This window comes from Anomaloglossus baeobatrachus, chromosome 11 (genome assembly GCF_048569485.1).
Source record: "Anomaloglossus baeobatrachus isolate aAnoBae1 chromosome 11, aAnoBae1.hap1, whole genome shotgun sequence".
Lineage (NCBI taxonomy): Eukaryota > Metazoa > Chordata > Amphibia > Anura > Aromobatidae > Anomaloglossus > Anomaloglossus baeobatrachus.
In genome coordinates this window covers 151,830,508-151,974,686 of record NC_134363.1, presented here as the reverse complement: position 1 = coordinate 151,974,686, position 144,179 = coordinate 151,830,508, and the positions used below count along the sequence as shown (strand labels likewise).

The window sequence follows — 144,179 nt, the reverse complement described above, 5'->3', positions numbered from 1 at the left end:
CTGGACACTACAAGTGAACTCTTACTCTAGAATACTGTATATAAGCGCCCAGGCCGCTCTGTATAATGTTAAAAAGAGCTTTTATTATACTCAGCTGTGGGGCGGTCTGATCTGATGGGTGTCATTGGTCTCAGTCCGGTGACTCCTCCCTTCTTTCCATCGCTGTCCTCCTTTCCAGCTCCGTGACGATGATCGATGATGCGTCCTATGTCATTCACACAAAGGCCTCCATTGCGCTCCTGCGCATGCACACTTCTCTCTGCACTGCTGAGGGCAGAGCAAAGTATTGTCGTGTACATGCGCAGGTGTTCTTTGCCTTTCCTGGCACCTATGCATTTTAGTACTTTTCTTTGACCTCTGTATGGATGACGTAGGCTGCGGGCACTGTGAGGCAGGAGGAGCATCCAGAAGCTGTCGTTGGTGCGGGATTCAAAGAAATGGCGCCAGAAGTCGGCGCTTGCGCAGATGGACCTCCCAGCTCAATGACAAGCTGAGATGTCATCTGTGTACGCGCAACATCCGGGCACCATTTTCCTTAAGTCTGCTGCAGGGAATCAATGGCCTGGAGGTGTGCGCGTGCGCAGATTGAGCTCTTGGCTCAGTGATAAGCTGAGATGTCATCTGTGCACGCGCCACCTCCAGGCACCATTTTCCTTAAGTCTGCTGCAGGGAATCAATGGGCTGGAGGTGGCGCGTGCGCAGAAGGAGCTCATTTTCCTTAAGTCCGCTGCTGGGAGATCAATGGGCCGGAGGCGGCGTAGATGAGATTTTGAGCCGAGAACTCCATCTGTGCACGTGCCAACTCTAGGCGTCATTATTTGAATCCCGCACCGCCAACATTTTAAGAATGGTGGGCCCTGCCTCACCACCCGCAACGCAACACCTGCCCACAGAGCAGTGCATCGCCCGCAGTAAGCCCGCAGCACAGTGCCCGCGGCCCACAGTATCTCCCCTGCCTCCTGTGACCCCTCTCCACCAACCCGGTAAGCTACATTCGGATTATAAAATGCACCCCTCATTTTCCTCCCAAATGTTTGGAAGGAAAAGTGCATCTTATAATCTGGAACATACATTACTTAGGCGTGGATTACATGCATTTCTTATGTGTTTCCTCAGTGGAAACTCTAAAAACATGTTTTTCCACATATAATGCAAGTCTATGAGAAAAAGCTGCACATAAAGTCAGCATACCTGCAAGAGAAATTGTTGCTTTTTTGCGCTTTATACCATGTTTGTATGCTGTTTATATAGTTGATGTATTGTTCCTTTATCTTTGCAGTATAAGTAGGTGGTAACTTTGTTTCAACAAGCATTCTTCTTCTTTCGCCGGTCAATCTAAGTGCCAGAAACTTGGCTATGACGGCAATTTGTAATTCCTCCATCCGTTTTTTTTGTTCTGCCATTATGCCTCTAACTAATTAAGTTACTGGAAGTCATAATCAGCCGCACCTACTGCTTTGGCTTTCATGTAAGTGCTCAGTAAGCCCCTAGTCTAACACCGCTAGCTTGGCCAAGCCAAAATTGCTATATGGATTATAAAACAAACACCCATTGCTCATGATTCACTCTATTTTGATGGATACGGTCTGTGTTTTTAATAGTTCAATTACCTGTGTGCCTTTATCTGAGACATTCGTAACGGCATAAGTGATCTACCAGGAGAAACGTTACGTGTTACATCTTCTGCCAGCTGGTTTGCATCCTGGGACATGATGAGAATGCCGTCCAGTTATATAATCATCTATAGACCTTTTATTTTGAGCCAGGCTGTCATAAGGCTCATGATTCTTCAATGCGTGATATAGATGTCAGCATCTGTGACAAGCCCAGAGTTACACTTTTATTTGGGATATTTGACTCAGGCATCCAATCAATGGTAGGTGCATTAACCGAGAGAAGCTATTTTACCTAAAAAATTCTTTTTATTTACATATATGCCACAAACAAGGTACACAAATAAAATTATTAAAAATTACTGAGAAGGAAAGATGGGAAACAGTACACCCTACTCCTCACCCTTCCTGTCATATAGGGGTCGACGTCCTAAGGTTTATTGACGCCCCTATTCCTCGTCGACTGAGGCCCTATAACAACCCTCCACTCACACTAGTAAAGTACCGTGTGCCCTAGTTTAAAGTGGGTAAGGGTGCATCCTGGACATATGCAACAGCAGTTCTTATGATCTGATACTCTTGACTGATAGTCGACTGAGTAAATAATCCCCCTATAGATGATTTATGACATTTACTGACAGTGAATTATTATCTGGACTAAATTGATGTCACATACTATCTATATGGGTCTGACCTTGGGTGTTTCACCTTACCCACTTTAAACTAGGGCACACGGTACTTTACTAGTGTGAGTGGAGGGTTGTTATAGGGCCTCAGTCGACGAGGAATAGGGGCGTCAATAAACCTTAGGACGTCGACCCCTATATGACAGGAAGGGTGAGGAGTAGGGTGTACTGTTTCCCACCTTTCCTTCTCAGTAATTTTTAATAATTTTATTTGTGTACCTTGTTTGTGGCATATATGTAAATAAAAAGAATTTTTTAGGTAAAATAGCTTCTCTCGGTTAATGAATTTAATATCTTTTACCTTGATATTGCAATCGGTTTATGACTAATCAATGGTAGGTGCCAGTTTTCGAGAAGACGATTGCTGAATTTCTGGAAGTCTTTCTTAAAAAGTAGTAAAACTGTGTATCTATAGAAGGGCGAGATATACCACCGTAGGTCCACATTCTTGGCCACGTTCTCATAGAGTCTCCCACCTATCATTAATATGTTAACACTACCGAACATGGTAAAATTGTCTCATGGAACAAAAAGAGTGAGTTTAGAAATTAGCACATCGGTGAGGATTCTGTGAAGATCCATGAAGAAGACTTTCGATATTAATCCCTGTAGGATGCTGCCAGTTTTTTGTTTTTGCACTCTTTGTTTCCTCCTCTTCTTCCAAGACCCATAGTTGTTTTTTTTTCCATTGAGATATCCATATCAGGGCTTGTTTTTTACTGGATTGTTTGTAGTTTTGATTGACACCATTTATTCTCTTCAGTATGGTTATGGAGCTTGTACAGATTTAAAAAAAGTAATAATTAAAATAAAAAAATAAAAAATATATATTACTGTTACATATTACATATCTCTATATCGGTCATCTCCCTGTTTTTTGAAACTACTGACATCTTTAGGACTAGAGCCTCTCCTCTCCATCTGGCTGTCTACATTTAAATATGGTTTAATTTCTCTTAGTACTGAAACTGTTACTGTTTGTTTTGCTGTTTGCAGCTTTTCTAACAGTTGCTACCTGAGTGTGTCTGCTGCAGTGGCTTTGTAGGCATGCCCTTCAGGTTAAATAGAGGTGTTTCCCAGTAATCCTTGCTGAAGATACAAACCTTTTGTATACTGGCCCACTTGGTAGAAGGAGCTTTGAAGGAGTGTTTCAGAAGCCGGTCTTTATCCTTTTTTGTTGCTGTTTTCCCCCTGTTTGTCTTACCTTTCCTTGTGTTATATTAGTGCAGCGGTGGGGCTAGCGTCTCCCATCTGCCAATACACTAGCCAGGACAGCTACAGGGTTTTTCTCACGGTCTCAGACTCCTGCTCGGTGACAGTTGTGGAGACTGTATAGGGCCTGACTAGGAGAGTAGAGAGAGCTGCAGGTGAGAATAGGAGGTGTTCTATCTACCCCTTTCACTAGAGCTAGGGCCCACCGTTGTCATTGAATCCCTGGTGTCTCCCCCTTGTTTGTGATATTGTGTTGATAGTTTTTTGTTGTGTGTCTGAAACACGTTCGCCATGCTTGTAGTATGACAACATCCTCCTGCTAAGACAAGTAATATGCCACATATGCCAATTCCTCCTCCCTATTACACTTGCCAGAAGCATAGGATGCCAATTGTGACTGCACGGGTAACTAGTGTCAGGGGTTGTGTTGTGTTAGTCCTTATTTTGCTGCATGCAGCTCCCACATTCCGCCACATGTGCAACACACCTATGCGTAAACTTTTTGTCCAATGCTTTATGACTTTTTATTCCTATCTCTATTGCAGCGTTGTCCACAATGATGTCCTCTCACTATACTAAATCATTTTAAAATGGCTGCTGCATTCCCTGCCTCAGCTTTTACACAGGCTATGATAGTGACTCCTGATTGGCTGCACTATAGCATGTGATGTAATAGTTGCAAGGCATTATGGGGAGGCCCCCAAAGTTACGCTTGTGGCCACGTGAGCCTTCTGTGGCTGATCTATAAAAATCAGCATTCATTTTTTAGCAATTCACAAAAATCAAATTGCAAATTGTTTGAATTTCTTGGGATGTTTAAATTTCTAAAAATTCAACATGAATCTGAATTTGCATCGAATCCCTGCCAGGAATTGTTTAGAATTTCAGGACTTCTTTTAGAATCTTTTAGTATCGCTTTCCTACCTTTGTACAGAACTTTTATTTCCATCTCCCGGCAATGATTTTCTATTTTCGGTACCTAAACAAAACCAACAAATGCTTTTCTTGTGTTTAAGAATCTGTCATTAGACTCTTAGTTGCCCCTTGACCCCCATCCTTCAGTCCCTTGATTTATAGACTTTCCTATTTATAAAAGAACCTTAGCAGAGGACAGAAGAAGTTCATTGTGTGCCAAGACAGAGCCAAAGCAATAAGTATGTCTGAGACAAATTCCCTCAGTCAGTCTGTCTGCATGGACGTTACTGTCACTTACTGAACCTATGCCAAGTGTTACCCAGTGCCAACTGTTGGGGTGGTCCTGTGTAAAGATGCGAGTTTGGTGAAGAGCAGTAGCTATAATTCCATGACGTTTCCCGTGAACATAAATAAAATGGTCCACCAGAATGTCCAATTAATATAGGGTTTTGCACATATTGCCCACAAGATTCAAAGAAGCAAATGACATGGTAAATACGTAATAAATGGCCAATCAGCCCTGTCTCCAGGAAGTCACAGCAATCCACCTTTAACAAGGTCGTCAATTTGAAGGGAACCTGTCAGCAATGTTAAGGCCGCTTTACACGCTACGATATATCGGGCGATATGTCGTCGGGGTCACGGATTCCGTGACGCATATCCAGCATCGTTTGACATATCGTAGCGTGTGACAGCTACGAGCGACTGTTAACGAGCAAAAATACTCACCTTATCGTTGCTCGTTGACACGTCGTTCATTTTCAAAATATCGGTCACATTCCTGGATGCAGGTTGTTTATCGTTCCCGGGGCAGCACACATCGCTCAGTGTGACACCTCGGGAACGACGAACACAGTTTACCTGCGTCCCGCCGGCAATGCGGAAGGAAGGAGATGGGCGGGATGTTACGTCCTGCTCATCTCCGCCCCTCCGCTTCTATTGGGCGGCCGCTGTGTGACGTCGCTGTGACGGCGAACACCCCTCCCCCTTCAGGAAGAGGATGTTCGCCGCTCACAGCGAGGTCGTTCAGGAGGTAAGTGCGTGTGACAGAGGTGACCGACTTTGTGCGACAAGGGCAACAAATTGCCCGTGACGCACAAACGATGGGGGCGGGTGTGATCGCAAGATAAATTGACGCGTGTAACGGGCCCTTTAGAGTTATGGTAATTGTGTTAATAGGGCAATAAAAGGTAATTTCCAGCAAACCATTCTTGTCCTGCAACGATGTTCCGGGCAGAGCACATTTACCCCCAAAACATGTCACCAGATTTGGCCACTATAAACTGCGGCCACCACCAGTGAGCCACTATATAGTGCCTTGCAAAAGTATTGGGCCCCTTTGAATTTTTCAACCTTTTCCCACATTTCAGGCTTCAAACATAAAGATAAAAAATTTGTGGGACACAATTGTGAAGTTGAACGAAATGTATTGCTAATTTTAAACTTTTGTAAAAAAGAATAAACTGAAAATTGGGGCGTGCAATATTATTCGGCCCCTTTACTTTCAGTGCAGCAAACTCACTCCAGAAGTTCATTGAGGATCTCTGAATGATCCAATGTGGTCCTAAATGACTGATGATGATAAATATAAACCACTGTATATAGTATTCTGAAATGCTGTATACAAGAGCCCAGGCCGCGCTTTACAACGTCAAAAACACTTTTACAATACTTACCCAAGGGCCGGATCGGTCTGATGGACATCAGTGCTCTCCGGTCCAGCTCCTCCTCCATCTTCTGCGATCTCCGTCCTCCTGCCCAGCCCCGTGCATGACGCGTCAGGCGTCATTCATTGAGAGGGCTATATTGCGCTTCTGCGCCTGCGCATTTTGATCTGCCTGGCCGAAGGCAGATCAAAGTACTGTAGTGCGCATGCGCGGACGGTCTTTCACCTGACAGGCTGCCACTAGGGGAAGCTGAAGTCCTGCAGGGAAATACACTACACAGAGCTGAATAAGCCAGGAGGGGAACTCCCAGTATGCTGAGCATCAGCTGGAAAGCAGAATCGGGGGATGGTGTGGGCAGGCTGGGTCATACACAGTAGAGGGAGAAGGAAGATTGGAGGAACGAGCAGAGATAGGGACGAGGTAAGTACCAGAGGAAGCAACCGAGTGGGGAGGTAAGAGAGGAGGAACAACTGGCGCTATTGTGGGAAGGAAGGAGGTGGGAAAGAACACAGACAGAGATCGAGGCCACAGAGAGGAGACGGAACAGGATCACAGTTACAGGACCAGTAATCACAGGCAAAGCAGCGCTAAGCTTATAGCCAGCACTGGTTCACTAGATATGACAGTATTTAAAGCATCCAAGCTCCGGAAGTGAGGCCTGGAAGAAGGCTCCGCCCCCTAGCCATGTGGACGGGGAGGTGGAACCATGACATCACCTTTTCATGCGCTTGTGCATTACAGCACTTTGCTCTGCCCTCAGCCGGGCAGATCAAAGTGCGGATACACAAGAGCGCAATGAATCCCTCTCTGTTAATTACACCAGAAGCATCATGTGCAGGAGGACAGAGATTGCAGAAGATGGAGGAGGCACCGAACAGGAGAGCAGCGCGACATCCATTGGACCGGACCGCCCTCCTTGGTTAGTATAATAAAAGTGTTTTTTTATGTTGTACAGCGCGGCCCGGACTCTTACATACAGCATTTCAGAATACTGTATATAGAGGCCAAATCTGGTGACAGGTTCCCTTTAAACCACTTGTCCTGGTTATGTAGATAATTGAACAGTTATAACAATAATACATGTAGCACAGCTTTTATAGTTTTATTGGTTTAGTTGCCATTTTAAAATTATTTATTTTGTATGTAAATGTAGAAGTGTACCACCCCCATAGCAGCGGCCGAGCCGCTCGGATCCGGAACCACAGTGGTACGAGGGGTCTCCGGACCCAGGGGTTCGCGCGGACACTCGAATTTAAAGAGACGTATGTACAAGGGATTAGGAAGTTCGTGACGCCACCCACGGTGCGTGGTAAGGTGTAGGGTATCACCGCTGTTGTTGGGGAGCCCGGTAGCGGTGGTATGGCAGCAAGGTGTTTAACCCCTCCATGGGTAGGGGTTGTGCCCTGGGGCCCGTTGATAGTAGAGAAGGGGTGCCGTTGGGGAGGAAAGGGTTTCTGCGTACTCACTTAGTCCAGGAATAATGACCGACAGTGTTACGGGGGGACCGGCAGATTAGGACCAGGGGGTATATATCCTAATCGCCAGTCGGGGCCCACCGTGCTCCAGATGACAAAGGAGCTGCTGGCACCTGAGGGTTAGGCGGAGACTATAGAGCTGGATGGCTCTGAGATAACCCAGGAACTCTGGGAACCGGTCACGTGTGTTGGGACACGTCAGACCGGACGACAACCCGATTAGCGTTTTGGTGCACCTAGCGCTACACCAACCACGTGTGCAGGAAACACGTCAGGCCGGGTGGTAACCAGGTAGCGTTGACCGGAAGACCGCCACGAAAGCGCCCTGTCGGCCACGTGTGTAAGACACGTCAGGCCGAGCGGTCCTCCGATTAGCGTTTCTGGCCACCTCTCGACTGGCCACGTGTGTGTAGGACACGTCAGGCCAGATGGATACACCAGTAGCGTTGACCGGGAAGCCGAGGAGGATAAGGAACACCCTGTTAACTCCACAGGGGTCCTGGGGTACGCTGTCCGTGCGCATAGGGGGCACAACCGGACAGGTGGCGCAGCAGGTGCGTTGTCCGTGTGCGTAGGGGGCACAATCGGACAGGTGGCACAGCAGGTGCGTTGTCCGTGTGCGTAGGAGGCACAATCGGACAGGTGGCGCAGCAGGTGCGTTGTCCGTGTGCGTAGGGGGCACAATCGGACAGGAAGCACAGCAGCCGCAGCCCAGTTAACGCCACTGGGCTGCTATAGCAAGACTGGAACGGCAGGAGGGAAGCACGGCGCCTGACCCTGATGTGCCGAGCCACGAATCTTGGCGTGACAGGCACCGTTCGCCTAACCCTACCTACCGCTTCCCAACATAGGCTTATGCCGCAATGAGGCTCTAACATGGAGGTGTGCTCTGACTGAGCAAAAGTGAAGACTGCGCACCTCCATGTTGTCTCCAGCCCCTTTTATAACCTGGGTCCGCCCCAAACCCAGGGTGGAACCACCAAGGTCCAATAGCAGAGTGCCATGTCATCAGTGACGTCACATGCGACCTATCCGGAACTGCCACGTCATTGATGACCTCATGGCAGCCACGCCCCAAACACTTCACCAGTCATCGTCTGACGACCAATACTGAGGTGCCAGATCATAGGGGCGGGCCTCTGCGAGCCAGTCCGGAGTTGCCACGTCATCAGGACACCTGACACCCTCTGCCCAATCAGGGCCTGACACCTCACGGACATGCTCAGTGAGGTCCTTACCGGACCTAGCCTCTGGTGCACTAAGTGCCTGAGCATGCCCAGTAGCCTGAGCAACAGGCTCAGAAAGCAGACTATCAGTTTGAGCATGCTCAGTAGGCACATCCCAGAACTTAGACACAGCACGAAGTCCAAGTACCTGTGCAAAGAGGCTGTTAGGGTTAATTGTGGGAGCATGCTCAGTAGCCTGAACTGAGGACTTGATCTCAGACATAACACAATCAGGCTGAGCATGCTCACAAGGCAAAACACCGGGCTTAAACTCTGGCTGGGCTAAATCGGCGCACGCATGCGCACTAGCCGCCTCTCCACACTTAGACGTGGTGGAAGGAACAGCCAACTGGACGACCCGAGGCACGGCCAAAAACGGCAGCCTGCGCCTGGGCGCAACAGGAACCGCAGCAGGCTGCTTGCGGCTATGGCGGCGCCGGTTCGTAACAGACAGCTTGTAAACCAGAATTCTGAGTACCTCTGCAGCAAGGAGGGAGCACGCATGGATCCGTGTCCTTGGTGGTACTTGTTAGCCTGTGACCTTTTCCTTGGCACCTTGTTCACTGTTTGGACCCTATAGTATGGAACTAATCGGGTCCCGCTCACCCATATGGCTAACGTAGTGAGCTTGCTCTCCGGGTTCACGCTCGGGATTTTCTGGACTGTATTTGGGAAAAGTCCTATCTCATCGGTGCGCTAGTACCCCGATTTTGGAGTGGGTGAGGAATGAATTTTGAAGGCTTCACCCCTGTCGGGTAAATTACCGGGACGCTTGAAGCTACTTCCCGGCCTAGGGTCCACGTATGCCGTCATGCCCTGGCCCCTGCCCGGAGATGGCTCAAGGCTGCCGGCTGCCCTCCTCGGCAGATCCATGCCCCTTGACACGATCCCCTGCGACCGGGGTTCCAGCTCCTACCAGGCCCAGACCAACGTCTGCCACCTAGGACTCAGGAGCACAGCTCCCACCTGTGACCTCTCCTCTCGAGAGTCACTTCACTTCTCCTCCCTTTTGACACTTCTCACCTCCCCTTACCAACACCCCAAGTGGGTGGCCCTATTCCCTTCAGAAAATTAAAAAATTGAAAAAAATCCAGCACTCAAAGCATTCAACTGAAATTGTTTTATGTTTTATTCATTGATCTGTGTAATTATTAAAGACGTTTCGGTCATCCGACCTTCATCAGTTTACACTACAATAAAAAGATACATAAAAGATTTTTAAGTATACAGAAATAATGGCATTATACAATCATGGTAACAAAAAAGGGCAGAAATATTCACCACATTATAATGCATGAATCATGAACTATGATATACAAAAAATGTCAACAAAAAGACAAAAGTGAAGAATCTGTCAGTTGAGCCGCTTCACTAGCAGATATAATGTCCACCTAAAGATATAATTGAAATACAGATAAAATGTAGCATAATAGAACCATTATACAACAAAAGGGAAACCAAACAGGAAACCCAAAAATTTATCCAAAAATGTGTATCTTGCTAATATAGAAGGACAAAGAGCCTAAGCACCAGCACTGAGACACTATTCTACTCTAATAAAACAGACAATACACAGAAATACCAAGCAATGAACACTCACCAGAAAGGGCTCTGTAGAAGTATATGAAAAAGCTGGACCAGAGGAAAAAGCTGCCCGTCCGGGTCTGCAGTCAATGTAATCTGACAGTCCAATGTCCAGATTTAAATAGACCGCTCAATTAGCTCATTAACAAGTTACAGAGCGTCACTTCCGGTCTGGAGACCGGAAGTGACGTCACGGAGCGTCACTTCCGGTCCTAAAACCGGAAGTGACGTCACCGGCTGGCAATGTGTAAATCCTGATGGTTGGCAACTGTAGACATACACAGACAGCCACTCCTCAGCGCGGAACGTCACTTCCGGTCCGCAAACCGGAAGTGACGATCCTGGTTGGCAACATGTAAATCAGATGGTTGGCAAGCGCTAAAATTGCGCTGACTGGCAATGTCCCCTTATGCAATAACCATGAATTAAGGGTAATTAAGCCCAAAATAGTGTAATGAATAAGAGACTCTGTGGGTAACATTATTTGAAGACAAATTACCTAAAAGGTCAAATAAAAGAAAAGATAGAAGAAAATAAAATAAGAGGACTAAGGGAATGGTGTATTTATTCGAAATCAATTTAACAATTTTTTAATTATTTTTTAATTATTTTTTAATTTTTTATCAACTATAGTCAACCCTAGTAAAAAAACAGGAAAAAAGAGAAGAGAAAAGCTAAGGGGAATGTACATAAGAAAATGGAGGGGGGGGGGTAAGGAAAGGAAAGGGAGATGGGGATTGGAAAGGGAAGGGGGGGAGGGGAAGGGGAAGGGAAGGGGAAGGAGAGACTGTGGAAGAAAAGGATCAAGGGAAAATTAGTAATGTGTAATAAAAACTAAAACTAGGGAAAAAGCAGGAAAAAGGATTATGTTAAGAAAGAAACAGGAAGAAGATTATAGGAAAATACCTAAAGGGTCCGGTCATCATCAAGTCAGTGATCAACTCCTCTGAAAAAGATAATAATAAGTAGGCATAAATGAATGTAAAGCTATAAGAAACTAGAAGTATCGAAATCACGATTAAGGCCTTTGGGCTCCAAAGTCTGGAGAGTAAAAATCCAATACGCCTCCCTTTGTTTCAATTTTTTAACCCTATCGCCTCCTCTTCTATTTGGCAAGACCTGCTCCAACACCTGAAACCGTAATTGACTAACACTATGTCCCTGTTTATGAAAATGAGATGGAAGAGGTAAAGTCAATCTCTCACACCTAATGGTGGATTTATGTTGTGATATACGTTCCTTAACAGTCTGGGTGGTTTCGCCTACATAGAGTAGGCCACAAGGACACTTCACTACATATACAACATAAGATGTCTCACAGGTGAAAAAACCTCTAATTGGATAACCCCGACCACTGTAGGGATGCAAAACTCTATCACCTTTCAACACATTACTGCATTGGGCACAATTTAAACATGGGAAAGTACCACGTCTCTGGGTATAAAGATGAGTTTGAACGGGTCCAGTCACACCGGCGCCCACATCAGCTCTCACCAATTTGTTACTGAGATTGGACGGTCGTCTAAAACAAGGAAGAAAAGGTGATTTAAATTCTTCCACCTCAGGGTACCCTTTACGCAAGATGTTCCAATGACCTCTGATGAATTTATGAATTTTGTAAGAGAAGGGATGGTAAGTATGAACGAAAGCCAAACGTTTATCTCTAGTCTTACCAATAGAAGATTCGGTATTCACACTAGCACTATTCAAAACCTCCTGTGGATAACCCCTCGCCAGAAACTTAGTCCTCATCTCCTGTAATCTGGTATCTTTAATTTCTTGTTGGTTAACAATCCTATGTACCCTAAGAAACTGGGACTTAGGTATAGAATTCTTCATGGCCTTGGGATGACAACTATCATATGCGAGTAAGTTATTCCTGTCCGTCGACTTTATGTACAAATCAGTTTGTAAATGTCCATTCTCTAATTTCGTAACAGTGACATCTAAAATATTGATATGATGTAAATCATATTGTATAACAAATTGAAGTTCAGACCAAATGCTGTTAATGTAATTATGGAACTCCATGATGGAATCCAACGGGCCAACCCATATGCAAAAAACGTCGTCAATAAATCGCTTCCAACACTTGCAGTGCTCTTGGAATCCCTTATGTGGATATATGAATGTATCTTCAAAGTAAGACATGTACGTATTTGCATACGGGGGCGCTACGTTGGACCCCATCGCGGTCCCCTGTTTTTGAATATAATAGATGTCCTGAAACAAAAAGAAATTTTCAGTTAACACTATTTGTAATAAGTCCAGACAGAAATCACTTGTATCACTCGAAAAGTTATGTTGTAACAATAACTCACGAACTGCTGACATGCCCTTCTGATGTACAATAGACGTATATAAACTTGTCACATCCCAAGTCACGAGAAAAGCATCAAATGGAATGATATCAAGCCCACGAATCACCTCTAGGAAGTGACCAGTGTCCAACAGGAAAGAAGGAATGTTTTTAGTCAAAGGAGTAATAATTTTCTCAAGTAAGATAGCTAAAGGGGAAAGGATAGAGTCTGTGCCCGCCACTATAGGTCTACCAGGAGGGTTCACCAAGGTCTTATGAATTTTGGGGAGTACATAAAAAACAGGAATGATTGGATTCTGCTTTTGTAAGAAATCAAATGTCTTCTGATCTATTACTCCCTTTTGTAGATAGTGGCCGGTCACAGATCTAATCCTATCTCGAATCCTGTTCGTCGGGTTACTTGCCAATATTCCATAAACATTACTGTCCCCCAATTGTCTCAGTATTTCCTGTAAATACATGGATTTGTCCATAACTACCAAAGCTCCGCCTTTATCGGCTTGTTTGATAATTATGTCTTTATCCTGCATAAGAGATGCCAACGCATTTTTATCCTTATCTGAAAAATTGGAAGGACAGTGTAATGATTTATTAGACACATCTTTGAAAAAAGACGTAATGTCATGTTCCAATAAGCCTATGAACGTTTCCACTGGAGGGTTATTTTTGGGAGGCATGAAAGTGCTCTTAGTTTTGAGTCCCAATCCTTGGATATTGATAGGAGCAATAGAAGTAGATTGTGTCGATGGTCTCAGACCTATATCAGATAATGATGAAAAATGGGCCTTAATACGTAAATTTCGATAAAATCTTAGTAAGTCCATTTGTAACTGGAATGTATTAAATTTGTAGGAAGGGCAAAAAGATAAACCCTTCTGAAGAAGACTAATTTGATCCGGTAACAAATTCTTAGATGAAATGTTAACTACAATGGTATCCGGCGTACCTGGGATCTGGTGACCATCGTTGTTCTTGCAGGTTCGGTGGCGTTGTCCCCCCAGCCTAGGTTTCCTCTTTGACCTCTGCGGCTTCTTTGACCTAAAAAATGTGGTTTTGGTCGTCTGGTGAAGGAAAATTCCGAATCCGAAGCCGAATTATCACTAGAGGAATATTGGAAACGTCTTGGAAACACTCTGGAGGATGTATCCCGCCACCGATAAACTCGATTATTTTTATAGTCCTCAGTATCCCGTAAGAATTTTTCTCTTTTAATTTTTTGACTTTCAATTTTATGAATTTGTAAATCTCTTGTGACTTGATCTTTGATTTTCGCCAGATCTTCAGCCGAAGAGGTAGAATTTAATTGTTGCTCAATCACGACAATCTCTTCACGTTTAGTAATGATCGCTTGGTTTAAATAATCCAAAGTCAAAGTCATTAAATCAAAAGAGCATTTGTTGAGAATCTGTTCAAAACGATTACAAAAATCAGGGTTGTCACTGAAGATGGTCGGTCTTACACCAACCCGTAGTCCTCTTGGAATTCTTTGAACACGTACATATTCTGCAATAGTGGCACAGTGCAATTCCAAATTTTGTAATTTTCTAGATTCCTTCTGAAAATCACGGGTTCGAAGCTCAGAAGTAGGAATATGCAAAAAATCACTCTGCACTGTGGTACGGCTCATAATATCTGCCATTTCATCCGCAGTATAAGAAAACGCCACATTGGCCATATTATAAGAAAAAATGAGGGTGCACACACTAAAGGATATACTATATAAAATATAGAAATGTGGCACTCCTTCTATAGTGCTTGGATAGGGTCCCACCCCAGATCAAAAATTGAAAAAAAAACAGCACTCAAAGCATTCAACTGAAATTGTTTTATGTTTTATTCATTGATCTGTGTAATAATTCCTTTCCTCCCCCCCCCCCTCCCCCTCCATTTTCTTATGTACATTCCCCTTAGCTTTTCTCTTCTCTTTTTTCCTGTTTTTTTACTAGGGTTGACTATAGTTGATAAAAAATTAAAAAATAATTAAAAAATAATTAAAAAATTGTTAAATTGATTTCGAATAAATACACCATTCCCTTAGTCCTCTTATTTTATTTTCTTCTATCTTTTCTTTTATTTGACCTTTTAGGTAATTTGTCTTCAAATAATGTTACCCACAGAGTCTCTTATTCATTACACTATTTTGGGCTTAATTACCCTTAATTCATGGTTATTGCATAAGGGGACATTGCCAGTCAGCGCAATTTTAGCGCTTGCCAACCATCTGATTTACATGTTGCCAACCAGGATCGTCACTTCCGGTTTGCGGACCGGAAGTGACGTTCCGCGCTGAGGAGTGGCTGTCTGTGTATGTCTACAGTTGCCAACCATCAGGATTTACACATTGCCAGCCGGTGACGTCACTTCCGGTTTTAGGACCGGAAGTGACGCTCCGTGACGTCACTTCCGGTCTCCAGACCGGAAGTGACGCTCTGTAACTTGTTAATGAGCTAATTGAGCGGTCTATTTAAATCTGGACATTGGACTGTCAGATTACATTGACTGCAGACCCGGACGGGCAGCTTTTTCCTCTGGTCCAGCTTTTTCATATACTTCTACAGAGCCCTTTCTGGTGAGTGTTCATTGCTTGGTATTTCTGTGTATTGTCTGTTTTATTAGAGTAGAATAGTGTCTCAGTGCTGGTGCTTAGGCTCTTTGTCCTTCTATATTAGCAAGATACACATTTTTGGATAAATTTTTGGGTTTCCTGTTTGGTTTCCCTTTTGTTGTATAATGGTTCTATTATGCTACATTTTATCTGTATTTCAATTATATCTTTAGGTGGACATTATATCTGCTAGTGAAGCGGCTCAACTGACAGATTCTTCACTTTTGTCTTTTTGTTGACATTTTTTGTATATCATAGTTCATGATTCATGCATTATAATGTGGTGAATATTTCTGCCCTTTTTTGTTACCATGATTGTATAATGCCATTATTTCTGTATACTTAAAAATCTTTTATGTATCTTTTTATTGTAGTGTAAACTGATGAAGGTCGGATGACCGAAACGTCTTTAATAATTACACAGATCAATGAATAAAACATAAAACAATTTCAGTTGAATGCTTTGAGTGCTGGATTTTTTTCAATTTTTTGATCTGGGGTGGGACCCTATCCAAGCACCAGCGACTATAGAAGGAGTGCCACATTTCTATATTTTACCTATTCCCTTCAGGCCCCCCAATGGTGTGTCTGGTGGGTGTGGTGTGGAGTGTTCCTAGGGTTTTGACTGGCTTTGATATCAGTAACACCAAAGAACAGAGATCCGTAACCAAGGAGGATTGGATATCATGTTAAAGGGCAGATTGCACGATACCCTGTGATGACCTGATAGGCCAGGGCGTCACAGAAGCTTCAGTGCACTGTTATGCCCCCTCGAATTGCACTGAGCCTTATCATATCTTTATTGACATGACAGCGCTAAAGAGTGCACTGTCTGAATTCAATCAGGTGCACTTGTACCGCCCCGCGGGCTCGGCTGTGACCGCCGAGCCGCTCCGATCCGTGCTCGTACTGTGGGTGGTGGCTCGAGCCTCTCACGGACCCGGTCACGTCGCTCTGCAAGGGAGTTGGCGCTACACGTGGGGACTTGGGTGAGGAGTTCCACGGCCGGGGTTGCGGTGGTTTGATTTGGGATGTAAGTTCGTGACGCCACCCACGGGTTGTGGTGATTGTAGACACCACCGCTGCGATTAAGGTATGGGGGCTCCCGGGAGCGGTGTAATGGCGCAGCTAGGTGTTGACCCCTCCGTGGGTAGGGGGTGTTGGACCCGGGGCCCGGATGGCGAGGGCCAGGGTGCAGGGTGAAGTTTTGCGGTGCGGTGCGCGGCCCAAAGGCACTGGTGTACTCACTATGACACAAGACACCGGAGTCTCTGGTAAACCAAACGGAGTGATGAACGGGGCCCGCAGCCAGCTGCAGCTTCTCCCAGAATAGGTTGGTGGTTTCCGCCTTTCTCCTGCACCTCTGTGTGTAAATGTTTGACTCCTATGCCTAGACACCGGTAGTCCGCTCCCCAACTTGTATATGCCGAAGGAGCCCGTTTGCCCGCAGACGCTGGCGCCCTAAGACCTGGCTGTTCATAACCATTATAGCAGGAGCCTAGCTGCCCATACATAGAGGTTTGCAGTCCAAATAGTGGCATTTTTCCCAGATATGGATGTTTTTAACCTAGATAGGGGCATTTAAGTTAGGTTCCCGGAATACAGAGATATACCTTGCCGTTTGGTGTCCGGGCTTACATGCATTGGCCAATACATAAACTAAATATCTCTCTTTTGCAGTAATGCAGTGCCATATTTTCCCTAGTACATTTTTGGCTTTTTCAGTGTGCAACTGTTTGCATTTATAATACCTACGGTTCCACCGGCTGTAATCCCCGCTCCTGCAGGCGGCCACCACCATCTGCCTCCTTGCCAATGGTGACTGGGCTCCGACCCAGCCACCCGGTAGTCTCTTGGCAGACCTGGACACAGGACTGCCCGTGAACTTGACTGCTCTCCACTCGAACTTGAACTAGAACTGAACTACTGTGTTTTCCCTCCTCGGTGGGCGGAGCCAACTGCCTGGCTCCGCCCCCCTGGTGTGGACATCAATTCTGGAGGGTGATGACAAGGTTTTCAGTTTGACTGATGTCACCTAATCGGGAGGTGGGTGTGATGTTGTGTGTGACTACCTGGGACGACCTGGCTAGTCCAGGGCGTCACACACTGCATAGGCCCCAATTCATCAAGATCATCTTGGTCAGATGCTCCTTATTCATGAAGATGCATGCCTCCATGCACCTTGCCAAAAATCTTTTCCAGTAAGGGAATAGAATAACTTTTCTGGTGTAAGTGACACCAAAGTTCATCATGAACTAGACACACTGTGGTGTCTCGTACTCGTCTTGACCTAGCTTCGAACATTTTAGAGGAGCTGGACCAACTGGCGTGAAAACAGCAAAAGTCAAAATTTTTTGCACAACTCCTTTTTGGCATCATCACTTTGATGAATCAGGGTCATAGTGTCCTTGCCAGATCTCCATGCTGGCTCATGTCTACAATATAGAACTCCTAGAATTATCTCCAACTGAAGGGAAGTGCCGTTTGTTCATAATCTACAATACAGAACTGAGCAGCAGACACGAGCCAAAGATAAGAGCCAGCAATGACACTTGATGAGCGCAGCTGCAGTGTCCATGCGTAGGTGCAGAGCCGCGGATTAATTTCCATACCATGCTCACAGAGTGCATTATGGTTACGGACTCTCATCGATGGCTCCTGTCTGCAGCCGCTGATTGGTACAGTACTGCAGAGACACTATGACCCTGATTCATGGAAGCGATTACGACAAAAAGAAGTTGTGCATAAAAATGGAGACATTTGCCATTTTCGCACCAGTTGAACAAGCTAAGTCAAAATGGAACCAGCAATGGCACTATGTCCATGCAGAGCCGCTGATTGAGTCCAGGTAGCACTCACTTGTTGACTGTCAATCAAGATATGACAGTGCTTAGTATGCAAATTAAGGGGATCGGGGCACTGAGCCCTTGGCCAAGCCAAGAGTTCACTGAACTTCCCTCAGTTGCACGTTTGGCGCCCCTAAAGGGGACTTTACACACAACGATATCTCTAACAATATGTCGTCGGGGTCACGGAATTCGTGACGCACATCCGGCGTTGTTAGTGATGTCGTTGCGTGTGACACCTATGAGCCAGTGTTAACGATCAAAAATACACACCTAATCGTTAATCTTTGAAACGTCGTTCATTTTCAAAAAATCGTTGCTGGTGCTGGACACAGGTTGTTCATCGCTCCTATGGCAGCACACATATGTGTGACACCCTTGGAACGACGAACAGCAGTGTTCCTGCGTCCTCCGGCAACGAGGTGTCGTTAATGCGGCTGGTATCTAGGAAGGACGTCGCTAGGAAGGTAAGTACGTGTTAGGCGTCCTAGCGATATTGTGCTCCACGGGCAGCGATTTGCCCGTGATGCACAAACGACGGGGGCGGGTGCTTTCACGAGCGACATCCCTAGTGATGTCACTGCGTGTAAAGCAGCCTTAAGGCTTCAGTCGTCACAAGGTACTGTGTGGCACCCCTGACTATATCAGGGTGCCACAGGGTACTGCAATCCTTACCCAGGGTGCAGGGCCTACCCCCATGGTTCCAGGTTCCCAATCACCGGTGTCGCACCATCAGCATCACAAATCCCAATCACACCTCACATCAAACCTGTCAGACACACCAGTGGGATTGGCTAAGCTGGAGTACGGCCACCTACCTAGGGTTTAGGCAGACTGTTGGGAGGGGGGAAGTCAGTTTAGAGTCCGCTCTCAAGGTGAGTGGAGTGGGAGAGTAGCCCTCAAAGAGTGAAGAGCTGTGAGTTGTAGCTCCCGGGGAGCGAGACCAAGGTTGGGTCGCAGACGGTGGTCCGGGACCACAGGAGTCGGGGACCGGTGGCAGTGACATTGGAGAGGGTGTGACGGACATAGTCTAGGAGGACTGTCGGCATCAGAACCCCAAAAGAACTGACTGGATGGCCGGGTACAGGACCGTAGATCAGGGAAGAGTTTCAGGCGCCTTGATAATTAACCTGTGGAGAATAGTCTCTTTATGAACTTTCCCCAAGAGCTCAGAGATCGAAGGTATCAGCACAATGCGGGGGATAGGTTTTTCCAGAAAAACAACCCAACTGAAATCCCAAGTGCCAGCCATCAAGAGCACAGCTGCCATACACACGGGTAGCGGGGTCCCAACAGCTTCATGCCAAGGGGCCACAAAGGATACTAAAATTGTGCTCGGAGGTAAAGGTCTGGGCTATCAAACGACACCGATGGGAGCGGACACCTGGACGGGCTCCCCTGAAGTGACTGTGATGCACATAGATTCTGGTTTATCTACAGTGTGAGCGTCTGCTTTATTTCTCTATCCAGCACCAAGACTACCAACAGTGAGTACTCTGTTCCCCTGCACCCAGCGCTCCCAATAACCCCACCAAAACCCCAGAGGCCGGGGCCTTCCCTACCTGCGGAGGGACTGATACCTTGCTGCCCCAGACCATCTGCCCCGGAACTCCCATCAGCAGCGGTGGTACTCCCCTTACCGCAACCCGCAGGTGGCGTCACGAATGTCTCCCCTGTAACTATCCCCTTTCCAAGGATCGGAGTGTTAGCCGAGCCTGGGTCTGGACCACTCGAGCCACGACCACCCCGGATCCGAGCATCCCGGTCTGCGCCGGGGTGTAACAACTGCACCTCGGCTGAGGTGCAGTATGCATCCCGGGTACGGAGGAGGTTGTTGCCGGTAACCACCACAAAGCACACAACACTCTCAGCAGCTCTCCACAAGGACATAAGTGGGGTGGCCCATTAATGCTAGAGATAGCCACCACTGGTGATGGCACCCTATTCTGGCTTACCTGGAGGTGGAGTGAAGTGAGTGGGAGGAGGGTGTGTCTAGAAAGGAGGGAGTCAATGAGTTTCACACAGAGACAGGAAGAGATGGAGAGGAGAGAAGGAAGAAGCAGAGCTAAAGGAGAGATGTCATAGGGACGGGAGGCTGGAGGAACTGTCCCAGGACAGAAGGAGAAGATAGATGCACACACGGACGGAGTGAGGAGTGGAAAGGGGATGGTCACTGAGGGGAGAGCTGCGCCATAGTTCCCTCAGGACTGAGCGCACAGAGAAGAGGGTGCGGAGCCCTAGGCTGGTGGGCACTGCCCCCCGCAAGCAGAATCCGCCAGGCAGAGGATTTCAAGTTTTCTGTCCCACACAAAGTGCCCAAGGCACAGCAGTATATAGAGCCAGGCGTCGTGACAAAAGAGTGGCACCACTAACAGATTTGCGCTGCCTGCCATATGGGACAGGAATGGAGCCAATCCTAGGACTCGGGTTCCAGCGTAGCTTCAAGGAAGGACCCAGAGAAAAAAACACCGGTTCTGACCTCCGAACTATCTGGGATCGGCTGGAGCCCATGACAGCGGAGTCCGGCAGTCCAAAGGGAGTGACATCTGAGTAAGTAAAGAACTTTAACTTCAACTGCTGTGTCGTCCAATCCTTCCAGCACCCTCACTCCTTTAATAGAGTGGACTACTACTCCCAACCTTCCTGTCGGCTTGAGCTCTGCCTGTGGAGAGCTGTACCAACCTAGCTGTGCTACTGTACCGCCCCGGGGCTCGGCCGGCTGCCGAGCCGCTCAGATCCGTGCTCGTCAGTGGGTGGCTCGAGCTCTTCACGGACCCGGGGGTCACGTCGCTCTGGAAGGGTGTTGGCGCTATACGTAGGGACTTCGGTGGGGAGGTCCACGGCCAGAGCCGCGGTTCTTTGTAGGGGATTTAAGTTTGTGACGCCACCAACGGGTTGGGGTGAATGAATGGACACCACCGCTGCAGTTGACTAGGCTCCCGGGGACGGTGTTGCGCAGCTTGGTGTTGACCCCCTCCGTGGGTAGGGGGATGATGGTCCCGGGTACCCGAGGGAGGTGCTGAGGCGAGGGGATGGATGCGTGCTGGGGTGTCGGTGCGGTGCGGCGCGGTGCGCGGCCTGAAGGCACTGGTGTACTCACTATGACAAACACGCTGGAGTCTCTGGTAAACCAAACAAGATGGTGAACGGTGCCCGCAGCTGGCTGCAGTTTTCCCCTTATCAGGTTGGTGGTTTCCGCCTTTCTCCTGCACCTCACTTATGTAGAAATCACGACTCCTATGCCTGAGCAACGGTAGTCCGCTCCCCGGTTTGATATGTGTCGGGAGAGCCCTCTTTGCCCGCAGACGCTGGCCCCTCGGGTCTCTATGCCTGGGCAGTGGCGTTACCCTAATGGTTGGGCTGTTGTCTTCAGTCGGGTCTTAGGTGGAATAGGTCCTAAAGTCCAGTCCTCAATCAGTTGATTTGACTCAGCCCGGTGGTTTCTGGGCCTCGTACTTGGTCTGAGTACCCCTCCTGGTGCTCCGGTTTCCAATCGGCTCCCCGGTTCGGTACCGGCGGGCCACCTCCCGTCCCTGATCCCTACGGTTCCGCCGGCTGTAATCCTAGCTCCTGCAGGCAGCCACCACCATCTGCCTCCTTGCCAAAGGTAACTGGGCTCCAACCCAGACACCTGGTGTAGACTATGGCAGACCTAGGCACAGGTCTGCCCTTGAACTTCACTCCACTCCACTTCACTGTCAAGACTAGACCAGACTAGACTATTGTTTTTCCCGCCTCGGGGGCCTGTGAACTCCTCAGTGGGAGGAGCCAACCACCTGGCTCCGCCCCCTGGTGTGAACATCAAACCCGGAGGGAGGTGACAAGGGTTTCTGTAGTTTGGCTGCTGACACCTTACTAAGGAAGGGGGGGCGTGTGTGTATGGGACTACCTGTGACAACCTGGCTAGTCCAGGGCATCACATTCCCCCTTGGTTTAATGCAGGCCGTTCGCGGGCTGCCCGTCCACCATCGGTTTATTTTGTGCTTTGTAACTGAAAAAGATTTAAAACAGATTTACAAATATAATAACTTTTGTACAAACTTCAAGGATATTTTTAAATCTTCCCTTACGAGAGGCACACTCTTAAACGTTGCAAACATAAAACATTTTTATTAACACGGGAACGGGACCGGGTCCTTTTGTTTGCCCACCCAAACAAACCTAGCCTTGATCCTGCCCCTAAGAAACGGGCAGCACCCCTTTTCCCCAGTCCAGGAACGGGCCCAGGTTTTGTTTTACGGGACGGGTACAAGGTTTCACACCTGTTTGTCTCCCAGGGGCCCCACGTCCAGGGGACCCCCGGGCCCGGAGGATCTCCACCGGTTGCAGTGGTGACAGGGCCTTGGTCATCACTTTCCCGCAGGCCCATCCTCCAGTCTGTGTGGCGCCCTGGACTAGCCAGTTCATCACAGGTAACACACACACACCCCCACCCCCACTAGACAGTAACATTAGCCAAACACAAAACCCTTGTTGCCTCCCTCCAGGGTCTGATGTCCACACCAGGTGGGGCAGAGCCAAGCGGTTGGCCCCACCCACCAAGGAGTTCACAGGCCTGGAGGCGGAAAACTAAGAGTGAAGTTCAGGAGGTTGAAGTGAGAGGAGTAAAGTGGAGAGTGTCTGGGTTTGTGGCCCAGGCACTGACAATAAGGTTGGCAGATGGTGGTGGCCGTCTGTAGGAGTGGTGGATCAGCGCAGAACCGTAGCACCGTGGTCGGGCGGTGGCCTGCCGGTACCGACCGGGGAGCGAAGTGAAGCCAGCACACACAGGCAGGGCCATCGGACCCCGACTAGGCTTGGAGTCGCCGTCAACAGTCGAATCCGAGTGTGACAGGAACCCCAGGGGTTTCCTAACAACCAAAGACTCGTTAGAAGGCAACCGTCCGCACTGTGAGGGTATACAGCTACCGCCAAAGGGCTAGAGACTCAAGGGCCAGCGCCTGCGAGCAAACGGGCTCCTCCGGCATCCATACACCGGGGAGCGGACTACCGTTGGGGACCTATCGTAGTCAAGACAGTACACAAAGGTGCAGGGAAAGACAGCCGCCATCACCTGTCCGGGGAGAGACACTGCAGCCAGCTGCGGGACCTGTCCATCCAGCCGTTTGGTTTACCGGAGACTTTGTGCATCTCTTGCTGAGTGAGTACACCCGTGCCATCCGGCACCGCGCCACGCTGTCCCTGCAACCCTGCACCTCACCTACCCTGCCTCCCCGTCACACCACCGGGCCCCGGGACCACCAACCCCTACCCACGGAGGGGGAAAACAACATCCCAGCTGCTCCCTACCATCGCTCCCAGGATCCCCGTCACCAGCAGTGGTAGTGCCCATCTTCACCACAACCCGTGGGTGGCATCACGGACTAAATCCCCAAACCAAACCACCCCCTTTTCACTCACGGGCGAGGAGCGCCGCTCGAGTCCCCGGATCTGGCCCACCGCTTGAGCCACCGAGCAGCAGCCGCAGCGCCGGACCCGAGCGTTAGCGAGCGTAGCGCTCCGCCGCCCGTGACAACTGCCTCTCCAGAGGTTGTGAAACGGGACAGGCCGGTCAAGGGATTATCTACAAACAGGATCTTGCTGCCGACGCAGCCTCCTCCTCCAGTCACTTTCCCACGGTCCACTACAGGGCAGCACGGGTCCCCAATGCCACATTTACTCACAGTGACACTGTCCACAAAGACCCCGTTCTCCACTGCCTGCGCTGCGGGTACGGTGAACCGGGCTCTGTAACAGGAACTGTCCTCGCTCCTCACAACTCCCTGCCGTCCTACACCAGGGGCTCCGACCCCTGATGGCGCCCACTGGGACTCCAACCGCAGCGACGTTCAACTAGTCGGGAAGGGTTCGGCTCCTTCCACCCGGCGTACCGGATGGAGTCTCCCGGGAACATGTTCAACAAAGGAACACGGAATTTCGTAGCAGTGGGTCCTTAAAACATTTAAAATGTGTAAAACTTGCAACTTCAGGGCGGCTACCACCGCAGGGGACCATACCGGCCAACGATCTGACGATCAATTGGGCTCCCCATCCAGGTGCAGTATTTCCCTGGGCTGTAAACTTCCAGCAGGAACGGCGGTGGGGGCAGCATACACAGCACCTCTTCCTCCATGAGTCGTACTACTTCGGGCTCGCTGGTCACGGTACTGGCGGGCTCCAGCAACCAGCTGATGAGGGACAACATCGGGGTCTGCGTGACTTTATCTCGGCGCTGAACGGCTGCGGCGGCCCTCTGCTCACGGGCCCACACCACGGTAACCATCCTCCGCACCTCCGCTTTCCAGTCGAGCACCTGCTGCAAACTTTGCGCCCTCACCTTCACGCAGAATCGACCCAGCTCCCGCTCCAACCAGGCAGCGGTCCGGCGGGGAGCTCACCCGGGCCGCAGTCCTCATCCTCAAAGGCTACTCCGCCTCTGCTCCTTCTGGGTCCCGCCACTCCAGCGGCTGGCGCCTCTCCGCCCCCGTCTTACATCTTTCCATGCGTCCCCCCCGTGGTCTCTTCGGGGCACTCTCTTTGGTTTCTGCACTGCTCTGTTCTCAGGGGGCGGGGCTTTACTTTTGTGCCTTTTTTGCTTGGAGAAGACGGCTTGGGCGGGAATCTTCGCGCCACAGGATGGTGACAAGATGGCAGATTCTGCGATTTTTTTCAACGGGGACTCCGCTGACGATAACTTCATGGCGCACTTCCACAGGTAAGTGGATGGGTTCAATCCTGTTCGTGACGCCAGAAGAGTCGATGTGTACCGCCCCGGGGCTTAGCCGGCTGCCGAGCCGCTCGGATCCGTGCTCGTCGGTGGGTAGCTCGAGCTCTTCACGGACCCGTGGGTCACGTCGCTCTGGAAGGGGGTTGGCGCTACACGTAGGGACTTCGGTGGGGAGGTCCACGGCCGGAGCCGCGGTTGTTTGTAGGGGATTTAAGTTCGTGACGCCACCCACGGGTTGTGGTGAATGGATGGACACCACCGCTGCCGTTGACTAGGCTCCCGGGGACGGTGTTGCGCAGCTTGGTGTTGACCCCCTCCATGGGTAGGGGGATGATGGTCCCGGGGGCCCGAGGGAGGTGCTGAGGCGAGGGGATGGATGCGTGCTGGGGTGTCGGTGTGGTGCGGCGCGTTGTACGGCCCAAAGGCACTGATGTACTCACTATGACAAACACGCTGGAGTCTCTGGTAAACCAAACAAGATGGTGAACGGTGCCCGCAGCCGGCAGCAGTTTCCCCCTCCCTTAACCCGGAGGGAGGTGACAAGGGTTTCTGTAGTTTGGCTGCTGTCACCTTACTAAAGGGGGGGGGGCATGTGTGTATGGGACTACCTGTGACAACCTGGCTAGTCCAGGGCGTCACACTACCATTGGCCCTCAGAGGAAACCTCTCGCAGCGGCGGCTCCCATTATAGCCGCACACCACAGGTGGCATCACGAATAACTACAATCCTCATTTATTGACACCACCGGGGTCACGGAACCGGGCCTCGTCGCTGTGACATCCCGACCCCCTACACTGGCCCGGTGACGAGTAACCTCCTTGGGACCCTGTGGGCGCATCACATGCAACTTTTTTAATGGCAACTAAACCACTAAAAAGCATAGGGGTTTTAAAGCAATTAAGTCTCCTACAAACCTATATAAGTGGTTTGCAGGTGACAGACACCCTTTAAAAACTATATGTAAATGTTGATGGAAATACATAAAGAGAAGGGGATTGCGCAGCTATTTTATCAGGCATCCTTATTTTATCCACGTAGTGCTGGTTTGACATCTCGTTACTGGCACTATGTCACAGGCATCAGTGATAAAATCTGATGCCCTTGTAGAGGGTGGACTTGCCCCTGTGGAGTTTGTGTCATGTATCTTATGTGTTATGCCTTTTGTATATGTTGAAATGTTATGCCGCTAGCTGGGTGTGGGTTCCGGGTGCAGTGGAGCAGGACTGTAGCCAGGGGTGCCACTTAGTAGTTGGGCTGAGATAGCAGCGGCATGGAAGAGGCAGGGTTGAGGGGGAGTGATGGCAGATGCGGGGGGAGGACAGTTGGGAGGTCTCGAGAAGACCCAGAGTAGAATAGGGTTCAAGTGTTAGAAGACGTGGCCTCTGTGCTAGGGCCTGAGGTAACCTCGAGATGTCTGGAACCTATGGCTCACTCCGGTGAGCTTAGAGAGTCGTCCGGCTAGACAGCAACCAGGGCCCAGAATCGGATGAAGGTGAGCAGAGTCATAGAGAAGGAGGTACAGACACTGAGACTTGAGGGTGAGATCCAAGATAACGGAGGGGGACAGATTAAGGAGTAGTACCCAAACTGCGAGGAAGGAAGGAAAGGAAGGCCATGTCTGTCTTAACGATGTGAAGAATAACAGTGAACAATTCTGCCTGGCTAAGTGAACTCTGGCGTTGTGTGTGTTACTGACTGTCTACAACAACTGCCAGTGGAGTGATGGTCTAGAGAAACCAGTAAGTGTCATCCACCCCACCCGATGTCACAACCGCATGCAAAGTCTCCTAGGTGAAGGAGTGTGGCGCCCAAGTGCCCCAGTGCCCCCCTCCTTCATAGCCACTGTCAGGAACTGTCTGGAATATCACCTGTTCTGCAGGACCCTAGAGCTCTGGTGTTGCATGTGTTACTAATTGTCTCCGACTACTGATGGACACCGGCCTATAGAATTCAGTAAGTGTCATGCACCCCACCCAAAGTCACATCTGCACACAGAGTCTCCTTGGCAAAGGAGTGTTGCGCCCTTGCGGCCCGGGGGCCGGAACCTTTCTTCAATCTTGCCAACAGAAAGGGGAGAACTGAATATGTACTGAGACGGGTTCACAAGATTTCACTGGTAATACCAGCAACTTGGTAGTGATGATGAAATATCGGTCTAGCACTTAGAAGTGGAAGCAGACAGGGAATGTTGAGGAGGATTGATGCAGTAGCCATGTATTGGCCTGCCATAGGTGCAAATTTAGGCTAATTTACATCTTTAAATGGATTTTCTCTGCTATGGATTTGTTTGGGGCCAGAAACATGCAGTGAATTGGCTCTTAATACCCTAATCACAAAGGTATGTGCATGGTGATGGGACAGATACCCGTTTACAACACCCTGATATTGGAAACAGGTGTAAGGAGTAACACTAGATCAGCAATCATATTTCACTGTAGTGTCCGAGATTTAACTAAATGCAGTTTGCTAATGTCTCAATAAATTTGGAGTCAGACTGAATCTAAGAATCTCTATGTAATCTCCGTGTAATCCCTCCATCCCAACGTTTTATCAGTGGACTGTAAAGGTACCGTCACACTAAGCGACGCTCCAGCGATCCCACCAGCAACCTGACCTGGCAGGGATCGCTGGAGCGTCGCTACACGGGTTGCTGGTGAGCTGTCACACAGGCAGATCTCACCAGCAACCAGTGACCAGCCCCCAGCCAGCAGTGACGCGTGGAAGCGATGCTGTGCTTGGTAACTAAGGTAAATATCGGGTAACCAACCCGATATTTACCTTGGTTACCAGCGAACACCGCTTAGCGCTTGCTCCCTGCACTCCTAGCCAGAGTACACATCGGGTTAATTACCCGATGTAGTCTGGCTATGTGTGCAGAGAGCAGGGAGCCGGCACTGACAGCGTGAGAGCGGCGGACGCTGGTAACGAAGGTAAATATCGGGTAACCAAGGAAAGGGCTTCTTGGTTACCCGATATTTACATTGGTTACCAGCGTCCGCAGAAGCCGTCTCCCTGCACATTTGTGACGCCCTGGCAAAACCAGGGTGTCACAGAGCCTGCAGAAATCCAGCAAAGTGCAGGCCATTCTCCTCCTTGGTAACCTGATCCCACACCAGTGCAGCAGGACAGACAGATTCCCCCCACCAGGGTAAGAGCAAAACAGAGCAGCAGGGGAAGGGGCTGGAGAAGAGTGTGTGGGGAGAGGGAGAGGAGAGGAGTCCGGAGTTGTAGCTCTCGGGCTGCTACAGAAGCGTGCTCAAAAAGGGCCGGGACAGGCTGTTAGTGAGGAAGGGACTTGAGGTGACCGGGGCAGGGTAGTGGCTCGCCGGTATCGAAAGAGATCCCGGATCACTGCAGGGAAGTGGACTCCCCGTTCCCGGCCGAGGAGGACAGAAAGAGAAAGAGGTGTGGGGTGGCAGAACAGTTTAAAGTTTTAGTAAACGTACCTCCCGATGTGGGAAGATGTATAGTTGTAATGTGTGCACTTTCTTTTTCCCGTTACAATAAATGTCGGTGCCCAGACAGCCCGAGGACGGGTTGTGTTTTACCAAGGGGGTGTGTGACGCCCTGGCAGGGTGTCACAGAGCCTGCAGAAATCCAGCAAAGTGCAGGCCATTCTCTTCCTTGGTAACCTGATCCCACACCAGTGCAGCAGGACAGACAACCCCCCACCAAGGTAAGAGCAAAACAGAGCAGCAGGGGAGGGGCTGGAGCAGAGTGTGTGGGGAGAGGGAGAGGAGAGGAGTCCGGAGTTGTAGCTCCCGGGCTGCTACAGAAGCGTGCTCAAAAAGGGCCGGGACAGGCTGTTAGTGAGGAAGGGACTTGAGGTGACTGGGGCAGGGTAGTGGCCCGCCGGTATCGAAAGAGATCCCGGATCACTGCAGGGGAGTGGACTCCCCGTTCCCGGCCGAGGAGGAAAGAAAGAGAAAGAGTGGAGAAAGAGGCACCTGACTGCAGGGAAAGAACAGGCGTCTGCTGCACCGTGTGTGGGACTTAAACGCCCTCCGTACCGAAGGCTGCGGACTCTGGCAGTTTCTAGTTTACCAGTGACTCTGTGTGGTTCAATTGTGAGTATAACAGTGTCATCAGGCACCGCACCGCAGCACTGCGCCCTGCAGCACGCTCCCTCCTACCGGGCCCCGGGACACCAGCCCCTACCCACGGAGGGGCCAACACCTCAGCTGCTCCCCGCCATCGCTCACCAGCAGTGGTGGTGCCCACCATCACCACAACCCCGTGGGTGGCATCACAACCGACATCCCACCACCAAACCTCCCCCTTTTCACTCGTGGGCGAGGAGGCGCTGCTCGAGCCCCCGGGTCCGGCCCCGTGTTCGAGCCACCGAGGAGCAGAAGCACCGGACCCGAGCGCCAGAGATTCCCCAGGCGAGCGGCGTTCCCCAAAAACCCCTCTCTGCCCGCGACACATTCAGTCGTTGCTCTCTCGGTGTCACACACAGCGATGTGTGCTTCACAGCTGGAGAGCAACAACTAAAAAATGGTCCAGGACATTCAGTAACAACCGGCGACCTCACAGCAGGGGCCAGGTTGTTGCTGGATGTCACACAGCAACATCGCTAGCAAGTCGTGCCTCAGCAGCGATGTTGCTAGCGATGTTGCTTAGTGAGACGTGGCCTTTAGATGAAATATAAAGGCAGGCTATGGTGACAGGTCTATGATGTCTCAGTGTAGCTTCTTAGATGTTTTATTGCAATTTTCTATGAAAATGTCCGTACATTTGCTATGATTTCAGAAAGAACCCTTCAAGATGTTCAGACTGTCAGTAAAACTTCTTTTTTTACTAGGTCCAATATTGATGTCAAGTCAACCTTGAAGCTCCTATAGTATAGGTGATGGGAAGGATGGCAGTAATACAGCAATGTATTGTGTCACATGCATATTATATATTATATACTGGATACCAGCGTGCCAAACATAGGACCTGCATGTTACTCCATGCTGTTGTGACCATTAGCTACTTTTGTCCTTTAAAGGGGTATTCCCATCTACAAGATCTTATCCCAATATGTAGTAGGTGTAATAATAATAATATTAGCAAATACCTCCAATTAGAAATGTAGTATAGTTCTCCTGATATAGTCATGTCTCTTACCTCATGTGCAGGGCATTACAGGTTAGGTATCCATGGTTACATCCACAAACAACTAACTGCCGCTATATGAGTGGTCATAACCATGGATACATAAGCTGCAATGCCCTGCACATAAGGTAAGCAACATAGCTAATCAGGAGAACTATACTATATTTCTAACAGCGGAGATAAGTGACCAACCCCTTTAATAAAAGGCGGTCATCTACTTAGGATCTGTCAAAGCAGAGAGGGGCTGTAAAGATTGCCTTTCACTAGAGGACCTGGTGCTTTGTGTCACATTCCTTACAGTTGGGACTGTGATCTAACTTGTAACGTTTCTCCTTGTGGAGATTGACATACCTGACATATCAGTGTAAGGCGGCTAATAGGCCATGCAATTCTCTTCTGGGAAATTAAATATGCAAATTGTTAATACATTATTGTGGAAATTGACATATCAGTGTAAGGAAGCTTATAATCCGTGCAATGCTCTTCTGGAAAATAATATGCAAATTGTTAATACATTATTGTGGAAATTGACATATCAGTGTAAGGAAGCTTATAATCCGTGCAATGCTCTTCTGGAAAATAATATGCAAATTGTTAAAACAATATTATGGAAATTCAAATATCTTACATATCAGTGAATGGAGGCTTATAGGCCATGCATTGCTGTTCTGGGAAATTAAATATGCAAATTGTCTCTTCAGAGAGGAAGAGGACTTGAACTCTATTGCCACCTATTGGAAGTAGCAATCCTACAAGTCAATATACGCGATATTGACTTTTAAGATTGCTACTTCCAATAACTGGCACTAGAGTTCAAGTCCTCTTCCTCTCTGAAGAGGCAATTTGCATATTTAATTTCCCAGAAGAGTATTGTGCGGTCTATAAGCCTCCTTACACTATGTTAGATATGTCCAGTTCCACAATAATGCATTAACAATTTGCATAGTGAAAGTTGGTGGGGGATCCACTTTAACCCCTTCACGACCCATGTCGTACTAGTACATTATAGGTCATATACTTCGCTTTCATGTGGGCTGGTGCGGAAAACTTCCTGTGATGCCGGCTGACCATTGGTGTTCCTAGGAAGACAGCATTTGCGCTGTACAGAGCAGTGCTCATGCGGATGCACTGCTCCGTACAGCACAAGTGATTGGACGATTGTAGCTTCAAGTCACCTAACTGGTAAAAAATGGGGACATTTTTTAACAAATATATGGAAGAAAAAACAAAAAAAAACACAAAAGTTCAATTCACCCCCCTTTTGCGCCAATGACAATTAATAAAAAATACTCATTTTGGTAGAAACGGCAGCTCAGGGTGCAAAATCTAAGCCATCATATAGCCCCGGATGCCAAAAAATGAGAACGTTACGGGTCTCGGAAACCAAAAACAAAAAACTGAATAATTGCCGGGTGGTGAAGGGGTTAAAGGACCACGCCAGGTTATTTTTTATTGCCTCCTCTGGTACTAATCAGTATTTTGTGTAAAGTATATCCATGTAAATACTTTTCGGTTGCTGTCTTCTGCTGTTTCCAGCGCTGTTCCAATCCTCTGCAGCCTTACGTGATATTGTGATCTGACGGCTGTGTGGATTGAAGAACACTTTCTCTGTGGAAATCTGTAAGACTCAAAATGAGGCTATCGTGGCTTACTTTACGAAAGAAATTAATGGTCCACGGTTTGACCTGGATACCCAAAGTTGCTGTCACATGATGCAGGAGAGCGCCGAGCAGTGCTGGAAATGTCAAAAGTCAGCGACCAGTGGGTATTTTAATGCAGTCTCTACACATACTGTCACAGGTCTGTCACAGGTCATGTGTTTTCGGGTAGTAGAAGGTCACTGCTATTTGCAGCACAGAATACTCCCTGACTTTCCATTGCCCCTGCTGTCAGTATTCATTGGTATAGGCAGCTTTCCTGCTGGATTCATCTCTCTCCATTTTTGACCCAGCAGGAGCTCACCTTCCACCCAGCTGATTATCAATATTCTCTTGGTGTTTAAATACCTCTTCCTTGCTGTGGACTGCTGCTGGTGATATTTTCAGTTCATTCAAGCTGAGGTTGCAAATAGGTGGTTTGTTCTTTGTGGTATCATGGATGAAAGTTCTGCTGAACTCTTATCAGATTCATCAAATGATAAGTAGTTCATGCTTTTTCCCCCTTGTGTCTTCTATAGTGTTTAGTGGGGTTGATGAAGAGCTCATCCCACCCGTTCCCTATTTAGGGCCCAGCATTAGGGATACCTAGAGTCAGGTATCCAGCTCAGCGCATAGGTGCAGAACCTATCTAGGGTGGTGAGGGACCCCAGGGACCAGCAGTAGGGATTCCTAGAGTCAGGTATCCGGCTCGGCGCATAGGTGCAGAACCTATCTAGGGTGGTGAGGGACCCCAGGGACCAGCAGTAGGGATTCCTAGAGTCAGGTATCTGGCTCGGCGCATAGGTGCAGAACCTATCTAGGGTAGTGAGGGACCCCAGGGAGCAGCAGTAGGGATTCCTAGGGTCAGGTATCCTGCTCGGCGTAGAGGTGTGGAACCTATCTAGGGTGGTGAGGGACCCCAGGGACCAGCGGTAGGCTTGGTCAGGGGTCACCATCTTCCCCTTCCCTAGACACAGGCTTTCCCTTCCCTTTCGCCATGCGCTTGGTACTTCCCCGTATCTAGCGTGACACATACACATTACTGATTAGAAACAGAGGATCAATAAAAAAGAAAGTCAAACAGGTCTTTTACGTTGGTGATAGGTGTACCCCAATGGTGCAAGGCTCTAACGCAACTAAGCAGATAAGATTTGACGCAATATATAGTTGGATAGCATGTACTGTCTTCTCATTAGCTATGGCCAAGGGCAAGCTGACCTTGGAAGTGTATTGAGATGAGCTCATTACATCACTCGTACAACAAATAGAGATTTTGGACTTTAGGGTTTTGACCCTTTAAAAACAGTCACCTGCTTTGTACCTTTGAGCACATTGGAGCCCACAGACTTCTATAAATCCTGAAAATACTTTACGAGGTCACTGTTACAGAAATTTCTATATTATGGCCACAGGCTAACTCTGATTTATGAATAGAATATGTAATTACTAATGATATCATCCTAGAATATATTAATACCTAAATCTATGGCTCCTTCATAGGTGAAGCAAAGGTGAGACTTATCTATATTTTGGCAAACAAAGATTGGCGCCAATCCATAAGCTCCAAAATTCCTCCGCACTTATAAAGTAACAATAACGAAACACTGGAAAGCCTTAACCGCAGTCTGAAGATGTTGGAAAAAGAGATCATGTTGATTTACGACCTAGTACTCTCAATGTCAAATACCGGTATATTTGGGAAGATTTTCAAGCCGAAAATAAAATGAAAGGCCAAGCTACTTCAGCCTGTCTGTCACAGGCTCTAACTGAATTGCCTTTAATATGATTACAATATTGAATGTCGAAATTTGGAAACCCGCTTTGATTGTACAAGTTACAAATTTTTGTGCTAGATTGCTTAAAGGGAACCAACCACCAGGAATTTCCCATATAAAGTACAGGCAGTGCCATACTGGCGCCAGCATGGTGAATGAAATCATTCCTTTACTTTTCAGGTTGGATCTTTGATTGCAGAAAAAACATGGATAAAGGTCCAGAAATTGGGTCATTCCTTGTTTGACAAGTGCAGTGGTGCGGGCCTTTGTGGGTCTGATACTCTGTGTTTAATCTTCCTCCAGCTATTGCAAAGAAGCTTCGGCACACAAAATATGAGAAGAGAGGAAAGTAGATTGTCATGATTCATGCTGGGCTCTGCCGTCCCTGAGTCGGTGCATGTATCCCACCTCCGGGGTTTAGGTCTCTTGGGAGGGGCCTGTTTGTTCTGGCCTCGTTCTGGGCTGGGGGTCGCTCCACCATGTCTTGGTGCTGCTGAAACGCCCACGCCGGGGCTTGCAGGGCTCGCACGGTCACCGGGCCAGTGGTATTCGGGGTCAGGCTGTGAGTGGCCCGACCTGGCTTCCGTGACCCCCGGCGGGTTTCAATAAAAGGAAAGTCCGACCGTCAGTCCGGTGTTACAAGGGGGACGGAAGGAGGGTAACGGGGTACCTGGGGGGGGCTTGCCATCGCTCTCCCCCAGGAAACGGTACTGAATGGGGTTGGGGGATGCTTGCAATGCCACCCGTGGTTTGCGGCCAGGTGTTCAGCCGCCGCTGCGCGGTCTCTCTCCGGGGCAGGTGTTACGGGCAGCCGGATGAAATCGCTCCCCATGGGTGCAGCGGGGGAGCCCCGGGAGGTTAATGAGACCCAGGGCAACAGTTTTCAGGGACACCAGGGGCACAGTGCGGCGGCATTACTCACAGCAGTCACGGTGTGCGGTTCCAGTTGTTCTTTATTTAAAGTCCATTTCACATCGCACCCGGGTGCTGGTCTTCGCCACCTGTAGCCTTTGGTCGGTCCCGGGCAGGTAGGAGGAAGGGGTGTCCGGTGAGGTGTTCTGGGGGTCTCTCCCTTTCGGTGCGTTAGTGCTGTCCCCGTGGCATAGAGCATCTTGGGAACTCGACGCCTCTCTGTCTCTCTCATCCCCGGTAGCGGACCTAACACAACCGCCACCGGGTACAACTTTCTCCAGGGAACCCCAGTCCTCAGCTCCATTCCCCTCCTCTAGGTGTTATCAGCCCTGGTCTCGTGGCATCTCCTCAAGAGGAGCTGTTCTCTGGACGTCTGCACTCCCTTGCAGCCTCTGACGTTCTGCCTAAAACTTCTGTGTGCTCTGCACTAAACTCACTCCTTCAGGCCCCCCTCCCCTTGGTTGTCATGAGGACCTGCCTGTGTCCAGCCACCTGCTCATTAAGGAGACAGGATGAGTCATGGACTGAGAACAAACTTCATGCTGCAAAAGCTATTAACGCCTTCCTGCCAGTGTGATGTGAGTGTGTGTTGTGGGGACTCTTCTTCCTCCTGCCCAGGAAAAATGGGGTAACATTTAATACCCTGTAACGACCCGTTTACAGGGGCGTTACACTGCTACCTCTGGTACTCCACCAGTAACATTTCCGGGTCTGCTGCGTTCACTGTTCCTGAGAAAAGTTCTCTGTTTCTTGTCCTTCTACCCGCTACTGTTCATCCTGACCTCCATCCCTCCTACCCAACCTGACCTCAGTTTCCCCAAGCTGACCTGACCTCCATTTCCCCGGCCTATCCTGACCTCCGTCCCTCCTGCTCATCCTGACCTCCATCCCCCCTTCCCAACCTTACCTCCGTTCCTCCTTGTCCTCTGGACTCCGGTATTGTTTCTAGTCCTCCACTCCCTCCCCTGTGCTTACTTTCTCTCCCAGTATCCGACCTCAGCTGTGTTCTTTGATTTTGGCTTGTTTTCTCCTCGGTTCAGACATGACATAGACCCTGACTGATCGACTATCCCTGCTCTTGTGATAGCGACCTCTAGTGGGCTTCTGTCTTACTGCACTCAGGAGTTCTCTTTCTACCTGAGTCCCAGCGCCCCCTAGCGGTAGCTTGACATAGATAGTCAAAAAGTGTTCTTTTTATTTATGTACTAACAGGAATGCGTCTAATTGTGTCCAATGTTTCGGCCCTACACCGGGCCTTTGTCAAGGATATGTGGTCTATACAATATGAACAAAATAAAAAGTATATAAATATAATTGACAAATAAATGGGAACAATAAACAATCATCTACCCATTGAATAAAGTAGCAATCTCGTATATGTTCTACATCAAGTACATATCACATATGAAAAGGTCGCATGGATTAGTATATATATATATATATATATATATATATATATATATATATATATATATATATATATATAGATGTTAGTATCTCACCCTGACATGTATTTATGTATACCAATCCATGCGACCTTTTCATATGTCTCATGTACTTGATTTAGAACATATATACGAGATTGCTACTTTATTCTAAGGGAGAGCTGATGCAGAGCAGGGGCGCCATTTCACAAAATTTAGGGTGCCAACCTCCACAGCAAGGGAGAGATATAGGTAGGGTGACTCGGCCATCTCTCCACCTCAAATACCATTTATGTATGTCTGTTTATGGGAATCACCTGTTTTTAAATATATTTTGAATAACTGACTCTTTAAGGATTTTCTTAATGATTGGATTCACCATGCTAGTGTGGCGCCCCTGAGGCTCTGGTCGCCACAGGATACTGCACTCCAACCGGGGTGTAGTACTGATAATGGATTCAGGGGAGGTCGGTGCCGGTTTCACCATTCTCCATCACATACACACAAGGGTTACCCCTTCCCCACTGGGGACTCGGCCAGGGTCGGGTACTAAAGGGATTGCCTACAGTGTGGCATTTACAGGATGTCATCACACCAGGGGCCCCAATCCACTAGCTTAGGACTTGGGTGGAGGGAGGGGCAGCCACCAGGGGGAGTAGGAGCCACACACAGCAATAGTTCAGGAGTTCTCCAACCGAAGAGGTACCGAGCAGACTCGAGACGACGAGTTGAACGGTCGCTTTGGAGATACCGTGTCAGTTCTCCCAGGGCCAGCGCAGCTCAGGGTGCAGCACCCTAGGTTGGTTCAATTCCACGTTGCATCATCAGATTCTGCCGGACGCAGGGGTTCCATGTCCTACTGACCACACAAGTTTCCATAGCCAAGTGGCACCTAGGATCTCGGGGCCTAGATCACAGTGAGACACAAAGGAATGCACGCTACTGGCATAGCGAACGGTACTCTACCTAGTACGGAAGGTACTGTAAGTGCTTCAAGCCACGGGGACCCACACTACAAAGCGCAGCAAGGAAGGGCCTACAGACTACCGCACCGGTTCTGACCTTTCGGAGATCCGAGATCGACCATAGCCCATCACGGCGGTAACCGGTACTACTGGGCTGGAGACTGAAGTTGTGAGTAAATGGCACCTTGAACCCACAGAAACTGTGTTAACTTTTCCTTACCGGTGTCGCCGGGGCCCACTCCGCCTGTGTGGAGCGAGACCTTCCCAGCTGTCATAACACCTGCCCCGGCGAGGAATTGTGCAGCGGCGGCTACTTCCTGGATGCGTACCACAGGTGGCATCACAACAAACTTTCCCCATCACCCCACTTTCCCTTCCCTTTTACTGCATGTCTCGGGGCAACAGAACTGGGCAAGGCCACCCGTGACATCGCCTGACCTGACCTTCAATGGCCCAGCAACGAGAAGGTTAACCACCTTCCCCGTGGGGCGCTGCACTAGCACTCATATGGCACTGCCTTCACCTTATATGGGAAAATCATGGTGGATGATTCCCTTTAAAGAGGACCTATCACATACTTGAACTTCATGAAGTGAGTATAGATCAAAATATAAAACCTTTTTCCAATGTGTATAATGGGAAGAAATCTAAATTTAGTGATAGCCTTGTCGCTAGTGTTGGGGATTTCTGTAGATCTTGTGCCCAATTGACAATATGGACTTCGTTAAAAAAAAACTTTTTAATTCTGATTGTATTATTCCACTCTATGGCTGCTTACATTAGAAGCTTCATAGCAATCGCTGAAGAGTTATTGATACACTATATAAATGCAATGTGAACAGGGCTTAAGAACAGTTGAAGATAGATTCCTGGAAGAGGCTGATTGCTGTGAGTTTGAGTTTTTTTTTTCCCCCGTCTGTTTATTTGTGTGGGATTAATCACTCCTGTCCTGGCCCTCTCCTGGGTGGAGGGACGGGAGCTTCTAGACCAAGGTTGTTCTTGAGCTAGGGTAAAGAAGGCGGCCCAAACATTCTCACATTCAGATGTATCTTTGGGATCAGGGTCAGCCAGGGTTCTCCTAGCCTGAAGGCCAATTTAGGCTCCCCTGTTCCTAGAGATCCAATCACACCCCGTGACATTGATCCTAACATTGTATGATACGAATAGCTCCATCAATTGTCCAGTGGTCATCGGGGTACTGAAGATCCATGCCTATATATTCGAATGCGAGTACCCAGTTGCTGCCACTATTCAGTTGACTGAGCTGTGATCACATCAGGCCGTCGCCGGTACTGAAAGTAGCTGATTGGTGGGGGTGCCAAGTGTTGCACCCCCACTGATCTGATATTCATGACCTATTCTTAGGATAGGCCATCAATATAAATATACTAAACAACCCCCCTCTTTAATGTATACCAACAATATGCCAACAATATACTGTAGAAACCCTAAAAATGTCCCAAAAAAAGTTGAGAGACCCTCCTGATAAAATGTTCATAACGGACCTCCATAATACCATCCAGCGTCATACAGACACCCTACAGTGTGCTACAAGGATGTTCTGTCCCATTGTCAAATAAGAAAGGGAAAGTCTCTACTGGTGAACCCAAAACAAACCAAGAAAAACTATCAGTTTCACAAAATGTGTTTAAATCTGTTTTCCCAAAGACTTGAGAATTTTGGAAATTATAGTATAATATGTTAAGGAAACACAAAATGCTTATATAATACTTTTCTCTGCCAGAATCCCAAAAAATCATTTGCATAATTGAATATGTTTACGTACCCACAAGTAACATTAGAAGGTTATTGTAACTGTGGACGGTGGCGTTTCTCCAGCACCCACGCGTGAAGAAGCTGCAAAAATCATCTGAGCAAAACTATGGAAAATGGGTCAAATCGACCTTTCACCGTATATTACTGCTGATGCCCACTTAAAAGAAAAAATAAGGTTCTGCATTCCTCAGTTTGTTCTGGCAATTTCTTACATAATTGGGTTTTACCGTAATTAACTGCTATGATACGTAATAAACAAGGACAGTAATATAATTGGATCCAAAAACTAGAGCAGCCAGTCCAGTTTTTTTGGGTGGGTGTCTCCAGTGCTTGTTTGGCCACTATCACATCCATGGGCGGACATATCATTGGTACAACCTATGCACAGGGGCCCAAGAGGTAAGGGGGCCATTTCTACCTCCAAGGCAGGTGGAATTGTGTGCATTATGAAAAGTTCTTGAGCTACAAGGGACTCATACATTGTTCTTGCACAGGGGCCCTCTTTTGTCAGTGATCACATCAGACCATCGTACCAACTCCACTCACTTGCTCCACCGGACCATAATCTGGCCCTGACCAGGTAATCTTTCCCAGCACCTGTCCCTTGTACCTGTCACAATTCATGCATGGCTCTGCTGTTCCTGAGCCGATGCATGTATTCTGCCTCTAGGGTTTAGGTCCCTTTTGAGGAGCCTGTTTGGTCTGGCCTCTTTCTAGGGGTTGTGCTGCCATATCTTAGTGCTGCTACCTCCGGTACACCGCAGGTAATATTTCCAGCTCTGCTGCGTGCACAGTTTCTGAGAGAAGTTCTCTGTTTTTTGTCCTGCTGCCCAGTACTGTTTGTCCTGACCTCCGTCCCTCCTGCCCAACCTGACCCGACCTCCATTACCCCGACCTGACCTGACCTGCGTTTCCCCAGCCTGTCCTGACCTCCGTCCCTCCTGCTCGCCCTGACATCTGTCCTGCCTGCTCGTCCTTACCTCCATCTCTCCTGCTCGTCCTGACCTCCGTCCCTCCTGCTCATCCTGACCTCCATCTCTCCTGCTCGTCCTGACCTCCATCTCTCCTGCTCGTCCTGACCTCCGTCCCTCCTGCTCATCCTGACCTCCATCTCTCCTGCTCGTCCTGACCTCCATCTCTCCTGCTCGTCCTGACCTCCGTCCCTCCTGCTCATCCTGACCTCCGTCCCTCCTGCCCGTGTGGCGCCCCTGACCTGGTCAGGCACCACTGAGTACTGCACCCATGCTGGGGACAGTACAATACAGGTAATCCAGAAGGCTGACTGGGGTGTGGAACACAAGCGCATAGTGACCAGGTCTCACACATGTACCCATGAGAGGACCCCTGGGGATCCCAGGAGGGGGCAAGCCTTCACCTTCACTGGAATAGTGGAGGGGGTAGAGCCTCCATCTCCTCTCAAGGGGTGTGGTGGAGAGTCTGGTTGCTAGGTGGCGTAGGCAAGAACAGGAGAGGAGGGGCAGTGAGTCAGTTAGAGCAGAACTCCATAGGGCTCAGTGAGGAGCAGACCTGTGGGGCTGTTGCTGTCTAACAGCGCCCGCGCAGTGGCTACAGACGGGGGAGAACGGTCAACTAGGAGTGCTGCCTGAAAGCCAGCTTCAGCTAGCGAGTGCAACGGAGTGGGAAGTAAGGAGACTGCTAGAGAGCACCAGGCCCAACCGGGCGGCAGATCCCGAAGCGGGGATAGATTCAACTTTCTTCTGCTAAACCTGCCGGTGTGGGGCTCTCAAAGCCCACACCACAACACTACAAAAGCCGCAGCCACGTAACCGCAGTGAGGGCCCATAGGTCATAGGAGGCAAGAGGCTGGAGTGGCCTGGTCCGGGGAACAAGCACACGGCGAAACAAGAAGGGGAGAGAGGCTTGGAGCATCTTCCCTGGGTGACCCCCATAGGGACTCAAAGTCGGGGTCACCCCAAACCACCAAGGGCTAAGGAAGGCGAGTCAGTAGTCACCCTCATAAAGTCAGCCTGAAGGATACCTGGTTCCACCTGGTTCGTCCCAGCTACGCCCGGGTTACTCACCCTGCCATCAAATATGAGTAAAAACCCTGAAAGACACTCTGCCTGTGTGGTCATTCTGCGACTTGTAGTACTACAAACCTACACAGGGCTCTGGGGCTTGCCTCACTCTCAGGAGGCTACTACATCCGACTGCACCCACCATCAGCCCCAGGCGTCCCCTAACCTGCAGTGGCGGTCCCCACTGACCGCAATACTGAGAGTGGCGTCACGATCAAACAAGAAGATTTCCTACCAGTGACGGAGATCCAGCAACGTGGAGTCCCTGAAGGTAATGCACCGACACCGACACAACACCTGTGGGGCTTCACATCTGGCGTCACGAACAGGATAAGGACTAGACCTGTTCAGACAGGTGACCATGTGCCTAGGCGGTCCGCTTGAAAAATTGGAAGCGCCGCCATATTGCCACCATGAAAAGCGCGCTGAAAAACAACAGCAGCCCGCGCTGGAAGAAGTTACCGCCCACGAAGAGGTGTGGCTACCCAGAGATCCCCTGCAGAGTCCTGACCTCGCTGATGAAGAAAGCGGAAGCGTCCAGAAACGGCGGAGCAGAAGGGAAGCCAGCAGCTTGTTAGAGAAAATGGAGTCCAGACGCGGATACCCAGAACCAGGCACTGCTGCCTGGTGGTGCCGAGAGCTTGCCATCTTCTGCGACCGGCTGGAGGCCGGGATTGTGCGACAGCTTAGGGAAGAACGCACGGAGCTCCTGGAGATGGCTGCGGCGGTGCGGACCTACGAGGAGGGAGCCGCGCGACGCATGTCAGACCGAGCGGCGACGACGCAGACCCCGATGCAGCCACAGATGGGTGAGTCGAGTGATGCCCCGGCCAGCACAAGTGCCCCGACCCCTGCTGCCACGCCCGCGGTCCCGGAAGAGGCGCCCGGCGCGGCGCCACCGAACCAGGCCGCAGCCACGCTAGAAGCGGCCCGCCAAGCCCAGGCCGCTGGAGCGATGCCCCGCCTGTCCCGCAGGGCTCCGACCACCACGGCAGTGCTCATCCGTGCTGCAGGTGTGACGCTGACCCAGGCTGCCACCCTGCTAAACCCGGTCCGCCAAGACCCCAACGCAGCAGCGACGCTCGTCCGCGCCGCAAGTGATATGCTGAACCAGGCCGCAGCCCCGCCGGGTGCGGCCCGCCAAGCTCCGATCGATGCAGCGGCGTCTAGCCCAGCCTGCACAGAGCCCCCTGCAACAGCGACACTGATCCAGGCCGCCGCCATGCCGGGCGCGGCCCGCCAAGACCAGGCCGCCGCCATGCCAGGCGCGGCCCGCCAAGACCAGGCCGCCGCCATACAGGGCGCGGCCCGCCAAGACCAGGCCGCCGCCATACAGGGCGCGGCCCGCCAAGAGATTGCATCACTATTTTCCCCGGCCTGCAAGGCCAGAGCAGACACCGCTCCCCAGTCCACAGAGGTCCCTGCTAGAAAGACCCTGATAGGAGAGGACCCTGAATACTGGAAGCTGAAGGCTGACCTAGAGGCCCAGTTCCCACAAGAGATGGTGGATCGGTACCTGCTCCCTCCGCATACCCCTAAGGAGATTCAGACAACCCCTGCAGCTGCGCCAGAGAGTCCACCGCCCAGACCAGCTGAAGAAAGCCCATCCCCAGCACTGCCACCAAAGGAGTGCCAGGAAGAACTAAGGGGGAGAGGAGACCATGAAGCAGAAGGGCTGACTCCGACGCCAACCGCAGCAGATCCCTACCCAGAGCCGGAGATGCTGCCCTATTCCCGCTGGGAGGAGGAAGACTTGACACCGTCAGCAGATGAAGATCAACCTAAAGACCTCACCTGGAAGCCCACAGGCATGAATCCAGCCCGCAAGACACGGCGCAGCAGAACACAGGTTGCTCCAACACCGCAGTCTCCAGAGCAGAGGGAGGTCACGGTCAGAGACCTGGAGGAGAAAAGGTGCCTAAGAAGGTCCAAAGCCCAGGCTAGAGGACCCCTTTACAGAGGAATAGTAGAGGACTTCAACTTGAAAAGCGGATACGGCTTTATTGTGGTAAAAGGAATAAAAGAGGGCATATTTGTAAATCGGAGAGATGTTCAAGCCCACCTGCCCAGAGGACATTCAGGCAGAAATTTGAAAATTGGGGACTTAGTACAGTTCACCTTGCATCAAGGAGAAAGGGGCTACTATGCCTTAGACGTAGCACCATGTCCCAGACAAGAAAGACAAGAAAGACAAGAAAGACAAGAAAGACAAGAAAGACAAGAAAGAAAAGACAGAGATAAAGAAACAGATACAGAAAAAGAAACAGACGAAGACCAAGAAAGGAAAGATAAAGACCCTACAGATGCAACAACCACAGACAAAGATCCTACAGATGAAACAACCACGGACGACGACGGAGAGCAAGAAAGTCACAGGTGCCAGTGCCCAACATGCCCACGCCCTGGTGAAAAAGAGGAGTAAAGTAAAGGAAAGTAAGAAGTTACTGTTTTGACCAGTTTTGACAAGTTTTGTTTGCAACGTTTAAGAAATGCGCCCACAAAAACTATTGTGAGAAATAAACTTTAAGGCTATGAACTTGCTATAGCCACAAACTCTCGCAGTGTAAATAGTTACACCAGTGGCACCACCACCAGGGCCAGCCTGTTTAGGGGCTTGGCTCGTCTGCAACCAGGGGGGCCCGTCCGTAGAAAAGGGCCTTGGCTCACCTGCGACCAGAGAGCACGCCTGTTTATGGGGCCTTGGCTCACCACCACAAAGAGGGTACCTGGTCAGCACCAACTGTGGAGGCCGCCTCTGCATCCTGCCAGAAGAGGCTGAAGGCGCGGATCCACCAGGCCAGGTATACCCTGAAACCACCAGCCCATGTAAGCCGCCTCTACATCCTGCCAGAAGTGGCTGAAGTCGCGGCCAACGGGAGAGGAAGATTGGAGGAAAGGTCTGGGGAAACGGATGGCCCAGACCTGGTTACCAACAGGACCGGTGACCTGCCTCCTGAGAGGGTTTTGGGTGGGTTAACGGACTTGTGGGTGGAGGGTGGTGATGTCTGATACCTGGTGCTTTTAAATGTTTTACATGTTTTAATGTTTTATGCATTTTAAAATGTTGTCTTGCAGCCCGAGGACGTGCTGGTGATAACTAAGGGGGAATGTGGCGCCCCTGACCTGGTCAGGCACCACTGAGTACTGCACCCATGCTGGGGACAGTACAATACAGGTAATCCAGAAGGCTGACTGGGGTGTGGAACACAAGCGCATAGTGACCAGGTCTCACACATGTACCCATGAGAGGACCCCTGGGGATCCCAGGAGGGGGCAAGCCTTCACCTTCACTGGAATAGTGGAGGGGGTAGAGCCTCCATCTCCTCTCAAGGGGTGTGGTGGAGAGTCTGGTTGCTAGGTGGCGTAGGCAAGAACAGGAGAGGAGGGGCAGTGAGTCAGTTAGAGCAGAACTCCATAGGGCTCAGTGAGGAGCAGACCTGTGGGGCTGTTGCTGTCTAACAGCGCCCGCGCAGTGGCTACAGACGGGGGAGAACGGTCAACTAGGAGTGCTGCCTGAAAGCCAGCTTCAGCTAGCGAGTGCAACGGAGTGGGAAGTAAGGAGACTGCTAGAGAGCACCAGGCCCAACCGGGCGGCAGATCCCGAAGCGGGGATAGATTCAACTTTCTTCTGCTAAACCTGCCGGTGTGGGGCTCTCAAAGCCCACACCACAACACTACAAAAGCCGCAGCCACGTAACCGCAGTGAGGGCCCATAGGTCATAGGAGGCAAGAGGCTGGAGTGGCCTGGTCCGGGGAACAAGCACACGGCGAAACAAGAAGGGGAGAGAGGCTTGGAGCATCTTCCCTGGGTGACCCCCATAGGGACTCAAAGTCGGGGTCACCCCAAACCACCAAGGGCTAAGGAAGGCGAGTCAGTAGTCACCCTCATAAAGTCAGCCTGAAGGATACCTGGTTCCACCTGGTTCGTCCCAGCTACGCCCGGGTTACTCACCCTGCCATCAAATGTGAGTAAAAACCCTGAAAGACACTCTGCCTGTGTGGTCATTCTGCGACTTGTAGTACTACAAACCTACACAGGGCTCTGGGGCTTGCCTCACTCTCAGGAGGCTACTACATCCGACTGCACCCACCATCAGCCCCAGGCGTCCCCTAACCTGCAGTGGCGGTCCCCACTGACCGCAATACTGAGAGTGGCGTCACGATCAAACAAGAAGATTTCCTACCAGTGACGGAGATCCAGCAACGTGGAGTCCCTGAAGGTAATGCACCGACACCGACACAACACCTGTGGGGCTTCACACCCGTCCTGACCTCCATCCCTTCTGCCCGTCCTGACCTCCATCCCTCCTTCCTGACCTTTGCTCCGTTCCTTCCTGTCCTGCGGACTCCGGTCCTGTTCCATGTCCTCCACTCCCTCCCCTGTGCTTACTTGCTCTCCTGGTATCTGACCTCGGCTCTGCCCTTTGACTATGGCTTGTTTTCTCCTCGGTTCAGACGTGACATCCTGGTATAGACCCTGACTGATCGACTATCCCTGCTCTTGTGATAGCGACCTCTTGTGGGCTTCTGTCTTACTGCACTCAGGAGTTCTCTTTCTACCTGAGTCCCAGCGCCCCCTAGCAGTAGCTTGACAGTACTTAATTGAAACTATAGATCAAGTTGGAAAACCAATAAATTGGTAAGTGAGCAAACGTGCATGCATAACTATCTTATATTTTTGGGATTAAACAATTCTCAAAAAAACTGAATTTTTAAAGTGTACCTTCAGATGACTATTCAGAATAAGATATATGTACATGAGCAATAACACTATTTATGGTTATTATATAACATGCATCCTGCTTTTTTAATTTATTTATTTTACTTATTTATATAGCACTAATAATTCCACCACGCTTTACAGATGTGATCATCACTCTCCCCTCTGTGGCTCACAACCTAAATTCTCAATCACTATGTCTTTGAAGTGTAGGAGAAAATTGGAGGAAACCCACGCAAACATGGGGAGAACATACAAAGTCCTCACAGATGTTGTCCTTGGTGGGTTTTCAGCAGTTTTCCCCTTGGAGGCTTTCTCTCCAATATTAAGTTATCTCTAGTCAAGTGGTGGAGACTAGTTGCTATGATGTCTCCCATACACTGCACACAGAGACATGAGGGATTCCTGATCTTTTTTGTCTATGTAGCACTGGCACTATCACAATGTTTCACGTCCTCACCAGAGTCCGCTCCTACAACTTCTGCTTCAGTCACCAGGCGCCACCATATTCCCGCTGTGGACTGTGCTGGTGATGGGGGAGGAGTCGGTGCCGGTAGCTCTGGTGGGCGCAGGCTCTGCTCATCCACTAGGCTGGGTTTTCCTGGTGCCTGCAGTACCACTGGCTGAGAGTAGGTGGTGTGTGTCTTCTAGCTGAGGTTGCCACAATTCAGCTTCGGCCAATGGGAAGACACCACACCCTTTTTATCCCCTCTTCTGTCTTCTGGCCATTGCCAGATATAGATTGTATTCCTGCTTGACTTGGGCTCCCTCTTTCTCTGATTATTGATTCTTGCTTTGACCCCGGCCTGCTCTCTGACTACCTCTCCTGTCTGCCGTATTTGTACCTCGCTGCCCAATCCGGATTTGACCTCTGCTTTGTTTTCTGATTACGTCCTTGTCTGCCTGATTCTGTCCCTGTTTTGCATTTCCCGGTTTGACCCTGCCTGGTTGCTACTCTCATCAGACTGCAGCCTACCACAGGTAGTGATCTCCTTGGGCCCTGTGTAATTCCAAATCCCTGTATAGGGGTTAAAGGGTTTCAGGTTCTCGGGGTCGGGCTTTGTGAGCGGCTTTCCTCTAGCCTGTCCATTACAGCCAGTCTGAGCCTGTAGATCCAGGCAGGTGTTACACAATGTGATTGCAGGATAGCAACGGAGAGGGGTCTTCTATTCTGTCCGTCACTCTAGGAGAACCTAGGCTATTCCTGTCCTCAGGGTTACCACTAATGGTAGAGATGCCAGAGTCCCATGCCCTACATTACTCTTGAGTAAAGTTAATCTGTTGAAGGAAGGAGCTGGAGTGTGATTGAAACAAAGATGTAGAAAAACAGAAACGCAGACACACTGTAAACTCACAGGAACAAACAGTAAGGAAGTAGGGCAGTAACAAAAGGACAACAAGGGTTAACACCACAATAACTCCCAGCAATAATACACAACAACCACCAATAAGTCTGCATCACAACACTTCACCAGACCAGAATAGAGAAGCTATAGCTGGCACTAATGGAGGTCAGCATATATAGAAGGAGAGTAACTATGACTGTCTCTCTCATAGCATGTGTTCAAATGAGACTAACAGGCAGACTAGCAGAGATTAACCCTTGCTAACCTGCCTATGAATTACAGGTCTCTAATTTTGCATGTGCTGATCACAGACGTCAGAGAAGTTAGAAAATCAAAAAAGGTCCGTGGAGCCTCTGTTAGGAGTCTCGACACAGAAAATAGCCAGATATCCCACCGGGAAGAACCTAGACAAGGAGTGGCTCTTTTTAAGGAGACCACCATAACCACCATATTAAGTGGCCCTTTTAGTCAATATCCAACTCTTTGACGAGTTTAAAGATATGACAAGGGAAATACCAAGGCCAGGTATCCATCCACAGACAGCTGTTTCGGGGTATTGCCCCTCATCAGTGTAAAGTAGGATTCTGACTAGGTGGGAGCAGTGCCTAGTAGGGCAGCAAGACAAAACAATCACTGATCTCGGGGAGACCAGCCAGAGAAAACACTGCCGGCAACCAGCAAAGGCGCTCAACACTGTGAAATCCTAGCAATGCACCTAGGATTTCACTGTGTTGAGCGCCTTTGCTGGCTGTCGGCAGTGTTTTCTCTGGCTAGTCTCCCCGAGATCAAGTGATTGTTTTGTCTTGCTAGAGAAGTTAGAAGGCAGACTGCAAGAATCTAGAGTTTCCCCAGATCTTGTTGCCACCATGACAGTTGGAGATGCTTGCAAAAACCTCCTTTTGACAAGAACATTCTATATGCAGTACTGAGCAATGTAGCTGTAAATCCAGCACTGTGGTGAGATAAACTCTAACCGGGGAGCTGCTGCATCATCTCTCTGTCATTCTGCTCCTCCTCTTTCCCGCTCTAGAGCCTTCATAGGAAGCTGTAACACCACAGTGAGATGGTTGTTTGTCTTTTTTCCAGACTGATTGGTGAGCTCTGGAGACAGGAGGTAGGGGTGGTGATGAAATGGCTCATAAGTGGAGAAAGAAGTATGTTTCACCTAAAGTTTTCCCCTTTGAGCAAAGCATTGAGCACTACTAGATCATTCTGCTGTACTCCGTACAGAACCCATGATAGGGATGTTATAACTGAACGGATTTTTCAGTTTTAATGTTGAGTGTTCTACATTAAAAGAACATTAAAGCAAAAAGCTAATTTTACTATTTTTATGACTGAGACTTCAAACAAAATGTTGCAGGAAGAATGAAGGATTTTATTATAGACATGAAGAACTTGGAAGATGAGATGCTTTTTTTATTGTCCTATTTTTCCTTAGAGATGTGTGCCGCAGAGGAAATCAAAAAATACCTTTTTCCAATTTTTAATTAACTTAGCTTGATTTGTGGGGTTCTGCAATGAAATATGACTTTAGTGAATAACTGCTGTCCTGCGAGTTCTTGTTAATCATTGATATTCCATCATACCAGTACGTGTGAAGGCCAAAGCCAAGTCTTTCTACAGCCGGATCAACACTGGTTAATGCCTGTGGCCAAAATATCATGTAGACAACCCTCTCCTTTTTAGTTGGGCCCATTATGATTTGTAGTCCAGTCCGATCCTCCATCACAGCCGGTCTTAACTTTGGTGCCTGGTATCCTTGGGACCTCTGGCACTAGTCCTCGCGATGTCATGACATTAGGAGGGCCTAGTAAACACCAGGGCTGCCCATGATGCTGGGTAGAGAAGTGATGGCCCACTACCTCCGAGAACCATACTGGATTCTGGCAATCTCCTGGAAAAGGAGAGACCTACCGGCTCACATGCAGTGCCAGTGAAATCATCAGTAGTTGTCAGCTATGTATGCACCCTGCTGTTATGCCCACGATCGGTAGTAGCCCTGATCGCGGGCGATTTACCCCTCTGATACCGCTGTCAATAGCGATGGTGGAAACGATCTACTCATAGACCAGTGTTTCTCAACTCCAGTCCTTAAGACCCAACAACAGATCATGTTTTCAGGTTTTCCTCAATATTCGACAGGGGATAATTCCATCACCTGTGCAACCTTAAGGAAATCCTGAAAATCTGATTGAGGAAAATCTGAAAACATGATCTGTTGGTGGGTCTTGAGGACTGGAGTTGAGAAACACTGTCATAGAGGGTGGAGGCTCTTTCGCACAACGCGATTGCTCACTTTATGCCGATGTTCTCCATGGTGACCCCGAGCCAAATAATGCCCATAGGGTCACCCTGGTACGGTGGCCTGTGAGGTCCTGCCTTGTTCAGGACCTGACAAGCCTCCTGCCTGTGTCTGATTCAGTGTAAAAGCATTGCAGAGTATTAGATCAGCCATCCAACCAGAGAAAGATGATTTCCCATGCTAAGACTAAGTAAAAAAGAAAAAAAAAAGTTAAAGAAAAGTAAAAACTATTTTTTTAAGTTTTAAAAATACTTTTTTTAAAAAAAAATCGCAAAATAAACAACAAAAAATGAAAAAATATTATACCAATAAAAACATATTTATGTAACAAAAAAAAAGAAAGCACACATATTTGGTATTCCCACATCTGCAACAATCCGATTTATAAAACTGTCACACTAGTTAACCCCTTCAGTGAAAACCGTAAAAAAAAGTGTTGCAAAATAAAAATGTTTTTCCATCATACTGCCCCCCCCAAAAAAGTGGATTAAAACGCGATCAAAAAGCCAAATGTAAATAAAAATGTTATAGCTTAGTAATTTCCTTTGGAAATGTCCAGCAAAAAATAAGCCACCACTCAGTTCTGTCAGGGGAGAAATAAAAAAAACTACAGCTTTCAGAATGTAGCGATATAAAAACATTTTTATATATATATCTATATATAATTGCCTTATTCTGTCTGTCTGTCTGTCTGTCTGTCTGTCTTGCTCCAAAATTGTGTCCTTACAGTGACAACTTTCGGATTGGCCGCCGGGCTCGGCCTGGCCCCGCCCACCCCCACGGATTGGCCGCTCGCCTCGGCCTGGCCCCGCTCCCCGCATGGATTGGCCGCTCACCCCGACACTCCGCACGCATCGACCGCTCGGCCACGCCCCTTCCCCCGAATTCAAACGAAGCCCCGACTCCCCCAGCCCAGACATAACCTTGCGATGCTGGGACGTGACGGAGCCGGTGTACACTGGTAACCATGATAAACATCGGGTAACTATATCATGGTTACCAGCGTACACCGGTGCGGTCAATAATGAAGTGTCATGCAGCGGTGAAAGAGTTAAAGACACTGCAAGAAACTTCATTATAGGCAGCGGGCACCCCCAGAAGAGAGAAAACAGAAGAAAGAAGACCCCGCAGTCATACTCACCAGACGCCGACCGGGAGCAGGTGAGCGCATCAAGGTCCTGCAGCGGCGGAACACACACACACGCACACACATAAGAACAGACACACACACATCAGATCACACTCACTCACTCTCACACACACCTCACACACACATCAGATCGCATCCACACACTCACAACATCCGGCGATATCGCTTACTTCTCGGCGGCGATACTGTGCCCTGTGCAGTGACCTTCCAGGACCTGCCGGAGGATCACATGGCCGGAAGCATGTGGTATCTCTGGATGTTGGGAGTGTGTGAGTGCGTGTGTGCGTGTATGCGATCGGGTGTGTGCGTGTATGCGATCGGATGTGTGCATGTATGCGATCGGATCTGTGCGTGTATGCGATCGGATGTGTGCGTGTATGCGATCGGATGTGTGCGTGTATGCGATCGGATGTGTGCGTGTATGCGATCGGATGTGTGCGTGTATGCGATCGGATGTGTGCGTGTATGCGATCGGGTGTGTGACTGTGGAGCACGATGGGGAGTGCGCAGCATGGCGGATGGAGCACGATGGGGGGTGCGCAGCATGGGGGGTGGAGCACGATGGGGAGTGCGCAGCATGGGTAATGGAGCACGATGGGGAGTGCGCAGCATTGGGGATGGAGCACGATGGGGGGTGCGCAGCATGGGGGATGGAGCACGATGGGGAGTGTGCAGCATGGGGGATGGTGCACGATGGGGAGTGCGCAGCATGGGGGATGGAGTACGATGGGGGTTGCGCAGCATGGGGGATGGAGCACGATGGGGGGTGCGCAGCATGGGGGATGGAGCACGATGGGGGTGCGCAGAATGGGGGATGGAGCACGATGGGGGGTGCGCAGCATGGGGGATGGAGCATGATGGGGAGTGCGCAGCATGGGGGATGGAGCACGATGGGGAGTGCGCAGCATGGGGATGGAGCACGATGGGGGGTGCGCAGAATGGGGGATGGAGCACGATGGCGGTGCGCAGCATGGGGGATGGAGCACGATGGGGAGTGCGCAGCATGGGGCATGGAGCACGATGGGGAGTGCGCAGCATGGGGGATGGAGCATGATGGGGAGTGCGCAGCATGGGGGATGCAGCACGATGGGGGGTGCACACCTCCCCCAAAACACACACACACCGCCACACACGCACCGCTCAACACACCACACACACACACACACACTGGGAACCACAAACACCGCCCTACACAGACACCCACACACACAGATAACGCCGCACACACACAACACCCAACACACAAACACCGTGGCACACACAAATATACGCACATACCGCACAACACACACATTGCACAAAACATACCTCCCCCCAAAACACACACACGCACCCCACACCGACAACACTGCAGACACACAGCGCTCCACAAACAACGCAACACACACAACGCAACACACATACAACACCGCTCACACCCCCTGCCACACCCAGACAACACCCAGAACATGTACAGCGCCCTACACAAACACTTGGCAACTACACACAACATCTATATATATAATAATAATATCATACATTAACTACACAATACGTAAATTCTAGAATACCCGATGTGTAGAATCGGGCCACCTTCTAGTATATATATATATATATATATATATATATATATATATAAAATTGTATTTATTGAGTAAAAGCAGCAAAACATACAAAAAACACATAAATGTGGTATTGCTGTAACTGTGCTGACCCGAAGAATAAAGCTGTCTCATCAATTTTACTACACGATGATCGGCATAAAAAAAAATCCTGAATTGCTTGTTTTTGTACATTCTGCCTCCAAAAAATTGATCAAAAAATGCTATGTGTTCAAAAATGGGACCGAAAAATCTTCAACACGTCATGCAAAAAACAAGCCCTCACATGGGTCTAACAGCAGCAAAGTAGACAAATTATAGCTCTTAACATATGGCGATGCAATGACTTTTTTGGGGGAAAAAAATGATTTTTTAGTGTGATAGTAACAAAACCTAAAAACTATATAAATCTGCCATCACTGTAATCGCACCGACCACAAGAATAAAAAAGCCTAATCATTTATACCACACGGTGGACAAAATAAAAAAAAAATAAAACCAATTCTTGACATGCTGTTGATTTGTCCATTCTTCTTCCCAAAGATCGCAGTAAGGCTTGGCTCACATTTATCCTGCGCTCTGCGCTGAGCACTTACACCATGGTTTACGTGTAAATCTCTGGAAAATGTGACTTGGCCAAAGCCCAGCAGTAAATTGCCTATTATGAGGCACATGGAGACACTCTGGACTCTCTCTGGGCTATGTTCTGATGGTGTCTGTATTTTTAAGCGTGCATAAACGTGCTGTCGGCCACCATTTTGTGCACTTCTGAAAAGGACAACACTGAACAGAGGCCAAATGCAGTCCAGAGTAACTCTGTTTCCTTATTATCGTGAATGGATTTGTTGGGGCTTTCATCTGAATCAGGTTATTGGGAGATTTAGATGGAAACCCCGATGTAAGTGATCAGTGTAGAGCACAAGATAAATGCGGTCCAAAATATTCCTAAAAGCTTCAACTCAATCCACAAATAAAAAAAAAACAAGACTCCACTCAGGTCTGTCATCTTTTAACGTAATTATAGAGGGTTTCCACATTACTAGTAATACAAAGGCTTTGGAAAAGCAAAATAGCTCTCTCCAAAAGATATTCAGCGAATTTTGCGCTCTCAAATCTATATGCCCCCCTCCTTCTGAGCCCCACAGTGTGCCTAAACCACATTTAATGTCCACATGTTCGGCATTTCTGTAGTGAGGAGAGCTAGCTTAATTTACGGGGTGTGTTTATGGGCACTACAATGTACTGGGCACTACAATGTACTGGCATTACAATGACAGATTTGCAATTTTTATTCAGCAACATCCATTGTGGTTTGTTTATGGAAAACACCCATAGAGTCAAAATCATCACTACACCCTGAGATAAATTCCCGGAGGGGTATAGTTTCCTAAATGGGGTTACTTGCCGGGGGATTCTGCTGTTCTGGCACTTAGGGTCTCTGTGTATGGAGTCCGCAAACTATTCTAAGAAAATCTGTGCTCGACTAATCAAATAGCTCTCCTTCCCTCCCAATCCCTGCCATGTGGATAAGCAGTACTGTACAGTCACATATGGGGTATTGACAAATAATAGTTCTATTTTTGCTTATTTTCTCGTGGGAAAATGTAAAATCTTGGGCTAAAGCAAAATTTTTGTGGTAAAAATGTAAATATTTTTTTGCCACCACCCAATAGTATAAAGTTCTGGGACACCCCCTGTGGTGTCAACATGCTCACTGCACCCCTACATAATTCATTGAGGGTTGTAGTTTGTAAAATGGGGTCACTTATGGGGGAGTCTGCTGTTCTGGCACCTCAGGGATTCGGCCAATGTGACACAGCACCCTCAAACCAGAATAGCAAAATGTGCACCATAATACGAAGCTCCTTTCCTTCTCAGCGTTGTACTGAGCCTGAAAAGTAATTTTTGACCACATATGGGGTATTTTTGTACTCGCGAAAAAGGACACAACAAATTATATGGTCAATGTTCTCCTGTTACCCTTGTAAAAATTAAAATATTGGATCCAAAGCAACATTTTTGTGGGAAAAATTACATTTTTGAAGTTCACTGCTCAACTTTATAAAATTTTGTGACGCACCTGCAGGTTCAAGGAGCCCACCACATAGCTAGATAAATTCTTTGAGGGGTGTTGTTATCAAAATGGGTTCACTTGTGGGGGTTCCACTGTTTCACACATCATGGCCTCTGCAAACGTGACATGGTGTTCGCTATCTATTCCATCCAATTTTGTGCTGATGGTTTGAGTAGACATTGTTTGACCCCTTAGGTTTATATGTGATGTCAAATTTCACTTGCAGAACAGAATAGATCACTATGCAACAATCTTCAAATCTGATGGGACAACATGTGCAAAACCAAGAAGAGGCCTTCACAAGGGAACCTGACGCCGGTCCTACTGAAGGGATTATGGTACTCAGATATCACAAACATAGGGGTGGACATATGATTGATGCGGCCGCTCAGGGGCCCAAGAGTGGAGGGGCCCATTGCTACCTCCAAAGAAGGTGGAATTGTGTATTCTTCAGGCCCTGTTACACGCGACAACATATCTAACGAGATATCGCTGGGGTCACGGAATTCGTGACGCACATCCGTTCTCGTTAGCGACATCGTTGCGTGTAACACTTACGAGCGACCGCTAACGATCAAAAATACTTACCTAATCGTTGATTGTTGACACGTCGTTCATTTCCATAATATCATTGCTCGCTCTGGACGCAGGTTGTTCGTCGTTCCTGAGGCAGCACACATCGCTACGTGTGACACCCCAGGAACGACGAACAACAGCGTACCTGCGTCCTCCGGCAACAAGGTGGGAGTGACTATCCTGCAGCTCCTCTCCGCCCCTCCGCTTCAATTGGTTTTCGACTGGATGACGTCGCTGTGACGCCGCACGAACCGCTCCCTAAAAAAAGAGGTTGTTCGGCGACCACAGCGATGTCGTTACAAAGGTATGTTCGTCTGACACATACCAGCGATATTGTTCGCCACAGGCAGCAATTTGCCCGTGACGCACAAAAGACGGGGGCGGGTGCTTTCACTAGTGACATTGCTAGCAATATCGCTACGTGTAAAGCGGCTTTTAGACTGCATAAGGTCAATATATTGCTCTTGCACAGGGGCCTTTTCTTGTCTATGTCCACCAAGGCACTAAGGGGTACTTTGCACGTTGCGACATCGCTACTGCGATATCGTCGGGGTCAAATCGAAAGTGACGCACATCCGGCGCCGGTAACGACGTTGCAACGTGTAAAGCCTAGAAGCACCAATAAACGATCGGAAAAGCGTCGTAAGTCGGTGATCTGTGTAGTGTCGGTCATTTCCATAATTTCGCTGCAGCGACAGGTACGATGTTGTTCCTCGTTCCTGCGGCAGCACACATCGCTGTCTGTGAAGCCGGAGGAGCGAGGAACATCTCCTACCTGCGTCCCGGCTGCAATGAGGAAGGAAGGAGGTGGGCGGGATGTTTACGTCCCGCTCATCTCCGCCCCTCCGCTTCTATTGGCCGCCTGCCGTGTGACGCCACACGACCCGCCCCCTAAGGAAGGAGGCGGGTCGCCGGCCAGAGCGACGTCACAGGGCAGGTAAGTGTGTGTGAAGCTGCCGTAGCGATAATGTTCACTACGGCAGCTATCACAAGAGATCGCATCTGCGACGGGGGCGGGGACTATCGCACTCGGCATCGCTACAATCGGCTAGCGATGTTGCAGCGTGCAAAGTACCCCTAACAGTTTTCGTTACATAGATTGGGTCCAAAATGTCCCAGGAATCGTTTTCAACACAACAACGCCAAGCCACATGTTGCTCGTACTACTGTGAACAGCCTGCGTAGCCTAACTGTGCTACCATACCCTGTAGCAATTCAGGACTTGTCGCCCCCAGAGAGCGCATCAAAGACATCATTCGTCGTCAATTACAAAGGGAGCTGCCAGCAGCGGATCTTGATGAATTTCTGTCCAAGTGCATTCAGCGCGGCAGATCATTCCTCAGAGAACAATTAATAACCTCATTGATAGCAGTCATGTCGTATAAGTGGCCCTCATACTCCATATTGAATAAATAGAGAGGTCTTGAAAATTTTCTTTCCAATTTTTCATCATTTGCATATCATCCATCCTGTGATTTCCATAACTCCATGACTTTTAATGCTCAGTGTTGCAATTTCAGTGTTGAGGAGCACCATATTTTTCGGTTTATAAGACGCACTGGATTATAAGACGCACCCCAAATTTAGAGAAAGAAAATGGTAAAAAAAATCGGGTCTGTCTTACAAATCTGGTGGTCTCTTACTGGGGGGGAGACGGCAGTGGTGGTGGAGTGGGGTCACAAGAGCGGTGGCTGAGCAGGGCAATACTGCGGGCGCTGCAGGCGATGGGTGTCCTAGATGCTGTGAAGTAGACAACTTCCAGAAACTTTCGGCAGTGCGGGCTTCAAGGAAATGGCGCACTGAGTCGGCACGTGCACAGATTGAGCTATTGACTCAATGACAAGCCGAGATCTCATTTGTGCATGGGCAGGAGGCGGTACGTGCACAGATGAGATCCATCTGGGAGCGCACCGCCTCCGGGAGCCATTATTTGAGCCCCATACCACCGACATTTTCAGGATGGCCCTGCCTCACAGCCCGCTGCCGCACTGGCCCCAGCACAGCCCGCCATCACACCAGCCCCAGCATAGCCCGCCGCCGCACAGGCTCCAACACAGCCCACTGCCGCACTGGCCCCAGCACAGCCTGCCGTCGCACAGGCCCCAGCACAGCCTGCCGCCACACAGGCTCCAGCACAGCCCGCTGCCGCACCAGCCCCAGCACAGCCCGCCGCCGCACAGGCTCCAGCACAGCCCGCTGCCGCACCGGCCCCAGCACAGCCCGCCGTCGTACGGGCTCCAGCATAGCCCACTGCCGTACAGGTCCCAGAACAGCCTGCCGTCGCACGAGCCCCAGCACAGCCCACTACTGCACAGGCCCCAGTACAGTGCCTGCCTCCTGCGACCCCTCTCCACCACCTCCTGGTATGTGCATTCAGATTTTAACACGCACCCCCCCATTTTCCTCCCAATTTTTTGGGTAAAAAGCATCTTATAATGCAAAAAATACGGTATATTACTAATTGTAATAAATAGATAAAATGCAATGTGCAATGTTTCCAACCCACTGAGGCTTCGTTACAGTGGCTGCCGAATGTCCCCCACGATACATCATTTATCTAACAGTCTCCTATAATATTATATTTTATGAAGATTTACCTTTGCGGAATGTAATACCTATTCTGTCAAGAATTTTGTTATATCTATAGACAAGTCAACAAGTGGGTATCTGAAAAAAACATAAGGGCTGTATCACATCTACCAAAGCCAGGAAAGCAGGAAATAACAAGACCACCAGCAGACTGATAGGAAAGGTGCACAGACCTCCAGCCGCGAATAACTCTTTTTTTATCTAATATATAAAGCTCAGTGTATGTATGTATGTACAGTGCCTACAAGTAGTCTTCAACCCCCTGCAGATTTAGCAGGTTTGATAAGATGCAAATAAGTTAGAGCCTGCAAACTTCAAACAAGAGCAGGATTTATTAACAGATGCATAAATCTTACAAACCAACAAGTTATGTTGCTCAGTTAAATTTTAATACATTTTCAACATAAAAGCGTGGGTCAATTATTATTCAAGCCCTAGGTTTAATATTTTGTGGAATAACCCTTGTTTGCAATTACAGCTAATAATCGTCTTTTATAAGATCTGATCAGGCCGGCACAGGTCTCTGGAGTTATCTTGGCCCACTCCTCCATGCAGATCTTCTCCAAGTTATCTAGGTTCTTTGGGTGTCTCATGTGGACTTTAATCTTGAGCTCCTTCCACAAGTTTTCAATTGGGTTAAGGTCAGGAGACTGACTAGGCCACTGCAACACCTTGATTTTTTCCCTCTTGAACCAGGCCTTGGTTTTCTTGGCTGTGTGCTTTGGGTCGTTGTCTTGTTGGAAGATGAAATGACGACCCATCTTAAGATCCTTGATGGAGGAGCGGAGGTTCTTGGCCAAAATCTCTAGGTAGGCCGTGCTATCCATCTTCCCATGGATGCGGACCAGATGGCCAGGCCCCTTGGCTGAGAAACAGCCCCACAGCATGATGCTGCCACCACCATGCTTGACTGTAGGGATGGTATTCTTGGGGTCGTATGCAGTGCCATCCAGTCTCCAAACGTCACGTGTGTGGTTGGCACCAAAGATCTCGATCTTGGTCTCATCAGACCAGAGAACCTTGAACCAGTCTGTCTCAGAGTCCTCCAAGTGATCATGAGCAAACTGTAGACGAGACTTGACATGACGCTTTGAAAGTAAAGGTATCTTACGGGCTCGTCTGGAACGGAGACCATTGCGGTGGAGTACGTTACTTATGGTATTGACTGAGACCAATGTCCCCACTGCCATGAGATCTTCCCGGAGCTCCTTCCTTGTTGTCCTTGGGTTAGCCTTGACTCTTTGGACAAGCATGGCCTCGGCACGGGTGGAAACTTTCAAAGGCTGTCCAGGCTGTGGAAGGCTAACAGTAGTTCCATAAGCCCTCCACTTCCAGATGATGCTCCCAACAGTGGAGACAGGTAGGCCCAACTCCTTGGAAAGGGTTTTGTGCCCCTTGCCAGCCTTGTGACCCTCCACGATCTTGTCTCTGATGGCCTTGGAATGCTCCTTTGTCTTTCCCATGTTGACCAAGTATGAGTGCTGTTCACAAGTTTGGGGAGGGTCTTAATTAGTCAGAAAAGGCTGGAAAAAGAGATAATTAATCCAAACATGTGAAGCTCATTGTTCTTTATGCCTGAAATACTTCTTAATACTTTAGGGGAACCAAACAGAATTCTGGTGGTTTGAGGGGTTGAATAATAAATGACCCTCTGAATAAACTTTTCACAATTTAAAAAAAAGAAAAGAAAGAAATAACATTCTTTTTTGCTGCATTTCACACTTCCAGGCTGATCTACAGTCCAAATGTCACAATGCCAAGTTAATTCCGAATGTGTAAACCTGCTAAATCTGCAGGGGGTTGAATACTACTTGTAGGCACTGTATATATGTGTGTTTGTGTATGTGTGTATGTCTGCTAAAGGAATCCGCACTGTCGCATTTACAATCACGAAATTTTGCACAGACGCCTCATGTGACCCAGGGAGCGTTGTAGACTATGTTTTGACAGAAACATTTAACCCCGTGCTTTACAGTTAGTCTCTAAAATCCTGCCGCCATTAAACTGAATGGAGGTGGGAGCTATAGGTTATTAATAATAGCAACTGTCAGTGGTTGCTATAGGAACAAAATAAACTGTTAGTTGAAGCTTATACGTGATGTTATATGATGTCAGTAGAGAGACGGATAAAGAGACAGAAAAAGACAGACAGACAGAGACAGACGAGGAAAGAGACAGATGGGGAAAAAGACAGCCGGGCAAAGAGACAGCCCGGGCAAAGAGACAGCCGGGCAAAGAGACAGCCGGGCAAAGAGACAGCCGGGCAAAGAGACAGCCCGGGCAAAGAGACAGCCGGGCAAAGAGACAGCCGGGCAAAGAGACAGCCCGGGCAAAGAGACAGCCCGGGCAAAGAGACAGCCGGGCAAAGAGACAGCCCGGGCAAAGAGAGATCCCTGGAAAGAGACAGACGGTCAATGAGACAGACCTGGAAAAAGACAGCGGGGAAAGAGACAGCTCTGAAATGAGACAGTCGTAGAAAGAGTCAGCTGGGCAAAGAGACAGACCTGGAAAGAGACAGCACTGGAAAGAGACAGACGGGGAAAGAGACAGCCCTGGAAAGAGACAGACGGGGAAAGAGACAGCCCTGGAAAGAGACAGACGGGGAAAGAGAGACAGATGGGGAAAGAGACAGTCCTGGAAAGAGTCAGCCAGGCAAAGAGACAGACCGGGAAAGAGACAGACCTGGAAAGAGACAGACCTGGAAAGAGACAGACCTGGAAAGAGACAGACGTGGAAAGGGACAGATGGGGAAAGAGACAGATGGGGAAAGAGACAGACTGATACAAATACAGACACAGATAGAAATAGTCAGACAGAGACATAGACACAGACAGACAAAGAAAGAGACAGACAGAGAGACAGACAGACAGCGACACACAGACAGAGACTGGGAGAGAGACAGAGAGACAGTTACTATCCCGGGCAACGCCCGGGTACTACAGCTAGTATCTATATATTTGCCAGTTATACAGAATAAACACATAACAATAACGCAAAAATAATAGTATATGATTGGTATAGAATAACGTGACTTTTTTATTAAATTACAGACATTTAAGCAATACTTTATAATATAGAAATCAATACAAGTGTCATTGCTTATAAATGGAGACAAGTCTTTATCCGGTTATGTCATGTGACGCTAAGAATGAACGCGAAGAATGAACGCTATTAGTCCCGCAACATTGCGTTCCGCTGTACATCCCTTTTAAATCAGTTCTGAATATCTTGCATAGTTCTGGGCTTATCCCATGAATTTCCCGTGTCCATCACAAGCGTTTCTCCTGTTTCACGACCCCATCTTCTTATATCATATACACAACGAACAATGACGAAAGGACAAGTTCTCCGAAATATTGCTAATTTTTACATAGTCCAACATTCCCCTGACAGCGGGGCCTACAACATGTTGCATAAGAGCGTTATTTAAAGCAATGGCTGGCCTCAAGATGTAACAAGCAGTGGGGGGAGTCAATAGGTTTCCTCCTTGCTTTGCGGTTATCAAGCAGTAACACCAAAAAATGGTCCCAGGTAGCGGATATTGTGAAAGCGTCTTCCATTGCAGGTGGGTGAATGTGTACATCTGAGGGTTAATTATAATCTGGAGTCCAGATTTCTCCTTGGATTTTATCTACAGTCCCATAAAAATGCCCATAAAATCGGAGCCATTTTGAACGGTTATCGGTGCCCCTGCACCATTGTCCACAAATATAGATGTATATTGACCACTCTGTGAAAACAAAAAGAACAAGAAGAGTATTAAAAAATACATTTATCCATATCATAATCCTGCTTTATGCTTATATTTAGGTTACGTAAAGGTGTATTCCCAGGGTTGGTCTTATTTTTGCATCCATGTTCCATCAATGCAATGTCACATTCGTGAGCTCACCAGAGGAAATCATTTTGAAGGTCTACCCAGCAGAAGAAATGCAGATATCAGAAGGGACTAATGCATTATTACTAAACAATGTCAGATGGGCCATGTTGTAGACAGTGCTTGGAGTTGTGAAATTCTCTCGTTGTCTTGTTTCCTCCCTGCTCTTATTTTCCTCCTTACCTAATACAGTACATTATCACTAAACAATGTCAGATGGGTCATTTTGTAGATCAGTGTTCCTAAACTCCAGTCTTCAAAAGTCACCAACAGTGCTTATTTTCAGGATTTCCTCAGTATTGCACAGGTGATAAATTAATCACTTGCACAGAAGAGGATTCCAGCACCTGTACAATACTAACGAAATCATGAAAACATGACCTGTTGGTGGCTCTTGAGGACTGGAGTTGGGGAACACTGTTTTAGTTGGTACTTGGTTGTTGTGGCGTTCTCTGGTCATCTTGTTGTTGGTTCCTCCCTGCTCTTATTTTCCTACTTATACAATACATTATTACTAAACAATGTCAGATGGGCCATGTTGTAGATAGTACTTAGCGTTGTTGTGGAGTTCTCCCTTCGTCTTGTTGTTTCCTCCCTGCTTTTATTTTCCTCCTTACCTAATACATTATTACTCAACAATGTCAGATGGACCATGTTGTAGATAGTGCTTGGAGTTGTTGTGGAATTCTCTCATTGTTTTGTTGTTGTTTCCTCCCTGCTCTTATTTTCCTCCTTACCTTATACATTATTACTAAACAATGTCGGATGGGCCATGTTGTAGATAGTGCTTGGAGTTGTTGTGGAATTCTCTCATTGTTTTGTTGTTATTTCCTCCCTGCTCTTATTTTCCTCCTTACCTTATACATTATTACTAAACAATGTCGGATGGGCCATGTTGTAGATAGTGCTTGGAGTTGTTGTGGAGTTCTCCCGTTGTCTTGTCGTTTCCTCCCTGCTCTTATTTTCCTCGTTGACTTATACATTATTACTAAACAATGTCAGATGGACTATGTTGTAGATAGTGCTTGGAGTTGTTGTGGAATTCTCTCATTGTCTTGTTGTTGTTCCCTCCCTGTTCTTATTTTCCTCCTTACCTAATACATTATTACTAAACAATGTCAGATGGGCCATGTTGTAGATAGTGCTTGGAGTTGTTGTGGAATTCGCCCGTCATCTTGTTGTTTCCTCCCTACTCTTATTTTCTTCCATACCTGATACATTATTACTAAACAATGTCAGTTGGGCCATGTTGTAGATAGTGTTTGGAGTTGTTGTGGAATTCTCTTGTTGTCTTGTTGTTTCCTCCCTGCTCTTATTTTCCTCGTTGACTAATACATTATTACTAAACAATGTCAGATGGACTATGTTGTAGATAGTGCTTGGAGTTGTTGTGGAATTCTCTCGTTGTCTTGTTGTTGTTCCCTCCCTGTTCTTATTTTCCTCCTTACCTAATATATTATTACTAAACAATGTCAGATGGGCCATGTTGGATATAGTGCTTGGAGTTGTTGTGGAATTCGCCCGTCATCTTGTTGTTTCCTCCCTACTCTTATTTTCTTCCATACCTGATACATTATTACTAAACAATGTCAGTTGGGCTATGTTGTAGATAGTGTTTGGAGTTGTTGTGGAATTCTCTTGTTGTCTTGTTGTTTCCTCCCTGCTCTTATTTTCCTCCTTACCTAGTACATTATTACTAAACAATGTCAGATGGGCCATGTTGTAGATAGTACTTAGCGTTGTTGTGGAGTTCTCCCTTCGTCTTGTTGTTTCCTCCCTGCTTTTATTTTCCTCCTTACCTAATACATTATTACTCAACAATGTCAGATGGACCATGTTGTAGATAGTGCTTGGAGTTGTTGTGGAATTCTCTCATTGTTTTGTTGTTGTTTCCTCCCTGCTCTTATTTTCCTCCTTACCTTATACATTATTACTAAACAATGTCGGATGGGCCATGTTGTAGATAGTGCTTGGAGTTGTTGTGGAGTTCTCCCGTTGTCTTGTCATTTCCTCCCTGCTCTTATTTTCCTCGTTGACTAATACATTATTACTAAACAATGTCAGATGGACTATGTTGTAGATAGTGCTTGGAGTTGTTGTGGAATTCTCTCGTTGTCTTGTTGTTGTTCCCTCCCTGTTCTTATTTTCCTCCTTACCTAATATATTATTACTAAACAATGTCAGATGGGCCATGTTGGATATAGTGCTTGGAGTTGTTGTGGAATTCGCCCGTCATCTTGTTGTTTCCTCCCTACTCTTATTTTCTTCCATACCTGATACATTATTACTAAACAATGTCAGTTGGGCTATGTTGTAGATAGTGTTTGGAGTTGTTGTTTTGTTGCTTCCCTGCTCTTCATTTTCTCCTTATTGTCTTATACCTTTGTGTGAGCGTGCTTTGAGATTTGGAGAGTTTTAGTTTCCCCTGTTTGTCTATCTTTGTTGGTTTTATCACACTCCTGTATAATAATAATATTAATAATAATAATAATAATAATAATATTTATTTATATAGCGCTATTGATTCCACAGTGCTTTACATACATTGGACACACTGTCCCCATTAGGGCTCACAATCTAAATTCCCTATCTGTATGTTTTTGGAGTGTGGGAGGAAAACGGAGACTCCGGAGCTGGTCAGGAGTAGGGTCAGGTAGGCGGCTCAGACATCCTCACCTTCAGAGGTAACTCTGAGATAAGGGATAGCTGATCTAGAAGTCCCCGTCCCTTGTTCTCCCTGATCTTTGTGACACTCTGTCCTTATATTCCACATTTATATGATAATTTTCTTATATTCCTAGGTGCCAAAATTAGCGACACTCCCGCTGATAAAGAGCTCACTTCCTTTTAGTGTATGGTTAATGTTCCCTGGCGAGTTTATTTGAGAGTCAAGATGTCGTATCTCGAAATAAACATTTTCCTTGTGACTTCATACTTTATGCATTTTTCTATATATACATCCAAATGTGTTTGGTAAAATCACTCATTGCCCTCACAGCCCCCTCCCGTCTATTGAATGAAGGCGCTAGTACTGGTATTTGCGTATACGGCACATGGACGCGGTTCATTGCTTTTATAAACGGTCGTTAAGAAAACAGTTTCCAGTCCGATTTCTTGGAACCGAACGCGAAGAAGCAAATCAAAATTTTTAAAGATGCTCAACCGTAAGAATAACAAATGCCGCGATGAGTATCTAATGGCCGCGCCGGATAGCGTCTGCCCCGTCCAAAAACAATAACTGTAAGTTGTAGCTGTCTCATGGAGACAACCGCTAATGTTCCAGAAAAGTAACCGAAGAAAGGATGGATCGGCACAATTTTATGATTCCAAGGTTTTCAATGAAACGAGAAGATTCAAATAAACACGAAGTGAAGGAATCCTCTTTATAGATCGGCCGTGAGGGGCACTTGAAAAAACAAAATACCAAAGTCAACGGCATCTTGGGAGACGTAGAGTAACTCAACAAAGCGCCCGAGACTTTAAAATGAAAATTGAGACCGCCATATACCGCTGCCCCCGAGCCGTCGTAATTGAGCGGACAGTTAACGAATCCGATAATAAAGGGGTCATTCATCAACTTTTATTGCCGATTTTACTGTCTGTTATGGCTAGGCTCCGCTCCTAAAGTCAACGGGAGCTACGGCTGATTAAGTTATAATTCATTTTAATGTACAGGGGTCTGACCCCTTGGTATAAGAGAGTATAGTATCTTAAAATTAGATGGAAATCTTGCTATGCAAGCATTAAGGAATCAATATAATCTGGGCGAAAAAAAGCAGCGAAAATGCTACGTATGAACAAGCCCTAACAAGTAGGCGCAGAAACCAAATCATACTCATTTTTTGATTACTGGATATACTCGAGTATAAGCTGAGTTTTTCGGCGCATTTTTTTTTATTCTGAAAAAGACCCCCTTGGCTAATACTCAAGTGAGGGACCAATAAAAAATTATTCTCACCTATGCTCCGTTCCTGCGGTGTCCTCTTACCTGCTTCTTGCAGACCACAGGCACATAGACGCCTTGTTGATTGCGGCCGGTGCACACGGCCACTGCAGATGTCGTTAGCACTTTACTTCAGTTGAATACTTTGCGGCGCCGCATACCATTCAATTGAAGTAAAGCGCTGACAGCGGCGGCCCCATGTACCGGCCCCGATCATCAAGGGGTCTATGTGCCTGTGGTCCGCAACAAGCAGGTAAGAGGACACCACAGTAACAGAGGATAGGTGAGATTTTTATTTTGTGTATGTGAACAACAGCATAATAGGGGACAAGAAGGGGACAGTAGGAGGACATTACTAAAGGATGGACACATTACTACAGGAGAGAAGGATGGGGCACAGGGATAGGGGACAATACTACAGGGCGCAAGGATAGGCACAAGAATGGGCACATTACTACAGAAGACATGAATGGGGCACATTACTACAAGGGGGACAAGGATGGGGAACATTACTACAAGGATAGGCTCATTACTACAAGGGTGGACAAGGATGAGGCACATTACTACAAAGGGGGACAAGTATGGGCATGTTACTACAAGGGGACAAGAATGAGCACATTACTGCAAGAGACAAAGATGGGGCACATTACTACAAAGGGGGACAAGGATGGGAACATTACTGCAAGGATGGGCACATTACTACAAGGGGGGACACGGATGGGGCACATTACTACCAAGGGGGACAAGGATGGGCATGTTACTACAAGGGGACTAGAATGGGCACATTGCTACAGGAGACAAAGATGGGCACATTACTACAAAGGGGGACAAGGATGGGGAACATTACTACAAGGATAGGCACATTACTACAAGGGTGGACAAGGATGGGGCACATTACTACAAAGGGGGACAAGGATGGGCATGTTGCTACAAGGGGACAAGAATGGGCACATTACTACAAGAGACAAGGATGGGCACATTACTACAAGGGGGGACAGGAATGGGGCACATTACTACAAAGGGGGACAAGGATGGGGAACATTACTGCAAGGATGGGCACATTACTACAAGGGGGGACAAGAATGGGGCACATTACTACAAGGGGGGACAAGAATGGGGCACATTACTACAAAGGGGGACAAGGATGGGGAACATTACTGCAAGGATGGGCACATTACTACAAGGGGGGACAAGAATGGGGCACATTACTACAAAGGGGGACAAGGATGGGGAACATTACTGCAAGGATGGGCACATTACTACAAGGGGGGGACAAGGATGGAGCACATTACTACAAAGGGGGACAAGGATGGGCATGTTACTACAAGGGGACAAGAATCGGCACATTACTACAGGAGACAAGGATGGGCACATTATTATAAGGGGGGACAAGGATGGTCACATTACATTTTATTGGTATCTATGTTTATTTTTTAAATTTACCTTTAGCTGCTGCATTTCCCACCCTAGGCTTATATTCAAGTCAATAAGTTTCCCCATTTTTTTGGTGTAAAATTAGGTGCCTCATCTTATAGTCGGGTCAACTTATATTCGAGTATGTAGATTTTCTGCACAGTTTAGCTAAATTAGGTTACTAGCATTTTTTTCATTGCATTTTGAGTGCATTTTTTACATGCTTTTATCTATTGTTGTTTTGTTTCTTTTTGTTATGTCAGTTTTTAACTAAAAGTATATATTAGGGGCCGATCCTGGTCTTTGTTAGAGTCATGTAATCCTGGCATTACAAGGCAGCAACATTAGGTCCATGTGCAATACGCAGATCGAGCAGAGGTCTGTACACTTCATTCTTCACTGTGAATGTATCTTATGCCACTGGAGATCTGTTATAAAGTCAAGACTGATTAACTCCGAAGGAGACTGGGACCACCCCTTTACTCTTTACAAATAGCTTTCCCTTCAAGGGAATCTATCACCACAGTTTTGCCACTTATTTTGAGAGCAGTGTAATGTAGAGACAGACACCCTGAATCCAGCGATGGAATCTGCTTACTGTAGTTTTGATAAAATCACAGTTTTATCTGAAGTAGATGATCTCTACATAATTAGTAAACCTGCTTCTTTTATATTATAGATCTCTGGGTAACCACACCCCCATCACTTATTGGCAGTTTTCAGTTTACAATTAGTGCTGTGGGCTGGGTTATGCAGAGCTCAGCATTCAGAGAACTGCAGCAGATAAAACAGTGATTTTATCAAAAGTGGGCGGGGTTATGCAGAGCTCAGCATTCAGAGAATTGCAGCTCATAAAACAGTGTTTTTATCAAAACTGGGCGGGGTTATGTAGAGCTCAGCATTCAGAGAACTGCAGCAGATATGACAGTGATTTTATCAAAACTGGGCGGGGTTATGCAGAGCTCGGCATTCAGAGAATTGCAGCTCATAAAACTGTTTTTATCAAAACTGGGCGGGGTTATGTAGAGCTCAGCATTCAGAGAACTGCAGCAGATAAAACAGTGATTTTATCAAAAGTGGGCGGGGTTATGCAGAGCTCAGCATTCAGAGAATTGCAGCTCATAAAACAGTGTTTTTATCAAAACTGGGCGGGGTTATGTAGAGCTCAGCATTCAGAGAACTGCAGCAGATATAACAGTGATTTTATCAAAACTGGGCGGGGTTATGCAGAGCTCAGAATTCAGACAACTGCAGCAAATAAAACAGTGATTTTATCAAAACTGGGCGGGGTTGTGTAGAGCTCAGCATTCAGAGAACTGCAGCAGATATAACAGTGATTTTATCAAAACTGGGCGGGGTTATGCAGAGCTCAGCATTCAGACAAATGCAGCAGGTAAAACAGTGATTTTATCAAAAGTGGGTGGGGTTATGCAGAGCTCAGCATTCAGAGAACTGTAGCAGATAAAACTGTGATTTTATCAAAACTGGGTGGGGTTATGCAGAGCTCAGCATTCAGAGAACTGCAGAAGATACAACATTGATTTTATCAAAACTGGGCGGGGTTATGCAGAGCTCAGCATTCAGACAACTGCAGCAGATAAAACAGTGATTTTATCAAAACTGGGCGGGGTTATGCAGAGCTTAGCATTCAGAGAATTGCAGCAGATAAAACAGTGATTTTATCAAAACTGGACGGGGTTATGCAGAGCTCAGCATTCAGAGAACTGTAGCAGATAAAACTGTGATTCTATCAAAACTATAGCAAGCAGCCCAGTAAGTGACACATTGCTGGAATCAGTGTATCTGTCCCTACGTTATTCTGCTCCCCAGTGGGGTAGAAAAAACTAGTGACAGATACCCTTTAACACCATAACGAAGAAATAAAAGCATAAACGAACAAATAGCGCCATACAAGGTACAACAAACAGGGTGATACAATGCAAAAATGAAGCTGTAAAGGCAACAAATAACTGGAATATAAATTATTGCCATATAATGCAAAAGTAATGACGAACACCTGACATAGATTCTTACCTGTAATTGCAGCAACCCCTGGACATGTACAGTAAATATTCTGCTGTTACTTTCCAATCCGGCAATGACTTCTAGTGACCTAGGAAATAAGAGAAATGACTATGATAATGTGTAAAAATATTCACTAGAAAAATAAAACAAAAATTATAATAAAAAATTATTACGTAGAGGACGATGCATCAGTCATTAAGATAAATTGCTGTAAAAACTATTTATTGGTACTACAGGGTCACAAAGGGGGGAGATATAATGGGGGGACTTTTTAGGCTGTGTGCACACAGTGCATTTTTATCTTGTATTTTGATGCATTTTTTAATGCAGATTTGTCACAAATTCAACGCGTTTCGGAGTGGAAACTCCTTCATCAGGACATAACGCAGAGTGGAGTTGAACCCTTACCATCCATCGTTGAGTATTTTCTCCTTGCAGATTTGGTGCAGAAAATAATCTGCAGCGTGTCAATTCTTTCAGCAATTTTGGCTGCGATTTTTATCTATTGAATTCAATTGAAAAATGTGGCAAAAACTTGGCAAAACGCCCGTTTTATGCTGCGTTTTTCCTGCCAAGAGATGCAGAAATTTCTGCAACCAAATGCTCAATGTGTTCTCATAGCCTTTAAGGGAACTTGACACCTTGGAAAATGTTATTTACTTGCAGCTATAGGGTTAAAGGGGTTGTCCACTACTTTTAGATGGGGTACTTTGCATGCTGCGACATCGCTAGCCGATGCTAGCGATACCGAGCGCGATAGTCCCCGCCCCCGTCACACATGCGATATCTTGTGATAGCTGCCATAGCGAACATTATCGCTACGGCAGCTTCACACGCACTCACCTGCCCTGCGACGTCGCTCTGGCCGGCGAACCGCCTCCTTCCTAAGGGGGCGGGTCGTGCGGCGCCAGAGCGACGTCACATGGCAGGCGGACAATAGAAGCGGAGGGGCGGAGATGAGTGGGACGTAAACATCCCGCCCACCTCCGTCCTTCCGCATAGCCGGCATGAGCCGCAGGAGGCAGGTAAGGAGATGTTCCTCGCTCCTGCGGCTTCACACACAGCGATGTGTGCTGCCGCAGCAACGAGGAACAACATCATATCGCCTATTGGTGCGACATTATGAAAATGTCCGACACTACACAGATCACCGATTTACAACGCTTTTGCGATCATTTATCGGCGCATCTAGGCTTTACACGCTGTGATGTCGTTACCGGCGCCGGATGTGCGTCACTTTCGATTTGACCCCGACGATATCGCAGTAGCGATGTCACAACGTGCAAAGTACCCCTTAGGATAGGTCATCAATGTCTGATCGGCCGGAGTCTGCTTGCGATGCCGAGCGCAATAGTCCCCGCCCCCGAGGCAGCTGCGATATCATGGTGATAGTTGGCATAGCGAACATTATCGCTACGGCAGCTTCACATGCACTCACCTGCCCTGCGACGTCGCTCTGGCCGGCGACCCGCCTCCTTATTAAGGGGGCGGGTCGTGCGGCGTCACAGCGACGTCACACGGCAGGCGGCCAATAGAAGTGGAGGGGCGGAGATGAGCGGGACGTAACATCCCGCCCACTTCCTTCCTTCCGCATAGCCGGCGTGAGCCGCAGGATGCAGGTAGGAGATGTTCCTCGCTCCTGCGGCTTCATACACAGCGATGTGTGCTGCCGCAAGAACAAGGAACAACATCGTAACATCGGCCTTCCGAAATTATGGAAATGACCGACGCTACACCGATGATACAATTACGACGATTTTGCGCTCGTTAAACGTATCAAAAAGGCTTTACACACTAAGATATCGAGAGCGACGCCGGATGTGCGTCACTTTCAATTTGACCCCACCGACATCGCAGCTGCGATGTCGTAGTGTGCAAAGTGCCCCTAAGGATAGACCATCAATGTAAAAGTAGTGGACTGCCGAAACAAGGACTGAGAATAGCTGATCGGCGGAGTGTTGGGTGTCGGAACCGGGCCGATCTGACATTGATCACCTATACTAAGGCGGGCTTTAAACGCTGCAACATCGCTAGCAATTGCTAGCGATATCGAGCGTGATAGCACCCGCCCCCGTCGCACAGCCGATATGTGGTGATCGCTGACATAGCAAACATTATCGTTATGGCAGCGTCACACGGACTTACCTGCTCTACAACGTCGCTGTGACCGGCGAACCGCCTCCTTTCTAAGGGGGCGGTTCGTTCAGCGTCACAGCGACGTCACAGCAGCGTCACTGAACCGCCGATGGAAAAGGAGATGAGGAGATGAGTGGCCGGAACATGCCGCCCACCTCCTTCCTTCCTCCTTTTCCGGTGGATGGAGGTAAGGAGATGTTTGTCGTTCCATCGGCGTCACACATAGCGATATGTGGTGCCGCAGGAACGACAAACAACATCGTACCTGCAGCAGCACCGATATTATGGAAATGAACGACGTGTCAACGAGCAACGATTTTGCACGTTTTTGCGCTCGTTGATCGTCGCTCATTGGTGTCACACGCTGCAATGTCGCTACCAGCGCCGGATGTGCGTCACTAACGACGTGACCCCGACAATATATCGGCAGCGATGTTGCAGCGTGTAAAGTACCCCTAAGGATAGACCATCAATGTAGGGGTCAACCCCTTTAATCCACAGGTAACTACCATTACAATGCTGCCCTGCCACCTTACTAAGTGTGGCTATTGGGAGAACAGTACACCGAGCGGCGGCTGTAAGCCCACCCCGGCACTTTGATTGACAGTTTACTCTCCACTGCTTTTTCATTGTGACAGGTTCCATAAAAAGTCAGTCTTCCTGTTAGTTGCTCCAAATTGCATAATATTTGATACATTGGAGCATCATAGACACAAGACTTTTGCTTGAGATTGCAACTTTTTAAAAAAAAAAATCACAATAAGGAAATCTGTTATTCTACTCATTTTCGAGACAGGCGTAAAATAGCAAAAAAATGCACATTTTTGCACAATAACAACGCGGGACCCCTTTATCTGCGTTCACCTATACAGTGTCCACCCATATCCTGTCCTCCTCCATTAACTTGAGAACGGCGGCAGTTATAGGCATATGTGACGCCCTGGGCAAGCCAGGGGTCACAGGTCATAACACCACCACATTCTACACCCCAGTTAGGAACACCAAGGCTAACCTAAAATCCATGTTGCCTTCCTCCAGGGGCTGGTGTCCACACCAGGGGTGGGCCAGGCGGTTGGCTCCGCCCACCGAGGAGTTCACAGCCCTGGAGGCGGGGAGGCCAGGCAGTCAAGCTAGGGAGGAGGAAGGAGAAGGAAGTGGTAGAGGAGCTCGAGTGAAGGACTAAAAAGTGACAGTTAAGAAAGCCTGAAGCTGGTCCGGGTGTGTGCCCCGGACTGAGAGACAGCAAGGTCAGCAGACGGCGGTGACTGTCTGCAGGGGTGACTGTTTGGAGGTTGCTGGAAGGACCGCGGACGGGTGGTGGCCCGGCGGTACCGGAGCGGTATACGAAGAACAGTCAGCACCAGTGGCAGGGGCCTTTCGGATCCCGGCAAGGCTAGGAGTCGCCGTGAATTTGCCAAATCCGTTAGTGAAGGGGACCTCTGGGTCTCCCAACAAGCAAGTCCCGATTGAAGGCAACAGTCCAACCGTTACAGAGAAACACCGCCACCGCGAGGGCACCAGTTTCTCAGGGCCAGCGCCTGCGGGCAAAGTAGGGCTCCTCCGGCCCATATCCAAGCCGGGGAGCGAGTTACCGGTGGGAACCCATCGCAACCATCATCATCTTAGGTGCAGGAAAAGGGACCGTCACCGTCAACTACTGGGGAAAGCAAGTGCAGCCGTCCGTGGGAACCGTCTTTCCAGCCGTGTGTTTTACTGAGAACTGTGTCATCGTCTCAGGCTGAGTTAGTACCACAGTGCCGCAAGGCACAGTGCTGCCCCTGCGTCCCTGCACCCCGCCAAGCCCTGCATCACCCACCTCATCACTGGGCCCCGGGACAACAACCCCCTACCCACAGAGGGGAGAACCAACAACTTTGCTGCTCCCTGTCATCAGTCCCCGGGATCCCCATTCAGAGCAGCGGTGGTGTCAACAAATCACCACAACCGTGGGTGGCGTCACGGACAATAAACTATCCCAAAAACCAATCCCCTTTCACTCACGGGTGAGGAGCGCCGCTCGAGTCCCCGGGATCCGGCCCATCGCTCGAGCCACCGAGCAGCAGCAGGCCGCAGCAGCCGCGGCAGCCGGACCCGAGCAGTGGGAGAGTGCGGCGTCCCCTCCTCCGCCCGCGACAACTTGGCGTCACGAACAGGATCTTACCGCTCTGCCGTTGGGTAGAGGTGCGCCTTGTGACCGCCGGAGGTATCCGGCCGGAAAATTTCAGAAGTCGCCATCTTTGGCGCGAAAAGTTCCCGCTCGAGCGTCTTCTCGAGTAGTAGAGGCGCGAAGGCCAAAACCCCGCCCCGATAGAGGAGGGGCCGAAAAGAGGCTAAGGGAGACGGAATGGCGGCTAGCTGCATGTGAGCGCGGCTATAAAAGCAGGGACGCCAGGACCCTGCAGCCATCTTGTTCCTGGGAGAGGCCGCCAGCAACATGTTCATGCCGTCCCGCAGCACCGTAGCCCCCGCGCCTGGAACCGCGGCGTGGGTGGAGATCCGGACCGCGCAGCTCTACCAAAGGCTGCAGGTCAAGATGCAGCTCCTCATGGAGGAGTGGGAGACCGACATGGCGGACGTCATAGCGACCGTGCGGAGACGCGAGGAGGAAGCGGAGAAAGGGAGGGTGAGTGACCCACGCCCCGATGCCCTCGAAGGGCCGGTCATTGCGGCTGCGGGACCCGGTCCAAACCCTCTCCCCTTGCTGCCTCCTTCGCCACCCGTCCCGGAAGCCGTGACCCCGCCACTAGGCCCGCTACCACCGCAACCGGTAGCGATACCCAGCATGTCCGCCCAGGCGGACCGACCTGCAGCCGGAGCCCATAGTCGACCGGACGCCCTGGAAAGCCCCGAAAACCGAACCGGAGGCATCCCCCGAGAAAGTCTCCGAGCCGGAGCCGCTGATCCGCTCCTTGCCGAAGGCCCAACCGCGGAAAGCCCCTGTGCCCATCCCCCACACCTCGGCTGAGGTTGCGCCGGGTTGCCGATGCAAGGCAGCGTCTAAGGCCAAGTCACCGCGGGATCTGACGCCCAGAGTACCAGCAGTGGGCAATGTCCAACAGGTCTCGCGGGGCCCGACCCGTGCGCCGGAGCTCGCAGCAGCGCCGTACTGGGACAGGGAGCCGGTACCGTTGGGCCTGGAAATCGGTGAACGGGAAAGAAAGAAGGCGGAGTTGGTGGCCCGTGCAATCCGGGAAAAAGAGAGCCTCCGTCAGGCGACTTTCCGTGTCCGGGGCCCACTGTACGAAGGGCAGGTGAGGCGGTTTGATGTCCGCCGGGGCTATGGGTTTATATATGAACCGGGCCTGGAGGCCGAAGTGTTTATAGCCCGGCGGGATGTGAATGCCCACCTGCCTGAGGAGCATCCCGGTCGTAACCTGATGCCGGGCGACATCGTGCAGTACACCCGGCACTGTGGGGAGAGGGGGTGGTTCGCGCTGGACGCTAAGTTAAGGGGCAGCCAGGAGTCCCGTGTGAGCGCCGCGCCCCCTCCCTCAGGTGATGTGGAGGACTTGGAATAATGGCAGCGGAGCACCGTTGCACCGTCCCCGTTGGGACCACCAGTCTGAGTATGTTTACAGTTTGAAAAAGTTTGAAAAAGATGAAAAGATGATAAGTAAATGGAACCGAAGCTTCACCTGATTAACTGTGATTGGAAACCGGCCGTTGCCGGCACCGTTGTCCCCGTGGGGACCGCTTAAAAAGTTGTTTGCATAGGAACTCCTATGGACAAGCCCGTGAACTTGCAGGGCAACCACAAACGTTAAGTGGCTTGTAAATAAAATCTGTTGTGCAGCTACCGTAACCGCCTCCGGAGAGGCAGGTGGGAAGGACAGATCCCGCTCGGGTAACTTGGTGCAGGATCAAGGGGTGCTGCCTGGGTTTTAGGGGCAGCATCAGGGCCAGGTTACTTGGGTGGGAGAGAGCGGCAGCCGCAACCGTTTAAAATGTTTGCAACGTTTAAGTACCGAACCTCCCGATGTGGGATGATGTCATAAGTTGTATTATGTTTACCTTTTTTATATATTTTCAGAAAATAAAACTGGTGTTGGACGGGCAGCCCGTGGACTGTCTGCATTTTGCTAAGGGGGAATGTGACGCCCTGGGCAAGCCAGGGGTCACAGGTCATAACACCACCACACCCTACACCCCAGTTAGGAACACCAAGGCTAACCTAAAATCCTTGTTGCCTTCCTCCAGGGGCTGATGTCCACACCAGGGGGTGGGCCAGGCGGTTGGCTCCGCCCACCGAGGAGTTCACAGCCCTGGAGGCGGGGAGGCCAGGCAGTCAAGCTAGGGAGGAGGAAGGAGAAGGAAGTGGTAGAGGAGCTTGAGTGAAGGAGTAAAAAGTGACAGTTAAGAAAGCCTGAAGCTGGTCCGGGTGTGTGCCCCGGACTGAGAGACAGCAAGGTCAGCAGACGGCGGTGACTGTCTGCAGGGGTGACTGTTTGGAGGTTGCTGGAAGGACCGCGGACGGGTGGTGGCCCGGCGGTACCGGAGCGGTATACGAAGAACAGTCAGCACCAGTGGCAGGGGCCTTTCGGATCCCGGCAAGGCTAGGAGTCGCCGTGAATTTGCCAAATCCGTTAGTGAAGGGGACCTCTGGGTCTCCCAACAAGCAAGTCCCGATTGAAGGCAACAGTCCAACCGTTACAGAGAAACACCGCCACCGCCAGGGCACCAGTTTCTCAGGGCCAGCGCCTGCGGGCAAAGTAGGGCTCCTCCGGCCCATATCCAAGCCGGGGAGCGAGTTACCGGTGGGAACCCATCGCAACTGTGAAGCCCCACAGGTGTAGTGTCGGTGCATTACCTTCAGGGACTCCACTCAGCTGGATCTTGTCACCGGTAGGAGATCTTCTTCTTGTCGTGACGCCACTCTCAGTATTGCGGCCAGTAGGGACCGCCACTGCAGGTTGAGGGTCGCCTGGGGCTGATGGTGTGTGCAGTTAGTTGGAATAGCCCCCTGAGAGTGAGGCAAGCCCCAGGGCCCTGTGTAGGTGCGTAGTACCACAAGGCGCAGAATAACTCCACACAGGCAGAATGTCTTTCAGGGTTTTTACTCACTTCAGGTGGCAGGGTGAGTAACCCGGGCGTAGCTGGGATGAACCAGGCGGGAACCAGGTATCCTTCAGGCTGACTTCTGATGGTGACTACCAACTCGCCTTCCTTAGCCCTTGGTGGTTTGGGGTGACCCCGACTTTTAGTCCCTATGGGGGTCACCCAGGGAAGTTGCTGAAGCCTCACTCCCCTTCGTTTGCCGTTTGCTTGTGGCCTGGACCAGCTCACTCCAGCTGCTTGCCTCCTGTGAGCTATGGGCCCTAACTGTGGCTACGTGGCTGCGGCTTTTGTGGTGTTGTGGTGTGGGCTTTGAGGGCCCCACACCGGCAGGTTTAGCAGGGAAAGGTGGATCTATCCCCACTCCGGGATCTGCCGCCCGTTTGGGCCTGGTTCTCCCTAGCAGTCTCCTTACTTCCCACTCTGTGCTCTCTCTCTAGCTGGAGCTGGGTTTCTGGTAGCCCTCCTAGGTGACCGTTCTCCCCCGTCGGTAGCCACTGCGCGGACGCTGTCAGACTACAGCAGCCCAGGGGAAGGGGTCAGCTCTCCTCGGAGCTCCCTGGACTCTGCTCTGAACCGGCTCACATCTGGGACCTTCACTGCTGCTCCTGTCAGAGCTTCACTTTCCTGCTCCTCACTCCTCCACACTCTGCTGCAGACTCTAGACTGTTTACTCCTCCTTCTCTTTTCCCTTTTGTGCCTGCCTACGCCACCTAGCAACCAGATTCTCTTACCACACCCCTTGAGAGGAGATGGAGGCTTTTGGCCCCCTCCACTATTCCAGTGAAGGTGAAGGCTTTTCCCCCTCCTGGGATCCCCAGGGGTCCTCTCATGGGTACATGTGTGAGACCTGATCACTATGCGCCTGTGTTCCACACCCCTGTCAGCCTTCTGGATTACCTGTATTGTACTGTCCCCAGCATGGGTGCAGTACTCAGTGGTGCCTGACCAGGTCAGGGGCGCCACACAACCATCATCATCTTAGGTGCAGGAAAAGGGACCGTCACCGTCAACTACTGGGGAAAGCAAGTGCAGCCGTCCATGGGAACCGTCTTTCCAGCCGTGTGTTTTACTGAGAACTGTGTCATCGTCTCAGGCTGAGTGAGTACCACAGTGCCCCCGCGTCCCTGCACCCCGCCAAGCCCTGCATCACCCACCTCATCACTGGGCCCCGGGACAACAACCCCCTACCCACGGAGGGGAGAACCAACAACTTTGCTGTTCCCTGTCATCAGTCCCCGGGATCCCCATACAGAGCAGCGGTGGTGTCAACAAATCACCACAACCGTGGGTGGCATCACGGACAATAAACTATCCCAAAAACCAATCCCCTTTCACTCACGGGCGAGGAGCGCCGCTCGAGTCCCCGGGATCCGGCCCATCGCTCGAGCCACCGAGCAGCAGCAGGCCGCAGCAGCCGCGGCAGCCGGACCCGAGCAGTGGGAGAGCGCGGTGTCCCCTCCTCCGCCCGCGACACATAGAAGTGGTGTCTAGGTATAGTAAAGTAGCCATGTGCTACACAATGAAACCAGCTATAGCGCCACCTGGTGGAAAACAACAGAGTTAGCATTTTTATTGCGAAAACGGAACGAGATAGAGAAAAAAGTGAATTACAAAGTTGTAGGGCATCATCAATTCAATACGAATCGATACCTTGCATACAGTGGACACACTGTGGAATGTTCCGCACTCTTCTTGGGATAGAAAGAGTTAAATGTAGTCATTTCCAATCTCTGCCTCAAAGATCCCGGAGGCTAAAATGTGAATGACTGCAGTACAACATAAGCCTGACATCGCCAGCATGCGAGCGGTGTGCAGGACCTGGTGCCAGGCAAAGTCTAGCCCTGACATGAATCTTTCTGCCTGAGATTCTTCCATGATGATGACACGGTGTCCACTCCCCCAACCAATATCAACTGTGAAATGTGCAGGGGCTCAGGATAAGCCGCGCTCTGGCAGTGACTAATAACTCCTAGGAAAGTGTTAGTCTATGGACAAAACTCCACTATTACATAATGACTTTGCAAAAAAAGAAAAGTGCAAAAAATTTTTTTGCAGAAGATAAAGGCTGCCATACATAGTGGGTTGCTTATTGCATGCAATTGTAGCACCCCAGGGGGTCAGGGGAAAATACTCACCACCAGTCCGGTGAGGATCAGGGGATGTCACGGGTGGGCCTTTCTGCCCGGTTTCGTGACCCCAAGGTGTACCAAAAAGGGAAGGGGTGGTGATAGATGATGGTGGAGGTTGATTTTGTGATGCCACCGGCGGTATGCGGCCAGGGAATTAGCCGTCGCTGCTGTCGCTGTCCTCCGGGGTGGATGGTAATAGCAGCCGAGGATGATGAGGGAAGTAGTAATGGCGGGTGCCAAGGCGCGGAGCGGCGGTGCCGGGAATGACAGGCGGACACAGTCTCTGCGGGTTCCAGGTGTTTTACTCACACTTATGCCGTTCACCCAGGTAGTACCGGTCACCCGCTGTGATGGGCCCTGTTGAACCCGGATCCTTTAGAGGTTCAGAGCCGGTACAGTGGTCGGTGGGCCCTTTCTCCTTGCGCTTGATGTTGGATCCCCATGGCCTGAAGCTCTTGGGGACCCCGGTTCTTGAAAGAAAAGCGTTTACTCTCTGCCCGTATGAGGTGCCGCGGGTCCATTGTGGGGCCTTGGAACACGACCATGGATCCTATCTGGCACTGTGCTCCGGGAACTGTGGGGACCGGAGGGACGTGCAATCCCCCAAGCCTGCTGATTTTGGTGGACAACTTGGAGTATACTCCACCCTAGGATTCTGCACCCTGTACAGAGCCGGTTCCGAGGGAGCAATCAAGCTCTCCCCTCAGCGATTGTATTGACTCCTGCGTCCTACTAGAGCCACTGGTAAAACCCCACTGCTCTCTTGCTGGAGAACTCTCTAACTGTTGTGTTGACTCCTAACTTCCCCAGGTGGTTGCTCCTCCCGTCCCAGGTCCCGCCACTAGTGGATTGGGGATCCCAGATGTGGTGGTGTCCAAAGGACCCAACCAGGCTAGCGACCCCTTTTGACCCGAACCTAGCCCGGTTCACGGTAAAGGAGGGCAACCTGGTTGTGTGTGTATGAGTTGTGTAAGTCGAACCGGCACTGACCTCCTCTGGATCCGGGTTGAGCACTGAACCTTAAGTCAGGTGCAGTACCCTGTGGCAACTAAAGCCTCAGAGGCGCCACACAATGCTTGTACAGTTACTTTAAGGAGGCCATATACAAAGAAGATACATCTTGCGACTATCTGGGAGGGTCGAGCATATTGAATCCAAGTTGTGCCCCCCCAGACATCTGCCATTGTGGGAGAGTTGAGAGACTCCATATCCATTTGGGCACATTCACATGTCCAATAGTTATTTTTGTGTTCGGAGGGCTGCATGGTGGCTCAGTGGTTAGCACTGCAGTCTTGTGTTGGCTCAGTGGTTGCACTGCAGTCTTGTGTTGGCTCAGTGGTTAGCACTGCAGTCTTGCAGCACTGGGGTCCTGGGTTCAAATCCCACCAAGGACAATGTCTGCAAGGCGTTTGTATGTTCTCCCTGTGTTTGGGTGAGTTCCCTCCCACACTCCATAGATATACTGGTAGGGAATTTAGATTGTGAGCCCCAATGGGGACAGTGATGAGGATGTACTGTATGTGAAGCGCTATGGAAGTAATAGCACTATATAATTGAATAAATATTATTATCCATTTTGGGATGGCAAAAACAGAATAATTATGATCCAAAATAAGATCCATTTATTTGATTGAGGAAGGAAATGTTCCAGACTATCTTCCCTTCACCCGCTCCATACATACATGCAGCTCCACGCTGGATCAAAAAACCATGACATGCACAACTTTTTTATCCGGCACAAAAAAAGTACAGCATTGAAGTCAAATGGATGATCATCTGTTAAGACATTCATTTTGTAAGCACTGACCATGCCTGGTAACCTAGAGGTGTTCAGCTAAACATCAAATAAAAGTGGATGCGCTACAAACAAAATTAAAAGGCATGCAAATTGGAAACCAAGCAATACATCTGTTTTTGCTCTGTCGGTAATGGATGTGTCATGCTAGGTACAGGAATGTACAAGCGAACACCGAAAGTGAAGTGAAGGGAAACCCTGTGTCTAAGGAAGGGGAAGATGGTGACCCCTGACCAAACCTATTGCTGGTCCCTGAGGTCCCTCACCACCCTAGATAGGTTCTGCACCTATGCGCCGAGCCGGATACCTGACCCTAGGTATCCCTAGTGCTGGACCCTAAATAGGGAATGGATGGGATGAGCTCCTCGTCAACCCCACTAAACGCTAAAGAAGACACAAGGGGGACAGGGGGAAAATGCATGAACTACTTATCCACTGATGACTCAGGTAGAAGTTCAGCAGAGTTTCATCAACAATACTACAGATGAGTACAAGCCACCTGCTTGCACCTAGAGCTTGAATGAACTGAATAATATCACCAGTACAAGTCCAGGGAAGATGGGAGTATTTAAGCACAAGGGGAATACTGATAATCAGCAGCTTGGCAGAAGTTCAGCTCCACTAGGTCCTAAAGAGGAATAGATGAAAATTCAGCAGGAACAATAGAAAGTCAGGGAGCATTTTGAGCAGCCAAACGCTGTGTCCTTCTATTGCCAGAAACCACATGACTGTTTGTCACCGATGACACACCCGTGACAGGATGCAGTATTTTTTTTTATACAGATGACAACTGGGCATGTGAACAGAACCTTCAATGGTTGGCTGGTCACATGAAAATCAAGGACATTAAAATAAAGAGTTGCAGTAAATTCACGGCCATGTCTAGTGGTCTCTGAGGAGTGCCAGAATTGTACAATTTTTAGCTCTGTGTATAGCACATCTGTTAGTAAGATCAACCTCCTACACACAGGTCTTTGAAAAGTAAAGTTATTGACACCTTTATATCTTCTATCTGTTGTTGCTGAGAAATTAACATTTTAATTCAAATGTAAATAAGGCATTTAGGTGCTCCAGGGGTGAGAAAGCAACTAAGAATCTACTGATTCCCCAGTTTGTTTCTCCACCCAGCACCAGACTTTTGGCTTGATTGATACCGTACAGTCTGTGTGACCTCAGGTGCCAGACAAGGAAATTAGACATTTTGCTATCAATGAACCTAAGGAAACTTAATTTGTATATGAATTAAAACGCTAGTTTCTTGGGAATGCCATGGCAGATAGAAGCTGTATATCTGAAAGACCTACATGAACATATGGGTGGGAGGTTTGGAGGGGGGGGGGGGGGGGGGGGGTAAGTGACAGCTTCCTTTCAAATCAGGCCTTATAAATCCAAGTGTTTATGAATTTTCAACAGGGTAAGAGTAGAAAGCCGCTGCCAGACACTTCTGGCAGCAGCTCATCTTCCCTGGCATCAAAACCAATATGTGTTGCAATTCTGCCAGCCGAATCCATCACTCCTCACCATAGCATCATCTGTCGGGTGATATTCGAGAGGCACCAATATTAGATGGTCATCCGGTCAAACCGAAATCGGTAGATACGGATGACTTTTATCTAATGTGTTTGGGGGCCTTTAGAAAAATAGACTTCAGCTCATCATATGCATATTAAAACATTGTGATGGGGGAATTTGACAAGCTCTCCACAATGTGAACGAAGTTGTGATCGTCGTTAATAGATGCAAGAGCAGTTAATATAGTATACACTGACAAGCAAAAGGGTAACAATGATTTGAGCTTTTGACTTTCAGGCTCCATATCTCACCATCCTCTACAGCTTTGAGCGTGAGACAACCTTCATTTTATACACAATCATCTTGGCTATCTTATGCATAAATTTCACTTGCAACTATTTAGCATATGATTAGTTATGCAGACTCTTGTGTAACTGCAGTGTTACTGTTTGGCTCCTGGTGGTGGAAAACTCTTTATCTTCATTATTACTGTTTTGCTTCTTTTTCTTCCCGTATACTACTAATTACAACCTGTTCTCACATTCCCCAATAGCTCAGTGTGTTATTAGATTGATTCCCAAGACAAAGGTCACTGGTTCAAATCAAGGAACCACCATGAAGATTTATCAAGAATAGAGAAACAGCCTCATCCAGATTATTGATGGTCTCTTAGCCAAGAAAATTGATGAAATGCATCATACGAGGCCATGAGAATTGGAAATATATGAAATGAAGTCCGTCCATCTATTCAAAAGCCAAGAGGTGACATCCAGGAAAAATATCGGAGTCAACAAGTCGGGCTCATCACAAGGTCTATCAGTTCTAGAGCAACAAACCCGGCAGTGGAGGCGTCTCGAATGTTCCATAATAGTGAGATCACAGACGTCCATGGTAGCACCGTGTGACGCACATTATACAAGTCTGGAATGGTGGCCTGAAAAAAGGTGAAGAAGCCTTGACTTCAATATTATCATAAAAAACAGTGGCTCAAGTTTGCAGAAAAGTGGACAGTAGAAGATTGGAAACAAGTGAATTGGAGCGATGAGACAAATAGACTAGGCTTTGAAGAATGTAAATGGATCTGGAAGAAATAAGGGAAAAATGGGCTAACAGATCGAGAAATTGAAAAAACTTTTCAAGTTCGGTGGAGGATACCTAATGATATGGGGGTGTTTCACAGTGAAGGGCATTGGAAACTTGACCCGTATCAATGGTGGTCTCAATGCTGAGCTATATGTGAGTATCCTACAAGATGAGTTATTTCGTACACTATAAAAAAGGTGACATAGTGTTCCAGCAGGACAATGACCCAAAGCATAATATCAGATTGGTTATCAAATGGGTCAAATGAAGTAGAGGAGCTGGATTGTCCCCACAGTCCCCAGACCTCAACCCAATCCAACACTTGTGGGTAGATGAAGAAAAAGCTGTATACATCCCCGAGTGAGCCGACTAGTATACGCCAACACTGGGAATGTGTAAAAAAGATCTGAGATCAGATTTTGGTCGAGAAATTAAACATTACATTGTGCTCATTAAAATCAATGTATTGTTTGTGTATTGTAGGACAGGACAGGTCCTCCAGACCGGGAAACACTCTTTGTTGCTAGTCTTCACTCTGAACAAAAGATAAGGATCCAGGTCATGGGATTCCCATTTGTCAACACCAGTCTCTTAAAGGGTATATGAAAAGAAGATACTCAACTTTCCCTTTATTTGACCTTAATTAGCATTAGCTTTATGCGACCATGATTCATCAACAAGTTATGGATTGTTCTTTTGTGTGATTGACCTTCTGTCGGATGAACATTTCTGTTTTTATCTATTACAGTTTGGTTCTTCCCGGCATGTGGTATTAGTTTTTGACCAAGATACTGGAAACTGGAGGCACAGAAGTAAGATTATATCCAGGGTCGGACTTCAATTGTTACATTATCTAGAAGATCTTGAAAATATACAATAGCATTCTTGCATTCCAGATACATTATTATTGCATACCAGTTCATAGCAAGGTGTCAACTGCTAAAGTTATTTAAGGATAATCTGTCATGGGATCGGATCTATTTACAGTAGAGCATCTATTAGATACACTCATGACACTGTAAAGGGAGAAGTCGTGGAGCTGGCCATATGATTCTTACATACAGTGTACAGGTTACTCAGACCCTTCTCATATGGTTTTTAGGACAGCTCCTTGGGCACTACTGATTGCACTTGCTAAAAATGGCCATTGGATAAGACAGACAATATAAGAAAGTGAGAAACACCTGACTAGCTGTCAAGCATGGGAAGAAAAGCAAAGATAAGAGAACCATCAGCAGAGATATTTAGTGGTTCAGCAGGGAAGAAAACTGACCACACAGCAAGAGGTCACTGGATCAAATTTGAAAACCAAGGCATGATAGTTGTGAAGCTCCTAGGGCACTATTGAATGCACTTGCTAAAGTTGACTTTAAGATAGGACAGAGACAAAATAGGAAAGTGCGAAACACCTGACTAGCAGCAAAGTACGGGAAGAAAAGCAAAGATAAGAGAACCATCAGCAGATGTTCAGAAACTGACCAGGCTGTGATTCAGCAGGGAAGAAAAATGACCACACAGCAAGAGGTTACCGGATCAAATCCCAAAACCAAGGCATGATAGTTGTGAAGCTATCTCACCAGTAGCAAAGCAAGGGAAGAAAAGCAAAGTTAAGAGAACCATCAGCAGATGGTCAGAGACAAAGATAGGAGATAGGAGAGAGACAAAATAGGAAAGTGAGAAGCATCTGAATAGCAGCAAAGCAAGGGAAGAAAAGCAAAGATAAGCGAACAATCAGGAGATGGCTCCTCAGGGAAGAAAACTGACCACACAGCAAGAGGTCACAGGATCGAGTCCCAAAACTGAGGCATGACAGTTGTAAAGCTCCTTGGGCATTATTGAATGCACTTGCTAAAGATGGCCTTAAGATAGGAGAGAGACAAAATAGGAAAGTGAGAAGCATCTGACTAGAGCAAAGCATGGAATGAAACGCAAAGATAAGAGAACCATCAGCAGATGTTCAGAAACTGACAAGGCTGTGGCTTGGCAGGGAAGAAAAGCAAAGATAAGTGACCCATCAGCATATTACCATAAACTGACCAGGCTGTGACTCAGCAGGGAAGTAAACTGACCACACAGCAAGAGGTCACAGGATTGAGTCCCGAAACCAAGGCATGACAGTTGTAAAGCTCCTAGGGCACTTTTGAATGTACTTGCTAAAGATGACCTTAAGATAGGACATATACAAAATAGCCTAATGAGAAACACCTGACTAGCAGCAAAGCAAGGTAAGTAAAGCAATGATAAGAGAACCATCAGCAAATGGTCACAGACTGACCAGGCTGTGACTCAGCAGGGAAGAAAAATGACCACACAGCAAGATCTCACTGGATCAAATCCCAAAAAAATGCATGATAGTTGTGAAGCTCCTAGGGCACTATTGAATGCACTTGCTAAAGATGACCTTAAGATAGAATAGAGACAAAATAGGAAAGTGAGTAACACCTGACTGGCAGCAAAGCTTGGTAAGAAAAGCAAAGATAAGAGAACCATCAGCAGATGTTCAGAGACTGACCAGGCTGTGACTCAGCAGGGAGGAAAACTGACTACACAGCAAGAGGTCACCGGATCAAGTCCTGAAACTGAGGCATGACAGTTGTAAAGCTCCTTGGGCACTATTGAATGCACTTGCTAAAGATTGCCTTAAGACAGGAGAGAGATAAAATAGGACAGTGAGAAGCACCTGAAAAGCAAAGATAAGAGAACAATCAGGAGATGGCTCAGCAGGGAAGAGAACTGACCACACAGCAAGAGGTCACGGGATTGAGTCCAAAGGTCCAGTCACACTAAGCAACTTACCAGCGATCCCAACAACGATAGGGATCGCTGGTAAGTTGCTAGGAGGTTGCTGGTGAGCTGTCACACTGCGACGCTCCAGCGATCCCACCAGCAACCTGACCTGGCAGGGATCGCTGGAGCGTGGCTACACGAGTTGCTGGTGAGCTCACCAGCAACCAGTGACCAGCCCCCAGTCTCCTAGTTACAGCACACATCAGGTTAATTAACCCGATGTGTGCTGCAGCTAAATGTGCACAGAGCAGGGAGCAGCGCACAATGCTTAGCGCTGGCTCCTTGCTCTCCTAGTTACAGCACACATCGGGTTAATTACCTGATGTGTGCTGCAGCTAAATGTGCACAGAGCAGGGAGCAGTGCACACTGCTTAGTGCTGGCTCCTTGCTCTCCTAGTTACAGCACACATCGGGTTAATTACCTGATGTGTGCTGCAGCTAAATGTGCACAGAGCGGGAGCCGGCACTGACAGTGAGAGCGGAGGAGGCTGGTATCAAAGGTAAATATCGGGTAACCAAGGACAGGGCTTCTTGGTTACCCGATGTTTACATTGGTTACCAGCCTCAGCAGAAGCTGGCTCCTGCTCACTGCACATTTAGTTGTTGCTGTCTCGCTGTCACACACAGCGATCTGTGCTTCACAGCGGGACAGCAACAACTAAAAAATGGCCCAGGACATTCAGCAACAACCAACGACCTCACAGCAGGGGCCAGGTTGTTGCTGGATGTCACACACAGCAACATCGCTAGCAACGTCACAAAAGTTGTTCGTTACCAGCGATGTTGCTAGCGATGTTGCTTAGTGTGACGGGGCCTCAAAAATCAAGGTGTGACAGTTGTAAAGCTCCTTGGGCACTATTGAATGCATTTGCTAATGATGGTCTTAGCATAGGACAGAGACAAAATAGGAAAGTGAGAAACATCTAACTGGCAGAAAACCAAAGATAAGAGGACCATCAGAAGATAGTCTGTGGCTCATTAGGGAAGAAAACTGACCACACACCAAGAGGTAACTAGATCAAGTTCCAAAACCGAGTCATGACAGTTTTCTTCTTCTAGACCTTTGAGGGTCATTATTGTTGTTAGAATGTTGGCCTGCTGATGGATCCTGTGGTCTGATGATGGTCGACCCTTCTTGTTTTATTTTTACATTATATAACTTGAATATAATCCCAAGACATCCAAGGAAAGATGCTAATATGGCCTTAGCATAGGACAGAGACAAAATAGGATAGTGAAAAACATCTTACCGGCAGAAAACCAACGATAAGAGGACCATCAGAAGATAGTCTGTGGCTCATTAGGGAAGAAAACTGACCACACACCAAGAGGTCACCAGATCAAGTCTCAAAACCGAGCCATAACAGTTGTCGTCTTCTGGACTTTTGAGGGTCATTATTGTTGTCAGAACCTAGGCCTGCTGAAGGATCCTGTGGTCTGATGATGGTTGACCCTTCTTGTTTTATTTTTATATTATATAACTTGAATATAATCCCAAGAGATCTAACGGAAGATACTAAGGATATATATTCATGAATAGTCCACTTTTTCGATGTCCTCTTTTGAATTCTGAACATCTTAATTCGTAAGTTCTGGAGTACGGTGAAGGTTCTTCATGAAGGTGTATGGAACTTCTCCAGCTCTTTGACAATTCTTCTCCTGAGACACAATATCAGCTAGACCTTTCATAACAATAAAAAGACAGTTTACTGGAAAATGATGCTGAGGAACAAACTCTGCTGGGAAATAATAAGTGCCAGGCTGGTGGGCAGAAGAGGACGCAAGTGGAACATTGCTGGTGCATGAGATCACACTGACGACAGAAGGTCTCTAGCATTACAAGTGCAAAACCTGATTCTGTCTTGGCATACCTGCCAAGGAACAGGAGGAGGGGCAGGACCTGAGGGGGTGATTTGGGGAAGGTAAATATGGTGATACGTTGAAAAGATATTTGGCACCTAATCTTATTTTTCATTTTTTTTCTTAGACCTTCCTGTAAATTCACTTTGCTGCAATTATTCTCAACTTTTATTATGAGCCACAGTTATATGAATTAAAAAAAGGAAACTTTTTACTTTGCCGTAATGTGATTTAACACTTTCCGGGCCAAGAGGAGAGGCAGAGGGCTTAAGTAGATGTCAATTCCAATCTAGAAGAAGATGGGATCCTTTAATTGAGAGCATTCTCGTAAAAATATCTGAAAGAAGGCCAAAATTTCTGTAAAAACGCTTCAACCAAAAAAAAAAAAAAAGCAACGAATGTGATGTTCCAACATCAGAGAAGCTTCCAAAATTTCCAAATCACACTCCTTGGATCATCATGGGATGACATTTCTTGCACACAATAGACTGGCCAGCACTTTATAAATAATAACCGAGAAAATGAAATATTTTCTGCATTCTTCGTAGAAAATTTTACAACCAAGTGAAAAGAATTCCAAACCTCGAAATTAATCCCCAGAGGTTGAGTAACTTTGTAAATGTATTATATTGTGTATATTGTACAGATTCTAAATTATAGTTCACAGCTGCATTAATAATTCTTCTGGGTATCATGAAGACGGTCAACATGCCCGCGGCAGTGCGATTAATATTTGTTTTCTAAACTAGATTACTGTTCAGTATCTGTTGTAAAAAAACAATTCTCTCCAAAAATTTAAATCAAAAATTGCTCTCCAAGCAGGGATTTGCTTGGAGATTTCAGCTCTGAAGCCACAAGAATTCTGAATGCAGCTGCGAACTAAAATTCAGGAGAAATATATGTAATGTAATGCACAATGTGGGTAGATTAATTCGCAATATAATCTGCAAAAATGGTATCATGTGATTATTGTATACACGTAATTAATGGGTGGATACCTTCTTGTAAATCAATTGTCGATATCAGATGGAGAGGCTTCCTTCTGTTCTTTGAGGCAGCGTTCACATACTGTATAGGGTCAGTACTGATTTTTTTTTATGCTACTTTTTATCCTCATGGTTTTTGAGATTTTCATATCAAATAACACAATAACAATGTTCTTCGGTATGATTATTACATTTTTGCTTTTGTTTTGTTTTTTCCCCTTTGATACAGCTTTTGTGCAGCTTTGAAGCCACGTATTTAATGCAGTTTTAGTACAAAAAAGCCTAAATTCTGCATTTTATACATGCATTTTTTTACGTGCATTTTTGTTAGATTCCATAGAAACCTACAGAGAAAAAAAACGCAAATTTGACAGTATCTTAGGCCTCCTTCACACATCCGTGTCTCCGGTATGTGTGGTGTCCGTTTTCACACGTATCGGCGACACGGACACATGTAGAGCCATTAAAATCAATGGGTTTGCGCACATGTCCATGTTTTCACACAGACTAGGTGTCCATGAGGAGCATACGTGCTCCACACAGCAACATGTCCGTTTTCTGTCAGTAGCACAGGTGTCACACGGACCGCACCATGATGTAATCCGTGTGACACATACCGGAGAAAACACCTGTCCCTTAAAATAATTTTTATACTTACCTGTCTCCGGCACGGCAGTCTCTGCCTCTGCTGTTGCTTCCTGGTCCCGCTCATTAAGCTCATGAATATTCACTGCACTCAGAGGAGACCCGGAAGTAACTGCAGCACTGGAGACAGGTAAATGTACCAGCGCATGCTATCCGTGTGCCATCCAGATGTCACATGGGTAGCATACGTAGAACACACATGGACACACGGATGGCCTTATGTACCTTCCCCACAGACTGTCATACACGTGCGTTTACTGCATGGCTGTGTGATTGAGGCCTTTGGATGCACACAATGGACATGAATATTCATGAAATCACATCCACTTTCTTTAAACTGTTAAATGCTCTAGATTTTCTGCAAAAAAATACATAAATATAAATATATACAGTGCCTACAAGTAGTATTCAACCCCCTGCAGATTTAGCAGGTTTGATAAGATGCAAATAAGTTAGTTGCAAACTTCAAACAAGAGCAGGATTTATTAACAGATGCATAAATCTTACAAACCAACAAGTTATGTTGCTCAGTTAAATTTTAATACATTTTCAACATAAAAGTGTGGGTCAATTATTATTCAACCCCTAGGTTTAATATTTTGTGGAATAACCCTGGTTTGCAATTACAGCTAATAATCGTCTTTTATAAGACCTGATCAGGCCGGCACAGGTCTCTGGAGTTATCTTGGCCCACTCCTCCATGCAGATCTTCTCCAAGTTATCTAGGTTCTTTGGGTGTCTCATGTGGATTTTAATCTTGAGCTCCTTCCACAAGTTTTCAATTGGGTTAAGGTCAGGAGACTGACTAGGCCACTGCAACACCTTGATTTTTTCCCTCTTGAACCAGGCCTTGGTTTTCTTGGCTGTGTGCTTTGGGTCATTGTCTTGTTGGAAGATGAAATGACGACCCATCTTAAGATCCTTGATGGAGGAGCGGAGGTTCTTGGCCAAAATCTCCAGGTAGGCCGTGCTATCCATCTTCCCATGGATGCGGACCAGATGGCCAGGCCCCTTGGCTGAGAAACAGCCCCACAGCATGATGCTGCCACCACCATGCTTGACTGTAGGGATGGTATTCTTGGGGTCATATGCAGTGCCATCCAGTCTCCAAACGTCACGTGTGTGGTTGGCACCAAAGATCTCGATCTTGGTCTCATCAGACCAGAGAACCTTGAACCAGTCTGTCTCAGAGTCCTCCAAGTGATCATGAGCAAACTGTAGACGAGCCTTGACATGACGCTTTGAAAGTAAAGGTACCTTACGGGCTCGTCTGGAACGGAGACCATTGCGGTGGAGTACATTACTTATGGTATTGACTGAAACCAATGTCCCCACTGCCATGAGATCTTCCCGTGGCTCCTTCCTTGTTGTCCTTGGGTTAGCCTTGACTCTTCAGACAAGCCTGGCCTCGGCACGGGAGGAAACTTTCAAAGGCTGTCCAGGCCGTGGAAGGCTAACAGTAGTTCCATAAGCCTTCCACTTCCGGATGATGCTCCCAACAGTGGAGACAGGTAGGCCCAACTCCTTGGAAAGGGTTTTGTACCCCTTGCCAGCCTTGTGACCCTCCACGATCTTGTCTCTGATGGCCTTGGAATGCTTCTTTGTCTTTCCCATGTTGACCATGTATGAGTGCTGTTCACAAGTTTGGGGAGGGTCTTAATTAGTCAGAAAAGGCTGGAAAAAGAGATAATTAATCCAAACATGGGAAGCTCATTGTTCTTTGTGCCTGAAATCCTTCTTAATACTTTAGGGGAACCAAACAGAATTCTTGTGGTTTGAGGGGTTGAATAATAAATGACCCTCTGAATAAACTTTTCTCAATTTAAAAAAAAAATAAAAAAAGAAATAACATTCTTTTCTGCTGCATTTCACACTTCCAGGCTTCTACAGTCCAAATGTCACAATGCCAAGTTAATTCCGAATGTGTAAACCTGCTAAATCTGCAGGGGGTTGAATACTACTTGTAGGCACTATATATATATATATATATATATATATATATATATATATATATACATATATATATATATATATATATATATATATATACATATATATATATATATATATATATATATATACAGTATACATACAGGGTGGTCCAAAAGTAGGTGGACAGTACGTCACTTTACACCATGTTTGATAACCCTATACACATACTGTCCACCTACTTTTGGACCACCTTGTATATATATGAATATGAAAAAATGCAGTATTTACACTATGTGGGAACATGGTCTGAGAGTAAATCGGCATGTAGGTCATAGTTTGATTTTCTCTTCTTCTGGATCAATTTACCTCATTAATGGTGTTGTCTGATTTAGACAATCCATATTACGTACCCCCATAGGATATTTTGGATTAAGAAAGATCCCTAGTTTGGATTTTGCCAGAGTGAAGAGCAACTACATAAGGCATCCTTCACTATGGAGGACGCAGCATGTCCTTACATGACATGCACAGTCCATAGATTTTAATAGGCGCCATGTAATGCATCATGTTTCCTATGTTGTTGCTGCCGGTGGAATTAAACATGTGATGTCAGGGTCCCCGACAGATTACAGCTGAGCTGATCCCTAGGGGGTTCCAGGAACAAGGTCACATTATGTTTTGTTGCTGACAATAGAAATATCAATGTCTGTTTTCATAGTGTGATAATCAGGGTATGAAGTAATCAGTATACCTCTATAGAAAACAATAGCAAATGTATGGAAAGAATAAGGGTGGAACATAAAAACATATTATAAAAATATAGTAATTGGTAGTAAGGATGTTTCCTTCTCCCACGCAGGTGTAATGCTCCCAGCCGGTGTAGGGGCAGCAAGCGGGATTAGTGGATCCACTGGACCACAGGGGGGACCCGGGCCTACCTTTAAGTGTGAGGGGCTTAACTAAGCGCCCACCATGAGGTGGATGCAAGGTACCACTCCCAGGCCAGTGATCAGGACTGTGGCAGCTGACCCCCAGGATAGGTGATGGACTCAGGTATAAACAGGCACAGGCGGGGTGACTGAGGCAGGCTGGACAGGTAGGTACAGACAGGAATGGTGGGCACGGCAGGGGTAGTCAGGTATGAGAAGGCAGGTAGTGGAAATGGACACTGGGATAACAGTACAGGAGCTCAAGACCTGACAACTAACTAGGTAGCAGACTGGTATACTGACTAACTAGAGACGTTGCACAGGCACCTCCCCTAATGGTAGGGTGCATATGCAGTGCTTCTCAGCCATAGGCTGAGAGGAATTTCCTGGAAATAGCATGCTGGGTTTTAAGAGGAGGGCCAGTGTGTGTGTGTCTTAGGTGCTCTCCCGGGAACCATATGCAGCATGTACAGAGCCAAGGAGGGGAAGTAGGCAACAGCACACGTGGATGGTCAGGAAAATGCGGGGAAGGACGCGAACCAGCCGCGGCAGTGAGTAAGTCAGCGTCTCTTCAGAGACGCCAGCGCTACAGCAGGCAGTGATTAAGGCCATATTCACACATCCAGATAAGGACTTGCCCACCCGAGGACAGGTGAATTCCTTAATGGGCCTCTGGGTAGAAATGGGCCCATGTCCTCACATGAGCAGTAATTACCAGAGTACACTTAAGATCCTGCTTTTGTCTGTACATATTGCTTTATCTGCTTTATCATTCATTTAACAAACTACCTAATGTTAAAGTAAGGAATGAGTTAACGTCTTCAAGCCTGAAAAAAAGTTCTTATGGTGTGGGATTTCACTTTTAGAACAAAGACTTGTTCAGGGGATGTGGCGATGTTGGGTGGATGCTGGGAGTGTCTTTACTTATTATGCAGTTATGTATTCTACTATTTGCTACCATGTAAGGAACACCTAAATTTATGCATGGTACGCTTATATTTCTGAGGACTATAAAAGATCGGATTCTCATTAAAATCCTTTGTAGAGCTTTGTAAATCACGTCTGTGTATTTCTTTAATTCTCACCGCTGCTGTAGAATGAATCCCAGAAACTTTTAATAGGAGTAAGAATTACTTCAACACTAGTGTATCATTGTATACAATCATAGACAAATTTGTTAAAAAGCATCAGGTAATACTTGCATATAGCTGTACAGTGGGGACACAGAAGCAAGAGCAATAGGGCCCTTTTCACCCAAGTCTGATACTGAACACATCTATGTTTAGTAGTTTGAGTATGGATCGGCCGCAGGTCTCCTGACCCACACTGGACAGCCTTGTAAACATTTATGAAGCTATGGAGTTTGGGTAAGGAGCCCATGACTAGTCTGGGCATTGCGATTCATACTCCGACTGCTAAACACATATGTGTAAATTTAATGATACTGAGCTGTAATACCAGACAAAGCCTCTCAACAAAGAGTGGTGCTGTTTTTCAAACCAAATATCGAAAACATGTTCCAATGTCTTAATTATACACTATATACTTACGTATATCTATGACAAAGGGACTCGATGCATATCTGGACCCGGATGCTGTCCCGTGGACGCAACTGTCCTTTGCTCTTCATCTCACTGTGATCTACAAACAATATTGATTGAAGGACACAGCTTAGTACTTTTACATGCAAGACCACAGAAAACAAGTATTTATCTGAAAGTATGCAAAAAGTGAAGGATACTGCGGTTCTAGGACTTTTAATACTTTTTCAGGAGGAATATATTCAGTTCATGTGAGGTCAATGAACCAATAACAGGTAATAATATCTGGGTTCCTAATCTGCTAATACAAGATCGATATTGTAATGTACAAATATGCATCACTCCTCTTGAAATTGGAGTATGGTGCTCGACTAGGGGTCCAGTCCACATAATGTTACAGAAAAACCTCGGCACTCAAATAGGAGCAATTAAAAGGTTTTTAATAGGAATGAAAAGTTGATGTTTCGATCACCTACAAGGGACCTTCATCAGAATATGAGCTATTTGCTGAATGTAACAGGATACCACAGAAATAGCGCAAAAAAGAAGCAACAACCGGCGCATAAAGGTTGTCACGTCTCTTTTCCACTATTCTGTGGTCTCTTATAACATCCAGCAATCAGCTCATGTTTTGATGAAGGTCACGTGTATGTGACCGAAATGTCGATTTTTCATTGCTATTAAAGGGAACCTGTCACCAGATTTGGCGACTATAACCTGCGGCCACCACCAGTGGGCTCTTCTATACGGTATTCCAGAATACTGTGTATAAGAGCCCAGGCTGCTCTGTATGACGTAAAAAATACTTTTAGAATACTCAGCTAGGGGCGGTCCAGTCCGATGAGTGTCGCTGCTCTCCAGTCTGGCGCCTCCACTCTGTGGCGATCGCCGTCCTTCTTCCCAGCCCCCGGTATGGATGACGCATCTATGTGATCCACACAAGCCGACATTGCGATCCTGCGAATGCGCACTTTGATCTGATCTCCCCTGCTGAGAGCAGATCAAAGTACTGTAATGCACAGGCGTAATGAAAGGTTAAAGACCGCCGTGCATGCGCACAACAATACTTTGAACCGGGAAAAACAAAATGCACACATGCAGAACCTCAATGCTGGCCAATGAGGATGACGTAGGACGCGTTATGCACTTGGGACTCAGAAGGAGGAGGATGGCGATCGCCGCAGAGAGAAGGACCGGACCGGAGAGCAGTGACACCCATTGGACCGGACCACCCTCCCCAGGTGAGTATTATAAAAGTGTTTTTACATTCTACACAACGGCTTGGGCTCTTATATACAGTATTCTAGAATGCTGTATATAAGAGCTCACTGGTGGTCCCTGACTTGTGACACATTTTGACCGCCGATCAGTTCATTTTTTTACTCATTGTCAGTCATTCGAAGACAGACCAAAGCAAGCGTCGCGTACCAAGCGATCTATGCCACAGTACAAGTCCTGTTTACCTGGGACAATACTGCACAAGAGATCATTTCACCTGACGAACAAGCATTTTTCACGAACGAGCGTCTGTTTACACGGCAAGATAATCAAACATTTTTAACACGTTCATGATTATCTTCCTCCTTATTAGAATGACTAAAGATGACTCTACCAGTCTTATGTTCACACATCAGCCCACATACCGTATGAATGCTGACAACATAATATGTCACATGAAATGGTTATGAGATCTTATCTTTTTCATTGTTAAGCAGACAGATACATAAGGGGGCTTTACACGCAACGACATCGCTAACGAGATGTCGTTGGGGGTCACGGAATTCGTGATGCACATCCGGCCTTGTTAGCGACGTCGTTGCGTGTGAAACACAGGAACGACCGTTAACGATCAAATATACTCACCATATCGTTGATCGTTGACACGTCGTTCTAATCTCAAATATCGTTGCTGCTGCAGGTACGATGTTCTTCGTCGTTCCTGCGGCAGCACACATCGCTATGTGTGACCCCGCAGGAACGAGGAACAACATCGTACCTGTGGCCGCCGGCAAGGCGGAAGGAAGGAAGGAGGTGGGCGGGATGTTACAGCCGCTCATCTCCACCCCTCTGCTTCTATTGGGCGGCCGCTTAGTGATGCTGCCGTGATACCGCCTGAACCGCCCCCTTAGAAAGGAGGCGGTTCGCCGGCCACAGCGACGTCGCTAGGCAGATAAGTCCGTGTGACGGGTCTGAGCGATGTTGTACGCCACGGGCAGCGATTTGCCCGTGACGCACAACCGACAGGGGCGGGTGCTTTCACCAGCGACATCGCTAGCGATGTCGCTGTGTGTAAGGTACTATAGGAGGATAAGGCTGCACATCAAACTTAGATAATGGCATAATGCCTCAAGCATATGGAAAAATATTGGAATATACAATGAAAAATGCTACTTGCTAATTTGAACATGTGAATAATGAAATGCATACCTGCCATGAATATTAGGAAAAAGGAGATATTTAGCAATCGCATTGATCAATGTAACTGAGCCCCAAGACCTCGTCAAGGTATATCTCTATATTGGGGTCCCTAGCTCTGTGACCCTAACTGTGTGTCATCTCATTGCAATTAAAAACTGCTGTGGGTGGAGAGGGGTAACTAAGGACTTTCTTATATAGGAGATGGAAAAAACATGGCCGAAAGGGGCGGAGCTGTGTTCACATTCAGAAAAAAACTACCCCTTTCGGCCATGTTTTTTCCATCTCCTATATAAGAAAGTCCTTAGTTACCCCTCTCCACCCACAGCAGTTTTTAATTGCAATGAGATGACACACAGGGTCACAGAGCTAGGGACCCCAATATAGAGATATACCTTGACGAGGTCTTGGGGCTCAGTTACAATGATCAATGCGATTGCTAAATATCTCCTTTTTCCTAATATTCATGGCAGGTATGCAATTCATTATTCACATGTTCAAATTAGCAAGTAGCATTTTTCATTGTATATTCCAATATTTTTCCATATGCTTGAGGCATTATACCATTATCTAAGTTTGATGTGCAGCCTTATCCTCCTATAGTATGTAAGTTTTGGCTTGCACTCATATATATATATATTAGTGCTCACTTCAGTTATCCTATTCAGCTGTGTGTAAGGTGGCCTATACTCAATTTCCATGACCCCCGATCTGAGTCAGCTCCAGATGTCAACAGGACTGATGAAGCGATTGACTGCAGCGGTTAGAAGACTAGAAGAGTGCATCCTCAGAAAAACATCCAATGACGCGCTCTCCTAGTCACCTGATTGGAACAGCAGATTACAGGCGTCAATGATCCAGCAGACAACACTACCAGGGGCAGTACAAACCTCCAGAGTGGTTCCATAGTCTTGTATAACTACATTTGTTGAATACATCCATGCCCCTTTAACCATGGTGGGACATTGTTTAAGGTATGGACAAAAGAAGTGCATGATGGAGAAACTCCCTTTACACAATACCTACTATTCTTTAGCCATATTATAAACTTTCATATATAAAGCAGAATCCATCCATTTTGCTCCCTTACCTATATGAATATGAGCAGAAAACTGGTAAATCCCAGGAATAGTAGCTGTAAACCGACCTGTTGGCAGGTTCATGCCAGACCCACGAAGGAAGGAGCCCTTAGCTGTCGGCTACAATTGAAACAAAGCAACATATACTTAAAGGGAACATCATTAGAAAACTACCTATTGTTTACATCAGTTTTTTTTTTATTATATGTATTTTTTATAAATTTATGGCATGGTTTTATATTAACACAACAATGTTTATTTAAAAAAAACGAAACAATAAAATTGGTAATCTTGCAAATTTTCTAACTGGCCACTAGGGCTTTTTGAGACTCAAAATTCCTATCCTTTCAGGAAGAGCTTTCAGCGGGCTCTTTATCAGCAGAGGCAGGATTACAATGATTGATAACATCTCTATACAAAGCTGTTAACATACAGTAAGATGCATTAATCACAATAGGGGATGTTACAGTTGACCTTGTCCCCTTCACAATGACTTCTGTATACACTGATTAAATGCATCAATACAAAATATGCAAAAAAAATAAATATATATACTGTATATTTACACTGTACGTACGTATATATGTATATATAGATATATACGTACATACATACAACTGTTTTACATAGATTTTTCAGTGGTGTGAACATACCTTGAGGGGGGGGATTGATACATGGGTGGGTGGGTCAATAATTCTTAATTTTTGAACCTCTAAATATTGTTAGGTAATAACAGAAGAGGTGCAATGTGAACATCCAGAGTTTTAAAGAGAATCTGCCAGCAGTTTTTTGAACTGTATTCTGAGAGCAGCATGTTGTAGGAGCTGAGACCCTGATTCCAGTGATGTGTAATTTACTGGGCTGTGTGTTGCAGATTCAATAAAATCAGCGTTTTATCAGCAGGAGATTATCACTACAGGACTAGGTGTTTCGTGCTTCCTAGTCAATTGGTCTGTGTAACCTTGCCCCCACCACTGAGTGGCTACTTTCTGTCAATATATGTATAGTATACACAGAAAGCTGCCAATCAGTGGTGTGGGCGGTGTTATACAGAAATCAATGTTTTATCAGTAGGAGATTATCACTACAGGACTAGCTGTCTCATGTCTTCTAGTCAACTGCTCTGTGTAACCCCGCCCCCACCACTGATTGGCTATTTTCTGTCAATATATGTACAGTCTACAGAGAAAACTGCCAATCAGTGGTGTGAGCGGGGTTATACAGAACAGTTGATTAGAAGCCATGAGATACATAGTCCAGTAAAGCAGTTGTTTTGACCTGCTGAAAAAAATTGCAGGAGGGATGTCTCCCATTTTGAGTCCATTCAGGTAACCCCCTGGGCCGGATTGTCTGACGGTCTACCTTTGGTGCCCTCGTCCTCCTTGGTCAGTAATACGTGTCCATTTCTTTCCTCTCTTATTTCTTACCAGCTGAAAATTTTGAAGTTCTGCCAATGTCCTTTTGTCCACAAGTACAGGACCCTTAAGTCGACAATGAAAAGCTTCATCTATTCGTCTGTATGGATAGAGATCGTTAATTGGGAGCATCAGAGGAGGAGCTTCGCTGGTGTGATCGGCACTATCGCCAGATGTCGACCGACGCTCTGTTGCCTCTAAGAAATAAGAATATATTAATCAGATATTTTAAAGAGAAATATATCTCATAAAATACATTTTTTTAGACTTCAAGACTCCAGATTATAAGACACACCCAGGTTTAAAATTAAGAAAAATATTATAGTGTAAAAATTATAAGTTCCCTGGTGGTGTGAGGCAGTGAAGAAGGTAACATCACTAGTTCTGCAGTCAACTATAAGGATATATCAGGGTTTATAAATTATCTCATAGGGGTCTAAGGTAATATAAAAGGATAAATTAGAGAAATAACATTATGTTCCCTGGTGGACTAGGGTACAATAAGAATTTAATACATATTTTAGACTTTAGATATCCACCATTAGGCCAAACACAAGATGTCACAGTTCTAGAACCTCTAGTAGGGGGGATATAGCAGGAAACCAGCAACAGGTTTTTAGTTTCCCTACAGTGCCACCACAGGTAACGTGAAGAATTACACCCGGAAATCATTGGGCTGAGTAATCTATGTCCTCCAGAGCTAGGGACACTCTTCATACTTATTCTTCACAGAAACTAAAAAATGAGGGATCTGAACTCTTTGAGGACATATTTATGCCATTGGGTGCAGGTCCTACTATTTTATGGTCTATAATAAAAATTTGAATTTTATATTATGTATTCTTTGTGTACTTCGAATTTGATGAAGTGATAATTCCTATATTATTCTGGGTTATCATTTTATTCTTTGGTGTAGTATACCTTTGAGTATCTGTTTGAACTCTTGCAACAATACTTCATGTGTGACCTCAGCTCCTGGCATTCCTGGTGGCCCAGGGGGCCCTTGTGGCCCTGGTGGGCCTGGTGGACCAGATAGTCTCTGAAGATGAAAAAAAGAAGACAAACATTATGGTATGTACAGTACAGTTCAGCGCTCCCCAATTTATTACAAGTGATCTTAAGGTGCTCATACACACTAGACATAAGTAATCCAAAACCACCAATTTCGGGGGAGTCGCTTCAGGATAGCTAAGGTGTATGGGCTCTTTTAGATATATAGTGGCAATGCCATAGCACTGTATCCCTATCCAACCACCAAGTCTGAGAACAGAGCTTTGTAGAGAGCCGTCTGAATGAGAGGTTGAGCACCACCACTCCCTAAGGGACTACCCAAAATTGACGATTATGGCTCTGAAAGCTCAACCTCCTCTCCATCCACATGCGGGTTTCAGAGAAATTGATGGGGTCCTATTCTATTAATAGGGAATAGCATATACCCTGTTTCCTTGAAAATAAGACCTACCCCAAAAATAAGCCCTAGCATGATATTACAGAATTTTTGGAAAATAGCTAAAATATAAGCCCTACTCAAAAAATAAGCCGTAGTTAAAGTCAGGGCTGGCCTTAGAGGGGGAGTCAAACTGCATAATTTCTCAGAGACCCGCTCTCTTAGGGACCCCAACATTTCTATTCGTAGGTTAAGATTGCTTAAGGACCTTTGATGACCTCACAGTCATGTGACATGATGTTATCAAAGGTCCTTAATTGCAGAAGTCTAAAAGGATAGAACAGGAGACAGGCTGGTATACAGGATTGGTATTAGGGGGAAGGGAGAGAAAAGTCGGTAATTTCTCAGGGCCCCCATTCTCCTAGGGGCCCCAGTATTTATATCCATATAAGTCTGCTTAACGACCTTTTGTGACATTACGAAATTGCAAAGTGCTACATTAAAAATGTTTTAACTTGTTCCTGGCTGGAAAAATGGATTTGTCCAACAATGGTGAAAAACCGAACAATTCAGATACTTACAGAATTCTTGTTAGTTTTACATTTCTTTCTTGGGTATGTCCCATCATTAGTTCGGTCCCTGAAATTAACCCATGTTAATGCAGGATCTGGTTTTTCAGGACCAAGTGATTCAGGAAGCTAAACAAAAAAGAAACAGAAATGAATCACTTAATAAACATGAGCATATAAATTCTCCCTGGTCCAGCCGTCAGATCAGTAGTCCGTGGTTGCCTGACAGGAGCCCTGTAAATGCCATGCCACAACAATGACACCACACCACATTAAATATAGGAGCTGGCAGGTAATAAGAGACAGTTTGCCGGGCTCCCATCCAGAAGCCACTGAATATTGACCTTTCACAAAATTTAACAAACAGTGTGCAAAATATTGATAATTTTGTTGCAAAATAGTGATGAGCAAATCTGACCCCTTAGATCCCCAATCAGCTGCAGACAGTGTTCCATCTCCTTGTAATGTCATCATAGAGGAGATGAAGCATTTAACATTTTACATTTAAACAAGTTCCCTTAAACGTTTTATCCTCTTATTTATTTCAATCAACATATTATAAAGCACTGTGTACCTATAATTTTTCATTTTGCCTTTCTACCCAGTTAATTCTTCTGTTTTCCATTAGGTCTATGACATCACGAGATTAAAAACTGACTAGCTGAATTCTTCCAAGCCAGGCCTGCACAACTTAAGGCCCACAAAAGGATGTTGCGCAACCTATGGAAAATTGGGAGGCTCTGGTTCTCATCTTACTCATCTTACTATATTCAGTTGTATTCATGGAGTGGTGTAGGGTGTGGGGAATATTATGGAGCAGTGCAAGGGAACATTATGGAGTGGTTCAGGGTGTGAGGGAAAATTCTGGAGTGGTGCAGAGATTGGAGGAACATTATGGAGTGGTGCAGAGTGTGGGGGGATACTATGGAGTGGTGCAGGGTACGGGGAAACATTATGGAGTGGTGCAGGGTGTGGGGGAACATTATGGAGTGGTGTAGGGTGCGGGGGATATTATGGAAAGGTGCAGGGTGTGGGAAAACATTATGGAGCGCTACAGTGGTTGGGGGAATATTATGGAGAGGGGTAAAGTGTGGGGGGTATTATGGAGAATTGTAGGAGATATTACAGGGAGGTGTAGGGTGTGGGAGATATTATGGAGAGGTGCAGAGTGTAGGGGATAATATGAGAGGGGCAGTGTGGGGGATATTTTGTGCAGGAAGCACAGGAAGAGTCAATTATTTATTAAGGGGTGCAGCATGGGAAATATTTTTATTTGTGAGGCATTAGAATGATATGTCTGCAAATATGAGCTGTGTGTGTGAATAGACATCATGGCATCAGTACTATGACAATAAGGTTGGAGACAAAAGAGATGTGAGTGACTCTAATCAAGGAAGATGTACGGTAATCTATAATGTACCTGGATGTAAATGATTATTTGTGATACTATGTCTCATCAGTACTGTGGTTCCTGTATGGTCGGCAGGCTGAGGATGACTGAAACAAGAACTCCCAGTATCTTCTTACCATTTACGTTAAGAATATACTGAAAATTACATGTTCATGTGACACAAGTGTATCATGGTGCTGACCTGGAACTGCAATTGATCATTCCATTTAGCTTGGCGATGTATTCCTGTACTGACGATGGTTCGGTTCCTATAGCAATCTATAATGTGCTTAATGTTAAAACTGAAAAATCCTAAAAACTTAGTTTTGAGATTATGAGATTATGAGTTTCTGCTCCAAAAACTTATTGTAAATTGTATGTGTTCACACAGATTTATTTTTTTTTTTTTTAGCAAAAACTCTCCAAATCCTTCTCACATACTCAAAACTTGGTTTTAGAAAAGAGAAAAATTTACTGGGTAGAATAGGCAAAATGAGCAATTGTAAGTACACAGTGCCATATAAAATGATGATTGTAATTTATAAAGAAGATAAAAACTTTGATGGGAGCTTCTTTAAATCAATGACAGAACATATTCATGTGTCAGTTTAGATCTTGTATGCCAAAAAACGGTCTGCATGTCATCAATGTGCTTGATTTGAGATTATGATTAGATTATGAGTTTCTGCTCTAAAAACTTATTGTAAGTTGGATGTCTTCATACAGATATTTTTTTTAGCAGAAACTCTCCAAATTCTTCTCACATACTCAAAACTTGGTTTTGGAAAAGAGAAAAATGTACTGGGTAGAATAGGCAAAATGAGCAATTGTAAATACACAGTGCCATATAATATGATGATTACAATATATAAAGAGAATAAAAACTTTGATGGGAGCTTCTTTAAATCAATGACAGAACATATTCCTGTGTCAGTTTAGATCTTGTATGCCAAAAAACGGTGCCATCAGTGTGCTTGATTTGAGATTATGAGTAGATTGAGTTTCTGCTCTAAAAACTTATTGTAAGTTGGATGTCTTCACACAGATATTTATTTTTAGCAGAAACTCTCCAAATCCTCACATAATCAAAACTTGGTTTTGGAAAAGAGAAGAATTTACTGGGTAGAATAGGCAAAATGAGCAATTGTAAATACACAGTGCCATATAATATGATGATTTCAATATATAACGAGGATAACAACTTTGATGGGAGCTTTTTTAAATTAATGACAGAACAGATTCACGTGTCAGTTTAGATCTTGTAAGCCAAAAAAAAACAGTTTGCTTGATCCCATTTTAATCTATTTTAAGTCCATGTACTGCTTTTTTTCATCTGAGAGTAATTAATTTTTTTTTGCGGGAGGAAAGAAAATTGATAGAGTTTCTCCTTATATTAATCATTGATAGACAATACATGGGAGTAACACAGATTGCATCAGAAACTAAAAAAATGATTCATTTTAATCACAATTTTTCTGCCTTTTTGTTGAAATCCATGGGCTTTAATTACACTTGACTTCAGTGAAGCAAACAGCATGATCCGCAGCCTGCCTGCCGTGCCTTACATGCATCCTGTAACACTATAAACCCGCCAAGGTGGTAAAAGAAAGGCTTATATCTAAGAACAAATGAAGTGTCCATGGCACCTACTAGTATAATAACTATTGGATCCAGTGAATGTGTTAATGAAAACATCCACAGAGGAAAAATATTGAAGTCAAGGTACGGCAGGGCAGCAACGCATACCCGGTGTAATCCGAGTTCTGAATTCCTAGGGTGGTCATTCGCTAACTTTGGATCAGTTCATAGTAAAGTCAGGATCATATGAGGTGGCGACAGCTCTCCCGACCCAAACGTAGAGCTTCATATGAGTCTATAGGCTGTAAGTTCGGATTGGGTAGTCCGCTGTCAGTCCGGATATTGCGGACCGTGTAATACGCTCTTGAGATCCAGGGGAAAGAGAAGAGAAAATGGCAATTTTGTTTACATTCTTCTAGAAAGTATTAATACAATAATACTTCTAGTATCAATAGTTGCTATGTGTCTACATTCGGCACTCACCATCTTTCTTCAGAGCGTTTGTCATGCTAGGCACGGGGAAGTACCAAGCAAGCGGAGAAAAGTAAGGGAAGGGGACCCCTGCGTCTAGGGAAGGGGGAGATGGTGACCCCCTAACCAAATATACTGCTAGTCCCTGGGGTCCCTCACCACTCTAGATAGGTTTCGCACCTATGCGCTGAGCCGGATAGTGCTGGACCCTAAGTAAGGAACGAGTGGTATGAGCTCTTTGTCAACCCCACTAAACGCTAAAGGAAGACACAAGGACACATAGGGGGAAAGTGCATGAACTACTTATCCATAGATAACATCGGCAAGAGTTCAGCAACGATACTACAGAGGAGTACAAGCCGCCTGCCTGCAACCAGAGCTAGAATGAACTGAATAATATCACCAGCACCAGTCCAGGGGAGAAAGGAGTATTTCAGCACCAAAAGAATACTGATGATCAGTAACTGGGTGGAAGGTGGGCTCCTACTGGGTCCAAAAGGGAGAGAAATGAAATTCCAGAAGGAAAGCTACCTATACCAATGAATACTGACAGCAGAAACAATAGAAAGTCAGGGAGCATTTTGCTCAGCCAAACGCTGTGACCTTCTATAGCCAGAAACCACACACCCATGACAGCATTATGGCAATGGCGCTTGCAATTTTGACTGATACCATTCTTACTGAAATAGTTATCGATATATTATAGAAATATTTATATACAAGTATCTAATAAATAATAAGTATCTCATCCCACACAATCATGTCTTCTCTGACACAGTACAAGCTATTTTTAACAATGTGCCACCTATTTTTGAAGTTAACCAAAGACGGGCAACCCTTTCTCCCCATGCCACCCCAAATTAAATGAGCGCCCCCGAAATCTATGCTGCCAACTATTTTGTTATTGAGCAGCTACATTTCCTTTAAGGGCAGTGTCTTCCGTCACAGGTGCCTTGCCCAAGGGTGCCTAAACTGCTATTCACACCCTAATAATTTGGCACTAACAATAAAAATAAACCGTCAATAGAGACACCCATGGATGACATCGCGTAAAGCGGATTATAGCATTATATCTCACATGGATGAGAAACTTTCATGTACCTTTTGCATTCCCTGATTTTTTGACCCCCGAAGTGGCATCTGCTGTAAGGACAAAGCGTCATCGTCTGACCACGGAGAGGTTAAAGAAGTCAGCGCCGGCTCATTTCTGCAAAAGTGTGCTTTCCCCATTAGAGAAATGAGGGTGGGTGTATGTGCCAGCCACACTTCAAACAGGATGTCATAAAACCCAGCAGCGAGAATAATAGCCATTGGGCAAGACCATTGTGCTCGTAAAAAAATGTCAATTTTATTTCTAATAATAAAAAAAGAACAATCATTTCTTCTGGTGAGGCAAGAAAAGATGGCAAGGCCAACACACGTCTTGTGCAATACGGGTAATAAATCTTCTTTGTGTCTGTGGCACCGTGCAGGCTCAGAATGATGCAATTTTATCAAGTATATACTGTGCATACATAATTGGAAAATAATAAAGATTCATATAAAAAGTCTAAAAAAGTAACATTTCCCTCTAAAATCAAGACATCACAAATACGTAAATGTAGTGAAAGGCAACCTTGTGATGAATAAGACGACTCAATCGGTAAATTTAGGAGTACTTTGCACGCTGTGACATCGCTACTGCGATCTCGTCGGGGTCAAATCGAAAGTGACGCACATCCGGCGCCGGTAACGACGTCGCAACGTGTAAAGCCTAGATGCACCGATAAACGATCGCGAAAGCGTCAAAAATCGGTGATCTGTGTAGTGTTGGTCATTTCCATAATTTCGCTGCAGCGACAGGTACGATGTTGTTCCTCGTTCCTGCGGCAGCACACATCGTTGTGTATGAAGCCGCAGGAGCGAGGAACATAACTTTACCTGCGTCCCGGCTGCAATGAGGAAGGAGGTGGGCGGGATGTTTACGTCCCGCTCATCTCCATCCCTCCGCTTCTATTGGCCGCCTGCCGTGTGACGTCGCTGTGACGCCGCACGACCCGCCCCCTTAGGAAGGAGGCGGGTCGCCGGCCAGAGCGACGTCGCAGGGCAGGTAAGTGCGTGTGAAGCTGCCGTAGCGATAATGTTCGCTACGGCAGCTATCACAAGATATTCATCTGCGACGGGGGCGGGGACTATCGCGCTCGGCATCGCTACAATCGGCTACCGATGTCGCAGCGTGCAAAGTACCCCTTAGTGTCTCACATTGAGTAAAGTTGGCCAGATACACTAATATGTGGTCTGATCAACTAAAGTGTGGTCAAAGGGAACCTGTCACCAGATTTGGTGACTATAAGCTGCGGCCACCACCAGTGGGCTCTTATATACAGCATTCTAACATGCTGTAGTAAGAACCCAGGCCGCTATGTAGAACATAAACAACACTTTATAATGCTCACCTAAGGGGCGGTGCGGTGCAGACTGGTCAAATGGGTGTCTCCGTTCTCCGGTATCGGCGCCTCCTCTTTTGGCCATCTTTGTTCTCCTTCTTCTGAAGCCTGGGTGCATGATGCGACCTACGTTATCCACACTAGCCAGCATTGGGGTCCTGCGCAGGCACACTACAATACTTTGATCTGCCATGCTTAGAGCTGATCAAAGTGTGCCTGTGTAGGACCTCAATGCTGGCTAGTGTGGATGACAGGATGCGTCATGCACCCAGGGTTCAGAAGAAGGAGGACAAAGATGGCCGAAAGAGGAGGAGACGGTATCGGAGAACGAAGACACCCATTCGACCATTCTGCTCCACACTGCCCCTTAGGTGGGTATTATAAAGAGATTTGTACGTTATTCAGCATGGCCTGGGCTCTTATATACAGCATGTTAGAATGCTGTATATAACAGCCCACTGGTGGGTTCCCTTTAAGGCAGATGTTTGCGTAACCTTGACTGTGACATATTCCACACTGGTAGAGTAGCTAATGTAGGATGTGGGTAAACCACCCGTGTGTCGCGTGAAGGATGAGATTGGCAAAGTCCCAGAATGTGATTTTATTCAACGCGTTTCGGAGACAAACATAGCAATATGCCTGGACTTCAAAATTAGAATATTCTCATTTTGAAGTCCAGTCATGTTGCTGAGTTTGTCTCCAAAACATGTTGAATATAATCCCATTCTAGGATTTGGCCGATCTCATCCTTCACGCGGGAGCACAGGCAGTTTACCCACATCCTACATTGGCAGCTATCATTTCCTGGGTCTGCAGCAACCGTGTCCATGCTTCTCTACATGGTTGTGGCTCACACAACCTTATCAGGTGAGAAGATCCCTGCATCATCTCATAAGATAAGGTTACACGACATTCCAGTGACCGCCTGTGGAGTGTCGGGATTCATTGTGATGAGCTCCAGTCGACCCCAGGTAGTTCAGAGGTCGAGTCCGGTGCACCCTTCTCAAGTATACCCTTTCCTGGCCGTCTCCCTGTTTGCTTCTCCCTCCTGCTTTGCGCCCTCGCTCACTGAACCCTGTATCAGTGCCTGTGAACCCTGTGGGGTGGTGTGAAGCTCTATCCCTTGGTCCTTAAGGGTCACCTTGCAGTGAATTCATGTGCGGTGGTGGCTTCAGTGCATTCAGTCACCTCAGCCGCTGGTTTTACTAGTGGAGTGCATAGGTTTTTCTCCTCTAGTCTAGTGACCAGTCCCCCCATGTTGCGGCCAAGTTCTTCCACCCGTGGATTATATGTGGAACAAGGCCATGGGAGAACGTTGCACTTCCCGTGGTCTCTAGGACCCCTTCTTTCTGTGCCCGGGCCGAGCGATACAAACTCCAGGCCATGGGTCTTCACTCCTCCACTGCTTCTCTCCTTCTTCTGACTACTGACCAACTGAATTCCACACTTCACACTGTGTTCTCAATTGTACTATTGTGTTCCCACTCCTAAGACTCCACCCCCCCAGCCTGGCTTTGGGTATAATCACGCCCTTGCCATGTCTGATGAGGTGTTTCTGAGCCTAGGTGTTGTGCTTTGTGTGAACCGGTGTTGACCTCCTCCTTACCCAGGATGGAATACCACACCTCTGGCTGAAGTGCAGTACCTCTGTGGTGACTGAAGTCTCAGGGGCGCCACACTACATCTCAGCAGGCGACTCGCAACGTACTGTGGCTGTGCTAAACAAGTTGTCAAATATCCAACTGATTTATGCTTTTTGTGACCTGCTTGTCACGGATCAGTACCTGGTGGGTCACAATGCAACCCCCAATTCCTTACATTCTGGTACAAAGTAGCAGTGGCATGAAGTGATCCTACTCCATGCAACCTGTGCTGCGACTAAAATCACTGTGTAGCCAAAGCCTAAAGGGGGCTTTACACGCTGCGATATCGTTAATGAATTATCGTCGGGGTCACGGTGTTTGTGACGCACATCCGGCGTCATTAACGATATCGCAGTGTGTGACACTTATGAGCGACCTCAAACGATCGCAAAAGCGGTCAAAATCGTTTGCCGCGGAGAGGTCGTCCTGAATCAAAAAATCGTTTTCAGCTTATTAGTGATGTTGTTCGTAGTTTCTGCAACCGCACACATCGCTGTGTGTGACACCGCAGGAGCGACGAACATGTCCTTACCTGCCTCCACCGGAAATGCGGAAGGAAGGAGGTGGGCGGGATGTTACATCCTGCTCATCTCCTCCCCTCCGCTTCTATTGGACGCCTGCCGTGTGACGTCGCTTTGACGCCGCACAAACCGCCCCCTTAGAAAGAAGGCGGTTCGCCGGCCAGGGCAACGTCGAAGGCAGGTAAGTGCGTGTGACGGGGGTAAGCGAGGTTGTGCGCCACGGGCAGTGATTTGCCCGTGTTGCACATCCGACGGGGGTGGGTTCGATCGCTTGCGATCTCGCTAGCGAGATCGCAGTGTGTAAAGCCCGCTTTAAACATCATCAATGTCGACCAATTTAGTATACAAAATGGGCTGGAGAAAACAACTATGTGCCTCAATGACTAGTCCTAGGCTGGTCCCCAGCGGCTTCTCCCGACATCGATCCCTTTTTCTGACAGGTGTACACACATAGGGAGAACCATGTAAGTCATCTGGAGCAATGCGGTAGAAGTCATCGGGGGGTTGTGCCGGACTAGTCAGGTTTCTCCGTAAAGTTCTCAAAATATGTATAAATAAAAAAGAAGGGATAGTCAGCTCACCATATTGCTATACCCAAAAGAGGGCACTTCCAATCGGTAACGCATAGATCCGGTAGGAGCAACCGTAGTAGAATGAACAGAAGAAAGAAAATAATCCAGAGTAGCTCTTTTCGAGGAGTTTCGGATGAATAAAATCTAACCTTTTATTGGAGATTTTTACTGTTTTCTTGTAGGTCATTTGTTTTTATATTGTATTTTAATTAGCATTAGCGGACGTACCTCTCACCTGTCACACCCCCCAATAAAGCGGGACTGGTTTGTATGGATGATTTCCGTATTTCAGGAAGGAATCTTCAGTCTGCATTCAGACCATGACTTGGGTAGTATGCCGAAACGCATAGGTCTGTACCTACCACACTTTTTGTGCAGTGTCACAGCTGTCCCCATGTACCCATTTTTAGTCTCCAATTAAAAGTTATATTTTATTAATTTGGAAATCCAAGGACTACGCTGGATTATTTTCTGTCTGTTTTTCAAAATACGTTTATCCTTAAACACTGCAGAGTTTCATAGAAAAACATACCTGGATGCCATCATGCCGCCATTGTCTGATTCATGCTGCCCAAAATTTGGACAACATGAATCTGAGAACAAGTTGCCATAAAGCTTTTTGAGGATTTAAAAAATGACAAGTTTTTTTAAGTGGAAATCGCTTTAGGATATGAATACTTTTAGGGAGAACTTTTTATTCCTGACGCGATTTTGAGGAGTTTTGGAAGAGTTTTCTTTTTCTTAAAAAGATTTTTGATTTGAAAGTGCCTAGTTTGGAGCAGATTCCATTAGGATTCACTTATAAAAAGTGACATGTAATTTCTTTTTTGCTAAAAGGCATCTTTTAAAATATCTTCAGAAAAAATAATGCTCCAAAAACTTCTCATATGAACATCAAAATGCATAAAAATGAATTTTCAAGGAGGATTTTTCGAGCAAATTCACAAAAAAAGTCAACAAAAACTTTTTGTGCAAGCGGAAATAGTTGATCTGCTACTGGTGCTGCAGCTGGAATGTAGAGATGTACAGAAACTGTATCTACCTGTAGTAAGACGCTATGTTGTGTAAGGGCGTGTTCACACAGAGCTTTTTTCAGAGGTTCTTAGAGTAGTAACGCTACGTAAAACTGAACTCCTTTTGGTTTTTGGAAAACAGCGTCTTTTTCAGGTGACATTTTGAAACCCTCCTGAAAAAGCGCTAACTAAACATTCAAAAAATGAACCTATGCATTTCTGTGATGCTAGTCACTACTTACGGGTAGTACAAACAATAGAGTAGTCAGGAAAGCCGGGGGTCTGGCAACAGGAGGACACGTGTGGACACAGGGAGTACACAGAGATGTAGTCAGGTCACGATCCGAGGGTCAGAATTCCGGGAAGGCACGTAATGGATTCAGGGAGTAAACTGAGACGTGGTCAGGTAACGGTCCGAGGTAAAAAGCCAGGAGGTCACGACAGGAACAGGGAGTGGACAGTGAGGAGTCAAACAACAGTACGGGAACAGGAAACAAAGATCTGAGCACAGGGAGGAACACAGGCCAACAGCACAACTGCAGAACCAGAATGTATGACTGGCAAGGTTCTGGGAGTGCACGCTCAGTAAAAAAGCAGAGTAATTACCAAGAAGATGGAACACCTGAGTAATCAGCACCTCCCAGAACCAACATGGAAGCCAGTGCTGTCAAACAACCTGTCAGCCAGTCGCCCAGGAAAACACAGCAGAGCATCTCCAAATGTGCAAGATGCTCTGCACAGAGGAATCGTGACAATTTCTATGTAAAAAAGAACTTGCTATTCATATGTTCAGTCTTGAGTGTCTTTTATATTCAGTCTTTCTTTGTTATATCTCATGCTTATATTTATGACTCAGAGGTTAGCCCTGCAGTCTTGTGGTGGCTCAGTGGTTAGCACTGCAGTCTTGCAGCACTGGGGTCCTGGGTTCAAATCCCACCAAAAACAACATCTGCAAGAAGTTTGTATGTTCTTTCCATGTTTGCGTGGGTTTCCTCCCACACTCCAAAAGCATACAGATAGTTCCCGTTTCACACGTCAGTGAAAAACACAGATGTTTTTCACTGGCGTGTAAAACACGCACATGTCCCTGCGTGTGCCGTGATTCACGGCACACGTGGGTTGTCTAAGTGCAATCCGGGCTCCGTTCTCCGTGGCCCATGATTACACTTAGAAATCAACTCACCTGTGCGCGCTCCCGCTCTCCGTGGTGCTGAATCCTCCCGCGGTGCAGCATCCGGCCGGCGGTGACCCCTGCAGCCGCTGCTTCCGGGTCGGCTGTGTCGTGCATCATTAAGATGCGCGACAGTAATCAGCCGGCTTAGAAGCAGCCGGCAGAACGGGCTGCAGAGGACATCGCTGGACGCCGGGTGAGTTAAAATGTTTATTATTTTAAATGCACGTTTTTTTCTGGCACGTGTTTCACGGACCACACCACTGCGTGGTTCGTGGGACATCAGTGATGCCAGAAAAAAATGGACATGTCTCCGTGCGGCAATCACGGACACGCGGGTACGCCGCACGGAGACACGTGCAGTGAAAAAACACTGACGTGTGAGCAGACCCATTCATTATAATGTGTCTGCGTATGTCAGTGATTCTGGTACGTTTAAAAAAAAGCACAAACGTCCCAGAATCACTGACGTGTGAAAGGGGCCTAAGGAATTTAGATTGTGAGCCCCAATGGGGAAAGTGTTGCCATTGTATGTAAAGTGCTGTGGAATTAATAGCGCTATATAAATGAATACATATTATTATTATTATTGGAGAATTGCAGATTTGCCTTTATAGTGAAAATTCCCATCTGAATTTATTTTTATGTTTTTCTACATATTTGTAGTAGATTCTTTCCAATAGTTGTTGAGTATTGGATTACAATAAGATTTACATTGGAAGGTCACATCTATGACAACAGATGAGAGATAAACTACTGTCTGTTTCCATGTACAACCGGAAAAATATTGAAAAACGCTATGCATACTAAAGGAAAAACCCTGCATGAAATAACTAAAAACAGTATAAAACAGTAAAGCAAAGTGTACACAAAGTTACTCAACTTTTAAGGCCGCTTTACATGCAGCGACATTGCTAGCGATTGCACCCACCCCCGTCGTTTGTGCGTCATGGGCAAATCGCTGGTACGCGTCACACAATCTTACCTTCGTAACGACGTGGCTGTGGCCGGCAAACAATCTCTTTTTTAAGTGGGCGGTTCATGCGGCGTCACAGCGACATCACACAGTGGGCCACCAATAGAAGCAGAGGGGCGGAGAGCAGTCGCATGAACGACACGCCCACCTCGTTGCCGGAGGACGCAGGAACGCTGTTGTTCGTCGTTCTCGGGGTGTCACACGTAGCGATGTGTGCTGCCTCAGGAACGACGAACAACCTGAATACCAAACTAGCAACGATTTTTGGGAAACGAACGACGTGTCAACAACCAATGATTTTTGGCATTTTTCGGATCGTTAGCGGTCGCTGGTAGGTGTCACACGCAACGACGTCGCTAACGAGGCCTGATGTGCGTCACGAATTCCGTGACCCCAGCAATATCTCGTTAGCGATGTCGCTGTGTGTAAAGCGGACTTTAGTCATTTGTACAAATTGTCCAGTGTTAAACTTTTTGCTGTTTTCACACCTTGAAAAGACGAATTAAATCAATTATATAAAGACATAGACCAGATCGTAGCGTTTGTAGCATAAAAGCAACGTACAGCCCGTTAAATTTAAAAAGACATCTAAAGGTAAGATATATAAAAAAGATATATGGTACTAATCTTAAAAAAAATCATATAAAATATTGCATTTCCAAAATGTTTCTTCATTGTTTGAACCCCAGGCCTGAGATATTGGTTAGAACTTAAGATATATAGCATCTTAGACGCCACTCGCGCGTTTTTTATGGTAGACAAACAGTAATTCACTCTCCACCCAAGTACTGTTGTGAAGTCTGAATGGCTTCTGGACGGAGCCCCATTGCACAGTGATTATTTAATTACTATGGCATGCAGAAGCGGTCCCGACTCTCGTTGGCTGGGATCTTCTTTGTTTTGGCAGCTTTAAGTTGAGGCACTGAGGCAAGGCTGCCAATTCAGGTGCTGCCAGGCGCTGTCCTACTGGACATGAAGCGTAATACCCAGCAGCATGGTGAGTGCACAGTCTCACAGTTACTTATGCCGCTGCTGCTGATTCATAAATCTTTCCGGCTAGGAGAGCTTGGCTGGTGACAGTGACATCTACTGGAGCTGGACAATTTCATGTAGATTATATACAGCTGCAAGTGGAAAAGATTTGCACACTATGTGCACACAATATTGAAAAAAATCCAATTATTAATTTTGTATTGAACAGATAGAAAAATGGAAGCCAAGTTACTTCCAATGTCATCCATTCCTAATGTTTTAGCCATGATCGAATGCAGAAACATCCCCAAAAAATATACTTCATATCTGACAACTTAGGGGTACTTTGCACACTACGATATCGGAAGCCGATGCTGCGATGCCGAGCACGATAGTCCCCACCCCCGTCGCAGATGCGATATCTTGTGATAGCTGCCGTAGCGAAAATTATCGCTGCACTTACCTGCCCTGCGACGCCGCTCTGGCCGGCGACCCGCCTCCTTCCTAAGGGGGCAGGTCGTGCGGCGTCACAGCGACGTCACACGGCAAGCGGCCAATAGAAGCAGAGGGCCGGAGATGAGCGGGATTTAACATCCCGCCCACCTCCTTCCTTCCTCATTGCAGCCGGGACGCAGGTAAGAGATGTTCCTCGCTCCTGCGGCTTCACACACAGCGATGTGTGTTGCCGCAGGAACGAGGAACAACATCGTAACATCGGTCCTTCCGAAATTATGGAAATGACCGACACTACACCGATGATACGATTTGGACGCTTTTGCGCTCGTTAATCGTATCAAAAACGATTTACACTCTACAATGTCGACAGCGACAACGGATGTGCGTCACTTTCGATTTAACCCCACTGACATCGCACCTGCGATGTCGTAGTGTGCAAAGTACCCCTTAGGGTACCCAAAAGCAGACTTCCCAAAACAAGTTGTCAGCAACCTAGGACAAAGATGAAAGCAAAATACATCACACCTACAACCATACATCCAGTGTGTTGAGTATTTTTTGCCACCAGGGGCATTACGATCGCAGTTGCAGAGGGTGCCGCTGGAAACGGGCCCATACGGGATGGGGCCACCAATGTTAGCGCTAATTTCACCCAAATATGCATCCTCAGGAAACATTCCGCTAAGATTTAAGGGTGCTTTACACGCTGTGACATTGCTAGCGATTACTAGCGATGTCGCGAGCAATAGTACCCGCCCCCGTCGTTGCTGCGATATGTGGTGATCGCTGCCGTAGCGAACATTATCGCTACGGCAGCGTCACACGCACATACCTGTTCTGCGACGTCGCTCTGGCCGGCAAACCGCCTCCTTTCTAAGGGGGCGGTTTGTGAGGCGTCACAGCGACATCACACGGCAGGCGGCCAATAGAAGCGGAGGGGCGGAGATGAGCGGGACGTAACATCCCGCCCACCTCCTTCCTTCAGCATTGCCGGTGGACGCAGGTAAGGAGATGTTCGTCGTTCCTGCAGTGTCACACACAGCGATGTGTGCTGCCGCAGGAACGACGAACAACATCGTACCTGCATCAGCAACGATATTAAGGAAAGGAGCGACGTGTCAACAAGCAATGATTTTTCACGTTTTTGTGCTCGTTGATCGTCGCTCCTTGAAATCACACGCTGCAATGCCGGTAACGGAGAGAGAGGGGAGCCAGCACGATCTGAAAATGGCATGCATGATATAAAAAGTGCAAATTCACAGATTTATTCCAACTGTACTGTAATATAAATGAGATTTTTAGCAAATAATTGATCAATTCTTTGAGCCACCCCTGCCAACGTCACGGCAAATCTCAATAGGGGGGTCCTACTCTATATTCTGTATTTCATGTGCCATGCGGCCTCCTAGATAAAGTTAAAAGCAGAACCATAATGGAGCACACATACCTGTAGCCTGTATATATAACCGCTTCTATGTTGCAAAAGAGGCAATTGTGGATAGAGGCCAGCCCAGGTCCCAGCATGTGGAGCAAGCTCTACACATACCAGGACTATATCAGAACTGACCCTCCCAGTGCCAGACAGCAACCATCGATAAAGGCGGACCAGATCCAAGTATGGTGCTTAATTAGCAATGCCTGTGGAAAGGGTGAGGCAACTGAATGTGTACAGCTACCAATGTCGGTAACGGAGCCAGATGTGCGTCACTAACGACGTGACCCCGACGATATATCATTATCGATATCGCAGCGTGTAAAGCACCCTTTATTGCGGTGCAGAGACCCACTGTCTCCATGCACCACAATACATGTCGACTTGCCTGTTACACGTAGTGCATGGTAGCAACGTCATTCACTGCCTGTGCCGGTACGTTGAAAGTCAGCTACCGATTTCTGTGACAGGTTTGGAAGAGGAAGCCACACATCATGGCAGAAGGGGAACATAAGAATAATCATTTATTTCTTTTTAAAATGTGCTAGAGAAGAACGGAGGACATTACTACTGGAACGGACCCAGGATTGGGGACATTATACCAAGAAGGGGCCAGGATGGGGGGCATTATGCCAGAACAGGAGAAATTATACCAGGAAGGAGCCTTGGATGGGGTACATTCTATCAATGAAGAGGCCCAGTAAGGGAATCATTATACCAGGAAGGGGCCCAGGATGGGTGGACATTGTTATAGGATGAGGGGCAGGATGGGGTTCAGGATGGTTGATATGGTTATAGGATGAGTCCCAGGATTGGGGGCATTATTACTGGATGGGTCTAGGAAGAGGGACATTATTACTGGAAGATGACCAGGTTGGAGGACATTATTATAGGATTGGGGATATTATGAAATAAAGGGCCCAGGATGGAGACATAATTTTATGATGGGGAACATTATACCAGGAATAGGTCTAGGATTAGGACATCCCACCAGGAAGGGGTCCAAGTTGGGGGACATAGGATGGAGCCCAGGATGGAGAACTACCAATTTTCCTGGGACAGCCAGGATGGAGGACATTATTACTGGAAGGGGCCCAGGATACAGGACATTAATACTGGAAGGGGCCAGGATGGAGAAGATTTTTACAGGAAGGAGGCAGTATGGGGACTTTATTGCATGGGTTGCAAACATGCATGTCTTTACAGGGTCTTGAAAGCTAGAAGGGCTCATACATCTGACCAATATCCAGGTGGGAGCCTGCACTGGGGCCAATTGGACTTAAGTTACGCCACTGCTTGCTACTCAATAATGAGTTAAAACCCCATGTAAATAATATCTAACTGATCCTTTTTTCTCCTAAGGCATCTAGTCATAGATTAAAGTGTGACCTTTAGAAAGTTTTGAAATGTCATAGACATTGATCAATAGAGGCAGAGCAGAAGCGCCAAACTGAGTGCTGCTCTCATGTAAGATGGGAGTCGGACTCACTGACCTTTTTGAGTCTCATAGGAGAGCTGCATTTAGCTGACCAATTCTCTTCTTTTGTTTTAGCAATTGGGTTCTACAGTATTACATTTTAAAGATGCATTAGAGACAGTGGAATTCTACTTATTGACAAAAGTCAAAATACACCTTTACATTTTTGTTCCCACAATGGCATTATTTTCCACAAAGCATAGAAAATGCATACTTATTGTATATATATATATACCGAGCTCAACCTAATAATCCTTTCTTGTACCTTTGTGCCTTTTTTCATCTTTATCTGCCCTCTGTGTATCTGGCTTCACATAGCATGATTGGTGGTACAATTCTGATCAGCTAAAACTATATTTCCAGCAGCACCCTTCTTCTCTTTGGTGCTGCAGACCCCTTCCTCCCTATGCATTCTACTGGCGAGTTATTAAGCTAATCAAAGTGTAGCATTCACGCTATGCCTCTGTATACTTGTTGTTCCTGTACAGTACCCTTCCACACCAATTATATGCTCTTCTATCTATAGTACTCTATATAGTAGATATAGTATATATAGTATCTACAGTACTCGAATGACATCTGAGTGTGGCCGTATTTTCACAGACTGACAGAATGGAGAGGATAGAGAATATTCTTCAAACCTCTCACGCTATGATCACACTCTGATCAAAGTGTGATTAGCATAATTGTTCCGATTTTCTCGGATGAGAACAAAAATGGTTGTCTGCACCAAACCTTAGATTGTGTACATTGCTTGAGATGCTATCTTTTCAGCCCACCTGATTTTTTGGGAAGCTGTGGCACTTGACAGTTCATTTATATTTGATGTAAATACCACTGTTCTCCTGAATCTGAACTTGTTATTCTTTGGTTCCTACACCTCCTCATTCCTGATATATGGCCCCCTTTATTCTTTCTAAAATACTATAACCAAATGGGCGTGATCCCAATCTGTTACAAGTGGGCGTGATCCCAATCTGTTACAAAGTGGGCATGATCCCAATCTGTTACCAAGTGGGCGTGATCCCAATCTGTTACCAAGTGGGCGTGATCCCAATCTGTTACCAAGTGGGCGTGATCCCAATCTGTTTCAAAGTGAGCGTGATCCCAATCTGTTACCAAGTGGGCGTGATCCCAATCTGTTACCAAGTGGGCGTGATCCCAATCTGTTACCAAGTGGGCATGATCCCAATCTGTTACCAAGTGGGTGTGATCCCAATCTGTTACCAAGTGGGCGTGATCCCAATCTGATACCAAGTGGGCGTGATCCCAATCTGTTATAAAGTGGGCGTGATCCCAATCTGATACCAAGTGGGCGTGATCCCAATCTGTTGCAAAGTGGGCGTGATCCCAATCTGATACCAAGTGGGCGTGATCCCAAGCTGATACCAAGTGGGCGTGATCCCAATCTGATACCAAGTGGGTGTGATCCCAATCTGTTACAAAGTGGGTGTGATCCCAATCTGTTACAAAGTGGGTGTGATCCCAATCTGTTACCAAGTGGGTGTGATCCCAATCTGTTACCAAGTGGGCGTGATCCCAATCTATTACAAAGTGGGTGTGATCCCAATCTGTTACAAAGTGGGTGTGATCCCAATCTGTTACAAAGTGGGTGTGATCCCAATATGTTACCAAGTGGGTGTGATCCCAATCTGTTACAAGTGGGCGTGATCCCAATCTGATACCAAGTGGGCGTGATCCCAATCTATTACAAAGTGGGCGTGATCCCAATCTGTTACAAAGTGGGTGTGATCCCAATCTGTTACCAAGTGGGTGTGATCCCAATCTGTTACCAAGTGGGCGTGATCCCAATCTGTTACCAAGTGGGCGTGATCCCAATCTGTTACCAAGTGGGCGTGATCCCAATCTGTTACCAAGTGGGCGTGATCCCAATCTGTTACCAAGTGGGTGTGATCCCAATCTGTTACCAAGTGGGTGTGATCCCAATCTGTTACAAAGTGGGCGTGATCCCAATCTGTTACAAAGTGGGCGTGATCCCAATCTGTTAGTCATGCCAGCTATTAGTATTTTTGTTCAGGGGTCTCCTGCAGAGCTTTGTTTGACATCTATTGAAGGAGAGGTAAATGTCACAGAGTTCGTGTCCAGAGTTCACATCTGATGAAACAAATCAAGTGACTTGTTTAGCATTGGGGCAGCCTCTTGGCCAGCACTCCTGAGAACGACCCTCCTGTGTCCCCCGCTTGCATGGAGTAGAGTTTGTGCACTTTCAAATTTATCGGACCGAGGAAGCAAGTTGAGCACAGAGTTCAGTCATCTCCGACCACCACTCTATTCAATCTGGAAACAAAGGACCCCTGTTAATTGCTGCCAGTCCCAGCAGTGGAATTCCCAACAATCTGACACTTATCCTGTGAACAGGTGATACATTGTGATTTTAGGAACACCCCTCTAAATAGGGGTACTTACTGTGTGACATTGTCTATGGAAGGACTCTTTGTACAATTCTGTTTATCAGGGAATTGTTTACCTAGCACTATGTATGAGTGTTCTAGCTGGCACTGTCTAAAGGGAACACTTTAGTTGGCACTGTTTTGAAGGGTGCTCTTCAGCTGGCACTATCTATGAGTGTTCTAGCTGGCAATGCCTAAGGGACATGCTTCAGTTGGCATTGTTTGGAGGAACACTCTTCAGTTGACACTACGAGTGCTGTAGCTGGCACTAAGGGGCATACTTTAGTTGGCACTGTTTGGAGGGACACTCTTCAGTTGACACTATCTATAAATGTTCTAGTTGGCACTGTGTAAAGAGCTCACTTTAGTTGGCACTGTTTGGAGGGACACTCTTCAGTTGACACTATGAGTGCTATAGCTGGCACTAAGGGGCATGCTTTAGTTGGCACAGTTTGAAGGGACACTTCAGGTGACACTATAAGTGCTGTAGCTGGCACTAAGGGGCATGCTTTAGTTGCCACTGTTTGGAGGGACACTCTTCAGTTGACATTATCTATAAGTGTTCTATCTGGCACTGTGTAAGGGGCTCACTTTAGTTGGCACTGTTAGAGGGACACTCTTCAGTTAACACTATGAGTGCTGTAGCTGGCACTAAGGGGCAAGCTGTAGTTGGAACTGTTTGGAAGGACAATCTTCAGTTGACACTATAAGTGTTCTAGCTGGCACTGTGTAAATGGGTCACTTTAGTTGGCACTGTTTGGTGGATTGCTCTTCAGTTGACACTGAGTGCTGTAGCTGGTTCTAAGGGGTATGCTTTAGTTGGCACTGTTTGGAGGGGCGCTCTTCAGCTGACACTATCTATGAGTGCTCTAGCTTGCACTGTCTAAGTGGCATAATTTAGTTGGTACTGTTTGGAGAGGCGCTCTTCGGCAGACACTATCAATGAGTGCTCTAGCCTACACTGTCTAAGTGGCATAATTTAGTTGGTACTGTTTGGAGAGGCGCTCTTCGGCAGACACTATCAATGAGTGCTCTAGCCTACACTGTCTAAGTGGCATAATTTAGTTGGTACTGTTTGGAGAGGCGCTCTTCGGCAGACACTATCTACGAGTGCTCTGGCTGGTACTGTGGGCACACTTTAGTTAGCACTGTGTATAGGCCATATTTTGGCTGTAAGTGTGTATCGGTGTGCGCTGGGTATCGAAATAGAGGCAAATATAAATATGAGAGCCCTATATATATTGATCGTCCAAGAGACATCCAATATCCAACGATCCCTTACAAAACGTATTGACGAAACCTTCTGATATCACTGACTGCGGGGAAGTCACCATATTGTACAGATGTAGATAACTTTCCCCAACATCTTGTCTTGTTTTCAGCCTGGTCTGGTAATGTAAAAGCCAGCACCGCTATTTTTATCCTCCCAACCAGGGAATAATAAGGCTCGTTTTACTAGTGCCGTCTGTTATACTAACCAAATGTGTGTCTGTACTGCAGCCAAGCTACAAATCTCATCTCACACCGGGGAATTGAGAATTTGTAGCTGAGCTCTGTGACTTATACAAATCTCCTATCAGCAAATCAACTTCTGAAATTAGTTGTTTGATTGTGTAATACAAGAGTATCAAAAGCCCCACTGTACTTTGAAATTGACACTTCGAGCCCGATCCGAGCTTCTTGTGGACTTCTCAAGCATGAAAGGAAATGTAAGCAGGTAATTCCAGCCCTGTGCTGAAATATGCCTTTGATTCCTGACATCACTGAAGATGTGACACGTGCTCTTAAAGTAAAATTGACTTATTTTTGTAATATTGCACTCGAGTTAACAAGCATCAAAGGAGGTTTCCACATGTTTTCCAACACAAATCATTTTGAGATGTCAAGAAAGTGTGATTGGTGGGGGTACAGGCTTGGAAACGTCTCCATTCTACGAGGAGCCTTTATTCTTTGCTTTTTTTTTTTTGTAGCATTCAAAACACTATATTCAAATCAAAAAAGTCCGTGGAGCCTGTTAGGAGTCTCGACACAGAAAGTAGCCAGATATCCCTCCGGGAAGGACCCAGCCAAGGAGTGGCTCTTTTTAGGAGACCACCATAACCACCATATTAAGTGTCCCTTTTAGTCAAAATCCAACTTTTTGATAAGTTTAAAGATATGACAAGGGAAATACGAAGGGCAGGTATCCATCCACAGACAGCTGTTTCGGGGTATTGCCCCTCATCAGTGTGGAGTAGGATTCTGGCCAGGTGGGAGCAATGCCTAGTAGACCAGCAGAACAAAACAATCACCGATCTCAGGGAGACCAGCCAGAGAAAACACTGTTGGCAGCCAACGAGGGTCTATCTATCTATCTATCTATCTATCTATCATAATATAGTGTCTTGAAAACACTATATTATGATAGATAGATAGGAACCTTGTTTCCCTAAAAATAAGACCTACCCTGGCTTTTTTTAAGTATGATGAAAATATAAGCCCTACTCCAAAAATAAGCCCTAAGTGAGGTTCGATAAGAAAGTGTCAAAGCAGCTAAAAAAGGTAAAGCGTACAGCAAGACTATCCATCAAGAAAGCAGACACCAGCAAAAGAAAGCAGACACCACCCCCAAAAAAAATTTGGACTCCACAGAGCCAAAACAATTACAATTGACAAGTGTCGATAGTGGATGGGCTCTCACACAGAGACACCAGGGGGAGCCAACTGCTGTAGAACACAAGGGGATCTGACAGCGACGCAGATTTGTATGTGAGAGCCCATTCATTTGCCAACTCTAATTGTTTGGGGTCTGGTAAGTGCGATTCTTTTAGGGGTGTCTGCTTTCTTTTGGGGGTAACCTTAGCACCACATTGAGAATAATATATTTATCCAGGTAATTTAAACCTTTGTAAATATGGTATGTTCCCTGGTCATTACTGCAGTAGAAGTACTTGAGAGTTATCTAATCCTAGAGAAGGCAAGACTTTTCAGGTCAAGCATCGAAGACCAAACACCGAGAACTAGACTTCACAAGTCAAGAGCCAAACTCCAAACACCGAATGCCAAGCACCAAGAACCAGACTTCGCAGGTCAAGCACTGATGACCAAACACCAAAAACCAGACTTCGCATGTCAAGTACTGAAGGCCAGACACTGAAGATCAAACACCAAGAACCAGACTTCGCAGGTCAAGAACTGAACACCAAAGACCGAACGCCCAGCACCAAGAACCAGACTTTGCAGGTCAAGCACCGATGACCAAACACCAAGAATCAGACTTCTGAGGTCAAGAACCGAACACCAAACACCGAACGCCAAACACTGAGAATCAGACTTTGCATGTCAAGTACCGAAGACCAAACACCGAAGGTCAAGCACCGAAAACCAGACGTCGCAGGTCAAGCACCAAGGACCAGATGCTGATTGCCAAATACAAAAGATCGAATTTCCGAGTGAGCTTGGTTGATATTACCTGTTCACACATATGGTATTAATTAATGACAGTTAATAATTAGAATTGGACTTGTGGCTTGACAAATTGTACCATAGTTCTGTTAGGCCCTGTGCGTTGATTTATTGTATAATTTCTTGAACTGAATCAGTTAAGGGGGAGTTATGGTGACACTGACGTTTCCCTGATAGAGATAGTCATCTGTACTGTTTTTGGATTATCCCTCATCAGTACCAACTCTTTATTTCTGAAAAATAAATATCCATTGTGAGTCATCACTGAGTGGTCTTTACTGTGCCGTTGCATTCTTGGATCCTGTTTACATTTATAAAGGGCTTTAGCTAAATTTCTGCAATCACCCTATATGAATGCAGGTCACTAAATCTTGACATTGTGAAATGTGCGCGCAATCGGGTGTCTCCTCTGTTGCCTGCTTGAAAGGATGGACACATGACCCCAAGTATGCGTCTTACATTGCTACTAGCTTCTCATTTCGTACTTTCAATATAGCATTTAGAAAAGTAGAAAAAGTACCTAGTCAACACATGACCGCAAATATACCAAAAGCATACATCATATTGATTAATCTTAATATCATTAATAATTGCAAATATGAAGTCACACCAAAAGGGCTCCCCCATCAATAACCAAATACAGAGCTCTGATCTGGAGGTACTGTAGAGGCTATACATTAAATAGGTGCCTGCAAAATGATCATGTCACTGAAAGCTATTTCTCCGTGTGGCCCGAGTGCTCCTGTGTTCTCCATGATAGAACTGCTGTAGGACTCCTCTGGCGGTGGCTTATCTCCAGTAGAATAAAAGAATTGACCATTAACAATAAACATGCAGCATTCTTCTCTTCCCCGACATCATCTGTCAAGGGATAATCAAAAGGCCCCAAATCATATTAGACTAGGATATTGGAAGGCTTGGATGAATTTAGTCTAATTTGTATGGGCACCATAAGACGGGTTGTTCGACACTCTAATATGTATGGGGGGCCTTGGACCACTGATCTTTGGGGAGATGTTAATTGTGCATGTCTAATTTTGAACTGCAAATTGCTTTTATTCTCCCAGAGATCAGCCACCACCAAACATGTCTGTTGATGTCTCTCTTTTGGAGAGCACAGCAGTGCTTGGCCGAATGAGTACTTTTGTGTATGGGAAGGCCGGTCAAGATGATTGTCAACTAAATTGGTCAAAGGATCATTCGGCCGACACCATCTAATGTGTCTGGAGGCCCTGGACAACTGATCTTTCGGGGACATGTTAATTGTGCACTTCCGAGTTTGATCTGCCGATTGCTTTTATTCTCCCGGAGATCATCCACCATCAAACATGTCTGCCGATGTCTTTCTTTTGAAAAACACAGAAGCGCTTGGATAAATGACCACTCCTGTGTATGGGAAGGCCGGCCAAGATGGTTGTCAACTAAATTGGTCAAAGCATTATTTGGTCAGCACCATCTAATGTGTCTGGAGGCCCCAAACCACTGATGTTTGGGGGAGCTCTTAATTTTGCATGTCCAATTTTGAACTGCCAATTGCTTTTGTTCTTCTGGGGATCATCCACCACCAAACATGTCTGCCGATGTCTCTCTTTTGGAGAACCACTTGGCCGAATAAGCACTTCTTTGTATGGGAAGGCCGGCCAAGATGGTTATCTACTAAATTGGTCAAAGAATTATTCGGCCGACACCATCTAATGTGTATGGAGGCACCAAACCACTGATCTTTGGGGGAGATGTTAATTGTTACATAGTTACTTAGGTTGAAAAAAAGACCTAGGTCCATCTAGTTCAACCTTCCTCCACCAGTTCTACATTTAGTCACTAAGTCATTTATAACCGACAATGTTTTGTGTACTGAGGAAATCATCCAGCCCTGATATAAAAGCTGTTATAGTATCGGCCATTACTACCTCTTGTGGTAGGGCATTCCACAGTCTGACTGCTCTAACTGTAAAGAACCCTTTCCTATTTAGCTGTCTGAATCGCTTTTCTTCCACTCGCAGTGAGTGCCCCCTGGTCCTTAGTACTGTCTTTGGAAGAAATAAGTCATGTGCCAGTCCTTTATATTGACCACACATGTATTTATACATATAAATGAGATCTCCTCTGAGACGTCTTTTTTCTAAACTAAACATATCTAACTTTTTCAACCTGTCATCATATGGGATCAATTGTGCCTGTCCATTTTTGAACTGCCAATTGCTTTTATTCTCCCAAGGATCAGCCACCACCAAACATGTCTGCCAATGTCTCTCTTTTAGAGAACACAAGAGCGCTTGGCCGAATGAGCACTTCTGTGTATGAAAAAGCCGGCGAAGATGGTTGTCAACCAAATTGGTCAAAGCATCATTCGGCCAACACCATATAATGTATATGGGGGCCTTAGGACTCTTGCTTAAAATCTTTGAGTCCATTGTTGCCCCCCATCAATCATGTACTGTCGTGCCACAGACCCCTGGGGTTCAAATGAAAGCTCACCCTACCCTGTGGTCCCTTTAAACGTCAAACAAGAACGATTTTGTGATGATTGTGATTCACACTTCACTCAGAAGAATATTTTGAGTAGATCTTATTTTCGCAACACACTCCACAATCACTTGTTTCACTCCGGACTCTTTCATCCTGCAACTTCTTAATCCTACTTATTGTTTTGTCCACACTCCGCTCCCAGAATCTTTCTCGGGAATGACTTTACAAGTGCACAGCCCCCATTGATTTACTCTCAGTAGATCTGCTTTTTGATATAATTTATGAACCAGAATAATCCCCGATGACACCTGTCCAAAAAGTAAAAATATACATTATTTGTGCAAAGTCTCAAATATCATCCCCCCTAGCCCCACGGACAATGTTTCTAGGTAAACAATGGCACCAATCAGCTTTTCTCCTCCAAAAATTCTTTTAAGGAATAATATTTATACAATGCTTTAGCCCAACACTCATATCTGTTATAGTTTTTATTCTGAATCTCGGGCTTGGGATCACTGCGCATATAATTTACCAATAAGAGTAAATACTATCAAGTTAATTTAAATATTTTGTCTGACATGCCTTGTCTCCGAGCCGTCGTGTACACAGACACTTTATGTGTGCCAGTGGATCGCAGAGCACAAAAATGTTCCAAATCGTGGAGAGCACGGCTCGTACTCACATTATAATGGGAATCATTAATCTTCATCAAGGCTAGGCCTGATTAGAGAGGCTATCAAGTTTGGAAAATTACAGACCTTTGTTCTGAGACCAGACAACCACTTTAACACTTTCTGCCGGGTGTGAACTGGTTGCTGGAGGACATGATGGTATTTGGTCCTACAGAATTCTCCATAGCCCAAAATTTGGACACAAAAGGAAAACATCTAGCCTAATGTAGACTTCTTGTCACGATTCCTCTGTGCAGAGCATCTTGCACACTAGGAGATGCTCTGCTGCGCTTTCCTGGACTACTGAGCTGGCAGTGACACGATCACTCTCTGCAGAGCATCTTGCACACTAGGAGATGCTCTGCTGTGTTTTCCTGAGCTACTGAGCTGGCAGGTTGATTGACAGCGTTGGCTTCTATACTGGTTTTGGGAGGTGCTGATTACTCAGGTGTTCCATCTTCCTGGTAATTGCTTTGCTCCTTTAATGAGCATGCTCTCACAGAACCTTGTCAGTTGTACATTCTGGTTCTGTAGTTGTGCTCTTGGCCTGTGTTTCTCTATATGTTCTGATCTTTGTTTCTTGACCACGGACCATTGTTAGACTCCTCTCTGCTCGCTCCCTGTTCCTGCTGGGACCTCCTGGTTTTTGATCTTGGACCATTACCTGACCACGTCTCAGTTATCTCCCTGAATCTATTACGTGCCCTTCTGGAATTCTGACCCTCGGATTATGACCTGACTATGCTTCTGTGTACTCCCTGTATCCATATGTGTCCTCCTGTTACTAGACCCTGGCTTGCCTGATTACTCTTCCATCTGTACTATCTGTAAGTAGTGACTTGCATTACACTTCTACTTGAGATCGGAGAGCTCCTTTCCCCTTGTTCTTCAGGGAGAAGATACCCCCTTCTGTTGTCCACAAGATGGCAGCCAGTTTTGTTTAGCCACACTAAAATAATCTCAGCGGGGGAACTCTATTGTGGAATATCATCATAGACTGAACTTACGAGAGCAGGGATGATCCTATGGTAACCCATTGGTTTAATCATATGGCTTATCTTTGATATCCTTGAACTCACCATAAAGTCTAATAGAAAGTAAACTGTAACATCACATATGAAATATCTTCCAAGTTCCCTACCTAAAAAAAGCTAAGAAAGCTTACAGAAATATTTATTATTATTATTATTATTTATTATTATAGCGCCATTTATTCCATGGCGCTTTACAAGTGAAAGAGGGTATACGTACAACAATCATTAACAATACAAAACAGACTGGTATAGGAGGAGAGAGGACCCTGCCCGCGAGGGCTCACAGTCTACAGGGAATGGGTGATGGTACAATAGGTGAGGACAGAGCTGGTTGCGCAGTGGTCTACTGGGCTGAGAGCTATATATTTCTTGTTCATGCTCTAAAAGGCTGACCTATGGGGCAATTCCAGTGATCCAAAAACATCCCCTTCAATGAAAAATTGGATGCCTTGGCACTAATAAATGCCTCTTTTGGGCTTGGATACCCCTCAAGCAGTGACGTGGGGTTTTACCAGGTGCCAGGAAGACCCCCTGCAGGTGCAGCAACACACAGGAGACACTAGGGAGAGGGGAGCGGGATCACCACCTGCACTCACCTGCGTCTGTACCCTGCATTTCCTGATGTCTCTACATGGGTTATTTCACCCCCTCGCCGATCATGTTCCTAAACACTCACTTGCCCTAACTCACCGTGGATAGTGAGCTGGCTGGCAAGAGCACTAGTCTTGCCTCTACAATAGAGAACCATAAAGGTAGGAAAACAGACAGGGAATATAGACACAAAAAGGAAAAAAAACATTCCAAGCAGCTAACATCACAGCAAATGACACAAAAAGCTTCTTCCAGGGTCCAGCTCCTTCCAAAATGAACCACATAGAAATAAGTATTCAGTTTGTATCACCGGCAGCAGCTGATCAGACACATGACTTTAGATAGTGAAGGAGAGAGGTAGCAAAAGAGCTGCACCTGGGATTAAAGCTACAGCCAGACAGGAAAGGGTGCTTAACCCTTACAGTGCTACAAGAAAGTAGATGTCATTCAAGTATCAGTAGTGGATCTGCAGGCAATAACTGTGACCTTCTGATTCCAGACTTGCTGGAGGTCTTCCACGGGCGGGACACACTCAGGACAATACTTTTTAGATACATTTATTTACTTTTTTAGTGTCTACATACTATTTTTTTACCAGTGGTACATGTACACTACAGGGTATACACCATGGCCAGAAGCATCATAGTTTTTTCTCCAGTTTTATGAACACGTTTGCTTCTTTTTAGTGACTTTAGTATCTGCATTTTATTCTCTAGACTTTTTGCATCACCTATTAAGTTATTCTTCTTTTTTTGTCTCCTTGTCAACTTTACTTAATCAAATGTTTTAGACAAATGCGACTTTTTACCAAATATCGCATTTATTTTGTAGTATCTCTTTCCAGTCCCTGCCTGAAGTAATGTTTAAGTGGCATTTTCAATTTGATGCATTTTTATTCAAAAGATTTGTGACTTTTGAATCTAAAAAGGTGCAAAAAAATGAAATACAAAGTTAAAGAGCATTCTTGATTTTACCTAAATTTTTGTAGGATCAATATTTAGGTTCTGTTCACACTAGTAGTGTGGTTTCCATTATTACTGGTCATGATGTTAATGATGGATCCATTGTACAGGATACTAGGGAATCCCATTTGTACAGTACATACCCTAAACCCACAAAACCAGGGTGAAAAGGGAGCAAAAAGTTGTCATTACTGTGATATTTGAGTGCAAAACAGTATTATATACACTTTCTATTTTTTTTTGTACTCAAAGTGAAAAATAAAAAAATGGGATCACAGGCGTCTATATTTCCAGTGCTGGAGATAAGATCATTTTCATTGTTTTGATCTTGTATTAGATTTTATTGGTATTAGGGCGGGAAGACAGAACTCGCTGCTGGCGAGAATGTGAGACTCGGCTCTAGATGCTATCAGCTGATGACAGTGATATCCACTCCACCCTGTTTATAGTGTTCTGCTCGAGATTGACAGGTCATGCGGGGAGTTGTCCGGTAGCACAAGTAATTCAGTCCATTAGTAATTCATTCAGGATTCTTTGTGATGATGTCGAAATCAAATAATGTCATGCCTTGGTTTCAAGACTCGATCCGATGACCTTTTGCTGAGTAAAAATAGCCCCACCTGGGATGTGATAGGAGAGAGACAAAATAGAAAAGTGAAAACACCTGACTAACTGCAAACCAAAGAAGAAGCAAGGTTTCCTGCCTGGTCGGGTTCTTTTCCGCTGTTGATGGTTCTTTTATCCTTGTGTCTTCTTTAGTTTGCTGTTAGTCAGGTGTTCTCACTTTTCTATTTTGTCTCCGTACAATCACATCCCGGGTGGGGCTATTTTTTACCAGCCTTTTCTGCTATGGTTGTCTGGATTCCCACATCCTCAGTTAAGGTTCCTTAAGCCTGCTTTACACCTTTCAATTAAGCATACGATATCGTATGCGATGTGACACGCCCCCATCGTATGTGTGGCACGTTTAATTTGTTGACCGTGTCGCACAATCGATTAAAAGCTGTCACACGTACTTACCCTTCCATACGACCTTGCTGTGGGCGGCGAACATCCACTTCCTGGAGTGCGAGGGACGTTCGGCGTCACATCAACGTCACGCGGCAGCCGGCCAATAGAAGCAGAGGGGCGGAGATGAGCGGGACGTAAATATCCCGCCCACCTCCTTCCTTCCGCATTGCCGGCGGGACGCAGGTAAGATCTGTTCATCATTCCCGGGGTGACACACACTGCGATGTGTGCTGCCTCGGGAATATTGAAAAATCCGACGTGAAATTTTTAGGAAATGAACGACGTGTATGCGATGAACGGTTTTACGTTCAATCGCAGTCGCACGTAGCTGTCACACGCTACAACACCACTAACAATGCCGGATGTGTGTCACTCACGACGTGACCCCGCCGACACATCGTTAGATATGTTGTAGCGTGTAAAGCAGGCTTTACTGAGTTATTGCTTTTGCTTTTCCCTGCAGTTTGTGTGATTCCCTTCCCAGTTTATTCCTGTTCAGTTTCTTTTAGGATTTGGATGGTTTCTACATACTCCATTATTTTGGGGGGGTTTCTTCCATTTTCCTTCATCTTCCCTGTATGACTGATGTGAAGAAGTTTTTATCTCTGTCCTATCACACTCTGGGTGGGGCTATTTTTTATTCCCCTTACACCAGCCGTCTCTGCTGGCTATATTCCTAAGTGGATGGTTGTCTGGATTGCCAGCTCCTCACTGAGTTATTGCTATTCCTTTTCCCTGTAGTTTGTTTGTGGGATTCCCTTCCCAGTTTTCTCCTATTCAGTTTCTTTTAGGGTAGGATTTGGAGGGTTTTTCACTTATTCTGTTATTTTGGGAGGTTTCTTTTGTTTTCTTTCATCTTCCCTGTATGACTGATGTGAAGATGTTTTTAGCCTTGTGTCTCACTTATGGTTATTGTTTTGTTTTACACTTTCTTTATAGTTGAGAGTGCAGTTAAGGACACTCGGGGGAAACTAACGTTGAGTTGGGGAGCCATTGCATAATCTAAGGGTTCTAACCTCCTTGTCACCAGATTTTTGATACCTCATCTGAGAGTAGCATGATATAGAGACAGATTCTCTGACTCCTGTGATGTATTACTTACTGGGCTGCATGTAGTAGTTTTGATAAAATCTGCTGTTGATTTAGCAATGCTCTGAATGCTAAGCTCTGTATAACCCCACCCACAGCACTGATTGACAGCTCTCTGTGTAATGGGAATGGGCAGAAAGTGGCCTATCAGTGGTGGAGGCATGATTAGACCATCTGGTAGCAGGTTTACTAGTCCTCTAGTGAAGGTCTTCTGCTGCTAAAATAGGGCTTTTATCAAAACTGTAACAAGCAGCCCAGTAAGTGACACATCACTGGAATCAGGGTCTTTGTCCCTATATTATGCTGCTCTTAGATTAGGTGGCAAAAACCTGGTAACAGATTCCCTTTAAAAAGGGTTTCCACTTCAAAATAATTTTCTTTAGATGTGTTCCTCATTGAAATATATGGAACTAATAATTAATATACTTGTATTTCCAAAGATGTCTTGATTTCCAGATATCAAGAATAGTCTCAAGTACCAAGCTCCAGTTACAGTTCATGCGCAACGCAGAATTGTATATATTGTGTCGGCATATCATTAGTGCGAGATGTGAAGGGGGTCGGCTGCTCATTTCAATAGGTAAGCTCCCTCTAGAGCTGCAGTCATCAGATGGAGCTCGGAAGTCGAAACCGTTTCCTACAGCCTACCGACTGTTTAAAAGGAACCAACCAGCAGGATTTACCCATATAAAGTAAAGGCAGTGCCATACTGGCGCTAGCATGGCTAATAAAATCATACCTTCACTTTTCAGATTAGATTTATAAATGTCCAGAAAGTCGTCCATTCTTTGATTGACAAGTGCAGCGGTGCAGGCCTTTGTGGGACAGGTCCTCTATGTAAACTCATTTTCCGTCATCCTCCTGGCTTGCCCCTTTTTTATTTAAATTTTGCGCTGTGCCACAATTACCACTGGAGGAGGCGCATGTGCATGGCTAGTGTGATAATGTCTTCACCGGAGTCAGTGCATGCGCGTACCACAATCTCCAGCACCATTTTATTAAAGACACTGTGGAGAAGACTATGAGCGGCATTGGTGCATGCGCAGATTTAATTGCTTTTTTTCATATGCGCCGATGCTACTCACAGTCGTCTCCACAGTGTCTTCAATAAAATGGCGCCGAAGATCGCATGCACTGACTCAGCGCCATTTTAATGAACACTTCATCACACTAGGAATGCGCATGCTCTACAGTGACAATGGCAACTCAGCTTGAAATTAAAAAGCTGCAAGCTAGGAGGACACCGGAGGAGGAATTTACACAGAGGAGCCAAACCCACAAAGGCTCGTGCACACGTCAGTCACAGAATGGCCCAATTTCTGGACCTTTATCAACTATCCAATCTGAAAAGTAAAGATATGATTTTATTCATCATGCTAGTGCCAGTATGGTACTGCCTTCACTTTATATGAGAAAATCCTGCTGTTTGGTTCCCTTTAAGGCCATGTGCAGACGCTGAGTATTTGGTGATTTTTATACCTCAGTATTTAGGCCACGTGCACACATTGAGTATTTGGTTAGTTTTTTACCTCAGTGTTAGGCCCCCTTCACACGTCAGTGATTCTGGTACGTTTGTGCTTTTTTTTTATACATACCAGAATCACTGACGTACGCAGACCCATTCTAATCAATGGGTCTGCTCACACATCAGTGATTTTTCACTGAACTTGTCTCCGTGCAGCGTACACCCGTGGCCGTGATTCTGCACGGAGACAAGTCAGTTTTTTTCTGGCATCACTGATGACCCACGGACCACACTATATTGTGATCCGTGTGTGATCAGTGAAACACGCACCAGAAAATCAGGGACATATTAAATATTAAATATTTTCAACCTTGCCTGTGATTCGCTCTGCAGCCTCTGCTCTCGGCAGCTCCTCCCTGGCTCCCTGGCATCCGGCCGGCGCTGACCTCCGCAGCAGCTGCTTCCGGGTCGGCTGTGTCGTGCATCATGAATATGCGCGACAGTAATGAGCTCAGAAGCAGCAGGCTGCACGGGCTGCAGAGGACATCGCTGGAGCCGGGTGAGTAAAAATGATTTTTATTTTAAAAACACGTTTTTTTCTGGCACGTGTCTCACGGATCACACCACTGCGTGGTCCGTGGGACATCAGTGATGCCAGAAAAAAATGGACATGTCTCCGTGCAGCAATCACGGACACGCGTAAACGCTGCACGGAGACATGGTCAGTGAAAAATCACTGATGTGTGAGCAGACCCATTGATTATAATGGGTCTGCGTATGTCAGTGATTCTGGTACGTTTAGGCTATGTGTCCACGCAGCGGAAAATGCGCGGATTTTGCCGCGGATTTCTCGCGGAAAAGCCGCGGATTTCCCGAAAATCTGCAGCTCAGGCACTTCCCAGCCATTTCTATGGCATTTTGGAAATGCTGTGCCCATGCTGCGGATTTTTCCGCAGCAGATTTCGTGCGGATTTTGATCCGGAAAAATCTGCAACATGTCAATTATTGTTGCGGATTTTCATCCGGATTTTGGCTTTAAAATTGGGAAAAAAAAAAAAAATCCGCACCAAAATCCGCATCAAATCCGCGGCAATTCCACGGTAAATCCGCGGCAAATCCGCACCTTTGAAAAGGTGCGGATTTTGCGGGAAAGCCGCGGATTTTGATGCAGAAAAATCCGCAGCTACATTCTGTCGTGGACACATAGCCTTAAAAAAAAGCACAAACGTACCAGAATCACTGACGTGTGAAAGAGGCCTCAAGGCCACATGCACACATTGAGTGTTTGGTGAGTTTTTTACCTCAGTATTAAGGCCACGTGCACACGTTCAGTGTTTGGTAAGTTTTTTACCTCAGTATTAAGTCCACGTGCACACATTGAGTGTTTAGTGAGTTCTTTACCTCAGTATTAAGGTAACGTGCACATGTTGAGTGTTTGGTGAGGTTTTTTTTAACTTAGTATTAAGGCTATGTGTACACGTTGAGTATTTGGTGAGTTCTTTACCTCAGTATTAAGGGTATGTGTACACATTGAGTGTTTGGTGAGTTTTTTACCTCAGTATTAAGGCCACGTGTACACGTTGAGTATTTGGTGAGTTTTTTACCTCAGTATTAATGCCATGTGCACATACTGCATATTTGGTGCATTTTTACCTCAGTATTTGTAGCCAAAACCAGGAGAGGAACAATGAGAGGACAAGTATAATAGAAACACGGGCACCACTTCTGCATTTTATACCCACTCCTGGTTATGGCTGAGGTAAGAAAAAATTCACCAAATACTCCTTGTGTGAACGTGGTAGGCTGCAGCGCTGATGTGATATAAGAATGTTATGTAAGCACCGGCAGACACTGTTGAATTTAGGGGGTTCTCAAAGTAGATGACAACACATTTAAAGATCCATGACAGTAGGGGGTCCTGTTGGAAATTTTGCTTTTTGATACATTAAACCCCTTTAGATCTCCTCCTTGGTTCTGCCTCAAGTCGTGAACCACTAAAACAGCATGTCATGTATAACACTGTTCTTACACAGAATGCCACAGTCACTGATTGACGACCTGCACAGTATGATCATGTGACCACATCTCCGGCACTGCATAAGTCAATGCAATAAAGACAGGCAGTGACATAACCTGAAGCTCATGGCCAACAATGGAAAAGTCCCAATGAATGCAATTTTTTAAATTATTGATCTTCTCATATAGACCAAAAGGACTTTTTGGGCGCCCCACTGGGTTCAATTGCAACCCCTGCACCTATTGTAACTACGCACCTAAAGCATCACAACCCTACAGTCATCATTATAATCAAGAGGTAAATCAGGCTAATAAAACATTTCCAACTTTAAAGCAACAGTCTAAATTGAGGCCACACTTAAAGGCCCCTTTACACACTGCAACATCACTAGCTATCGCTGTAACGTCACCGGTTTTGTGACGTAATAGCGACCTCCCCAGCGACATTGCAGTGTGTGACACGCATCAGCGACCTGGCCCCCGCTGTGAGGTCGCTGATCGCTACAAGTCATTCAGGAGCATTCTTTGGTCCTTTGTTTCCCGCTGCGCAGCATGCATCGGTTTGTTTGACACCGTTACAACGACTGTATCGCTGCTGCGTCGTTGGCCAGATCTGCCTGTTTGACAGCTCTCTAGAGACTGTTAGAGACTTTCCAGCGATCCCGGCCACGTCGAGATCGCTGGTGAGATCGCTAGAAAGTCTCAGTGTGTAAAGGGGCCTTAAAGCAGAAGGAGCCCTGACACCATTTCACACCTTATAACTGGCACATTGCCTGTCTTCTTTGTATCTGAGTCTTCCTGCATTCAATGTCTCTTTTCTACACATGTGTTCTATCTTTTTTTTTTGGGTGGGCGGATATTTCATACACCACCTATAGGATGGCTTGCATGTCTGTTTGTTTGTTTTTTGTGGACTGAGTGTCCTCAAAAAAGCAGACATCCGATTTTGATTAATCTTACAGAATCAATTAGTCCATTACAATTAATGGGTCAATGAAAAAAAAGGGACATGTATGTGTTACCCGAGTGCTATCCGTTTTTTACTGTTTAAAGGGAATCTGTCAAGTTATTTTATAGTACAATACCAATACTATCTTTAAATAGGGCTTAAGGACACCTTTCAGGATCAGTAAGTTTTATTGCTTCACCTTATCTTGTTATCCTGCTGTACACTTCATAGAATTCAGTGCACCCTAGTCAAGTGTATGTGAATATATTCATTATTCCTCTCACCCACCTCTTAGTGCATTCCCTATCACTTCTGAGTAGTGAAGCTCAGCTCCTATGCATGTATCAAGTAAATGATTTTTGATTATTTAATCCTTTTAAGAAGGGAGAGAACTCAAATAATTGCATGATTGGCCTTGGGTCACATGTTAAAGTTGGCCTTTTGATGCCTTAAAGGGAATCTGTCAGATGATTTTCTAGTAGAATACTAATGTTATGTTTAAATACGGTTTAAGCAGACCTTTTAGGATCAGTAACTTTTATTGCTGTAGCTTCTCCTGTTATCTTCCTGTACGCTCTTGAGAATTCAGTGCCTCCTGACAGCTAGTCAAGTGTATGTAAATCCAATTTCCATATGCACTGCTGACCCCAACCAACTCCCAGTGCATTCACTATCACTGCTGAGAGATGGGAGGGAGTATGGGTGGGGGCAGCAGTGCAAATTCAATTCAAATGTACTATCACTGATGCCAGTAATGAGAGGGGAGAGGGGGAGCTGTGAATATGCAGTTTGTATTCACATACGCTTGACTATTTACCCAGAATTCTATGGAGCTTACAACAAGATAATAGGAAGAGGGAGAGCTATAAAAGTTACTTATCCTGAAAGGTCTCCTTAAACCCTATTTAAAGTTAACATTAGTATTGTACTATGAAATCACCTGATAGATTCTCTTTAATGGGTGGAAGAAGCTTGGATTTTTTTACGCTTATGAGGAAAAAGAGATGCCATACTGATAATAAAAATGGACACATGGTCATGATATAATAATATAATAAGGCTGGCCTTACATACTCCGTAGAGGGGAGTTGCTGGCGTGCTGACGGTGGCCGCTGTTCCTGGAGATTTTGGAGAGTCCCGTGAGTTCATTTGCTGCTCACGTGCCTTGTCTGGGTGGGGGCAGCTGACTTACTGTGATGCCACCTCCTTTCTCATTCCGGTACCCAACGTTAAGAGTAGGAGATGCTGCTGGTTTATTGGGGGGGCTCGGGGGGGTGTAAGATCGCTGTGGCACTTGAACCCTGGGCAGTATCTACTCTGCTTATAGCAATAGCGCTGGTGGCACTAAAGCTACCACCTTGTCCATTACAAAAATCTCAACCCCAGGTGAATACCCTGCACCAGAAACAACTGATTGCAGAGGGACCAGGACTCGGCTGACAATCTATCTCATTTGCAGAACTGACTTCTTCTACATAACAATTATGCTTACAGTAGAGTTATGGAATATCATTTAACAGTTTATGCCCTGTACACATTTTATGATGGGAACATAGTTGCCTATAGCTGTCTGCATAGTACTACGTCATAGCTGTATGTATGGTTTGCACGTTATTTTTTATGTATGGTATGCACATGATTGTTGTATGTATCTTAAAGCACCACACCGGCAATTTTTGTTATTATTTCACTACCAGAGTGGTATCGCTAACGTCTGTTCTGGGCCCCTACTCTATAGTAAGTCTATACCTAAAAATAAATAGTATATCTAGCTCACCCAATCCTGAGTAGGCAACTAAGACCAGGCAGTGCACGGACATGTTGTAGTTAGCAAGACACTCACATGGACAGAAAAGGAAGGATACGGTGGTGGCACAGTGGCTCAGTGGTTAGCACTGCAGTCTTGCAGCGCTGGGGTCCTGGCTTCAAATCCCACCAAGGACACCATCTGCAAGGGGTTTGTGTGTTCTCCCCGTGTTTGCGTGTGTTTCCTCTGGGTACTCTGGTTTCCTCCCACACTCCAAAGACATACAAATAGGGACTTTAGATTGTGAGCCCCAATGGGGACAGTGTTCCTGATGTATGTAAAGCGCTGCGGAATATGTTAGCGCTATATAAAAATAAAGATTTGATTTTTTTTTTATATCCAGCAAGCTCATCCTGATCTTCATAAAAAGCAGAACATTTTTATTCAATTCAAATTTAAAATTGAAAAAATCCATCCATGGAATCAATCCATGATAAAATCCTGTATAATAGATATAACCAAGACGCATTTCAGACTCTATGTCCTTAAAATCCTGTATAATAGATAAAACCAGGACGCGTTTTGGACTCTATATCCTTAAAATCCCATATAATAGATATAACCAGGATGTGTTTTGGATTCTATGTCCTTAAAATCCCGTATAATAGATATAACCAGGACGCGTTTCGGACTCTATGTCCTTAAAATTCCATATAACAGATATAACCAGGATGCGTTTTGGACTCTATGTCCTTAGTCTAAGGATACACTAAGGATATAGAGTCCAAAATGTATCCTGATTATATCAATTATACGAGATTTTATCATGGATATATTCCACAGATGGATTTTTTAAAATTTTAAATTTGAATTAAATAAAATGTTTTGATGTTTATGAAGATTGGGATGAGCTTGCTGGATATACTACCCTTTCTGTCCATGTAAGTCTATACCTAGCATACTGACCTGTCACCGTCTTCTGATATGCCTGTCGCCCCTCCGGTCTCCAGTTCCATCATCTTGTGACCATAGTTTTTGACTGGCCGGAAGTCATAGCTAACACTCACAAGATCTCAATCTAAAGGCCGCTTTACACGCAGCGACATCGCTAGCGATGTCACTCGTGAAAGCACCCGCCCCCGTCGTTTGTGCATCACAGGCAAATCGCTGCCCGTGGCGCACAATATCGCTTGGAAGCATCACATGTACTTACCTTCATAGCGACATCGCTGTAAGCAGCGAACAACCTCTTTTTTTAAGGGTGAGGTTCGTGCGCCATCACAGCGACGTCACACAGCGGCCCGCCAATAGAAGCGGAGCGGCGGAGAACAGCCGCATTAATGACACGCCCACCTCGTTGCCGTAGGACGCAGGTAAGCTGTTGTTCGTCGTTCCAGGGGTGTCACACGTAGCGATGTGTGCTGCCTCAGGAACGACGAACAACCTGCGTCCAGAACAAGGAACGATATTTGGGAAATGAACCACGTGTCAACGATCAACGATTAGGTGAGTATTTCTGGTCGTTAACACTCGCTCATCGGTGTCACACGCAACGACGTCGCTACCGACGCCAGATGTGCGTCATGAATTCCGTGACCCCGATGACATATCGTTAGCGGTATTGTTGCATGTAAAACCCCCTTTAGTCTATGATAGCCTTGTTCTGGCTCTCATAGACTTATATTGAGAAATATCCTCCATCTTTTTTACAACCAACAGAAGACAAATGGAGTGGTGCCGGGAGCAGAAGACGATGACGGCTGGTAAGTGTATTACTAGGGAGAGGGAACATGCACACTGAGGCTGAATTAACAAAAACACGGAGGGGTGCTTTAATGTTATATTTTTGGAATATAAGTGATAACTGTATGTAGGTTGCATGTATGATGCATGGCCAATAACTGCATGTGCAGAAGGTGCTGTGAGTGATCGTTGCGTGCACTGTATACAGTAGATGATGAATATATATATATATATATATAGTATTCGTGCAGATATTTTCAATATTTCCCATCACCCTCTTTCTAGTAACTCATAATTCATTTCTTCTACACAACCGCACAAGACACCTGGTATTTTATGACATCACTCATCTGTAGATGACCCCTATGTGTATGTTTTCAGGGAGCCTTCACATCTAAAGTGCCTTCCAGTTATTTCTGTCTGTATACATCTCCATCTTGTGTTCGCCTCTTCCCATCCTCCTCATCTGTCTCCTGTGCACATTTTATTTACCACGTTAGGCTGGCAACCCAATTTTTCTGGTCCGAATGCGACCGACATGCCTCATTCCAATATTTCCACTACATTCCAGTGCCTCCCACAACGTAAACACCTCTCTCTTCCTGAAATACATCTCTTTCATTCCAGACGCTCGCTCTCATTATCTCAACAACTTTACACTACATTGCTCATCTCTTCCTCTTCACAGCCAGACCAAGACTTTCTCGGGAAACCCAATTCCACCCCCACCACCCCCAACAGTGTCTCCCATTCATTCGGGGAACGATATAACCAAAATATATCAAAAGTCAATTCACTTACATTTTTGCTAAACCTAAATGACCATGTCCCTACACAAAAGATCCTGTGTTCTGCAAAACACGTAACAACTCAGGTGCTATTCTTACCTGTTCTATCTGATAATCGAAGAGTTGGCCAAATCATCAAAATTTCAAAAGGTCTATAAAATTGAGTTAACATAATATTTTTTTCCACCTAACCCTTAAACCACCGGTGTGTCTTTATAAAAATCCCTTAAAGTAGACAAATGACCATATTTCTAACCCTAGCGCAATGACATAAAAGTAGATTAAAGTGCATATTGCATACGACCAACCAACACATAACCCCCTTATTAGAACAAAGCTTAAATTTACAACACGATACCCCATATACATGAAGGCGTAACCACACAGGGACAAAGTTTTTTGCAAAACAGATCATTGAAATGTAATGCAATAATAGGATAAAAACTGTAATTGGGCTATTTCATAAAATGCTGTTAAAAAGTTGCCTATCTTCTCTCCAACCCCTTCCTTCGTGGGTCTTGGAGAAGTCATATCTAAAATATGAATTATATTTTGGGTTTAAGCTATGGATACTTTGACTCTCCCCATTGCTTGAGGTCCTCTTGGTACCTTAGATGGCCCTCTAGCAGCTAAATAAATCTGATGGACACAAGTGATTTTGTAAGGCTGATGTGAGTTTACTTGCTTAGAAGGTAAGAGGCAGTGGAGGTGTGTATGCATAGCTCACATACCTTGTCAAGTTCATGTACCTCCTCACTGTTGGATAGTGTAACATTAAAAGGATCAATGAACTGATGTGGATCTTTTCCCCTTTTACGTTCTTTTTTAGCTGCCAGGACCGGGAATATTGCAAGTTGTTGGCACAGTACCGTGGCCACCAGGAGCCATACCCAACACCTCATTATGCTCGTTGAATATATCCTTCAAAGTTTACAAAGTTGAACTTGTGGAAAGCTCCAAGTACCTTCGAGAAGATGCTGAGAGGAGTAAAACAAGTGGAAAGTGATCCTTCTGTGAAGATAAGCACTTGCCAGGACAAAAGGGGTCAAGATAAAGCATCAATCTACTTGACTCCACCAGGTCTTTTTACACATGACAAGTAGGAGGGAGGGTGAAAGCAAATGTTCTCCCATCAATTTCTTAAAAAGTCCAAACAGTATAATTAAAACTCACTCAACTATGAAGCCTTCAACATTAAAGAGATCAAGGTGACATCTCAGCCCACATCTGCCAGCATAGAGCCCCATCAGTATAGACCTTCCTCGGTAATGATGATCAATGAGTGGACCCATTAGGTGGACAATAGGAAGCGGAAACTCTGTTGATCACAAGTCATCCTCATCTGTTACTGGAACTGGACGCATTTACAACCTGATGTCTTCTTCTTGTCTTGAAGTCACCTTTTAGGATAAAATTCAGGGTCTGATGAAGTAACCCTACCATCCACTTAGGGCAGCCGGCTCTTCAGTTGACCATTAATTCAGGAGATAGATAAAAGTTTTGTCGCTTCGTGGAAAAAACCTACAGAAGTCAATATCTGTTCTTGGCTCTCTGTCAATAGCCCTGCTCTCTGAGCTTGAAAAAAAAAAATGTTCTGAAATAGTGAAGAAAAAAAAGTCCTTAAGAAATGTCTTCTCAGAAATTGTGGCTTTTCTACCGAGAGTTCCGAATGATGGGATATTCCTTTTTTCTATGTCCCAGTCTTTTCTCAATTTCTCTCTTACTCTGTCTCTTCCCAACTGCAAATTGGCAGTTGTTCTCCGGGCTGCTCATTTCACCAAATATATCCTTCTTTCCTGTAGCTGCTACTTGAAGGAGAGGGAGGGAACTCACCCTGCTCATCTGTCAATCCTAGTTTTTTAACAGCCCTATTAAAGTCGAGCTGATAAGCAGTTCAGTCCTTCTCCGCAGAGATGCTAATCATATTTTAATGACCTATAAAAAACTTTTTTTTTTTAACCCCAGGGGGAAAAGACTGTTTAAGGAAATGAAAAAAATGCAATAGTAGGAAAATGCTTCATATTAACCCTTAAAATACTTAAGATGCAAACTTGAACATGAAGGCTGGTGGCTTATACTGAAGTGACTCAGTGGATGTGGATGTATCGCAACCTATCTACAAGCAAAAAATAGTGGAATTATGGAAATCTTAGGATGAACAGACAAGATAAAAGGGTTAATTACATATGGGAAATCAAAATGAATTTCCAGCAATGAGCCATAATGCAAGAAAAATAAAAATAAATATAATTTTACTAGACAAATTCATTGAAGAATATACTACAGTAACAAAGGAAAGAAAATGGGGGACCAAAATACCGGACTAAATAATATAACCATGAAAACATCAATGCATACAGACCCACGATACAAAAAGAATACCACCCATAAACTATAAAAATATAGCTCTATTGTAAAAATGATAATATGAAAAGATTTATACGGTAATTGTCCTATTAAGCATAAGGCAAATAATGTCTGTGCAAGAAAGAGGACCAATGAGGTAGAAAAGAAGATAAGTCAAATATATCGCTCACAATCTGGCCCCCTGATGAAGCAGGTGTGAAACGTGCATCGGGGTGGAGGGACCACCGGTTACCTGAGGTTACAGACACCACTGAACCACCTGTGAGGTAAAGTAGTATTACACTTACAATTCAGATACCACTTTGTATTTTAATAATTTGGACAGGCACCGCGGGCCCCACATCGAATCATTCCTTCTCCCCGCCCTCTGACCAAATGAACAATCAATAGGAAGTGAGCTCGGCAGCTGTTCTCACTTCCTGTTGATTTTCTCATTTGGTCCAAAAGCGGGGAGAAGGAATGATTGGACATGGGGCTTACGTGACGTCACAACCCCACGTGAGACCCAGCTCCGCAAGACCAGACACCACTGGACAGGGCACTGGTACATAAGGTGAGTATAGTGTTTATTATTTTACCTGATGGATACATGTGGAATCAGAAGGGGTTGTCCTAGTAGTGGGAAACCTCTTTAATGATCTGCAAGTCATGAAAAAATGGAGACAAAATTTTCACAACATTTTAGTTTATTCAGTAAGAATCGTAAGTGTAATGCACATAAATCCCTGCACTTACAGCCTCGGCTGCTATCAATGAGGTTATTAATGGTCGTCTGAAGAATTTTCTGCTGTGCTGAATGCACTTGGGCAAATCATCAAGATCCACCGCTGGCAGCTTCCTTTGAAATTGTTGACCAATGATGTCGCATATGTGCTCAATGGAGGACAAGTCCGTAAACTCTGCAGGCCACGATAGCATGTTTAACCCTAGCAACATGCGGTCTGATATGTTGAAAAACGGCTCCCGGGACACTTTGGAGAAATGACCACTGGTTCCACCACCAAATCAATATAATGCCGAACTGTTAGTGCACCGGAAATGGAGACCAGAGGGGTACATTACGCCACTCCATACCATAATCCTAGGACTAGGACCAGTGTGACGTTCCCTTATGAAGTATGACATCTCCTTTAGCCATCAGATGTCTTACTCTATGGGGCTGCTGTCTTGTTAACACAAGATATCCACAGGATAGGTGATAACTTGCTGATCAGTGGCTGACCCACACGAATTGGCAAAACGGGGAACTTTTATCCCCATAGCAAAATGGCGCAGCATGTTAGACGCCAACTGCTGATTCAATCCTTCCTTAAGGGGCTGCGGGAAAAAAAACAGGCAGGGATTTTGTCAGCCACATAATGGAAAAATGGAGCTCCATTCTTGAAGATTTAAAAGTTACCAATCCTGATGATCGGTGTGGACCTAGCTCCGGGAATACTGATAAATTGTTTTAACCGGATTACCCCTTTAAGGAATCTCATTCAGCCAACTAGTACCTCTGTATTGATTAGGGGTCAAAATCCCCGAAAGAGTGCTGTCTACAGATGGGTGCGTCTAGTTTGGCCGATAAGTTTGGCCGATAAGTTTGGCCGATAAGAGCTCATTTGCAAATGGATATGTGTAAACTTGCAAGGAAAAAAGGGTGTGCAAGCTTTACTTAATCTGTGTTGGTGCTGGGGGTAAACCAAGCACATTCTGTTGAGTTTCATTGTAGATTACAGCTATCGATGGGGATTGCAAAAGTGAGAAATCCTTCAAATGGCTCATTCTCAGGAGATCTTGAAACCAAACACAATCCATAAAATAATGACAATCCCTTTAATCTTTGCGGGGAAAAAAATAACACAATCCTTCCGCTTCCAGGAGTCTCCCTGATGGACATTCTTCATAAAATATCTCCTTTTCTGTAGTCTTGCTACCTAGTTATCGTAGAAGGGAAGAAACCGAAATAGGGGAGCCAGGACCTTCACTAACAGTAGTCAAGGTGTGAAAAAATGGGTGTGTGTGTGGGAATTTTCCCGACGGCTTTAGGCGGAAGACAATGGATTTTGGCAATATGACAGAGAAAACACAAGGTGGGTTGGTTGCTGTATCATTAATTAGAGTATGGATAAATAATTCCTTTGTCTGTGCTGAAGTCAGGATAAACTATACGTGCAAACATCAGATATTGTTTTTTTACACATCCCCAATGCAACTTCCTCCACTCTACCCCCAACGAGAACCCATAAATAGGTCAATAGTGCACATTAATATTGGTGAATATTTGGGTAGCAGTTTGTCCTCCAGAGCTATCAATCTTTGTGTACCCGGGGAAGAGAAAATTGCTATGTAAAGGTGTAATTGGTCACCCAACGGCACACCGGTTAGGGTATGTTAACACATCCTGTAGTCATCCGTTGGAACGGATCCGCTGGGAAACTGATTTTGCCGGATCCGCTTTTTTAACATGGGAGTCTATGGACAATGGATCCGTTAATGGATTCCTTTTTACGAAACGGTGGACTTGTATTTGTACCGGATCTGTTACAAATGGACGATAAATAGCAATCCATTACCGGATCCGTTGTCCATAAACTCCACATGTTAAAAACGCATCTAGCCGACATCCGTTATTTAACAACAGATGAAAAATTAGTTTTGTACAACTTTTTTCCAAATGGATCTTCAGGATCCATAATAACGGATGACTGCAGGACATGTGAACCCAGCCTTACACAGGCTCAAACTACAAGTACGATAGACATGACAGACAAAGATAGAGGAACAATGATAATGGAAGTATTATTATTGTTCCCTCTATGTCTGCCATGTCATGTCTATGGTAGTCGTAGTTTCACAAAATCTGGAGCACTAGGTGACCATTGCTCCAAGGCTTTTGTGGCTTGGATTAGTACATAGGAAAAAGCATTCTTCCAATATGGAAGAGGTTCATGCATGCGCCCCAATCCTCCCTCCGAACTACTAATGCAGGTGCAGTGGCGTCACTGGCGTTCGACGGGCCCCAGTGCCAAGTTGCCGGCACCGGGCCCCATTGCAATCGTGTGGCCTGCCACCACTGGCTGAGGTCCTTGGGCCCCCTGAAACCCTGGGCGCGGGAGCGATGGCAACCCCTGCAACAGCGATCGTTCCGTCTTTGCAGGTATGAAAAACTGCCTGATTTTCATCAGTGTTTTGGATAAATTTTCATGAGTGTTTTGGATAGTGTTAGTTTTTACTATCAGTTTTCCGTCGCTAATTTTATTGTATGCAAAAAAAAAAATTGCAAAGGTTCTCCTACCCACTGCAATGTTAAAAATAGACACCACATAGCTTGCCCACCAACGATTTTTCTAGAACCCTAGATTTGTATGGGTGTTTTTGATCCATGACTCCATCCATGATCAGAATGATAAACTATAACGGGTACATATTCTATTTCTGAAAAAGAGGGCTAGAACATGTACGTGAGAAAACAGGTGTCTGAATGAGGCCTTAGGGTTTTTTGTTTATTTCAACTTAGCACTGAAGAGCTACATCTACATGGTTGTCAACCTTCTTGGTGATGTATCTGAGGACATTTTTTTCCTTTTGTAAATGTATGTAAAAAATAATTTTACAAATGGTTATCTTTAAAAATATTGCACCGGTTGCCATCTATAACCTCTGTGTTGCATTGTGTAAATGTCACGCAGTGACTACCGGGGTTCCAGCAAGTACACAGGATCCCCCGGCGAGCGCCGCAACCCACAGGGTACATGATACAAGAGTGGGCTCTTGTGCTAGGTAGTAGTAGGGTCACCTCCTAAACTCACCTGAGGCTGATCCTTGCACTCCCTAATGTCCCTATATAGATTCTTTCACCCCGTCGCCAATCACGTACCTATCCCTGTCTTCCCGAGGACTCGGCCCTGTATAGTGCGCAGGGCAGTGGGAACATAGAGAGGATTAGACAGACAGGGGTAAAATAAACAGCAATCATGTGAAGCACTCAAAACAACAAGAGGT

At 46.3% G+C, this 144,179-nt stretch overlaps 1 protein-coding gene across 1 annotated transcript; it reads right to left on the bottom strand.

Moving 5' to 3' along the window:
- Window positions 1-59,836: 59,836 nt before the first annotated feature.
- C1QTNF12 (C1q and TNF related 12) lies at window positions 59,837-139,619 on the bottom strand. The gene is made up of 8 exons (XM_075329060.1): window positions 138,557-139,619; window positions 99,350-99,466; window positions 98,303-98,420; window positions 97,394-97,578; window positions 95,978-96,086; window positions 92,482-92,572; window positions 68,092-68,170; window positions 59,837-60,554 (listed from the first exon to the last, which is right to left on the bottom strand). The coding sequence occupies exons 1-8, from the start codon at window positions 138,725-138,727 to the stop codon at window positions 60,456-60,458; spliced, it is 969 nt and encodes a 322-aa protein (XP_075185175.1). The 5' UTR covers window positions 138,728-139,619; the 3' UTR covers window positions 59,837-60,455.
- Window positions 139,620-144,179: the final 4,560 nt, after the last annotated feature.

Coding starts and splice junctions, on each gene's coding strand:
- C1QTNF12 (XM_075329060.1), bottom strand. CDS start 138,727: ATGAGGTGTTGGGTATGGCTCCTGGTGGCCACGGTACTGTGCCAACAA. Junction 97,579..98,302: donor GTTCAAACAGATACTCAAAG/GTATACTACACC, acceptor CTTATTTCTTAG/AGGCAACAGAGCGTCGGTCG. Junction 96,087..97,393: donor AACTTCAAAATTTTCAGCTG/GTAAGAAATAAG, acceptor TTTCAATTGTAG/CCGACAGCTAAGGGCTCCTT.